At 43.9% G+C, this 115,000-nt stretch overlaps 3 protein-coding genes and 4 non-coding genes across 9 annotated transcripts; 1 reads left to right on the top strand and 6 right to left on the bottom strand.

The window, feature by feature from the left end:
• Positions 1-568: 568 nt before the first annotated feature.
• Positions 569-4,688, bottom strand: LOC139403146 (vacuolar protein sorting-associated protein 37A-like). Its single transcript, XM_071146852.1, has 6 exons — positions 4,258-4,688; positions 3,716-3,790; positions 3,284-3,401; positions 2,953-3,053; positions 2,447-2,648; positions 569-778 (listed from the first exon to the last, which is right to left on the bottom strand). The coding sequence occupies exons 1-6, from the start codon at positions 4,365-4,367 to the stop codon at positions 680-682; spliced, it is 705 nt and encodes a 234-aa protein (XP_071002953.1). The 5' UTR covers positions 4,368-4,688; the 3' UTR covers positions 569-679.
• A 635-nt stretch (positions 4,689-5,323) lies between these two features.
• LOC139403150 (small nucleolar RNA U3) lies at positions 5,324-5,539 on the bottom strand. Its single transcript, XR_011633287.1, has one exon. It is a non-coding gene; the product is annotated as a small nucleolar RNA U3 (small nucleolar RNA).
• A 509-nt stretch (positions 5,540-6,048) lies between these two features.
• LOC139403151 (small nucleolar RNA U3) lies at positions 6,049-6,264 on the bottom strand. The gene has a single exon (XR_011633288.1). It is a non-coding gene; the product is annotated as a small nucleolar RNA U3 (small nucleolar RNA).
• Positions 6,265-8,513: 2,249 nt separating this feature from the next.
• On the bottom strand, positions 8,514-8,729 carry LOC139403153 (small nucleolar RNA U3). The gene has a single exon (XR_011633289.1). It is a non-coding gene; the product is annotated as a small nucleolar RNA U3 (small nucleolar RNA).
• Positions 8,730-9,236: 507 nt separating this feature from the next.
• On the bottom strand, positions 9,237-9,452 carry LOC139403149 (small nucleolar RNA U3). Its single transcript, XR_011633286.1, has one exon. It is a non-coding gene; the product is annotated as a small nucleolar RNA U3 (small nucleolar RNA).
• A 1,175-nt stretch (positions 9,453-10,627) lies between these two features.
• LOC139403148 (calcium uptake protein 3, mitochondrial-like) lies at positions 10,628-59,857 on the bottom strand. Of its 3 annotated transcripts, XM_071146854.1 has the most exons (15): positions 59,573-59,839; positions 56,819-56,966; positions 55,374-55,405; positions 54,248-54,326; positions 34,947-34,994; positions 30,472-30,554; positions 30,171-30,242; positions 27,280-27,321; positions 25,223-25,318; positions 20,753-20,847; positions 18,775-18,946; positions 13,990-14,098; positions 13,589-13,746; positions 12,712-12,776; positions 10,628-12,166 (listed from the first exon to the last, which is right to left on the bottom strand). In XM_071146854.1, exons 1-15 carry the CDS (start codon positions 59,837-59,839, stop codon positions 12,160-12,162), a joined length of 1,473 nt encoding a protein of 490 aa, XP_071002955.1. In that variant the 3' UTR covers positions 10,628-12,159. The 3 variants fall into 3 exon arrangements, with proteins under 3 accessions (XP_071002955.1, XP_071002956.1, XP_071002957.1); XM_071146855.1 differs by lacking the exon at positions 25,223-25,318 and having other exon boundaries at positions 59,573-59,674; XM_071146856.1 differs by lacking the exons at positions 25,223-25,318; positions 27,280-27,321 and having other exon boundaries at positions 59,573-59,857.
• A 2,809-nt stretch (positions 59,858-62,666) lies between these two features.
• LOC139403147 (fibroblast growth factor 20-like) lies at positions 62,667-64,957 on the top strand. Its single transcript, XM_071146853.1, has 3 exons — positions 62,667-62,943; positions 63,444-63,547; positions 64,712-64,957. Exons 1-3 carry the CDS (start codon positions 62,667-62,669, stop codon positions 64,955-64,957), a joined length of 627 nt encoding a protein of 208 aa, XP_071002954.1.
• Positions 64,958-115,000: the final 50,043 nt, after the last annotated feature.

The raw sequence follows: 115,000 nt of genomic DNA on the forward strand, positions 1-115,000 counted from the left end.
CGTTGCTCTGTCTGCCTGTTATATGTTTCTCTGTCTGCGTGCTACGTGTTAATTTTGTTCTATGTTTCTCTGTCTGCGTGCTACGTGTTGCTTGTCATATGTTACTCTGAATGTGCTTAATGCTCATTGTTTGTCTGTATTGATATTGTCATTGCTTTTAATATCCTGCCCAGGGACTGCGGTTGAAAATTAGCCGGCTGGCTAAACTGGCACTTTTACTAAAACGTTGTCCCTGTAAAAATAAAAATAAATAACAAACATGGGAGAGAGAGGAAAACGCTAATATGTAGGTTGATGTGGGATTAAGTGATTGAAACCCAAACGTGAAGGTTCAGAATTGGAAGACAATATAACTTTATTGTCCAAACAAGATGGAATATCCCTGATTGATCATTGGCTGTCAATTATTTACATGCCTCTCAGTGAAAATTGGTGGGACGAGGTATAGGAGGACTGGCTCATTGAAATGGATGAAATGGAATTCATGGAACAAAGTCAAACATGTGGTTTCCATATGTTTGATACCATTCCAGCCATTACAATGAGCCTGTCCTCCTATAGCTCCTCCCACCAGCCTCCACTGAAACCTATATACATATCATTATATCTAAACGTTTCTTTGAGTCATGTCCTCATACGTTACCCTTTGGACTCAACGGCCCAAAAAGTGGGCGACGTATTAAACTCCAGTGGCAGAATGCACATACCTCATTTCAGACAGCTCAGGAAATGTTTCAGGAATCTCAGGCATCTTGTACATGTGGCCGTTCAAACCAGCCTGTTGCAGACAGAGTGATATCACGTCTTATGTAGCTAACAAACACATAAAACAAGTAGCTAAGCACTTGACCATCACAGCAGTACTCCAGCACAGAAGCTCTAGTCCGCAGGTGACTGACAGGCCTCAGTGCCTGGCAACAGTTGTTAAGGTATTGTGTGCTTAGGGCTGGTGGTGAGGTGTTTTGAAAATAAAGTATAATATAATAGATGCCCCCAATGATTCTAACTAGAAGAATAGGTCAGTCTGTGGTAGAGGTCGACCGATTATGATTTTTCAACGCCGATACCGATTATTGGATTAATCGGACGATTTTTATTTATTTATTTGTAATAATGACAATTACAACAATACTGAATGAACACTTATTTTAACTTAATATAATACATCAATAAAATACATTTAGCCTCAAGTAAATGATGAAACATGTTCAATTTGGTTTAAATAATGGAAAAACATAGTGTTGGAGAAGAAAGTAAAAGTGCAATATGTGCCATGTAAGAAAGCTAATGTTTAAGTTCCTTGCTCAGAACATATGAAAGCTGGTGGTTCCTTTTAACATGAGTCTTCAATATTCCCAGGTAAGAAGTTTTAGGTTGTAGTTATTATAGGAATTATAGGACTATTTCCCTCTATACCATTTGTATTTCATTAACCTTTGACTATTGGATGTTCTTATAGGCACTTTAGTATTGCCATTGTAACAGTATAGCTTCCGTCCCTCTCCTCGCTCCTCACTGGGCTCGAACCAGCAACACAACGACAACAGCCACCATCGAAGCAGCGTTACCCATGCAGAGCATGGGGAACAACTACTAGAAGGCTCAGAGCGAGTGACGTTTGAAACGCTATTAGCGCGCGCTAACTAGCTAGCCATTTCACTTCGGGTTACACCAGCCTCATCTCGGGAGTTGATAGGCTTGAAGTCATAAACAGCGCAATGCTTGACGCACAACGAAGAGCTGCTGGCAAAACGCACAAAAGTGCTGTTTGAATGCTGCTTCTGCCTACCACCGCTCAGTCAGATACTTAGATACTTGTATGCTCAGTCAGATTATATGCAACGCAGGGCACGCTAGGTAATATCTAGTAATATCATCAACCATGTGTAGTTAACTAGTGGTTATGATTGATTATTTTTTATAAGATAAGTTTAATGCTAGCTAGCAACTTACCTTGGCTTACTACATTCGTGTAAGAGGCAGGTCGTTATTGTTTGACTAGTTAACTGTAAGGCTGCAAGATTGGATCCCCCGAGCTGACAAGGTGAAAATCTGTCGTTCTGCCCCTGAACAAGGCAGTTAACCCACCGTTCCTAGGCTGTAATTGAAAATAAGAATGTGTTCTTAACTGACTTGCCTAGTTAAATAAAGGTATATAAAAAAAAAATGCTTTTTTAAATCGGCGCCCAAAAATACTGATTGCTGATTGTTATGAAAACTTGAAATCGGCCCTAATTAATCGCCCATTCCGATTAATCGGTCGACCTCTCGTCTGTGGGTATTTGTCTGTCCTGATGAAACATTGCTACATTAAACCTCTTGGGGCGTCTAAACTGCATGCCAAGTAGTCTCCTTAACTTATACATTTAGGTATTATGTCGGTCAGTATTAGCCAGATATCTACTGGGTAAACTACACTTCAATGAACCTGTGGTAGTGCGTTTACCTGGGAGTCTGCGGTGGGTACGGGGAGAGGCAGGTCGGTGATGAGGCCATAGACAGGGGCTGCTGCCCAGGGAGGGCAGTGACCGTGAGCTCCTTCTACACCCGCATGAGGCATGGGGGGCGGGGTGGGGCCCACGGGTCGCAGCCCGTAGTGGAAGCTCTGTGTGGGGTAGGGAGGCATCCCCGACGGCTTGTACATGTTACTGCACAACAGAGAGAGAGAGATGGCAGGGAGGAAAGATGGGAGAAACAGAAAGCTGATGAGAATGGGCTCCCTTTGTGAAGAAACAGTACTCAGTTAAATGACACTAGTCACTGAGCTAGTATTTCTGCCTCCTTGTATCCTTTACTGTAAAGCTATGGCAGTTATTATGGCTGTCTCATGTGACTTTGTACACCTTTTCATCGTCCTTTCATTGCGTATTACACGCAACCCAAAGAATTTGCCTTCAACGGCCAACAAAGGATTACATGATGACATGTTATGTGTGTGTGTGTGGTACTGACTAAGGGAAGCCGGTGGGGCCAGACGTCAGGACCGGTGGACTCTTCCAGAACTCATCCAGGAGACTCTGGATGACTTTGCCCAGATCTGAGTGCATTCCAAACTGAGAACATAGGCCTGTTAGCTTCATGACAAGCACATGAATACCAAATGTTTGCATCCATGTCAACACCTGCCCTTATACAGACAATGAACTAGTAACGAAACAAGTATAAATACCTAGAGAAAAACATCAAATGGCTACCATTCAGATCACCACAGACTTAACTTCCCTTGTCTCTTGTATGGTTGAGTAGACCTAAATAACATCATATCTAGTTGAGAAGGACTTACATTGGTAATGAGGGGGCTGGTAACCATGGTGCCATTGTTGCTGTCTACCAGGTGATGTCCTACTGGAGGGTACACACTGACTACTGGTTTCTCCTGGGGAAACTGAGGCGGAAGCAAGCTGCAGAGGACGAGAAAGAGATGAGGGAGATAGGGGGGAGAAAGGTAGAGAGAGAGGTCATTGAAAGTGATAGTAGCCTATGAGTTCTGAGGGTTTGAGTACTGTTGATCGTGCAAGAAATAATCAACAAGTCAGACATAGCCAAGTAAATGGAAGATTAACCCAGCTGTACTGTAAACCAATGGCAGGATGAGCTATTGGGGTTTACACACATGTTGACACTGATGGGACAACATGCTCATATGTTGATGCTAAAACGTAAACATATATATTCATCTGTTAATGCGAAATCTGTAAACGTGCAGCTCGCTCACATGTTGACGCTGATGGTTGAGTTGTTGACTGTGAAAGGGATTCTGTACTCCACATCTTTCTGGATCTCGGCTAAACTGTAGGAGAATAACGTTACATGTTTCGATTGATACAAACGAGTTTATCCACCTTACACACAATACTTTGACACGTCAATCCAAAACGTATTTAGCTAGCTAGTATATTGAAAAAGATAGTGACACACGTATACATTAGACATATTGTTCATATTAGTTACATAACGTTACAATTATGTCACCTATAAAGTTAGGCTGACTATCTAGAAGAGCGCTGAGGGGCACCTCTCTCTAATGTTACTTGTAAACAATACATAATACCTTAATCTGACCTAGTCCCATCAACTGTCGGTGTTGCGATGGGGGCACTAACGTTAGCTAGCTAGACATCGCACGATACACACTAATTACACCTTGTGACAACGCTTTAAATAGTAGCAAATACTTTAGCTAGCTATCAAGGCTGACAAGCCACGGATTAGCCATAACTAGCTAGTTAGCATTGCTAGTACGTGATGTTGATTTACCTGGAGTGGGCAGCTTTGAGAGACTCGATCTGCCGTTGTCTTTGTTGCTGCAAGCTATTAAAAGGTGGGAGAGGTCCGGAACCCTTGGATGAGGGGAAAAGCCAGTTCATCCTATTCTGGCTGGGCACGAGCTTGAACTTAATGACTAGCTAGCTAATGAATTAATAAATCACTATCCAGCCTCAACAAGAACAGACAAGGGAAGGAGAAAACCCCGTCGAGATGTAGCCAATATTCGCTAGCTTGTACCTTCTAGCTACTTGCACAGCGATAACTTTCAGTATGGCATATCTTAGATGGTCGTAAAAAATAACTATTCAATTTCTCCGCTTGAAGCATTTATCCAAAATTGGCACTGTCATTCTTGGTAAGCTTAGTAGCTACCGAGCACATAAACGGATAATAGGAAGACAACAACCCTCGTTGTGTACGAGCATGATTAAGTAGTTTGCGTACTACCTCACTGTACACAAAGAAACCAGGAAGGTAAATGTACAAGTATTTTGGGGGGAAAATAACAAACTATACTGAGATATATTTAAAAGGAATGAAATTGTTCTCAATACTGTTGTGACAAATGTAACATAATTGTAATGTTTTTTTTTACATTCTCCGCATCAGGAGTTGAGAGGTCAATGCGCATACTTCAATGACGTCACCATTTGTTTTACAGTTTGTACCACAGCATTCCTATGGTTTCTACTGTCACTACAAATAACATCGATTGGGCAATAGGGGAAAAATACTCTAGAAGGTTTAAGAACTGCCCCTCTAATTCAATTAACGTTACTTTATCATGACCTGGTGAAAGAATACATTGCATGTTTTCACTCTTATATAAGCCTAATGATAAAGTAAATACCATGATAACAGCCGGCACATAAACGTTACTATACCACCTACTATTGACATTACATTTGGTCTATACATACCAGTTATGATCAGATTTCTTGTTTGATTTACACAAACTAAATCTAATCACTCTGTGTTACGGTGAGAAACCACTTAATAACCTGAACTACAATACATGTACGAAAGAAGTTAATATTAACAATATTAAGCGCTAACCACTCTGATCATATTCCCTCCCTCAATGCTCCACAAGGAAGCAAAGAACGGTCATCAATGGCAGAGAGCGGATGAACTAAATCATTACTCAAAGCCCGCTTCGCGCTCAGAAGGGAATATCGCATCTCATCATCGTGGATTACGAGATCTAACACTTTAGAAACACATTTCTCAAGTCAAGAACTATAGAAATGATCCCTGAAAGTATAGTCTTAAATAAGTTGAGGGCGAGCGAGGGTAGCCTCTGTTGGAGCTGCTATTCTCACTAACGGTTTCCCATGTACAAAGAGCACACTATATAGTACCATGTGGCCGAAATCATGCTTATCGGGCTACTTTTCATTAATAGGTCACATAAGGAATCAGTTATTGTCGTGTTTTATGCCCAAGAAAGCTTCATAAAAGACATTTTGAAGTTGCTCCACAATATAACTGTGCAAATGAGGGAGGTGCCAGAAGGTACTCATTGCAGTTTTTATGGGACTGGCATTGGCTGAAAAAGTCAATAGCCCACAATAGAGAAAATACAAGAAAAACATTTTTAGAAATCAAATGTAATTGAAAAGGTAGAGTTCTGACTGGATTCAAATCACATATCTCCTATAGAACGTCATAGCAAGGAAAACAGGAACCAACTGTGTTGTATAATGGTGATAAACTATTTAATAACCTGAACTACACTACATGTACCAAAGAAGTTAATATTAACAACATTAAGCGCTAACCACTCTGATCATATTCCCTCCCTCAATGCTCCACAAGGAAGCAAAGAACGGTCATCAATGGCAGAGAGCGGATGAACTGAGTCATTACTCAAAGCCCGCTTCGCGCTCAGAAGGGAATATCGCATCTCATCATCGTGGGTTACGAGATCTAACACTTTAGAAACACATTTCTCAAGTCAAGAACTATAGAAATGATCCCTGAAAGTATAGTCTTAACGTATCTTTGGGCGAGCAAGCTTAGGCCATGTTGGAGCAATCAGTCTGACTGACGGTTTCACAGCTCCCTCCCTCACTGTCACTACCTACAGTCGCTTCTCACTGTATGCAGAGCGCGATACAGCAGCACGTGGCAGCAGCCTTACTATTGACCCGTATCAGGTATCACATTGTATTGAATGTAAAGTAACAGTTAATGGACATATAATATAATTTACTGGCTCACAAAAAGCACATATGTCCCAGATTAACAGAATACATTCTCCAGTTGCCTAAAATTAAATAATGGGAGGTACCTACCAGAGGCTGCTCAGTTTTTGGGCGACTACTACCATTGGCTGAAAACCCCAGTGGTATACGTTCGATAATATATTTATTATTTAATACTGAACACAAATATAAAGGCAACTAGAACAATGTAAACTATTTTACTGTGATAGTTCATATAAGGAAATTGTTCAATTGAAATAAATAAATTAGGCCCTAATCGATGGATTTCACATGACAAAGGTGCCTTCTCAGCCCGGTCCTGTCGTCCCTGTTCCCCCTATGACTGCGTGACCACGCACGCCTCCAACTCAATCATCATGTTCGCAGACGACACAGCAGTAGTAGGCCTAATTACCAACATTGACGAGACACCCTACAGGGAGGAGGTGAGGGGCGGAGTGGTGCAGGAAAATACCCTCTCCCTCAACGTCAACAAAACGAAGGAGCTGATTGTGGACTTCAGCAAACAGCAGAGGGAGCATGCCCCTATCCACATCGACAGGACGACAGTGGAGAAGGTGGAAAGCTTCAAGTTTCTCAGAATACACATCACTGACAATCTGAAATGGTCCACCCACACAGACAGCAAGGTGAAGAAGGCGCAACAGCATTTCGTTACACCTGCAATAACATCTGCTAAATATGTTTATGTGACCAATATAATTTGATTTGACTGAGCAGGGGCCAGGCCCACTGGGGAGCCAGGCCCAGCCCACTGGGGAGCCAGGCCCAGCCAATCAGAACAAGTTTTTCCCCACATGTTCTTTTTTGGTTATCTGACCAGAACTGAAATACCCATCTAGGACAGTAAAGACAGTATTCTGAAATTTGGAAGTAGGGTCACTTCTGAGTTTCTTGTAAAAGGTGTTGTCAAGCAGCTGTCTATGACACTCAATTACATAAACTGTCCTATCCAGGGGTGAATAAGGACTGACGTATCGGATTGTATATGGAAAGATTTGGACTCCTGTTTGTTCTTACGGAGATGAGCAACATATTTTTCAACAAGTCTGCAATATGTCTCGATAGAGTGATTGCGATTGGCCGGAGGTATAAAATAACTCTTGCTTCTAAAAGGAGTCGGAGTATGCGCAGGAGAGCAACCTACTGGTTCAATAGAAATGTCAGGATTAGGGGAGCTAAAGTATTCCCTTAAACGGATGTTTCTAAAAAACTTAAACATGTCTACCTTAACATCAAAATCGTTGCACTGGGTTGTAAGGCACAAAATATAACCCTTTATTAAGCAAAGAGAAATGGGCAGGGCTCAATATCTTGCTTGATAAATTAAAGACACAGTCCCGTGGGTTCTGGGACCGTGTGAATGGTCTCCTCTGCCTCTGATAGTGGTTTCTTCTTACCCCGTCGGGTGCGGCATCTCGTCGATGCGCGTGCCTGCGGCCTCCTCCGCCCTTCCGTCCGTTCAGTCTCACGTTGAATAAAAAACGACCATTGGAAGGCGATGAGGCGCTGGTTGTAGAGCATTGATCAGACGGGGGTGGATAGAAGTAAGCGGCATCCCTCCCGCCCGTCTGTCATGGAGAGGAGGTACAGGACCTCCCTTGTCAGGGTTTCTTTAGAAGTAACTTTTACCATCGGCCTGGTCTTTTTTGTCTTGGTTGAATTTCTTGATTTTAAGTTCCTTTATTTCTGTAGACAACTTGTCCTGGAGCGCTTGGTTAGTTTTCATCAGTTCATTGAATATGCCATCATCATTAACAGCTATTTGTAGAATATGCGTTTGTCTTTAATCGTGTTATCCATTTCAATAAAATCATGTTTCAACTGGTCAAGAATTAATGTCATTAAATCAATAGAGCATTTGTTCAGGATGGTACACCAGCGCTCAAATAAATCATCTATGCGCTGTCAAAATAATGGTTATTTAGTATTGAAACCATCTGTGTAACGGTGATAAATCAATTAGTAACCTGAACTACAACACGAAAAAGATAATATTAACAATATTAAGCGATAACCACTCTGATCATATTCCCTCCCTCAATGCTCCACAAGGAAGCAAAGAACGGTCATCAACGGCAGAGAGCGGATGAACTGAATCATTACTCAAAGCCCGCTTCGCGCTCAGAAGGGAATATCGCATCTCATCATCGTGGGTTACGAGATCTAACACTTTAGAAACACATTTCTCAAGTCAAGAACTATAGAAATGATCCCTGAAAGTATAGTCTTAAATAAGTTGAGGGCGAGCGAGGGTAGCCTCTGTTGGAGCTGCTATTCTCACTAACGGTTTCCCACCGTATAAAGAGCACACTATATAGTACCATGTGGCCGAAATCATGCTTATCGGGCTACTTTTCATTAATAGGTCACATAAGGAATCAGTTATTGTCGTGTTTTATGCCCAAGAAAGCTTCATAAAATACATTTTGAAGTTGCTCCACAATATAACTGCAAATGAGGGAGGTGCCAGAAGGAACTCATTCCAGTTTTTATGGGACTGGCATTGGCTGAAAAAGTCAATAGCCCACAATAGAGAAAATACAAGAAAAACATTTTTAGAAATCAAATGTAATTGAAAAGGTAGAGTTCTGACTGGATTCAAATCACATATCTCCTATAGAACGTCATAGCAAGGAAAACAGGAACCAACTGTGTTGTATAATGGTGAGAAACTATTTAATAACCTGAACTACAATACATGACAAAATAAGTTAATATTAACAATATTAAGCGCTAACCACTCTGATCATATTCCCTCCCTCAATGCTCCACAAGGAAGCAAAGAACGGTCATCAATGGCAGAGAGCGGATGAACTGAATCATTACTCAAAGCCCGCTTCGCGCTCAGAAGGGAATATCGCATCTCATCATCGTGGGTTACGAGATCTAACACTTTAGAAACACATTTCTCAAGTCAAGAACTATAGAAATGATCCCTGAAAGTATAGTCTTAACGTATCTTTGGGCAACGCAGGGGAAGTCTATGTCGGGACAAGCATTTCCACTAACGGTTTAATCTAAAGTGTCATTGTCTGCGAGATTTACAGAGGTAAATATACACCCGTTCATGGACACACAATATTCTTGATAAAATGTACGCCAATTACAATAATTATATCTAAAAATGTATTAATATTCTGTGAATGTCAGTACCCACAATACCTTGCTGGTAACAAGCACTGTTGACTGTGGCGGCAGAGCTGAGCTCGCGGTCAACTTCATATAATGATGCACTTGTTCTTTGTAAATTTAAAACATGACCATATTGAAAAATGTGTTTACATATGTGTATTTTTTCGCGTTATTATAGTGAAATCTGCACAAGAAGTTTCGAAGACATTATATTTACATGGTGGAATCGATTGATGAGCGTACTGGTGCGTTGGGGAGAAGTGTCCTGACGGAATCATAAGAACGCATGTCTCGTTCCACTTTTCAAAAGAAAAGCGCGCTACGCCACAAATTGATCTGCTTTGCGAAATAACGGCACAATAACATTAATATAAAGATATGATTAAATAAGTAAAAACGCATTCATTAAAGCATTATTAAACGTAGCTGGCTACACAAGCTGGTGTCACGGCCGTAATTATAGAAATACGTTTTAATGTGTCAACCTGGCAAAACTTTACTGAGTAACGTTATCTGACAGTGAGAGGCTAGGAATTTGCGTTAGCTAGCCAACTAACAGCTACATCTAATTTTTCGCTGAACTTACCAGCAGCCACAGGAGACTGCTAAGGACGCTCATAATAATGTATAGAACGAAGAATTGAATGACAGCAAACCCATGGGAACCGTGTTTGAGTCCGCTCAATTATTACCACAAGCCAGTCCTCCCCAATTCAGGTGCCAGCAGCTCACAGCTAGCCTTCGCAGTGCTCAGTTGATGAAATGAAAATAAACCAACTGCAGTCTTTTTAGAAAAAAACCCATACAAATGGATGATTGAAAATGTAGCTACCCAGCGCTGCCAAATAAAGTTATATCGTTCATGTCGCAGGTGCATGTCAGCTGATAATACAACTTTTGCGGTGAAAAAAAATGTAAAGCCCACGTGCGCATGTCCATTCTATGTAGTTGGCTGAAAAAACAAATACAGTGTGCCATTATGTTCCCTTCAAAAGTCTTTATTCGTGCATTCATCACACTTTTCACTTGCATTCTGTCAAGGTCTTTTCACACCAACCATACACTTCACCGCTTGGTTGAGGGAATGGTCGAGAAATGTGTTTATATGTTCTATAGCGTCTAATATAACGCAAATACGCAGAGTAACTATAAATCAGTTAAGTCAAACCATTTAAGTTATTTAATATTCAAACTAAATACAGAGATACACCTTGAATCGTTGAACATAATTACATCACTATCATGCTTACTGGTCCAAACTTAAAATCAAAACGTCTGCTCATAATATTGCTGTTAAGTAGATTTATATTACAAACAGATTAATAATTCAATAAATAAATATAATCACTACCAATTGAGGTGAAATGTTGGTCAATTACATAGTGAATCAAGGAAACCTAGGTTGCACAGTACACTGGTAGGAGGGCAGGTCAGCAATTTGCTTTCCGAAAAAGTACACTTTCAACGAAATTTGTTGCTGGAATGGAATTAGTTTTGACAGGGAAGACATGTAGAAAACAAGGCACACATGAAAAAAAGTTAGACTTCTTCCCCGCCTAATCATTACAAGCGTAACACACACAACAGACAGAAGACAAGGAGTCTTAAAGGAATATCATGATCTTGCTCTCTCTTTCTCTCATTTGGAAGATCATCAATTGCAAGCATTTCAAAAACATACTACTATTGCTTCATTGTAGAATTCATTGCATTTGTAGGCGATCTTTATTATCTAGCCAGATGACCAAACTTGCTGCTGAATATATGCAAGTAGGCCTGTGTAAACTGGAAAAAAGCATGAATAGAAAAAGACATGATTAAGACATTAAGATTCTCTTCCTTCTCCCATACCTTACTCTCACTGGTAAAGGCATTTGATACAGATACTACACTTGACCATGCAGGCTCTTACTGTAATGTAAGTCACAGTCTTTATTTGACCATTATTATATATTATTATATTACAAACCTTAATGTGATACGAGCATTTTTTATTTTTTACCATAAATCGTTCAATATTATCAGTAATCAGAGATTAGTTACAACTTTCTTTAAACTGTCAATTTTGTGTGCTTTTCAAATGTTTGGCGAGTACTGCTTAAATACTAGGTGCAGTAGTGTAGGCTATGCATCACTGGCCTACTTGCAATGGGAGGAAAATGGATTGCGGAATTGATCCACGATTGGATAAACAGGAGAACTGAAACCAATGAGATGTCTGTTGCAAAACGGCAGCTTCTCTGCATGCTAGTGGAGGGGGTGGTGGCTGAGAACGCAGACTTAAAACCACAATGTTCCCCTGCAGATTGTTCATGGAATCCTTCACCTCCAGTCCCCCTCCATCTCTTTTCCTTGTCTTCATCCTCACCTTCGTCATCCTATTCTCCTCATCTTCCTCCTCTTCCTCTCCTCATCATCCTCTTCCTCCTTCTTTAAAGCCTAGCCTGGAACCTCCTCTAGAGTTGGCGGATCTGTTTCCTGGCCTCGGCACGCAGGCAGATGGGGAAGGAGGCATGTTGTTTCCTGTTCACCTGGTAAACAATGACAATGGTACCATTAAACAGGGAATTTAGCCGGGATGCAGGATATAGACTAATACACAGGACTGTGCTTATTTCTTGTAGCCTGGTCCCAGATCTGTTTTATGCTGTCTTTCCAACTCCTATGGTCATTGTTTGGCGTTAGTTGTCAAGGCAGCACAAACAGATCTGGGCCAGACTATATTTCTTGTAACAATACTGGAAGAGATTGTAGGGTATTTTAAGTTATTATCATTGGATACTTGCATAGATGCACCATAGTCCTGATATGCTTCTGTAGGTGATCTGAAAGGACTTGATTGGTCTTAAAGTGATATTGTGTCAATCTATCCAGATCTTTTAAGTATAAACGGAATAGGTCAGAGGTTATAGGTCATCGAGACAGACAGAGCTGCGGTTCGCAGGTCCATTAAGAATAGGTCAGAGGTTATGGGTCATCGAGACAGACAGAGCTGCGGTTCGCAGGTCCATTGAGAATAGGTCAGAGGTTATAGGTCATAGATGAGATAAGAGATGAGTGGATTGTGGGTAATACTTATCTGCCAGCTAGCTCCTTCTTCATACAGGACTTGAAGGAAGTGAATCGCTCTGCGGTTTTGTAGCCCTGGGGTTTGTGAGCAGCAGAGTGGAAGAAACAGATAGGGTGGGAAAAGCGAGAGAGAGAGGAAATATAAGGAGGGGGTATTGGGATGCTGTTAGTCAAAAGGGAAGCCAGGACGACGAGGCCAAAAGAAATTGAACAGTAATATTTCAGACTCAAGACCCCATGCATAGGACATCAACGTAGGACCCGTTCAAGAGCGATTGATTGGCGTAGTATTAGAATGAATTCATACCTATTTCCTGATTATGCAACTGTCATGTGTAGGGCCTAGGAGTTTTCTCTGACCACATGCCTTATCTGACTAGGAAAAACTCTGGGCCCTAGTCATGATGACAATTGTAACTGTTTAACTTCACATACCACTAGGGGGCAGTAAAATACTTTGGAAGTGCAGGGAAGGTAGTCATTTACAACACTACAGACCTCCATATAACTGTGTAACTAGATTTGCTCTAGATAAAGATCTTAAAACTGCCACCACTTTTATGGCTGTCGACTAAAGTTAACAGTCAAAAGCTAGAATCAAATTACATTGTCCAAGTGTAACATAAAATAAAATGAGAGCATGACAAATTTCTAGTGATGGAAAACCAAACTAGATCATTCTCACTTTCTCCCTATCTCTCACTCTTCATACCCCCCCCCTCTCTCTCTTCATCCTTCTCTCTCTCTCCCTATCCATCTTTCTTCTCTCGCCTTTCCCTCCCACCTTACCTCCTTTCACCCCCCCACCCCCTCTCTCTCTCACCCAAATTCTCCCTTCCCCTTTCCCTCTCTCTCTACCTCAGTCCTCCCCCTCTCTCTGTCCCTACCCTCCCTCCGCGGTGCAGCCGGTCCTTCATAATGCCGATGAACTCCTTGTAGCTCAGCTGGTCGTCGTGGTCCACGTCAAAGATCTTGAAGATGGTGTGGACCAGGTGGCGTGTCAGCTTCAGGCCCGTGGCCACGTACACAGCCCGCCCAAACTCATCTGAGAGAGAGAGAGAGAGAGCACGGTGGGGGATATATAGAGGGGAGGGAGAGGGAGAAGGGGTGGGAAAGCAATAGAGGAAGACAGAGACAAGATACAGATGGGAGAGACAGGAAGAGAGGGGGATACAAAAAAAGAGAACAAGACGGAGGAGAAAAGTCACCTACAGCCATTATTCACAAGAGACTATTGAGCGAAAGGGAAATATCTCCACAGATATGAAATCCTAAAATGGAGGCTTACCTTGGCCAATGGAGCGACTGGCAAAGTTGTACATCTGCATGGCGATGGCAAAGTCCTCCAGGTTGTTGAGGAATTGGAAGAAGGAGCGGAACTCGTCGAAGGTGATGCCCTGTGAAGTAAAAAGACAGGGGATCCCATATAAGTGTGACACACAGAGCAATCTTTAACGGACACGGAGTGACAGACAGCTCTTGCAGTTCTCGGAATAGGGGGGGATGCTTCAAGCTCAAACCCATTAGTGATGATGGTCAAATTGGTGACGATGGTATGATCATGTGACCATTGACCCATGCAACTTTGGCCCCTTTGACTGTAGGGACTAGGCCCGGGAATGACACAACCATGCTACACATTTAATACGTTTGTGTATCAGCTATGAATGTGGTTCCTGAGTGGTTCCTTCTGCAGACGTTGTGAGAGCTGATCATCTGTGCAGCGCCACTGCAAAAATAGAGGTTCACAGGTTTCACAAGTTTCACAACGCAAGGCTTTCTGGGATTTCATCCTTGAAAATCAAACTTCATTATTAGAAACGTAGACACACACTGGTTTGCAGTGTGGAACATGTAGACATATATTAGTTATGGGCCTCCCGAGTGGCGCAGTGGTCTAAGGCTGGTTCGAGTCCAGGCTCTGTCGCAGCCGGCCGCGACCGGGAGAGTCATGGGGCGGCACGCAATTGGCCCAGCGTCATCGGGTTAGGGGAGGGTTTGGCCCGGCAGAGATGTTCTTGTCCCATCGCGCACTAGCGACTCCTGTGGCGGGCCGGGCGCAGTGCACGCTGACCAGGTCACCAGGTGTACAGTGTTTCCTCCGACACATTGGTGTGGCTGGCTTCCGAGTTAAGCGGCGTTGTGTCAAGAAGCAGTGCGGCTGTGTTGTGTTTCGGAGGATGCACGGATCTCGACCTTCGCTTCTCCTGAGTCCGTACGGGAGTTGCAGCGATGCGACAAGACTGTAACTACCAATTGGATACCAGGAAATTGGGGAGAAAAATGGGTAATTAAAGAAGACCTATATTAGTTTGTGGTGGTCGTTCCATTGATCTAACAGAGCTATTGGCTTTGATGGCTGGAGCCCAAGGTTCCACAAGAGGTGAAGGCATGCTCTAGTGACCACCAATAGTCTGTCTGTAGGTATCACTCATTTCAGCCCGAGCTGCATCACACTAAAACAAAGAATAAAAGAAAGGTATGAGACGCAGGAGGCTGGTCACACCTTAATTGGGGAGGACAGACTCGTGGTAATGACTGGAGAAGAATCAGTGGAATGGTATCAAACATATGGTTTCCATGGTTTCTAGGTGTTTGATGCCATTTCATTTGCTCCGTTCCAGACATTATTTAGAGCCGTTCTCCTCTCAGCAGCCTCCACTGGGATGAGAGACTGTAAACGTGGCCTAGTGATGACAACACAGAGAGGCATTCTGAAGTGGTGACTAACACCAGTCTATTTCACATACAAAATTCTGCTATGGAAACATCCTGGTGGGGGTTCTCTACAAGCCCGACCTGTGGAACTTCCTTCTTCCTTTTCACCAAGTTTCCTCATTTTAAACACCCTTGGCTGAGGTTAAACCTCCCCAAGTAATCTCCTTTACAAAACCAGTTAGCGAACACAGTTAGCCTGCTGCTAAGGTTAAACCTCCCCAAGTAATCTCCTTTACAAAACCAGTTAGCTAACACAGGTAGCCTGCTGCTAAGGTTAAACCTCCCCAAGTAATCTCCTTTACAAAACCAGTTAGCTAACACAGGTAGCCTGCTGCTAAGGTTCAAACTCCACAAGTAATCTCCTTTACAAAACCAGTTAGCTAACACAGGTAGCCTGCTGCTAAGGTTCAACCTCCACAAGTAATCTCCTTCACAAAACCAGTTAGCTAACACAGGTAGCCTGCTGCTGAGGCTAGCAAACACAGACCAGTAGCGAACAATGCTCTCTAAATCAGCACAGTGTGTGTGGACAGACAGGGAAGTGTTTAACCGTCTGACTAACTAGGACCTGTTGGAACTTAAAGTGGGAGATATGTAACGATGTGTAAAATGCCTTAGACAAACAGAGTGTGTGTGCCAGTGTGTATCTGTCTGCGCGGTCAACAAATCCATTCCGGGCGAGTGGCCCTTACCTGCCTGGTCCTCCTTTGATGCCCTGTGAACCCGATAGCCTCCATACAAACAGACAGGAGCCAGCCACCCCAGTGATACCTACAGACAGACTGGGCCATAGAGTAATCTAGAAAAGACTATTGGAGGTCACTGGAGCATGCCTTCACCTCCTGTGGTACCTTGGGCTCCAGCCTGCTAGCTCAATGGAACGACCACCACTAACTAATGGATGTCTACATGTACGACACCGCAAAGCAACGGGCGTCTACGTTTCTTACTGAGACTTGTGATGAATGGATGAGTACGGCAGAATGCCTGGCTGACAGTGGACTTGTTGAACTGAGTGGGTTACCTAACGAGGCGTATTCAGGAAAACACCTGCATTGGAAGTAGACCTATAAGATGCAGGTCCACTAATTGCTTCAGTTAAAACTGTACGGCCCACCAACAGTATGAGAAACTCATCTTGAGTGGGCTATTTGACTGAGCTGACTTGTAAATCTTTTGACATCGTGTTTAGGTATGTATCAGCTTCTACCCCTAAGCCATAAGACTGCTGAACAATTAATCAAATACACACCCGGACTTTGTTTCTACACTGCTGCTACTCGCTGTTAATCATCTATGCAAAGTCACTTTAACCCTACCTACATGTACAAATGACCTGGACTAACCTGTACCCCGGCACATTGACTCTGTACCGGTACCTCCTGTATATGGCCTCATTATTATCATTTTTATTGTGTTACTTTTTTTGTTTGTTGCTTTAGTTGATTAATCATTTAGTCAAAATGTTCTTAACTCTATTTTCTCAAAACGGTATTGTTGGTAAGTAAACATTTCACGGTAAGGTCTACACCTGCTTTAATACCATTTGATTTGATTTGATCGGGCGTGGTTGGGTGAAGAACCAGGGGTCCGTTAAAAAATGACTCAAGACAACAGTGAGGCAGAGCAGACAGGACGTGCTAAGAAGATGATTCGTCTCATCATTAGGGAATAGGGACAAACCTGTTGTCTCTGCCAGAGCGTGGAAAGATAAAACACAAGAAGAACGTTGCATGAACACGAGGACAAAAACACTGCAGAACTTCATTTTCCATCTTCATGCAGCCTACCGTTGGTTAAATAACTTGGGAAGTTTTCGAAGCAAAGTGCAGTGTAGGCAGAACATACCGTCTTGGCTGTGGGGTGTGTTGATGCGTATCCAAACCGATAGATTCACAACGTGCTGTTCATGCAGATCAAGGCTCTACTGTACATTACACACATTGATTTGCCATTAAGGGACGGAAAGTGTTGCATAATATAATAACAATCGATCAGAGAAAAAAATGTAGGAGCAGAAAGTGCCAGTATATACACTTTACTCAAAAACGTCACTTTACACTGGATCCAACTCCAACTCTACATGAACACAACAAAGCGTTAGCTAGCTAGAGCCAGATAACTCAAAGTCTTTGTATACGACACAGAGCACAACACACTGGCTTGTCGATCAATCAACAGTTATCACACATAGGAGTAGGGCAATGGGGTCAGCGCCATTGAGAACCAGTCAGTCAGTCAGTGAGTGAGTCAGAGCTGGCCCGTCAGATTACACTGGTCCTTACAACTGGCCTTCAGGTGTTGGCCCGTCAGATTACACTGGTCCTTACAACTGGCCTTCAGGTGTTGGCCCGTCAGATTACACTGGTCCTTACAACTGGCCTTCAGGTGTTGGCCCGTCAGATTACACTGGTCCTTACAACTGGCCTTCAGGTGTTGGCCCATCAGATTACACTGGTCCTTACAACTGGCCTTCAGGTGTTGGCCCGTCAGATTACAACTGGCCTTCAGGTGTTGGCCCGTCAGATTACACTGGTCCTTACAACTGGCTGTCAGGTGTAAGTGTCAGATGTAACGGATTCACTATCTCTAGTTGATCTAACTGATGGGCCAGTGGTGCGTTCAGGTGTAGAGAGAAAAAGACACAGTGCCCGGAGGACCATGACAAGGTGGGAACACAAATATAGAGGGTAGGAGGGGGGAATAGGGGTCAGGGGGTCAGGTGGGGCAGGAAGGGCTGAGAGGGGGAGTGGGGTGATGGGAGAGACATCGAGGAGGTTAAAGGGGTGAGAGAGTAAAGGGAGGTGAACAGAAAGTGTGGGTTGTGGAAGAAAGAGAGAGACAGACCAGTACAGGGCCTGTTTCTTCAAAGAATCTCAGAGTAGAAGTTCTGATCTAGGATCAGGACCCCACCTGGCCCTATAACCTCATTCATTATGAGCTAAAAGGCTATACTGATCGTAGTTAAACATTCCTACTCAGAGACACTTTGTGAAATGTGGAAGTAGAAGAGGGAGAGAGGAGAGAGGAGAGAGAGAGGGAGAGAGGGATGAAGAGGAGGAGAGAGAGGGGGGGAGGGAGAGAGGGAGGGAGGGGAGAGTAGATTATAGAGTGCTTGACCACACTCGTGTCATGCTATGGTTCAAGGTTCTAGATGTAGTCTACCTTCTCATGTGTGTGTGTGTGTTCCTCTACCTTCTCATGTGTGTGTGTTCCTCTACCTTCTCATGTGTGTGTGTTCCTCTACCTTCTCATGTGTGTGTGTGTGTTCCTCTACCTTCTCATGTGTGTGTGTTCCTCTACCTTCTCATGTGTGTGTGTTCCTCTACCTTCTCATGTGTGTGTGTTCCTCTACCTTCTCGTCAGGGATGCTCTGGCGGACGTTGTCCAGGTAACTGCTGATGTTCTCTACGTTGGTGTAACGCAGCAGGATGCGGGCAAAGTCCTCCTCACTGATGGTGGTCATGCCTTTAGAGTAGGTCAGGAACTCTATCTCCAAAACCTCTGTCTGGAGGTTATCCATGAACCTGGGAGAGAGAGAGAGGACCAAGTAACAGAGAGAATGGTGGTATGGTATCGCAGTATGTATCTATGGAATCGCAGTATGTGTCTATGGTAGTGCAGTATGTGTCTATGGTATCGCAGTACGTGTCTATGGTAGTGCAGTAAGTGTCTATGGTAGTGCAGTATGTGTCTATGGTAGTGCAGTAAGTGTCTATGGTAGTGCAGTAAGTGTCTATGGTAGTGCAGTATGTGTCTATGGTAGTGCAGTACGTGTCTATGGTAGTGCAGTACGTGTCTATGGTAGTGCAGTACGTGTCTATGGTAGTGCAGTACATGTTTATGGTAGTGCAGTACGTGTCTAGGGTAGTGCAGTATGTGTCTATGGTAGTGCAGTAAGTGTCTATGGTAGTGCAGTATGTGTCTATGGTAGTGCAGTACGTGTTTATGGTAGTGCAGTATGTGTATATGTGTCTATGGTAGTGCAGTACGTGTCTATGGTAGTGCAGTATGTGTCTATGGTAGTGCAGTATGTGTCTATGGTAGTGCAGTATGTGTCTATGGTAGTGCAGTATGTGTCTATGGTAGTGCAGTACGTGTCTATGGTAGTGCAGTATGTGTCTATGGTAGTGCAGTACGTGTCTATGGTAGTGCAGTATGTGTCTATGGTAGTGCAGTATGTGTCTATGGTAGTGCAGTATGTGTCTATGGTAGTGCAGTACGTACCTATGGTAGTGCAGTATGTGTCTATGGTAGTGCAGTATGTGTCTATGGTAGTGCAGTATGTGTCTATGGTAGTGCAGTATGTGTCTATGGTAGTGCAGTACGTACCTATGGTAGTGCAGTACGTGTCTATGGTAGTGCAGTATGTGTCTATGGTAGTGCAGTATGTGTCTATGGTAGTGCAGTACGTACCTATGGTAGTGCAGTACGTGTCTATGGTAGTGCAGTACGTGTCTATGGTAGTGCAGTACGTGTCTATGGTAGTGCAGTACGTGTCTATGGTAGTGCAGTATGTGTCTATGGTAGTGCAGTACGTGTCTATGGTAGTGCAGTACGTACCTATGGTAGTGCAGTACGTGTCTATGGTAGTGCAGTATGTGTCTATGGTAGTGCAGTACGTACCTATGGTAGTGCAGTACGTGTCTATGGTAGTGCAGTACGTGTCTATGGTAGTGCAGTACGTACCTATGGTAGTGCAGTACGTGTCTATGGTAGTGCAGTATGTGTCTATGGTAGTGCAGTACGTGTCTATGGTAGTGCAGTACGTGTCTATGGTAGTGCAGTACGTGTCTATGGTATTGCAGTATGTGTCTATGGTATCACAGTATGTGTCTATGGTAGTGCAGTACGTGTCTATGGTAGTGCAGTACGTGTCTATGGTAGTGCAGTACGTGTTAATGGTAGTGCAGTACGTGTCTATGGTAGTGCAGTACGTGTCTATGGTAGTGCAGTACGTGTCTATGGTAGTGCAGTATGTGTCTATGGTAGTGCAGTATGTGTCTATGGTATTGCAGTATGTGTCTATGGTAGTGCAGTATGTGTCTATGGTAGTGCAGTATGTGTCTATGGTAGTGCAGTATGTGTCTATGGTAGTGCAGTATGTGTCTATGGTAGTGCAGTATGTGTCTATGGTAGTGCAGTACGTGTCTATGGTAGTGCAGTATGTGTCTATGGTAGTGCTGTATGTGTGTGAGAGTAACTGAATACTATATCTGAGTATGAGAGAGCAGTAAAACTGAAACAAGTGACAGAGTAGATTAACTATGTTCCACAGAACGTCATTTTATAGGGCTCTATTACGATGAATCAATTAATCGGCATGGCGATACCTGTAGAAGTCGTCAAAGGTCAGCTCCGCCTTCCCCTTCTTCCCAAAGAAGTGCACCAGCAGTGTGGTGTCAATCATCATACCCTCCTCTGCACGCTGACATCCCATTGGCCAGACAGGGGCAGAGGGGACAGGGAGAAAAGAAAAACAATGCAGTGACTGACATACAACACACTCTCTGATTGAATGAGGAGTGGGGACCGGTCCGTGTGGATGGGATCATGAATCCAAGATGGCAGCCATCGTACCGAACAACCAGCCAGTCGCATGTGAGGTGCATCAACGGGGCAACAACAGTCAGTCAAGTCAATTAATCAATCAGCTTCACCAAGTGTTCACAACAAGGCTTGAGTCTGAGCAGCACCTGCACAGATCCACTGATCTCCAAACCATCCGTGTGTTATAGCTGTTAGTAGACATATTGGATTAGGGCTATCGGATGGTGTGTAGATCGGATATTCCTGTGCAGCCCAGACTGATAAATGGTAGTGTTGCAGCCAGCAGTGTGACAGACAGACAGACAGGACAGGAGAGCACACAGACAGGTAAGGCTATAGACAGACGGACAGACAGACACACACAAAGACATGCCTGTAGACACACAGAGAGAAGGAGGAGAAAGAGAGAGAGCGGAGGAGACAGACGACACACTGTCATTTTAGCTGAGACAGGCACATATGCCACCACATCCCATGCATTTCTGTTCAAACCCCCAAACACCACACATAGAAAACCACAGCAGAACAGAAAACCCACCGCAACAGAAATCTGCACAAGAATGTGAGCAAGATTCCACCTTTTTCTAAAAGACTGTAACATAATCAGGTGTCTTTGAAGTATTTATGAATTCTTTCATGTTTTCTTTCTTTCTGCCCTCTAAACCACTCTCTCTGTGTACAAAATATCCCTCCCCTCTCTTCTGCGTGGGCTTTGTAAGGGATCTGGGATATTTGAAACCAATTAGGGTGTATTTGGGATGTTTATGTATTTACCGCGGTTTTGTAATCCGCTGTTTAACACTCCCTTAATCCCGGAGAGTCAGAAAATTCCGGAAAAGGGGGACGGGGGGTGTATCGGCGTGTGTGTGTGTAGGAGGGGATAATTCAGAAAAAGGTGTTTATATGACTGGGCTTTATCACATAATAACGGATACAGGCCAAATCCCGAGGAACCCTGTCTGAGCTTCCAAGGGCCCATAGAGGGCGATATCGATCGATGATTGATATAAAAACCAAATGGGCCAATAGGTTTGGTTCCTCTCCCCGCCATGCCCCACCCTTCCCCCAATCCAACCAATCTGGCGTCATGCTGAAGGCAGAGTGTAACTGGCATTGGCAAACTCTCATCATATCCTTCTCCATAGGGGGAGACTGCATTCTGCCATGTTCAGATTCAGCAGTAGCTTCACGATGCTATACGGCTAATTAAACTGGTCCCAGGTCAGTCCGTGCTGTCTCGCCAAGGTTGAGTCAACTGTGACAAGACAGCATAAAACTGATCTGAGACCAGGCTGGCAAATGTCCAATACCTTTAGTCTAAAGTCCTAATCCACCAGGGAACGGGAACAATTATTCAAAGGAAAAAAGAACAGAATTGAAAGAAGAGACATTGTCGTCATTCCGCTTGACGGCCCAAATGAAGGCACTTTTGACGGCCGATGCCAGATGTTGTTTGGAAACATCATACTGTGTAGAATTAAAATGTACTCCCCAGGGATGGAATTTAAAAACAATGCAACTAAAAGATAATGGAGAAATCATGTAAGGATAGGTCTATTTCACATGCTGTATAGGGGGGACAAGTCAGTGTCTCTCAAAGGAAATCATGTTTAGTAGCATTACGTCACTGTAAAAACTAACTAACACTTATCAGTCTGTTTCAGTTGTGTAACTTTTAGATTCTTACACTAATTATATACCGAACAAAAATATAAACGTAACATACAATTTCAGATTTTACTTAGACACATTTTATATAAGGATATCATGAAATTGAAATAAATCTATTAGGCCCTGATCTATGGATTTCACAAGACTGGGCAGGGGCGCAGCCATAGGGTGGCCTGGGAGGGCATAGGCCCACCCACTCGTGAGCCAGGCCCAGCCAATAAGGATGTGTTTTTCCCCACAAAAGGGCTTTATTACAGACAGAAATGCGTTTCAGTTTCATCAGCTGTCTGGGTGTCTGGTCTCAGATGATCCCGCAGGTAAAGAAGCCAGATGTGGAGGTCCTGGGCTGGCGTGGTTACACGTGGTCTGGGGTTGTGAGGCCAGTTGGATGCACTGCCAAATTCTCTAAAACGACGTCGGAGGTGGCGTATGGTAGAGAAATTAACATTAAATGATCTGGCAACAGCTCTGGTGGACATTCCTGCAGTCAATTGCATGCTCCCTCAAAACTTGAGACATCTGTGGCATTGTGTTATGTGACAAAACGGCACAATTCAGAGTGGCCTTTTGTTGTCCCCAGCACAAGGTGCACCTTTGTAATGACCACGCTGTTTAATCAGCTTCTTGATATGCCACACCTGTCAGGTGGATGGATTATCTTGGCAAAAGAGAAATGCTCACTAACAGGGATGAACAAATGTGTGCACATTTAAGAGAACAAAGCTTTTTGTGAGTATGGAACATTTCTGGGATATTTTATTTCAGCTCATGAAACATTGGCCCAACACTTTACATGTGTTGGTATTTTTGTTTGTATAGCTTTACATAGAAATGAAGTATCACTCTGTCATACTTAAACGGACTATCTTCTTCAAGTGGCTTCCCTATAAAACGTACAACTTCTTATATCTCATGGCATCTGTGGTTTGAGGATGTGTTTATTTTTGCAAAAGGAATAAACGTGTAAAATATACATGGTGAAATGACTAGCTTCTTCTTCAAAAGGCAAGCCCCTATATGACACATTCTCTTTGTGCCCAGACTAGACAATACACGTGTTTACTTCTTCTCCTTTTCTACCACCCATCTCTCTCTCTTTCTTTCTTTCTCTCCCTCTCTCTCTCCTGGAAGAGTGAGATCACGACCTGACACCTCTCGGTTCCTGGAAGCTGGGGAGCGCGAGTATGTGAGCTCATCGCTATCGACGACATAATGGTTATCACGCCCACCAGGCGTGCGAGTCAGCACCTGGTTTGTGTGTGTGTTTGTGTGTGTGTGTCCCCGCTGTGGCCTTTGATCTCAGAACAGAGGTGAAAAACAGTGATTACTGATGTCAACCCCTAAAACGTCTCTCTCTCTCTCTCTCTCTCGCTCACTCCCATCCCTCCCTCCCTCTCCTGAATAACACATTAGACCTGTTATTGGAGGTCTGGAGAGTCAGCCAGCCAGACAGTCCTTTCTGACACAGACAAACACAGGGGGCCTAATGGGAGACTCATCATGATAGAGAACCTGAATAGGAGTTAAACACACATCCCTCCTCTCTCTCTCTCTCTCTCTCTCTCTCCCTCTCTCTCTCTATCTATCCCTCTCTCTTTGATAGCCTCTAGATGAAAGGGTTCAGTCTATGTAAATACAGGTCATCTCCATGATCTCCTGCAGTCTCCCAGTGTTATTGTCTCTCCTCTGCTTCCGCTGCTAGCCACCTATTAGCCAACAAATAGGCTGCCAAACAAGTCGTCAGGCTGAGAAACACTGGACTGCCAAGTCAGCCGTGCTCAATTGTAGACGAACGGCAATGATCTAAAGTGTGTGTGTGCGTGTGTGTGTGTGTGCTTGTGTGTGTGTGTGTGTGTGTGTGTTTGTGTGTGTGTGTGTGTGTTTGTGTGTGTGTGTGTGTGTGTGTGTGTGTGTGTGTGTGTGTGTGTGTGTGTGTGTGTGTGTGTGTGTGTGTGTGTGTGTGTGTGTGTGTGTGTGTGTGTGTGTGTGTGTGTGTTTGTGTGCGGTGCTAGAATGATGATGTTGTTTTGGTATAACACTTTGTAGCTAAGCAGGTCGTCACTGTATTTTATGCTAAGAACGTTTTCTAACTGTATTTTCTTGACAAACGGGGGCTGACATGCAGGGGACAACAACCACCAGGACCCAACACAGAGAGGTGGCGGGAGGTAACATCGATAAGCATGAAACACAAGAGAAACAAATAGGTTTTATAACCATAAAACAAAAACACAACATCTGAATCTAAGAATCTAATACAGAAAAAACAATAGACTACACAGTGACAGAGCTGTCCTATGGCTATGGATGGATGGGTCAAAGCCAAGGGAAGAGTATTGACCTTTTCCAGTCAAAGGAGGGATGGGATCAAGTGACTAAAAGAACCACTAGAAACCAAGAGAGGGATGGTCGGGTATGAGAGACACAAATGGACGAATGAATGGACAGAGGACCAGTATACCTCTGCCAGGTCTGAGAACTGCTAAATGGATCTAGGCTGCGAATGATGGAGGGATAGATGGCGGTAAAGAAGGAGGGGAGAAAGAAACGAGGGAGGAAGGGTGGACAGAGGACAGGTGTACCTCTGCCAGGTCTGAGAACAGGGCTTGACTGGCGCCGCGCCTCAGAACGTCCCAATAGCTCCGGGCCACAAACTGACGACTGTCTTTTTTAACCACCTGCAGGAGTTTTTACCAGAAGCACAAACATCGTACAAGAAAAACAGAGGACAACTGAAGGAGGGAAGAGAGGATGAAATGAAGGAACGACCATGATCATTTCTCTCCATCTCGTTTGAAATTGACAATCAATCAAAGGCCAAATGAAAGATTTCATCACAAAATCGGAGGGATTGCCTTAGTGATATGCTAATCGTATAGAAGACGGATCACAGTAACATTTAAATAATGACCAGTCTCACAGTGATATCGCTATTATAGTAGAATGATTTGTCATCGTATCAAAGAGATTTGATAAAATGACACAATCCAACACTGGATTTCTAGACAGGGGGATTGTTTTACAACTATCCTACCTCCCTCTTCCCTCAGATGAGTCAGACATTTAACAAGACATCATTTGACTCCATTCCGTTTTCCTTCGCTCCAGTCAACCGACACTGATACAGCACGGTGGCTTGACTATCACTTTGAATTCACTCAAGTAAAGTCGTTAAGTATAAACCACTCACAATGTGTGTACAGACTGAAGCACAACCAACAGAAGAGTGTTGAAACCTCATCTATAGCACACATCCAATACAGTGATTGGCCACCTGTCTTGTCTCTCTCTATAGGGGAACACAGTGATTGGCCCACCTGTCTTGTCTCTCTCTATAGGGGAATACAGTGATTGGCCACCTGTCTTGTCTCTGTCTATAGGGGAATACGGACTGTGTTTACTTCATAGGGTTATTACATCATAAGGACTGTGTTTACTTCATAGAGTGATTACATCATAAGGACTGTGTTAACTTCATAGAGTGATTACATCATAAGGACTGTGTTTACTTCATAGGGTTATTACATCATAAGGACTGTGTTTACTTCATAGAGTGATTACATCATAAGGACTGTGTTTATTTCATAGAGTGATTACATCATAAGGACTGTGTTTACTTCATAGGGTTATTACATCATAAGGACTGCGTTTACTTCATAGAGTGATTACATCATAAGGACTGTGTTTACTTCATAGAGTGATTACATCATAAGGACTGTGTTTACCTCCTAGGGTTATTACATCATAAGGACTGTGTTTACTTCATAGAGTGATTACATCATAAGGACTGTGTTTAGTTCATAGAGTGATTACATCATAAGGACTGTGTTTACTTCATAGAGTGATTACATCATAAGGACTGTGTTTACCTCCTAGGGTTATTACATCATAAGGACTGTGTTTACTTCATAGAGTGATTACATCATAAGGACTGTGTTTACTTCACAGAGTGATTACATCATAAGGACTGTGTTTACTTCATAGTGTGCTTACATCACAAGGACTGTGTTTACTTCATAGGGTTATTACATCATAAGGACTGTGTTTACTTCATAGAGTGATTACATCATAAGGACTGTGTTTACCTCCTAGGGTTATTACATCATAAGGACTTTGTTTACTTCATAGGGTTATTACATCACTAGAGTGATCTTATTTGCACAGGGTTCTTACTAGTCTGCCTACTTCATTGAGGGTACTTACATGTAAGGTGCTTACTTCAAAATGTGTGCTCACTCTACTATCCATACTATTTGCCACCCCCCCCCCCCCCCCCCCCTTTCTATTTTAAGCCAGAGTGTTTCTTAGTCATTCTAAATCAAATCATCCTCTTTTGTTGACACCCCTCTCTCTGACCCCTAGAATCGTTACTCCTCCACCACCCCTCCACCCCTCCACAATCAATCACTCAGTCAATATGACAGACAGCCAGAACACAAGGAAGGTCTATTTCAATGGATTTCTATCTATTTCACTCTATTTCTATAGATCTTATAGATACAGAGTTTAGACCAGGGACAAAGGTACACAGGTGTGTCCGAAATGGCTCCCTATTCACTAACACAATACTTTTGGACAATAGTAGTGCACTATATAGAGAATAGGGTGCCATTTCGGGCGCGGTTGGGTTGATACATACGCTGTTGATGGGAGCAACCTGATATCCATAGAGCTGCATACTCTTTTACACAGAGAGACGAGGAGGAGGACGACACGGCATGCGGTCAAAAAGGAGGAGGAAGAAGAGGAGGAGGAAGAAGAGAAAGGTCACATGTTAGAATAGATGCATGCAAGGAGAGACACACTGGCTCAAATGCACAACAGGAGTACTGCTACCGTAAACCATCACACTTGTAGCTACACAACATAACACAACGTGCTCTACAGGTATTACTTCTCTATAGGTCATATTTCTACAATAAAGTAAACCACGCTTGCATCCAAAATGGCACCCTGTTTCCTCGAAAGTGACCTACTTTTGACCCAGAGCCCTGGTCAAAAGTAGTGCACCACATATGGAATAGGGTGCCATTTGGGACATCCACGATGTAAAGGATAAAGTGTTCACAACGTGCCACACTGGTAATACAGCTCCCAAAACATACCGTCAGATTGTCACAGATAGCACCATATGATTGTATCATTCACATGGCACCTTAACATACACACACCATTAGCATAACGTTATCCTAACGTTAAAGAGACAGCGTATCTGATTCTGTTATTGAAGGGGAACGGAGGATCAGCGGACCACATATTAGACCATCTGGGCTGTGTCTGAAATGGCCCCTTGTTCCCAACAGATGTAGGATCTTAATTGCTGAGAATTGTCCTGCACGGCAGGAAGTGCAAACTTGTAGTTGCATTTGAAGTTTGTAATTTCCACTTTAAAATGTCAGACTTTATTTGGCCAAACAAAAAAGGTATCAACCCCCTACAAAAAAAATATTTATTATAATCCACATAATAATTCACATTTCCTGTTGATGCAGGATTATTTTCCTGCTGTAGCAAACTAGCTCTAATTAAGATCCTACATTTGTATAAAGCACACTTATATTGACTATGGGCTCTGGTCAAAATGAGTGCACTATACAGGGAATAGGGTGCAAAAGTAGTGCACTATATAGAAGGTCGGTTGTTTAGCAGCAAAACCGAGGCGTGCGCAACTATGGGGCAAAACTGACAGGGTTGGCTTAGAATGTTGACAACATGTAAACTATATTTAGTCTCCAATGTTTATTGAAAACATAAATACATTTGCACAATCAGCGCTTGTTGTCTCTCAAATACATCGTTACAGCTGATACTGTAGGTAGCACATTTTTGCCATATTAGCATAGACATGACCAGTCAAAACAAAACATGGTATCAATAACAAGATGAAACGAGCTGAAACGAACAACCCACGATTCCCCACATGGCAGCTTGTTGTCATTGTTGCTTGCTATCTGACCCTTCAGAATCATCATTTCATCATCACCATTCATCATTTCCGTGACGTTTTCAGACAACTCATCTATAGGAAATTGAGTAGTGCACTTTAAAGGGAATACAGATGTAGGATCTTAATTTGATCACACTGTTGCAGGAGAACTGAAGGAAATGTTAAACTTGTAGTGTATTGTAGTGTTTCCACTTTGAAATGTCCGACTTGATTTTCCCTTACGGAAAATGTATCAACCCCTACAAAAATGGCCATTAACTATAATCCACATAATAATTCACATTTCCTGTTGCTGCAGGATTATTTTCCTGCTGTAACAAACTGGCTCAAATGAAGATCCTACCTCTGTAGGGTGCCATTTAGGACCCAGTCTTTAAACAACATTCCTCAGCTGTGCCCCTCCGAGGAGCCGTCTGGCTAAGTGTGTCTGGTCCCTCTGAAGCTAAAGCCACAGAAACTCCCACAATCCCCTCTCATCCCCTCTTATCTCTCTATCAGATCGTCTTGTTTATGTTGGGCCACATGGGCTGCTTACGGGAGATGTCACCCATCCACAAAACACTGGGAAAGGAGGCCATTTTGGCTCTGCTCGTCTCCCACCGGTCCTGACGCAAGCGAGAGGGATCTTAACTTCAAAGTGAACGGAATGCACTCTCTGTAGTGTGTGTGAAGTGTGGGAAAGCACAAGGCGACAAAACAGGTCCTGAACATGCTTGGAGGTTGATGTTTTAATGTCATATTATACTGTACGAGAAATATTTTTTTTTCTTCAAATATGATTTCTATGACCTCTCAATTCAGTATTGATAACAAGTACAACACACGTGGGCTGTGTCTAAATGCCCGTACCTGCGTTATAAATAGTAGGCACTTTGGGTATGTGAAAATATAACATTTTATAGTGTGTGAAATGTTCCAAGTTTTCAATGCCAGGATGTCATACTCATTTAGGCTTTTTACTAGTAGAATTTGCTGCATGCTGTTGAGAGAGATACGTGTCTTTTCAGACCCGCGTGTGTTTGACAACAGCTGATATTCACCTGATAATGAGATAAGGGGAGGCGCTACCAAAATAAACCAATGGAGGGAAACAACACGGTTGCACATTAGATCTCAGTATAGGTGAGTCTATTATGTTGATACGTGTCGATTACTGCATTAGTTTTCACTAAACAGAACATTATAAATAGTATGTAGTATTAGTACACATTAGATCTCAGTATAGGTGAGTCTAGTATGTTGATACGTGTCGCTTACTGCATTCGTTTTCACTAAACAGAACATTATAAATAGTATGTAGTATTAGTACACATTAGATCTCAGTATAGGTGAGTCTAGTATGTTGATACGTGTCGCTTACTGCATTCCTCAATAAAACAGACATTGTTGTTTGACTTGGGGTGAGAGATACTGTTGGGAGAGGCTGGTCCTGCCGCTTGCTGTGGGGGAAATTAGCTAGAACACATGCATGCACGACACACACACACACACACACACACACACACACACACACACACACACACACACACTGACACATACATACAATCACAAATATACTCTCTCTCCCTCTTGTTTGCTCTTACCAGCTGAGCTGACTTCTCCACATCTCCTTTCCTCCCCTTCTTCTCATTTTTCTTCCTGAAGATCTCCTGCAGCTAGAGAGGAGAGGAGAAGAGAGGAGAAGAGAGGAGGGGAGAGGAGAGGAGAGGAGGGGAGAGGAGAGGAGAGGAGAGGAGAGGAGAGGAGAGGAGAGGAGAGGAGAGCACAGAGATGATGTGTGAGATCAACAGTGTGCAGCAGTTATCTTCTTGACACATACAACTGTTAAATGCATTATTCAAATCCAATTCTTTATTTATTAAGCGAGCAGTAAGGGTAACTCACCACTAGGAACTCCCTCTTGTCAACCATCTGGTTGCCGTCGGCGTCGAACATGTTGAAGGCGATCTTGAAGCCTGCGTGGGGCTCTGAGGAAGAGGAGGAGGTATGAAGATGACTAATCTCCACACCGTAGGGACTGAATGGACTACTAGATGTCTAGAAAGATGAGTGATCTCAACACCACAGGGACTGGACTCAAGTCATTATGTGTTCTGCGATCAGTGTATCCAGATGATGGCAAGATCTGTTGTGTGGTCTGTTTTGCTCAAACACATCAATGTAATTTGACACAGTTGTCTGTGTTATCATTGTTACCATCCACATATCTCACTACGTCACTACTGTTGAAATGATATCCATGAATGAATCTTTACCCAAAGGTCACTGGTTTGAATCCCTGAGCGGACTAGGTGAAACATCTGTAGATGTGCCCTTGAGCGAGGCACTTAACCTTAACTGCCCCTTTAAGTCGCTCTGGATAAGAGCGTCTGCTAAATGACTACAATGTACATGCATACCTGTTGATCTTTCTCTCTCATCTTGGCAAGTGCTATGTCAATATTACTCCAGCGCTGGGTTACCACGCAAAGTGTGTGTAGCAGCGATGACTGAGATGCCTCATTGCCTCGTTAGACCCTCAGTGAGCAACAACAGCAGAGCAGCACCTCAGAGTGTGGCTGGAGATTTATCTGCACAGACTGTCAACGCCAGTCTCAAGCCTACGTCCCAAATAGCATCCTATTCCCTATGTAGTGCACCACTTTTTTCCCAGGGCCATGGACAGAAGTAGTGCACTATATAGCGAATTGGTTGCCATTTGGGACGCAGACAAAGCAATATATGCCTCCAAGTGTGTTTTTATTGTAACAATGTTGATGAAGGCCTATATGATGAATACCTACATTTATAGGAGTTGAAATGTTGGGAGCAGATGTGTGTTGAGTCTTCATTTACAAAATAATATCTTTCATTGTCACATATACTGGATAGCTACAGTGAAATGTGTTGTTTTACAGGGTGGTGCAAAGCCCCTGGAACATATTAGGGTTAAGTGCCTTGCTCAAGGGCACGTCAACAGATTTTTCACATAGTCGGCTCGGGTATTCGAACGAGCAACCTTTCGGTTATTGGCCCAATGCTCTAACCGCTAGGCTACCTGCTAAGCACCTGTCTCAAAGCCACTCAATTTTCAATGTTGTCGTAACACAAACTTTATCTTATATTGTCATAAACTTGTTATGGCTGGGGGGCAGTGTTGAGTAGCTTGGATGAATAAGTTGCCCAGAGTAAACGGCCTGCTCCTCAGTCTCAGTTGCTAATACATGCATATTATTATTAGTATTGGAAAACACTCTAAAGTTCCCATTGAAATCCCCTTGAGATATTAATGATGTTGCACTTCCTAGGGCTTCCACTAGATGTCAACCGTCTATAGAAATTTGAATGAGACTTCTACTGTGTTGTGGGACTGAATGAGAGCAGAATCTATCAGGTGACTGGCAGTCAGCCATTTTCTGATCACGCGCATTCCTCATGGTATCCACTTGCGTTCCATTGCTCATCAAGACACAAAGGAATACTCCGGTTGGAACTTTATTGAAGCTATATGTTAACATTCTAATGATTGATTCTGTACTTAGTTTGAAATGTTTCTTCGACCTGTAATATAACTTTTTTAAGTTTTTGTCCGACGTAACGCTGACCAGAATGAGCGTTTGGATATGTATACCGAACGCGCTAACAAAAGGAGGCATTTGGACATATATAACGGACATTATCACACAAAACAAACTAACTAACAACTAATGTTTTATCTTATCTTATGTAAACTCATGTTTTATCTTATCTTAACTTGTGTTTTATCTAATCCTGTCTTAACTCTTGTCTTAACTCGTGTTTTACCTTATCTTGTCTTAACTAATATGTTATCTTATCTTGTCTTAACTCGTGTTTTATCTTATCTTGTCTTAACTAATATGTTATCTTATCTTGTCTTAACTCGTGTTTTATCTTATATTGTCTTAACTCATGTTTTATCTTATCTTAACTTGTGTTTTATCTAATCCTGTCTTAACTCTTGTCTTAACTCGTGTTTTACCATAACTAATATGTTATCTTATCTTATCTTAACTTGTGTTTTATCTAATCCTGTCTTAACTCATGATTTATCTTATCTGAACTTTTTATGGCTGCAGGGGCAGTATTGAGTTGTTTGGATGAAAAGGTGGCCATTGTAAACGGCCAGCTCTTCAGTCTCAGTTGCTAATATATGCATATTATTAGTAGTATTGGATAGAAAACACTAAAAAATTTCCAAAACTGTCAAAATATTGTCTGTGAGTATAACAGAACTGATATTGCAGGCGAAACCCTGAGGAAAATCAAAACAGGAAGTGGCGTGTATTTTGAAAACTCCATGTTCCATAGCCTCCCTTCGCTCCATTTAAAGGGATATGAACCAGATTCGTTTTCCTTTCGCTTCCTCAAGGTGTCAACAGTCTTCAGACATAGTTTCAGGCTTTTATTTTTGAAAAATGAGCCAGAACGATAACATCGCGTCAAGTGGTCACATGAGTTTTGCTCGCGCAACAGAGTTTGGATAGGTATTTGCGGTTGATATATTATCGATTATATATTTTAAAAACAACCAGAGGATTGATTATAAAAAACGTTTGACATGTTTCTGTGGACACTATGGAAACTATTTGGAATTTTAGTCTGCGTTGTCGTGACCGCTCTTTCCTGTGGATTTCTGAACATAACGCGACAAACAAACGGAGGTATTTTGGATCTAAAAATAATTTGTTGTGTAACTGGGAGTCTCGGGAGTGAAAACATCCGAAGATCATCAAAGGTAAACTATTAATTTGATTGCTTTTCTGATTTTCGTGACCGAGCTACCTGATGCTAAGTGTAGTTAATGTTTTATCGTGCGATCGATAAACTTACACAAACACTTGGATTGCTTTCGCTGTAAAGCATAATTTCAAAATCTGACACAACAGGTGGTTTAACAAAAGGCTAAACTGTGTTTTCCTATATTGCACTTGTGATTTCATGAATATAAATATTTATAGTAATATTCATGTTTTATCTTATCTTAACTTGTGTTTTATCTTATCTTAACTCGTGTTTTATCTTATCTTGTCTTAACTCGTGTTTTATTTTATCTTGTCTTAACTAATATGTTATCTTATCTTATCTTAACTTGTGTTTTATCTTATCTTGTCTTAACTCGTGTTTTATTTTATCTTGTCTTAACTCATGTTTAATCTTAACTCGTGTTTTATCTTATCTTGTCTTAACTCGTGTTTTATCTTATCTTGTCTTAACTCATGTTTTATCTTAACTCATGTTTTATCTTATCTTAACTTGTGTTTTATCTTATCTTGTCTTAACTCATGTTTTATCTTATCTTAATTTGTGTTTTATCCTATCTTGTCTTAACTCATGTTTTATCTTATCTTAATTTGTGTTTTATCTTATCTTGTCTTAACTCATGTTTTATCTTATCTTAATTTGTGTTTTATCTTATCTTGTCTTAACTTATGTTTAATCTTAACTCGTGTTTTATCTTATCTTGTCTTGACTCATGTTTTATCTTATCTTAATTTGTGTTTTATCTTATCTTGTCTTAACTCATGTTTTATCTTATCTTAATTTGTGTTTTATCTTATCTTGTCTTAACTTATGTTTAATCTTAACTCGTGTTTTATCTTATCTTGTCTTGACTCATGTTTTATCTTATCTTAATTTGTGTTTTATCTTATCTTGTCTTAACTTATGTTTTATCTTATCTTAATTTGTGTTTTATCTTATCTTGTCTTAACTTATGTTTAATCTTAACTCGTGTTTTATCTTATCTTGTCTTGACTCATGTTTTATCTTATCTTAATTTGTGTTTTATCTTATCTTGTCTTAACTCATGTTTTATCTTATCTTAATTTGTGTTTAATCTTATCTTGTCTTAACTCATGTTTTATCTTATCTTAATTTGTGTTTTATCTTATCTTGTCTTAACTCGTGTTTTATCTTATCTTAATTTGTGTTTTATCTTATCTTGTCTTAACTTATGTTTTATCTAATATTGTCTTAACTCAGGACCTTCTGTGTCTTGGCAGCTTCGTCAGGGTAAGTGTAGATTTGACCACCTACCGTAGTGTAAGGTACAGGAGATTTTGGTATTTTTTCAGGGACTGGAGATCTTGGGTGGGCCGCCCATGTCTGGGACATACTGTAAACTTTAACAGACCAACGCTGGCCTTTAGTAATGATTTGTGTTTAATGTAAGCAGAGGGCACCACCAGCCCCTCTTCATGAGAGAGAGAGAGAGAGAGGTAGGGCAGAGAGTAGAACATAGAGAGAGAAAGAGAGTGAGAGAGAGGGAAAGAAAGAGATAGAAAGAGTATGTGATAGAGAGAAAGAGAGGGAGCGGAAGAGAGAGAAAGAGAGAGAGTGTAGAGCGTAGAGAGACTCACTTGTCAGAATGCAGAGCAGAAAGAGATACTCGGTGTAAGCGATGATGCCTGGAAAGAAAAAGAGAAGAAGGAACATCAAAGGACAGTTGACAAGATTCATTCTGTTAATGTACAATAAAGCACTCTCTCTCTCCCTCTCTCTCTCCTTCTCGCTCTCCTTCACCAACTCTCAAACAGCTGGTCGGGGTCCTGATTTTTTTCTTTCAAACTCCGGGACACTAGAGGCGGCTTGGCTGAAGGCCAGATTAAAATGTTTACTGATTGTTCAAAGACGGGCCTCCTCTAGATAAATGGAAGGGTAGAACAGACCTTCCCCTCCTCCCCTCTTCTCCCGGAGAGGAGTAGAGAAGGAGTAATCCCCCCTTTCATGCAGATAACATCTAAAAATGTAAAAAGGTGCCTTTGAGTTGAGCCGCAGGCGGTGTTTTGGCCACACTAGAGCTGCGGGTGTTTTTACACTGCAAGTGAGCGGTGCTGAGACCCAAGACCTAGAACACTGGGTGGTAGAACACACACACACACACACTCACACATGCACGCACACACGCACACACACACACACACACACGCACACACACACACACACACACGGTGGGGGGGAGGGGGGTGGAAAGAGATCCCAACCAGCCGTATTGTGTTTGGAGAGGCAAGGTGTAAAGCGTTGAGGGGATGGCCAGCCTGAGGGTGTGGTCCATTTAGGATGATGTCCCCTCTGCTCCTCTTTGTTGGGGCCAGGGGAAACACAGGCATGGCCCAGTGAGATGGAGGACCGCTGCTGTGGTCTAGGTGCTGGAAGGGGAGTGTGTGTATGCTCATGTTTCTCTATGTGTGTGTGTGTGTGTGTGTGTGTGTGTATGTGTGTGTGTGTGTGTGCGTGCGTGCGTGCGTGCGTGCGTGCGTGTGTGTGTGTGTGTGTGTGTGTGCTCATGTTTCTCTACATGTGAGTGTTGGTCTGTTATACGGCGGCTGAAAGCATTCCCTCTTCCACCAGGTTTTTGTTTGGAGAGGAAGACAGTAGCCTGTCTGTCCACTGATAGTTCAGGGTGACTGCACTGAGTGTTACGGGAGAGAGACTCCCTGCTTCAGGAAGGGGAGAGGAGGGGAACATGATACCTCAGCTTAGTGGAGCTACCCCTGCATCCCTGCCCCCTGCCCTGGACCTCACACTAGGGATGGATGCTCCCTGTCCCAGGCTTACTCAAATACTCAATACAGCTAATAACAACTTTGGCAGTAGGTGATTTGCTTGGCTTGTCTCCCACGAGGAGAGACCAACTAAATAAAGTGTTTGAACTGCAACTATCTGCTGTCTTTATTCTACGAGTTTAACCTCCTATTGTTTTTAAAAATGTGTACATCTTAATGTTTAGTCATTTATCAGACACTCTTATCCAGAGCCTCTTACAGTAGTGACTTCATACATTTGACTGTTTAGTCATTTCTCAGACGAGGAGACCAAGGCACAGAGTGATGAGAATACATTCCTCTTTATTAAAGGAAGAGCACTAAAACAAGCAAAACAACAAAATGACCGTGACGTGGTGCTGACACAGGCAACTAATACATAGACAATAACCCACAGATAAACCAAGGAATATGGCTACCTAAATATGGTTCCCAATCAGAGACAACCATAAACATAGACAGTACACCCCCCCCCCCCCCCCCCCAAAGGTGGGGACTCCCGGCCGTAAACCTAAACCTATATGGGAGGGTCTGGGTGGGCATCTAACCTCGGTGGCGGCTTTGGTTCTGGACGCCGCCTCACTTCTTTACACTGAGGGCTGGGGACCCTCGATAGAGACCCCGGGCTGGGGACCATCGCTGGAGACCCCGAGCTGGGGACCGTCGTGGGAGTTCCGGACTGTGGCCCGTCGTGGGAGGTTCCGGACTGTGGCCCGTCGTGGGAGGTTCCGGACTGTGGCCCGTCGTGGGAGGTTCCGGACTGTGGCCCGTCGTGGGAGGTTCCGGACTGTGGCCCGTCGTTGTAGGTTCTGGTCTGTGGCCCGTCGTTGGAGGTTCCGGTCTGTGAACTGTCGCCGGACGGTCTGGACTGGGTACTGTCACCGGACGCTCTAGACTGGGTACTGTCACCGGACGCTCTAGACTGGGTACTGTCACCAGACGCTCTGGACTGGTTACTGTCGCCAGACGCTCTGGACTGGGTACTGTCGCCAGACGCTCTGGACTGGGTACTGTCACCAGACGCTCTGGACTGGGTACTGTCGCCAGACGGTCTGGACTGGGTACTGTCGCCAGACGCTCTGGACTGGGTACTGTCGCCAGACAGTCTGGACTGGGTACTGTCGCCAGACGCTCTGGACTGGGTACTGTCACCAGACGCTCTGGACTGGATACTGTCGCCAGACGCTCTGGACTGGGTACTGTCGCCAGACGCTCTGGACTGGGTACTGTTGCCAGACGCTCTGGACTGGGTACTGTCGCCAGACGCTCTGGACTGGGTACTGTCGCCAGACGCTCTGGACTGGGTACTGTCACCAGACGCTCTGGACTGGATATTGTCGCCAGACGCTCTGGACTGGGTACTGTCGCCAGACGCTCTGGACTGGGTACTGTTGCCAGACGCTCTGGACTGGGTACTGTCGCCAGACGCTCTGGACTGGGTACTGTCGCCAGACGGTCTGGACTGGGTACTGTCGCCAGACGCTCTGGACTGGGTACTGTTGCCAGACGGTCTGGACTGGGTACTGTCGCCAGACGCTCTGGACTGGGTACTGTCGCCAGACGGTCTGGACTGGGTACTGTCGCCAGACGCTCTGGACTGGGTACTGTCGCCAGACGCTCTGGACTGGGTACTGTCGCCGGATGCTCTGGACTGGGTACTGTCGCCAGACGCTCTGGACTGGATACTGTCGCCAGACGCTCTGGACTGGGTACTGTTGCCAGACGGTCTGGACTGGGTACTGTTGCCAGACGCTCTGGACTGGGTACTGTCGCCAGACGGTCTGGACTGGGTACTGTCACCAGACGCTCTGGACTGGGTACTGTCACCAGACGGTCTGGACTGGGTACTGTCACCAGACGGTCTGGACTGGGTACTGTTGCAGGACACTCTGGACTGCCGAGGCGCACTATAGGCCTGGTGCATGATGCCGGCACTGGTGGTACCGGGCTGGGGACACGCACCTCAGGGCGAGTGCGAGGAGCAGGAACAGGGAGTACTGGACCCTGGAGGCGCACGGGAAGCCTGGTGCTTGGTGTTGGCAATGGTGGTACTGGGCTGGTGATACGCACCTCAGGGCGAGTGCGGGGAGTAGGCACAGGATGTACTGGAGCTGACACAACCCGTCCTGGCTGGATGGGCGCTGGCACAGAACGCACTGGGCTGAGCCGGCGCAGGATATCCTGGTCCAAGGAGGTATACTGGAGACCAGGAGTGCTGAGCCGGCACCCTCCTTCCTGGCTGGATGCCCATTCTAGTCCGGCCAATGCTAGGAGCTGGAATAGAACGCACCAGGCTAGAATAGCGTACTGGAGACACCGTGCGTTCCACCGCATAACACGGTGCCTGACCAGTAACACGATCCCCACAGTAAGCACGAGGAGTTGGCTCAGGTCTCCTACATGACTCAGCCAATCTCCTCGTGTGACCCCCCCAAATAATCTTGGGTGCTAACCATGTACCCGTTCCTCCATTCTCCTGTATCCCTCATCGCACTGTTCCATTGAATCCCAGGCGGGCTCTGGCACTCTCCCTGGATCGATCGACCACCTCTCAATCTCCTCCCAGGTTGTCACCCACTCATCCTTCTCCCAGGTCCATTCTTCCACCAAGCGCTGTTCCTCCCTTTCACACTGCTTGGTCCTGGTTTGGTGGGTTATTCTGTCACGTTCGTTGTAACGAGAAGACCAAGGAGCAGCGTGATGAAAATACATTCCTCTTTATTAAAGGAAGAACACTAAAACAAACTAACAAAACGACCGTGAAGATATAAACACTGGTGCTGACACAGGCAACTAATACATAGACAATAACCCACAGATAAACCAAGGCATATGGCTACCTAAATATGGTTCCCAATCAGAGACAACGATAAACAGCTGCCTCTAATTGAGAACCAATCTAGGCAGCCATAGACCTACATTTACCTAGACAAACCAAAACCCCATAGATGTACAAAAACCCCTAGACAAGACAAAAACTAAACAAACCACCCTTGTCACACCCTGACCAAACTAAATAATAAAGAAAACAAAGATAACTAAGGTCAGGGCGTGACACTTACAGTAGTGACCTCATACATTTGACTGTTTAGTCATTTATCAGACACTCTTATCCAGAGCCTCTTACAGTAGTGACCTCATACATTTTTCGTACTCCTCTTTTTTTCCCCGCATCCTTGTTTTTTCTGTCAATGTCACAAGTCTGGGAAAACAAAGAACACCTTACCAGATGAACGCTTGTAATCTGAGTGTTTTTTCACAACTTCATCCAGGAGTTTTCCCAGACCTCATGATCTGATCAACAAACCGGGCCTGATAATATGGTATCATCTTGTATATTACATTCTGATAATATGGTATCATCTTGTATATTACATTCTGATAATATGGTATCATCTTGTATATTACATTCTGATAAAATGGTATCATCTTGTATATTACATTCTGATAAAATGGTATCATCTTGTATATTACATTCTGGTAATATTGCATCATCTTGTATATTACATTCTGGTAATATGGTATCATCTTGTATATTACATTCTGATAAAATGGTATCATCTTGTATATTACATTCTGATAAAATGGTATCATCTTGTATATTACATTCTGATAATATGGTATCATCTTGTATATTACATTCTGATAAAATGGTATCATCTTGTATATGACATTCTGATAATATGGTATATTCTTGTATATTACATTCTGATAAAATGGTATCATCGTGTATATTACATACTGATAATATGGTATCATCTTGTATATTACATTCTGATAATATGGTATCATCTTGTATATTACATTCTGATAATATGGTATCATCTTGTATATGACATTCTGATAATATGGTATCATCTTGTATATGACATTCTGATAATATGGTATCATCTTGTATATGACATTCTGATAAAATGGTATCATCTTGTATATTACATTCTGATATTATGGTATCATCTTGTATATTACATACTGATAATATGGTATCATCTTGTATATTACATTCTGATAATATGGTATCATCTTGTATATTACATTCTGATAATATGGTATCATCTTGTATATTACATTCTGATAATATGGTATCATCTTGTATATTACATTCTGATAATATGGTATCATCTTGTATATTACATTCTGATAATATGGTATCATCTTGTATATTACATTCTGATAAAATGGTATCATCTTGTATATTACATTCTGATAAAATAGTATCATCTTGTATATTACATTCTGATAAAATGGTATCATCTTGTATATTACATTCTGATAAAATGGTATCATCTTGTATATTACATTCTGATAAAATGGTATCATCTTGTATATTACATTCTGATAAAATGGTATCATCTTGTATATTACATTCTGATAATATGGTATCATCTTGTATATTGCATTCTGATAATATGGTATCATCTTGTATATGACATTCTGATAATATGGTATCATCTTGTATATTGCATTCTGATAATATGGTATCATCTTGTATATGACATTCTGATAATATGGTATCATCTTGTATATGACATTCTAATAATATGGTATCATCTTGTATATTACATTCTGATAATATGGTATCATCTTGTATATTACATTCTGATAATATGGTATCATCTTGTATATGACATTCTGATAATATGGTATCATCTTGTATTTTACATTCTGATAATATGGTATCATCTTGTATATTACATTCTGATAATATGGTATCATCTTGTATATTACATTCTGATAATATGGTATCATCTTGTATATTACATTCTGATAATATGGTATCATCTTGTATATTACATTCTGATAATATGGTATCATCTTGTATATTACATTCTGATAAAATGGTATCATCTTGTATATTACATTCTGATAATATGGTATCATCTTGTATATTACATTCTGATAATATGGTATCATCTTGTATATTACATTCTGATAAAATGGTATCATCTTGTATATTACATTCTGATAATATGGTATCATCTTGTATATTACATTCTGATAATATGGTATCATCTTGTATATTACATTCTGATAATATGGTATCATCTTGTACATTACATTCTGATAATATGGTATCATCTTGTATATTACATTCTGATAAAATGGTATCATCTTGTATATTACATTCTGATAAAATGGTATCATCTTGTATATTACATTCTGGTAATATGGTATCATCTTGTATATTACATTCTGATAATATGGTATCATCTTGTATATTACATTCTGATAAAATGGTATCATCTTATATATTACATTCTGATAAAATGGTATCATCTTGTATATTACATTCTGATAATATGGTATCATCTTGTATATTACATTCTGATAAAATGGTATCATCTTGTATATTACATTCTGATAAAATGGTATCATCTTGTATATTACATTCTGATAAAATGGTATCATCTTGTATATTACATTCTGATAATATGGTATCATCTTGTTTATTACATTCTGATAATATGGTATCATCTCGTATATTACATTCTGATAATATGGTATCATCTTGTATATTACATTCTGATAATATGGTATCATCTTGTATATGACATTCTGATAATATGGTATCATCTTGTATATTGCATTCTGATAATATGGTATCATCTTGTATATTACATTCTGATAATATGGTATCATCTTGTATATTACATTCTGATAATATGGTATCATCTTGTATATGACATTCTGATAATATGGTATCATCTTGTATATTACATTCTGATAATATGGTATCATCTTGTATATTACATTCTGATAATATGGTATCATCTTGTATATGACATTCTGATAATATGGTATCATCTTGTATTTTACATTCTGATAATATGGTATCATCTTGTATATTACATTCTGATAATATGGTATCATCTTGTATATTACATTCTGATAATATGGTATCATCTTGTATATTACATTCTGATAATATGGTATCATCTTGTATATTACATTCTGATAATATGGTATTATCTTGTATATTACATTCTGATAAAATGGTATCATCTTGTATATTACATTCTGATAAAATGGTATCATCTTGTATATTACATTCTGGTAATATGGTATCATCTTGTATATTACATTCTGATAATATGGTATCATCTTGTATATTACATTCTGATAAAATGGTATCATCTTGTATATTACATTCTGATAAAATAGTATCATCTTGTATATTACATTCTGATAAAATGGTATCATCTTGTATATTACATTCTGATAAAATGGTATCATCTTGTATATTACATTCTGATAAAATGGTATCATCTTGTATATTACATTCTGATAAAATGGTATCATCTTGTATATTACATTCTGATAAAATGGTATCATCTTGTATATTACATTCTGATAAAATGGTATCATCTTGTATATTACATTCTGATAAAATGGTATCATCTTGTATATTACATTCTGATAATATGGTATCATCTTGTATATGACATTCTAATAATATGGTATCATCTTGTATATTACATTCTGATAATATGGTATCATCTTGTATATTACATTCTGATAAAATGGTATCATCTTGTATATTACATTCTGATAATATGGTATCATCTTGTATATGACATTCTGATAATATGGTATATTCTTGTATATTACATTCTGATAATATGGTATCATCTTGTATATGACATTCTGATAATATGGTATCATCTTGTATATTACATTCTGATAATATGGTATCATCTTGTATATTACATTCTGATAAAATGGTATCATCTTGTATATTACATTCTGATAATATGGTATCATCTTGTATATTACATTCTGATAAAATGGTATCATCTTGTATATTACATTCTGATAATATGGTATCATCTTGTATATGACATTCTGATAATATGGTATCATCTTGTATTTTACATTCTGATAATATGGTATCATCTTGTATATTACATTCTGATAAAATGGTATCATCTTGTATATTACATTCTGATAAAATGGTATCATCTTGTATATTACATTCTGATAATATGGTATCATCTTGTACATGACATTCTGATAATATGGTATATTCTTGTATATTACATTCTGATAATATGGTATCATCTTGTATATTACATTCTGATAAAATGGTATCATCTTGTATATTGCATTCTGATAATATGGTATCATCTTGTATATGACATTCTGATAATATGGTATCATCTTGTATATTACATTCTGATAATATGGTATCATCTTGTATATTACATTCTGATAATATGGTATCATCTTGTATATTACATTCTGATAATATGGTATCATCTTGTATATTACATTCTGATAATATGGTATCATCTCGTATATTACATTCTGATAATATGGTATCATCTTGTATATTACATTCTGATAATATGGTATCATCTCGTATATTACATTCTGATAATATGGTATCATCTTGTATATTACATTCTGATAATATGGTATCATCTCGTATATGACATTCTGATAATATGGTATCATCTTGTATATTACATTCTGATAATATGGTATCATCTTGTATATTACATTCTGATAATATGGTATCATCTTGTATATTACATTCTGATAAAATGGTATCATCTTGTATATGACATTCTGATAATATGGTATCATCTTGTATATTACATTCTGATAATATGGTATCATCTTGTATATTACATTCTGATAATATGGTATCATCTTGTATATTACATTCTGATAATATGGTATCATCTTGTATATTACATTACACTTTTCCTATCTGCCTATTGGAAGTGGAAGGCCAACTTAACTATCCCACTTTGAAAGCCTACTTTCTCTGACGAGTTTGTACTGTGCACTGCAGTGAGAGAGAGCATCACTGGATTCCAGACGCGAGTCACCAATACCGCACGCACCCACGCACACACTCTCTCTCTCTCTCTCTCTCTCTCTCTCTCTCTCTCTCTCTCTCTCTCTCTCTCTCTCTCTCTCTCTCTCTCTCTCTCTCTCTCTCTCTCTCTCTCTCTCTCTCTCTCTCTCTCTCTCTCTCTCTCTCTCTCTCTCTCTCTTCTTGACATGACAACCCAAATAAAATGTGCTGGGACAACACACAGAAACATTCCAGAGTCTGCCGCCCAGCACCGACTCATGCGCACAGCAAACGGTAATCCGACGCCATTCCGGGGATTGAAACTGTCCTCGGCCGTCACCGAGTGCCAAAGGAAGCGTGTCCCGACATCACCGAGAACAAACACAACAGAGACGTGTCTCCACGTTGTCTTCCTCCTCAACCACACCTTTGCTCCCTGATCACTTCATTCTTTCTCTCCTTTTATCTCCTTCCCTCTTTCCTCCCATTTCCCATTTCCTCCCATTTTTTTGGTGGGGCTGTGCTGATGTTAACTGGCAAGATAAAAAAGAGTGGTGTGGGGGTGAGGTGTGTGTATGTGTGGGGGTGAGGTGTGAGGTGTGTGTATGTGTGTATGTGTGTGTGTGTAGGGGTGAGGTGTGTGTGTATGTGTAGGGGTGAGCTGTGTGTATGTGTGGGGGTGAGGTGTGTGTATGTGTGGGGGTGAGGTGTGTGTATGTGTAGGGGTGAGGTGTGTGGATGTGTGGGGGTGAGGTGTGTGTATGTGTAGGGGTGAGGTGTGTGTGTATGTGTGGGGGTGAAGTGTGTGGATGTGTGGGGGTGAGGTGTGTGTATGTGTAAGGGTGAGGTGTGTTTATGTGTGGGGGTGAGGTGTTTATGTGTGGGGGTGAGGTGTGTGTATATGTAGGGTGAGGTGAGTGGATGTGTAGGGTGTGGTGTGTGTATATGTGTATGTGTAGGATGAGGTGTGTGTATGTGTGGGGGTGAGGTGTGTGGATGTGTGGGTGTGAGGTGTGTGTATGTGTAGGGGTGAGGTGTGTGTATGTGGAGGGGTGAGGTGTGTGTATGTGTCGGGGTGAGGTGTGTGTATGTGTGGGGGTGAGTTGTGTGTATGTGTGGGGGTGAGGTGTGTGTATGTGTAGGGGTGAGGTGTGTGTATGTGTGGGGGTGAGGTGTGTGTATGTGTAGGGTGAGGTGTGTGTATGTGTGGGGGTGAGGTGTGTGTATGTGTAGGGTGAGGTGTGTGTATGTGTGGGGGTGAGGTGTGTGTATGTGTGGGGGTGAGGTGTGTGTATGTGTGGGGGTGAGGTGTGTGTATGTGTAGGGGTGAAGTGTGTGTATGTGTGGGGGTGAGGTGTGTGTATGTGTGGGGGTGAGGTGTGTGTATGTGTAGGGTGAGGTGTGTGTATGTGTGGGGGTGAGGTGTGTGTATGTGTAGGGTGAGGTGTGTGTATGTGTGGGGGTGAGTTGTGTGTATGTGTAGGGGTGAGGTGTGTGTAGGTGTAGGGGTGAGGTGTGTGTATGTGTGGGGGTGAGTTGTGTGTATGTGTGGGGGTGAGGTGTGTGTATGTGTGGGGGAGTACGTGCACGGGGAGCCTCCCTAAAGCAACAGGAAGAGGGAAGGACAAGAAAACATTTCCACGTCGCTACTCTGGAGCCCAGGTGTGACCTTCTCAGGGACACCAGGGTGTTACTGTGTGTGTGAGTGTTTGTGAGGGTGTAGGTGTGTATGAGTCTGTGTGAGTGTGTAGTCTTGGCAGAGGCCTCACCAACTTTCTCCCTGCCATTCATAGAAATACCAACACTAGACCCAGCCAGTATGAAAATATGCTGTAGCTTGGAGACAGGCCCGACTTCCTCACTAGTGTTTTCCTAATACACTCCTACATCGCATTCCCAACACATCTAGTGTCAGACACATCTAGTGTCATACACGTCTAGTGTGTCTACCACACTTACAACATCCTCTCCTCTCCCCTACTCTCCCCTCCTCCCTGTCCTCTTCTCTCTCCTCCTCTCCCTTCCTCCCTGTCCTGTCCCCTCCCCTCCCCTCCCCTCCTCTCCTCTCCTCTCCTCTCCTCTCCTCTCCTCTCCTCTCCTCTCCTCTCCTCTCCTCTCCTCTCCTCTCCCTTCCTCCCTGTCCTGTCCTCTCCTCTCCTCTCCTCTCCTCTCCTCTCCTCTCCTCTCCTCTCCTCTCCTCTCCTCCCTGTCCTGTCCCCTCCCCTCCTCTCCTCTCCTCTCCTCTCCTCTCCTCTCCCCTCCTCCCTGTCCTCTTCTCTCTCCTCTCCTCTCCTCTCCTCTCCTCTCCTCTCCTCCCTCCCTCTCCTCTCCTCTACTCTCCTCTCCTCCCTCCCTCCCTCCCTCCCTCTCCCCAGAGAAATTCTTCCCTTGGATACTGTTCCCAGAGAAAACATACCAGTCGGGTAGGATTGAAGAAACACACAAACATACACACATACACATGCACACAAACACAATAACACACAATAAATAATAATTACCTTAATTTGAAATACTTAGCTGGTTTCATAACAGAACACATAACTGAATAAACATATGATCATAATATGAGGATGATCTGCATACAAACGACTTGTAACAGTTCTGGAGATAATATTGTGTGGTGAATTAAAGATGAGGGAGGGAGGGAGGGAGGGAGGGAGGGAGGGAGGGAGGGAGGGAGGGAGGGAGGGAGGGAGGGAGGGACTCTCTTGCATTAACACAGGGTTAAAGGGGAGTAGAGGTAGAGAGAAGAGAGGGATTATAGAGGGATAGAAAAAGAGAGGGAACGAGAAGGAGAGAGAGAGAGTATGCATGTGTGTATGAATGCGTGCGTGTAACTCTCTGGTGTTAATACAGGGGTAGATGGGTAGAGGGAGGAGAGGAGAGGAGAGAGAGAGGATAGATGGGGGAAGGAGAGGAGAGGAGAGGAGAGGAGAGGAGAGGAGAGGAGAGGAGAGGAGAGGAGAAGAGAGGAGAGAGAGATGAGTAGATGGAGGAGAGGAGAGAGAGAGGGGAGTAGAGGGAGGAGAGGAGAGGAGAGAGAGAGAGAGAGAGAGAGACGGGTAAAGGGAGGAGAGGAGAGAGAGAGGGGGGTAGAGGGAGGAGAGGAGAGATAGAGGGGTAAAGGGAGGAGAGGAGAGAGAGGGGGGTAGAGGGAGAAGAGGAGAGGGAGGAGAGGAGAGAGAGAGAGAGGGGTAAAGGGAGGAGAGGAGAGAGGGGTAGAGGGAGGTGTCACGCCCTGACCTTAGAGAGCTGTTCATTCTCTATGTTGGTTGGGGCGTGATAGTGACTAGGGTGGGTCATCTAGGTGAATTGTACTTCTATGGTGGCCTGATATGGTTCCCAATCAGAGGCAGCTGTTTATCGTTGTCTCTGAATGGGGATCATATTTAGGTAGCCATTTCCTTAATTGTGATTTGTGGGATCTTATCTACAGTTAGTTGCCTGTGTGCACACCAGTAGCTTCACATTTCGTTTGTGCTTAATTGTTTTGCTTGGTGAGTTTCAGTTTATTAAAATATGTGGAACTCTACGCACGCTGTGTCTTGGTCTACTCCTTTCAACGAACGTGGCAGAAGATCCCACCAACAACAGTCCACAGCGTGCCCGGGAGGTAATGGCATCCTGGTCTGGGGAGGAGATTAGGGAGAGAACTTCCTGGACTTGGGACGACATAATAGCAGGAGAGAAGAGCCGGCCATGGAGGCAGGCGGAAGCAGCGAAGGAGGGACAGCGCCGAAGTCGGGGAGGAAGGCCACAGAAACCCCAAGATTTTTTGGGGGGTAGGGCACAATGGAGCCAAGGAGTGAACCAGAGCCAGTCTGGGAGAAGAAGGAGAATTCGGAGGAGAGAGAAATGGGAGAGTTGTTGAGTTGGTGGAGGATGCACGGATTTGGAATAAAGGAACGTGTTGTCAGTTTGGTGCCACCTGAGTCAGCTCTCCGTACTCGTCCAGAAATGTGTGTTAAAGTTCCGGAACAATTGATGCCGGCTATACACACCAGGTCTTCAGTGTACCTTCACAACCCAGCGCGTCCTGTTCCAACTCCTCGCACTCTCCCTCAAGTGCGCTTTCCCAGTCAGATGTGTCCTGTTCCAACTCCTCGTACTCTCCCTCAAGTGCGCTTTCTCAGTCAGGTGTGTCCTGTTCCAACTCCTCGCACTCTCCCTCAAGTGCGCTTTCCCAGTCAGGTGTGTCCTGTTCCAACTCCTCGCACTCTCCCTCAAGTGCGTGTCCCCAGTCCAGTTCCACCTGTACCGACCCCATGCATCAGGCCTCCAGTGCGTGTCCCCAGTCAGCTCCGTCCTGTTCCTGCTCCTCGCACTTGCCCTGAGGTGCGTGTCACCAGCCTGGTGCCATCTGTCCCGGTCCCATGCATCAGGCCTCCAGTGCGCCTCCACAGTCCAGTACGTCCTGTGCCTCTTCCCCACACCCGCCCCAAGGTACGTGTCATCAGCCCGGTGCCACCTGTACCGGTCCCATGCATCAGGCCTCCAGTGCGCCTCCACAGTCCAGAGCTTCCGGCGACAGTTCCCAGTCCAGAGCTTCCGGCGACAGTTCCCAGTCCAGAGCTTCCAGCGACAGTTCCCAGTCCAGAGCTTCCAGCGACAGTTCCCAGTCCAGAGCTTCCAGCGACAGTTCCCAGTCCAGAGCTTCCAGCGACAGTTCCTAGTCCAGAGCTTCCGGCGACGTTTCACAGTCCGGAACCTCCAATGACGGTCATCAATCCAGAGCCTCCATCGACGGTCATCAATCCAGAGCCTCCATCGACGGTCATCAATCCAGAGCCTCCATCGACGGTCATCAACCCAGAGCCTCCATCGACGGTCATCAATCCAGAGCCTCCATCGACGGTCATCAATCCAGAGCCTCCAGCGACGGTCATCAATCCAGAGCCCCCAGCAGGGGTTCTCAGTTCAGAGCCTACCGCGACGATCTACGGTCCGGAGCCTCCGGCGACGATCCACGCACCAGAGCCGCCTTGGATAAAGACATATCTGCGAGCGGAGTGGGTACTTCGCCCTGCACCGTAGCTGCCCCCGACGGTAGATGCACAACCGGACCCTCTCCTATTGAGTCAGGTTTTGCGGTCGGAGTCCGCACCTTTGGTGGGGGGGGGTACTGTCATGCCCTGACCTTAGAGAGCTGTTCATTCTCTATGTTAGTTGGGGCGTGATAGTGACTAGGGTGGGTCATCTAGGTGAATTGTACTTCTGTGGTGGCCTGATATGGTTCCCAATCAAAGGCAGCTGTTTATCATTGTCTCTGATTGGGGATCATATTTAGGTAGCCATTTCCTTAATTGTGATTTGTGGGATCTTATCTTTAGTTAGTTGCCTGTGTGCACACCAGTAGCTTCACATTTCGTTTGTGCTTTATTGTTTTGTTTGGTGAGTTTCAGTTTATTAAAATATGTGGAACCCTACGCACGCTGCGCCTTGGTCTACTCCTTTCAACGAACATGACAGGAGGAGAGGAGAAAGAGAGGGGTAGAGGGAGGAGAGAAGAGAGAGAGGGGTAGTGGGAAGAGAGAGAGAGGGATAAAGGGAGGAGAGGAGAGGGAGAGGGGTAGAGAGGGAGGAGAGGAGAAAGAGAGAGGTAGAGGGAGGAGAGGAGAGAGAGAGGGGTAGAGGGAGGAGAGGAGAGAGAGGGGTAGAGGGTTTAGAGAGAGAAAGGGGTAGAGGGAGGAGAGGAGAGAGAGAGGGGTAAGGGAGGAGAGGAGAGAGAGAGAGAGGGGTAGAGGAAGGAGAAGAAAGAGAGAGGGGTAAGGGAGGAGAGGAGAGAGAGGTGTAGAGGGAGGAGAGGTACATAATTGAGAGAGGTTTATATTTAGCTTCCTGGTTGGGGAAGGCAGTACGGCGTGCTGCTGAGCGTGTTATAATTATCACCGTGGGGAATCAACAGCCGTGTGATTCCACTGTTACGTACTCCACAAGCAATTGCTTTAATTGCGACCGGGTCCCTGCCTCTCTCTCGAACAGTATCCATCTCTCTCTCTCTCGTACAGTATGTCTCTCTCTCTGTGGTACAGTACACGTCTTATTAATGTTTGTGATTCATTTTCACTGTTTAAATTTTTATGTTGGAGAGGATGGATGGAGGGCAGAAGGCTCTGCTGTTGGAAGAGAGCTGCTGCATGTTTCTAGAGGAATGGAGGAGAGGGTGAAGAGGAGAAGAGAGAGGAGGAGAAGAGAGGAGGGGCGGGGAGGGGAGGGAAAGCATTGGATGGAGCAAAGAGAGGGAAATGAAAGGTGGAGAAAGAAAGGGGGAGGAAAACAGAGAAGAGGAGGGATAAAGAAAGAGAGGGTGACAAGGAAAATAGGAGAGGGAACTGAGGGGAGAGGTGGAGAAGAGAAGAGGGTGAGAAGAGAGGAAAGTATAGGATGAGAGGATGGCATGGGAAGAGCAGAGAGAGTGATTCTATTTTTAGGGTTTACCAGGGCGACCGTAAGGTGACCACAGGGGGGACCGGCCCCGGCTTAGAGGAACCACACTGTGACCAGAGCCTGTACAGCTAGACACACCGCAACACTATCACTGTCATACAGCCTGTAGCATTATGACATCATGTATAGCACTGTCACAGTCACACAGCCTGTAGCATTATGACATCATGTAGCACTGTCACAGTCACACAGCCTGTAGCATTATGACATCATGTAGCACTGTCACAGTCACACAGCCTGTACCATTATGACATCATGTAGCCCTGTCACAATCACACAGCCTGTAGCATTATGACATCATGTAGCACTGTCACTGTCATACATCCTGTAGCATTATGATATCATGTAGCACTGTCTCTGTCATACAGCCTATAGCATTATGACATCATGTAGTTCTGTCACTGTCATACAGCCTGGACTAGATACACCAAGACACACTGCACCACTTTTACTGTAGCTATGACAGGTTTGTAACTATGACAGGTCTGTAGCTATGACAGGTCTGTAGCTATGACTGGTCTGTAGCTATGACTGGTCTGTAGCTATGACTGGACTGTAGCTATGACAGGTTTGTAGCTATGACAGGTTTGTAGCTATGACAGGTCTGTAGCTATGACTGGTCTGTAGCTATGACTGGACTGTAGCTATGACTGGTCTGTAGCTATGACAGGTCTGTAGCTATGACTGGACTGTAGCTATGACAGGTTTGTAGCTATGGCTGGTCTGTAGCTATGACAGGACTGTAGCTATGACTGATCTGTAGCTATGACTGGTCTGTAGCTATGACTGGACTGTAGCTATGACTGGACTGTAGCTATGATCTGTAGCTGATCTGTAGCTGGACTGGCTACTCCTACACCTGTCAACAGCACTGCACCCCCAACAGCAACTCGCCCAAGCCTTCCCCATTTCTCCTTCTCCCAAATCCATTCAGCTGATGTTCTGAAACAGCTGCAAAATCTGGACCCCTACAAATCAGCCGGGCTAGACAATCTGGACCCTTTCTTTCTAAAATTATCTGCCGAAATTGTTGCCACCCCTATTACTAGCCTGTTCAACCTCTCTTTCGTGTCGTCTGAGATTCCCAAAGATTGGAAAGCAGCTGCGGTCATCCCCCTCTTCAAAGGGGGGGACACTCTTGACCCAAACTGCTACAGACCTATATCTATCCTACCATGCCTTTCTAAGGTCTTCGAAAGCCAAGTCAACAAACAGATTACCGACCATTTTGAATCTCACCATACCTTCTCTGCTATGCAATCTGGTTTCAGAGCTGGTCATGGGTGCACCTCAGCCACGCTCAAGGTCCTAAACGATATCTTAACCGCCATCGATAAGAAACATTACTGTGCAGCCGTATTCATTGATCTGGCCAAGGCTTTCGACTCTGTCAATCACCACATCCTCATCGGCAGACTCAACAGCCTTGGTTTCTCAAATGATTGCCTCGCCTGGTTCACCAACTACTTCTCTGATAGAGTTCAGTGTGTCAAATCGGAGGGTCTGTTGTCCGGACCTCTGGCAGTCTCTATGGGGGTGCCACAGGGTTCAATTCTTGGACCGACTCTCTTCTCTGTATACATCAATGAGGTCGCTCTTGCTGCTGGTGAGTCTCTGATCCACCTCTACGCAGACGACACCATTCTGTATACTTCCGGCCCTTCTTTGGACACTGTGTTAACAACCCTCCAGGCAAGCTTCAATGCCATACAACTCTCCTTCCGTGGCCTCCAATTGCTCTTAAATACAAGTAAAACTAAATGCATGCTCTTCAACCGATCGCTACCTGCACCTACCCGCCTGTCCAACATCACTACTCTGGACGGCTCTGGCTTAGAATACGTGGACAACTACAAATACTTAGGTGTCTGGTTAGATTGTAAACTCTCCTTCCAGACCCATATCAAACATCTCCAATCCAAAGTTAAATCTAGAATTGGCTTCCTATTTCGCAACAAAGCATCCTTCACTCATGCTGCCAAACATACCCTTGTAAAACTGACCATCCTACCAATCCTCGACTTTGGCGATGTCATTTACAAAATAGCCTCCAATACCCTACTCAACAAATTGGATGCAGTCTATCACAGTGCAATCCGTTTTGTCACCAAAGCCCCATATACTACCCACCATTGCGACCTGTACGCTCTCGTTGGCTGGCCCTCGCTTCATACTCGTCGCCAAACCCACTGGCTCCATGTCATCTACAAGACCCTGCTAGGTAAAGTCCCCCCTTATCTCAGCTCGCTGGTCACCATAGCATCTCCCACCTGTAGCACACGCTCCAGCAGGTATATCTCTCTAGTCACCCCCAAAACCAATTCTTTCTTTGGCCGCCTCTCTTTCCAGTTCTCTGCTGCCAATGACTGGAACGAACTACAAAAATCTCTGAAACTGGAAACACTTATCTCCCTCACTAGCTTTAAGCACCAACTGTCAGAGCAGCTCACAGATTACTGCACCTGTACATAGCCCACCTATAATTTAGCCCTATCAACTACCTCTTTCCCAACTGTATTTAATTTATTTATTTATTTTGCTCCTTTGCACCCCATTATTTTTATTTCTACTTTGCACTTTCTTCCATTGCAAAACTACCATTCCAGTGTTTTACTTGCTATATTGTATTTACCTTGCCACCAAGGCCTTTTTTGCCTTTACCTCCCTTCTCACCTCATTTGCTCACATTGTATATAGACTTGTTTATACTTTATTATTGACTGTATGTTTGTTTTACTCCATGTGTAACTCTGTGTTGTTGTATCTGTCGAACTGCTTTGCTTTATCTTGGCCAGGTCGCAATTGTAAATGAGAACTTGTTCTCAACTTGCCTACCTGGTTAAATAAAGGTAAAATAAATAAATAAATAAAAATGACAGGTCTGTAGCTATGACTGGACTGTAGCTATGACTGGTCTGTAGCTATGACTGGTCTGTAGCTATGACTGGACTGTAGCTATGACTGGACTGTAGCTATGACTGGACTGTAGCTATGACTGGACTGTAGCTATGACTGGACTGTAGCTATGACTGGTCTGTAGCTATGACTGGACTGTAGCTATGACTGGACTGTAGCTATGACTGGTCTGTAGCTATGACTGGACTGTAGGTATGACAGGACTGTAGCAATGACTGGACTGTAGCTATGACTGGACTGTAGCTATGACTGGACTGTAGCTATGACTGGACTGTAGCTATGACTGGACTGTAGCTATGACTGGACTGTAGCTATGACTGGTCTGTAGCTATGACTGGACTGTAGGTATGACAGGACTGTAGCAATGACTGGACTGTAGCTATGACTGGACTGTAGCTATGACTGGACTGTAGGTATGACAGGACTGTAGCAATGACTGGACTGTAGCTATGACTGGACTGTAGGTATGACAGGACTGTAGCTATGACTGGTCTGTAGCTATGACTGGACTGTAGGTATGACTGGACTGTAGCAATGACTGGACTGTAGCTATGACTGGACTGTAGCTATGACTGGACTGTAGCTATGACTGGTCTGTAGCTATGACTGGACTGTAGCTATGACTGGACTGTAGGTATGACAGGACTGTAGCAATGACTGGACTGTAGCTATGACTGGTCTGTAGCTATTACTGGTCTGTACATGACTTTCCATGAGTTTAACTATATAAGTGCTTACTCTCTCAGATAACATGCTATTCATTGTGTGTGTGTGTGTGTGTGTGTGTGCATGTGTGAGTGCCTGTTGTGTGTGTGAGAGCGTGCGTGTGTGTGTATGTTTGCACTAGCCCAAGGTGCCTTTGCCATGCGTAATTGTGTGTGAAGTCAGTCACACACACACACACACAATCCATTACGAGGTACACAGATGTTCCTTTAGTCCCTACCTCGTTCCCGTAGGTTCCGGAACAGTTTGGACGTTCCCTGCCACACCGCTGGAGTATCTCCCAAGATCTTCTCCAGTTCCTGATGTCAACAGAGACAACGCTATGAGTCTCGACAGACACACACCACTCCATGTCCACAATCACACCCTTTTCCCTACATAGTCTACTACTAGTCACCAAAGCCCTATGGGCCCTGTTCAAAAGTAGTGCACTGTTCATTAATTTAACTAGGCTAGTCAGTTAAGAACAAATTCTTATTTTCAATGACGGCCCAGTGACGGCCCTTGTTCAGGGGCAGGACAACAGGTTTGTAGCTCTGGGATTTGAACTTGCAACCTTTCGGTTACTAATCCAATGCTCTAACCACTAGGCTACCCTGCTGCCCTAAATAGGGAATAGGGTATATAGGGGAGAGGGAATAGGGTGTCATTTGAGATGCAGCCATGACTTTAACCTTTAGAAGTGTCACTGTCTAACTAGAACATACAAACATGCTATGCTGTTGCTTCATGTTAGGAACAGATGTGGGATCTTAATTTGATCACCCTGTCGCAGGAGAACATCCACACTAAAATTTCAGATTTGATTTTCCCTTACGAAAAATAAACTGACCATTAATTATAATCCACATAATAATTCACAATTCCTGTTGCTGCAGGATTATTTCCTGCTGTAGCAAACTGGTTCAAATTAAGATCCTACATCTGCAGTAGCTTGTATATGATAGCATGCTTCCAAGTCAATTGCTGCAATACTATGGCAGTGGGGTGGCAGGTAGCCTGGAGGTTAGGAGCGTTGGGCCAGTAACCGAAAGGTCGCTGGTTTGAATCTCCTAGCCGACTAGGTGAAAATGTGCCCTTGAGCAAGGCACTTAACTGTAATTGCTCCTGTAAGTCACTCTGGATAAGAGAGTATGCTGAATGACTAAAGTGTGAATAGGGAAGATGGCTATTCTGTATATGTACGGTTGACAGCTAGCTGTTAACTAATCATAAATAGCCCTGTTTAAAACATTCAATATTAATATGTTTTAAATATACAGTTTATCATACATTACATGTATAGGTAGGAACAGGAGTTTTATAGCATAGCTCTTCATCAACAAAAATACTAACTGTTCTCAGACCTGTTTAGTGAGGGACATCCACGGCTTCTTGTCTGGAGGAAAGAGAGAGAGGGAAAGAGATAGAGAGAGAGCGAGTGAGAGAGAGACAGAGAGACAGAGATAGAGAGACAGAGAGAGAGAGACAGAAAGTGTGTGAGAGAAAGAGAGAGAGAAAGTGAGAGAGAGACAGAGAGAGAGGCAGAGAGAGAGACAGAGAGCGAGAGATAGAGAGACAGAGACAGAGAGAGACAGAGAGAGAGAGAGAGAGAGAGAGAGAGAGAGAGAAAGAGAGAGAGCATAACGGAGTGTGTGTGGGCTGGATCAGATAACATCAGTATGAGGGGTTCCATAGTCATAATAACACATCCATACACTGTCACCATAGACCTATTACAAGGCCATAAAGTGCCCTCTGCTTTGCTTTGTACTGTAGCCCTGTGTCTGTCTGGGGCAATGTTCTAGTAAAAGTGCAGATTTGTTTTGGTCTTTATAAAGGGGTGGTCTAATTCAACCTCAAAGGAAACATTAGGTGGCCTCTGACACACACACACACACACACACACACACACACACACACACACACACACACACACACACACACACACACACACACACACACACACACACACACACAGACACACACACACACACACACACACACACACACACCACACACACACACACTTTAAAAGCCCCATCTATCCCATTCTCAGTCTGGTCCGTGTGCTGTGTGACAGCATTAACCATCAGACTAAACAGTGTTACACACGCCCGTATCTTCTGAGGTTCACTGGCTATGAGCAATCTGTTAAGAAACCTCCCAAAACAGAGGCATTACACTGGCAGAGGGAGTAAAACAAACCATGGGCCGTTCCCACTGAAATCCTCACTGGGCTGTGAGCGCCTTCTCTTTCTCTCATAACAGCCGGCGAAATGTCAGCTTCTAGGGTTTGTGGAAATTCATTCAACTCTCAATCTGCTTTGTCAGGATGATTATATGATTATATTCAATGGTGGTTTATTAATAGAAAACTTTATAGAATTTTTTGCCAAAAAATCCTCCAGGGCCCATATCCACAAAGCAGCTCAAGTAGGAGTGCTGATCTAGGATCAATTTGGCCTTTTAGATCATAATGAACATGATTATATGGACAGATCCTAGATCAGCACTCATACTCTGAGAGGCTTTGTGGATACGGGCCCTGGTCTCTATATGCAGAGCTATTTAAGCCATGCAGAACATTATAGATCACAAAACATAACAGATAAAAAGAAAATTCACTTCGATATGAACTGCATAGAGCTAGTGAAACAATTATTTTTTAATGGGCACCAATTTTGATCTGGAAGGTTGGTAAAACACATTCCAGGTTAGAAATCATCGTGGAACTTTTGGAGCCAAGATGGAGGGCCAGTTTCCCAAAATAGCATCATAAATATGGTAACTGTGTCCTGGTAGTACATACTCCGGGGCTCGCTCATGGTGACGGACTCGATGAAGTTCTGTGGGGTCATGTAGAGCTGTCCCTCATATTCCACTGAGCTGAACAGACGGAAGCGCTGCTCGTGGGACGACATGTACACGTCTCCTTCCTCAAAGTCAAACGGCCGCGTCTGGCAACACACAAACAGACAAACAAACTGGTTGGTTTTGCTGATGGACAATTTTCAATGCAATGCACTGTGGACTTGAGCATTTTGAAACCGTACTGTAATATCTTTCTGCCTGGGCCTAAGGGTGAAGAAATAAAAACGAGCCTTTCTTTCTCAGCGATTCTCTCTCTCTCTCTTCCTGTCTCTCGCTCCCTCCTTCTCTATGAGAGCTGTGCAAGAGAAATCAAATATCACCCTCTACCTGGCAAGCAGCCCTCCAATCAATACTCTAGCCAGGAGCCAGAAGCAAACAGCTCCTCTAGAAAGACAATACTGATACTACTCCTCTCACTGTCTCTCGAAGATGCCAGCTAAACCAGCACATTTCAACTTTCTTTACTACACTATCCCTCTTTCTTTCTCCCGAGCACCCTCTCTCCTTCTCTCCATCCTTCTATCATCGCTGTAATAGAGAAATCAAATATCACCGTCCACCTGGCAAGACCAAGCAATCCTACAAGCAATGGGCTACTAACGAGAAAGTCTCAACAACAGCCTCGCTGTTGAACAGAATAGTATCTCTTCTAGCGAGACAACACTGCTCACACACTGTCTTCTCGAAGATGCCAGCTGAACCATTACCGTGTCCTTGCTTTGGATGTATTCGAAGCGGCATCTTTATTTGGGTCTCTCTGTCTATAATTAGATCCACCTCTGGCTCTTTCACACAAGGCATTGAGGGAAAGACAGCTTGCCTGATTAAAATACACCAAAGTGCCACTGCGCAAAGAAAAAGCAACGACTTCTTGGGTTGTAATTAGAAAAGGGTATAAATAACAAACTAACTCTGCCGTGCCTGACGGGAGGAAACGATGAACAGAGGTTTTCTACTTTCCGCTGGAGCCCAATTTGCATACAGATTCATTCATAAAGCTTTCATGAGGAGTTTGTGTTAAGGGATTTTTTTTCTCCTCCAAAGGAATTAATTGAATGGATAGAAATGGAAGGAAATTTCCCCAGAGAAGGGTAGAAGAAGAAGTCACTTCCTGGTTTGACTTCAGGGATTTTGGATGGATTTGACCCCCCCTGGCCCTCTAACTCTGATTAATGCTCTGGGTTAATTCACTAGTACTTCATATTTCTGATAAATTAATAAATATGTCCACCATTCCAACCATTCCATCACACTGTGGCATGCATTCCAACCATTCCATCACACTGTGGCATGCATTCCAACCATTCCATCACACTGTGGCATGCATTCCAACCATTCCATCACACTGTGGCATGCATTCCAACCATTCCATCACACTGTGGCATGCATTCCAACCATTCCATCACACTGTGGCATGCATTCCAACCATTCCATCACACTGTGGCATGCATTCCAACCATTCCATCACACTGTGGCATGCATTCCAACCATTCCATCACACTGTGGCATGCATTCCAACCATTCCATCACACTGTGGCATGCATTCCAACCATTCCATCACACTGTGGCATGCATTCCAACCATTCCATCACACTGTGGCATGCATTCCAACCATTCCATCACACTGTGGCATGCATTCCAACCATTCCATCACACTGTGGCATGCATTCCAACCATTCCATCACACTGTGGCATGCATTCCAACCATTCCATCACACTGTGGCATGCATTCCAACCATTCCATCACACTGTGGCATGCATTCCAACCATTCCATCACACTGTGGCATGCATTCCAAGAGGTAAATGTCAATGTCTCCAATGGAACTTTAATATTTACCCCAACAGTGCCTTATCAAGCAGAATTAGGCCTACACACAAATCAGTAAAAGGCATATGTCTGTAACCTACATGCATGTTTAAGTAATCAAATAAAAGTCAAGAGAATTCAATCAACAGATCTTAAAACCTCAATAGAAAATTGTGTTTTAAGTACCCATATAAGGGCATGTAAAAAAAATATCCTAACAGAGTCATCCAGACCATGAGAACCAAAATATGATATCCTCCCACAAGTGGGGATGATTTGAAATACTTGGTTGTTTACATGTACTTTCCATTACCAATTAAGTTGGTCATGCTATAAGAAATAACGAGCATATGTTTACAATAAAATTACAATAAAAAATCCATGTTTATTATTTTGTTAGGAAGTGTAAGAACAGTCGTTGGCAGTGAAGCCTCCTTTGCCGTAACTACGTCAAAGGGGCACGCGCGTGTCATTTCAGCACCGTCTCGAGCGGAGAGCGCCCTTCCTTCTCCAGTGTGCCTCGATATCATCTCTGGAAAAACTGGGCCTAATGTTTCCGTTGTACAGTAGAGAAATGACACAATTTATCCGCTCTGCGAAAAATGTAACTAGTAGCCTACTAGGCTAGTCATAAGTCTGTGGTTTCCAAACAACATTTCAAAAGAAGAACATATTACTAAAACACATTGAAATAGGCGCTGCGCTTCTCGAATTCTCAGATCACGCTCACCCACTTAGGCTATAACACATTCATGGCAAGAATGCCTTTGACAGTTTGTATTCTGTCAACATACGAATACTTTTCGGGGACAAGAGTACTCGCTGCGTGGCATTTTTCATAGACTATCTTGTCATAGCACATAGTGTAAATTAGAAGCCTATACCTTTTGCTGTGCTTCTACAGCGGAAAGGACAGGGAGCAGGTCGCGGCCACTGAAGCGATATCCCATCCTCTTCCTGCATCTTTGACTGTACATGTCGTTGTAAAAATAAAATGCCACCGCTCCCCCGGTTGCGAAACACATCCCAACAACTAGGCATCTCTGTGTCCTACCTCCGGTAGTCGTCTGAGCGCCGAGGAGCTCGTTTCTCGGAGCGGACCAGACATTTAACCTGTTTACGATTGAAGCCAGTCTGCGAAAAGCGGCCATTGTTGTTGCTATGATGAGAGTATTGAAGGATAAACGTATTCTCACTCCTCGCGAGATGTGGATCATATTCTCGCTCTGATTCACTGGAGTTTGGGATGCTGCGGCTCTGATCGAAGTTCGGATTTGAACCAGCCGCCAAAACAGATGGATATGATGCTCCAATGGGTTTGGGACAGAATAAGGTGCTTATTTCTGAATCTTGGTGAATTATATACATAGTTGTGTTACTATTCTAATTAGAAGACAATATTTTTTACATTCAGGAGAATCAGGACGCATGCAAATTTTGACAAGCCCTATTCACACGAATGGCAAGAGACTGCAAATAAAACATAATGTAGACTAGTAATAGGTCGTTTCTCTGTTGGCTATTATATGGTCCCGAGTGTTGGGGCAAAGTTAAGAAAAGTTGTATTCATAAAAAAATGTGTATTTATTGCAAATCGTGATCATGTTGTTTCATCATGATGTTACACAATAACTTCTTACAGCTGGATCAAGTACGTTTCGAAGTAAGACAGATATTAAGAGTACAAAGATTGCTGCATGCGACTTACTCCCTTGGCTATACACTAATGCTTTATATATCAACGTTAAGCCGATGGGTTCTTCAAGTTCCCTTTGATGCCTGCAACCACCTGGTCATGCAAAGGCCTGTGTGGTTTTCTCCCCACTCCCATTATATATATATATATATCAAACAACACTGCATTTACTCTGCACGGAGCTCCACAATGTGCAGTGGGAAGATCTTTCAATGTGACCCTGGAAACAATTCATCTAATGCCAATGTCATCAGGAAATGTGGCACGTAATTGACGTCTTCATTGTTGCGCATCGATCCGCGCGCGCATATTGATTGATCGCTTCTGCGCCGCGCGCATCGATTTTGTTTCAAGGTATTTTTTGGGGAAATCATAAATACTAATGAGCCCTGGGAACCCAACAGGGAGAGAAAGGTCCCCGGAGAGAGATGTTGATGAATCACCTATGTGTGGAAATGGTCACTAGGTCATTTGCAACCAGTCGATTCCCAGGCCCAGGCAGATGCATTGCACACGCTGCTGCCCTGTACCCTATCAGTTAGACTCAGGTCACTGGCTGCCTCCCCGGTACCCTATTCTCCCAGGCCAGAATCAATTCAGTGCAATACATGTTAGGGCATAGGCCTATACACTGGAGACTATCTGTACATGTAGGCTCGCTAATATGGGCAAAGTGGCTTGAACTATTTGATGCGCTGGTAGGCTACCATATTGTCCCATGCTCCAAATCAATCGAATACAATAGTCTACACAGGGATAGTGTTATTCATCGTATACACAACAGGCTATTTGCAAACGTTTATAATGTTGGAAAAGTGGCTTGAACTATTGTGTTGTATTTCTGGGGGAACTCTCGGTGACGGTGTCAGGTAACCGCGGCCTATCTGGGTATTTTGAAGCTCTAGGTTCAAACAGGTTTCTACCTCCAAGTTCCCCCTGACTGTTGTTGGTCCCCTTACAAGATCTCTCAACTTTGATCGCTCTGGTCTTTGATTCCTATGCTCTTTAAGACCACAATTAAGAAGAGCGTGTTCAAAGAGGCCAGGAGATCAGTGGAAGATTGACAGTCAAGTGATGCAGTTTGCACAGATGTGCGGCGGGTTCTGTTTCTAAACACGCCGCGGAACAGCCGCTGGATTACATAAAACAAGCGCGGCAATAAATCAACATCTGTGCGCGAAAATGACGCACAAGAAGGGGACGTTTTTCTCTCACCCGCAGCAGCAAATGACTGCACCTGAGTCACTCGAGCCGTAGGGTTATAAAGCGTTTAGGATGATAGTAATTATCTACCGTATGAACACGTGCGCGCACGCACCCATATACACACAATAGAAACACAAACACACACCCCCTTAACACACACGGCTGCAGATTATTTATTTGTGGAGAACATAACACTCCTGACAGTCAGTGCAATTGTCAACTCAAAGCACCGCCTCGCATCCCCTAGTCTTGTTCTGTTCTCCCCTCCCTCCCATCCATTGCTTCTCCACCTGCCATACGTCTTTGACACCCCCCCCCCCACCCCCCCACACACACACAATCACACACACACCTTCACTGGCTGCACTCGCCTAGTGCACCAAACCACTTGGAGCCAGCCAGGGAAGCCGTAGTGTTCTGTACATAGGCTACTGCGCATTCCCCTGCGACACCACAGAGAAAACCTCCTTGATTTACACGGCGTTTTATTAAAGGACCAACTCTCATTGACTTCTCTCTCACTTGTTCTCCTTTCAAATCGCTTACAGTACTTTTCATAATCCATCTACGGGATGATGATAATCGGCGATGCAGATGAAACTGAACATCAAAGGTGTGAGGACGGTCAAGGATCAAGGAGTTATGTTTCAAAAAGAAATCTATAAAGCGTCTCATTAGCATACGGCAAGAGGAAATTTACATACGGAATATATTTAAAGTGGCGCTCCTCTCACGCTCGCACTCTTCATTTGCAGAACGCAGTGAGCACGAGCTGAGCACTCTCCCGGCAACCGCATCAACGACTGCGAGGGGAGGAAAACCCGGACGAACAAACAGAGCAAAGGGGAGTAGCCCGAGGTCGAGAGAGGAGAGCATGTGCTGAACTGAGGATAAACGGATAATATGCGGATGTAAATAAAACGCGCACTTGCAAGAGAGAGAAAAAACGCATTTGGTGACTGCGCAAAAACACACATTCACTCAGGAGGATCCCTCTTTCAGGAGCACAGTACGTTAACTTTTCTACCCGGTTCAAGGCGGCTGGTTGTGAAGCGTGCGGGGCGGTGGTTTTTGTGATGGGGGCAGTGGGCGAGGTGGGTACATTTTCCTTGCACGGCCTGGATAGCTTCGGACACGGATCGCATTTTGTCCTGACGCCCGCTGGGGACACCCCCGGACTGATGAGCGAGCACCTGGTGTCGGCCGAGAGGTTGTCGCGGAGCACGCCGTCGGATCTGACGCATCTGAAGGGGATTCTACGGAGGAGGCAGCTGTACTGCAGGACCGGGTTCCACCTCGAGATACTGCCCGATGGCACAGTGCAAGGCACCAGGAAAGACCATAGCAGATTTGGTAAGGCATTAGAAAATATTTCGGCGCAATAATGCAGTTATTATACAGTTATGGCAGTAGTATAATGTGTATAATGATCATTGTTATTCTTAGTATTCTGAATATGATTCTGAATAGACGAATTCTATTTATATTATGAATATTATAATGTTATGATTATGGACACATATACCTATTGCATCCTGTCTAATCTATAATGTGTGCATGTGTTTTTGTACCATAGTTACTATTTCAATAATATGTTCGCACATATTGCAACACAATTCATTTCCCCAAGGGAGATTAGATTGGCAGAATTTCTTTACCTTTCCTAACTGACCTTCTTATCAGCAAGATAGCAAATAATGCCTACTGATAACAGCTTCCATGATAGACATAAGAGTATGAATTCAGTACTAAGCATTGAATAATATATCCCTCAATGACTGGCTGAACTTGTGACTTGTGACATCATAATATGTGATGTTAATCTAATGGTGTCCTGCTGGTTTGATGAGCAGGTATTTTGGAGTTCATCAGCTTGGCTGTGGGGATGGTGAGCATCCGTGGGGTGGACAGTGGATTATACCTGGGCATGAACAGCAAGGGAGACCTCTACGGCTCTGTAAGTATTTACATTGGTATATAGCCTACATGCTGCCTACATATACCCTTCATACTGCCTTCATATACTCTTCATACTGCCTAATGCATACCTACTGAATACAATACACCCTTCACACTGCCTACATATACCCTTCATACTGCCTGCACACTGCCTTCATACTGCATGCATACCTACTGAATACAATACACCCTTCATGCTGCCTACATATACCCTTCATACTGGCTTCATATACTCTTCATACTGCCTAATGCATACCTACTGAATACAATACACCCTTCACACTGCCTACATATACCCTTCATACTGCCTGCACACTGCCTTCATACTGCATGCATACCTACTGAATACAATACACCCTTCACACTGCCTACATATACCCTTCATACTGCCTGCACACTGCCTTCATACTGCATGCATACCTACTGAATACAATACACCCTTCATACTGCCTACATATACCCTTCATACTGCCTTCATATATTCTTCATACTGCCTAATGCATACCTACTGAATACAATACACCCTTCATACTGCCTGCATACTGCCTACATATACCCTTCATACTGGCTTCATATACTCTTCATACTGCCTACATATACCCTTCATACTGCCTGCATACAGCCTACATATACACTTCATACTGCCTGCTTACTGCCTACATATACCCTTCATACTGCCTACATATACCCTTCATACTGACTGCATACTGCCTACATATACCCTCCATAGTGCCTGCATACAGCCTACATATACCCTTCATACTGCCTACTGCATACCCACTGCCTACATATACCCATCATACTGCCTACATAAAGTCTACATAGACTGATAAACTGTAGTCTACATATGATGTGTCTTGTATTCAGTGCTGCTCTCCATTCTCATGGGCATCTCTGTGTAGGAGGTGATAACAGAGGTTACTATTCAGCATCAACTGAAAGAGAGAATTCCTCTGCCTCCTCTGTTGTCCTGTTAATCTGGGAGGGTGATAAGATATGACCAACCAGCAGGTGGCACACATTTTGTTCTGCAAGGAAGTGTGTATTTGTGTGTGAGCATTGACACTGAGATGACACTGCTCTGTTGTGTAACATTTCACTAATCACCTCTCCCCCCCCCCCCTCTCTCTCTGTCTCCCTCTCTCTCTCTCTCTCTCTCTAGGAGAAGCTGACAGCCGAGTGCGTGTTCCGGGAGCAGTTTGAGGAGAACTGGTACAACACGTACTCATCCAACCTCTACAGACACGGTGACCGGGGAGCGCACTACTTCGTGGCGCTCAACAAGGACGGCACGTCCAGGGACGGTGCCCGTTCCCGGCGACACCAGCGCTTCACCCACTTCCTGCCCAGGCCCGTAGATCCCGACCGTGTACCCGAACTCTACAGAGAGGTCCTGGGCCACAGCTGAGACCCGGTGAGAGTGTGTTGGTCCCTGCGGCGCTACACACCCAGCACACTGCACCATGACTCTCAGTACTCTCCTATGAAGGGTCTGCATATCGTCAGTCTCCCTATGGCTTCCTATGGAAACAAAATGGAGGAAAGGTCACTTGGGGGCTGTGGGGTGGATAGCAAATATGTGTGAAGCCTGGCCTTGCGGTCCCCGAAAATGGGTCAAGGCCGGTGCAGCCCCAGGAGAAAGGAGTACAGGTGTTTAATAGGGGCTTTTTGGCCAAAAGAGAGGCTGGCCTGGTGGCCATCTTTGTTTTGAGCATCGTGTTGGAAGGTGAATGGATCACCTCCAGAGCTGCTGATGTCATCTTTCCGGATGGTTCTTCTTCACCACCCCCTGAGTGGCTTCTGACATTCTGATTGGTCAATCTATCTGTAGTGAAATGGGAGTAGGAGAAGAAGAGTGGATGGTCCTCCAGCGGAGTGTAGACTTTGTGTTCTTCTGTGGTACCCCAAGGTGGACTGTTTTGACGAAACACTCTAGAAGATTTGTGAAGGAATTCTGTTCTGAACCTTCCGTAACTGCATTCTATTCCCTGACACGAGCATGGACGAGAAAAAAAGACTTACAAAATAACCTTAGCCTGTTTTAGTTTTTTTAATTTATGCATTTTTCTGGGACATATATTTATTTTATATATTTATTTATTTTGAGAATATATTTTTTACAGGTATAATATATAAGATATTAAAAATAAGCCATCAGAGATGTATTTTGTGCCACTGTGTAAAGTACTGCATTTGACATGTCCTTTCAAACTGACTGAAGAAATATTTTCCTAGGAGTTTTTATTTAGACAATGGTTTGTGTAAGGCCGCGTTGTCACTATTCCCGAGCTTGTCATCATCGGGGGCGTCCATGTTTCTCTTATGTCATCAGAAAGAGCCAGAGTTCCACTGGGTTCCAGTGAGGAATAAACCTGTTAACACTTCAGATACACTGGTCTGTCTTCTTCATACAAATACAATAACATACAGTAATACTGAAACATGGTCTGATTACTATTATAAACTGGGTGGTTCCAGCCCTGAATGCTGATTGGCTGACAGCCGTGCTATATCAGACCGTATACCATGAGTGTGACAAAACATTTATTTTTACTGCTCTAATTGCATTGGTAACCAGTTTATAACAGCAATAAGGCTCCTCGGGGGTTTGTGATATACGGCCAATATACCACGGCTAAGGGCTGTGTCCAGGCACTCCGCTTTGCGTCGTGCATAAGAACAGCCCGTGGCCGTGGTATATTGGCCATATACCACACCTCCTCGGGCCTTATTGCTTAATTAGATGATGTCAAATGTGACATTTAAAATATATGCCACTTAAGCTGACATTTTAAATATATATAGGAAATGTATAAACGTTTATATATTGCATGTTTCAGACTGGAAAAACAGGGGAATATTACCTCTTATTGGTTATTGAGAGGTTATTAAGTTATCACATGCTGTCTGAGTTCATTTTAGTGTTGATGTCTCAGAGATGTTAAAATGACATACATGAAAATTACACTGTTACAGTGATGTTTTAAAATCACTGAGATAATTCACCCCCTCTCTGTCCTCAACCCTGGACTGTCTCTATGTCCATTTCATTCCCTTGGGTATACAATAATTTGTCTTTGAGGGTGACACCTGCTCTGAACGATCCATTCACCTCCAATACAAACAATACGACCTCAAAGACACTTCCTTATCCAGCAGCTCTCTCATGTGGCAGCTCTGACCGCCGTCCCAGAGAGATGTGAGACAGACACAGACAGTCTCAAATGGCATCCTAGTCCCTATCTAGTGCACTTCTTTTGACTAGAACCCACACTATTCACGTGGCTCTTGTAAAAAACATTTGAACTATCTGGGGAAAAGTGTGCAACTTGAGATTCAGTTTGTGCACATGTGGACTGTTCAAAACTAGTGCACTATACAGGGAATAGGGTGCCATTTGGGACGTCTCTACTTCTGCACGGTGGGGACTGCACTGTGCCACAGTAAACACCTCTCCCTCCTGGAATGAAGGGAGGAACGCGGGACGGAGGGAAAGAAGACTGCACTGTGCCACAGTAAACACCTCTCCCTCCTGGAATGAAGGGAGGAACGCGGGACGCAGGGAAAGAAGACTGCACTGTGCCACAGTAAACACCTCTCCCTCCTGTAATGAAGGGAGGAACGCGGGACGGACGGAGGGAAAGAAGACTGCACTGTGCCACAGTAAACACCTCTCCCTCCTGGAATGAAGGGAGGGACGCGGGAGGGACGGAGGAAAAGAAGACTGCACTGTGCCACAGTAAACACCTCTCCCTCCTGGAATGAAGGGAGGAACGCGGAACGGAGGGACGGAGGGAAAGAAAACTGCACTGTGCCACAGTAAACACCTCTCCTTCCTGCAATGAAGGGAGGAACGCGGGACGGAGGGAAAGAAGACTGCACTGTGCCACAGTAAACACCTCTCCCTCCTGGAATGAAGGGAGGAACGCGGGACGGAGGGAAAGAAGACTGCACTGTGCCACAGTAAACACCTCTCCCTCCTGGAATGAAGGGAGGAACGCGGGACGGAGGGAAAGAAGACTGCACTGTGCCACAGTAAACACCTCTCCCTCCTGGAATGAAGGGAGGAACGCGGGACGGAGGGAAAGAAGACTGCACTGTGCCACAGTAAACACCTCTCCCTCCTGGAATGAAGGGAGGAACGCGGGAGGGACGGAGGGAAAGAAGACTGCACTGTGCCACAGTAAACACCTCTCCCTCCTGGAATGAAGGGAGGAACGCGGGACGGAGGGACGGAGGGAAAGAAAAGCATTAAGTCATCCAGAGAGGAAGGAAGGAGGGAAGGAGGGACTGGGACAGGGACTGTCTATGAGAGACACTGACTGGCAACGCAAGGCGCTGTGTTTCAGTCCTTCTAGTTATGGTGCGGCGGATCTTCTTTGTGATTCAACCTCCTGGGCGTGAGTGTGTGTGTGTGTGTGTGTGTGTATGTGTGTGGGTGTGTGTGTGTGTGTGTGTGGGTGTGTGTGTGTGTTGGCCCCGTGTCAGTCTCGGTTGGCTTCGTGCAATAGCAGGCAGCAGACACATTGATACAATGTGACTTGTGTCAAAGGACACGGGTTCAGGGTGTGTTGAACGCACCTTTCCCAAAATAATCCCACCTTGATAGGGGTGTAGTGTTTGAGAACTGAGAGGGGATGGTGTCTGAGTACCAGCATTGAGATGAGAGAGAGGGGCTATGACTTAAAGCCATCCCAAAACAGGTGGGGTTGTGAGTGGGGAACAAAAAGTTGTGTATGTCAGTCATGGTTGTGTTCTCTGTGTCGACAGGCCTTTGAAGATATTTTTTAGGGGGGAGAAAGAGAAATGTGAGTGTAAGGTACAGTATTTGATGTACCTGTGTGTGTGTGTGTGTCTATGTGTGTACAGTATGTGTGTAGCCACCGATGTGTGATCTCTGAATGTCTGATGGTGAGCCAGGGGTTCTCCTGACTGGGAGCCTTTGACTGCTGCTGCTGTTTGTGTGTGTGTGTGGTTCTCTGTCTGTCTGTCTGTCTGTCTGTCTGTCTGTCTGTCTGTCTGTCTGTCTGTCTGTCTGTCTGTACTCTAAGTGGGGTTTTCCTTTCCCTGAAGAAATAATCACACCTCACGACAACCAACCACCAGAGGATCTGAGAGAGGAGTGAACTAGAGTCCATATCTGTGTTACCTGTACGGTCTAGGTTGTTCTCTAGAAGAGAGGAGTGAACTAGAGTCCATATCTGTGTTACCTGTACGGTCTAGGTTGTTCTCTAGAAGAGAGGAGTGAACTAGAGTCCATATCTGTGTTACCTGTACGGTCTAGGTTGTTCTCTAGAAGAGAGGAGTGAACTAGAAGTCATATCTGTGTTACCTGTAAAGGTCTAGGTTGTTCTCTAGAAGTGGTGCAGCTCTGAGTGACTTTCACAGTAACACTGAGACATGTCCTTAAAGGAAACACAAAGCATTCTCCAAGGGTGTTGGTGAATGTATTTGTCTGTGCAGTGTGTGTGTGCGTGTGTGTGCAGCTTGCACGCTTGAGTGCAGATGGAGTGAAAGAGAGAATCAGAGAGAAACATCAGAGCCTGCCATGTCATGATGTTCAAGTTGGAATAGATAAAATCCCCATATTCCGTTGTGTGATTGTGTGTGTGTGTGTGTTGTTCTTACCAGGCAGGTGTGGAAGTCAGTGATCTCTCCCTCCATATCTGCAGCTGAAGCAGACCGCACAGGTGTTCCTCCTGCACTCGTCAAAGCATGTACACACACATACACACACGGAAGCACACACACACCTGTGATCTCCACGGTCTTGGTCTGCTCTATAGATGGTAGTGGGGCAGGTGGGGTGAGGTTGGGGCTGGAAACCAAAACACTAAAACATGACAAGATGTCCGACATATTCTGAGTTTAAATACACTCCAGAATCAACTCTGCTCTAAACAGAATCCAATGAGAGAGAACGTCATACCAAAGACTGAACCTACATAGTACATCTCTGCCTCTGTCATTACTGCTGAAAGCAGCATGGCATGTTCATAACTAGAACATGGAGTATTGAGGCAGTGTCAAGTAGCTGCATAATCAAATCAAATCAAATTTATTTATATAGCCCTCCGTACATCCGCTGATATCTCAAAGTGCTGTACAGAAACCCAGCCTAAAACCCCAAACAGCAAGCAATGCAGGTGTAGAAGCACGGTGGCTAGGAAAAACTCCCTAGAAAGGCCAAAACCTAGGAAGAAACCTAGAGAGGAACCAGGCCTTGTTAATGACTGTTTTTACCCTCTAACCAAAATATAATTATATACAACCACAAATTAGACCTAGGAACGGGGGAAAACAAGGCCTGTGTCTCAAATGGCATCCTATTCCCTAGTTTTGACAAGGGCCCAATAGGGCTCTGGTCAAAAGTAGTGCACTATAAAGGGAATAGGGAGCCATTTTGGGACGCTGCCAAGGTGAAGACCAGGACCAATGAGGTAAATCACGGGTGAAGTCCACAGGATCACAACACACTGTCAAACCAACAGAGGAAATAGAGGGGAACCCTAATCAAGTGGAATAATCACGTAGGCTAACTGTTTCCCATCGCTATGTGGATGTAGAGAGTGAGTTTTACCGGTGACTTCTCAAGTCCAAGGTGTCCTACCACACACCTGCGTGGTCACGCTACCACAACAAGAGAAAGAAAGGGATAAAATAAAGACAAAAAAGAGAGATACAGACAAAAGACAGGAAGAAGGTAAACCGATAGGAGAGATTACGTTGGACATATGACCCTCTACTTCCTCATTAGGAAGTTAACATTAGGGTCAAACTTCTATTTGGCAGAGCTCCTTTTACACTCATTTAAAGGTTCCAGTCGCACCTTCCCGGCTGCCTTCCTAACTAACACAAGCTTTAGGTAAACAGGTGTTTCGAGCAGCCTCAGTGAACACACACACACACACACACACACACACACACACACGTGCACACGCACACACGCACACACACACACACGATAATAAGCGTTTTGCATATGCGTTGCTTTCAAGATTACAAGAACAGTTGTTATGTTGTGTTGCTCAGCATTAACAACAGACATTTCTTCACACACCGGCAACTAAACCGACTCTTAACGTTCCTTTTATGTGTCTAAATAGAGAGATTAAGCAGAAGGAGGAGAAGTGATTGTCAAACCGTTCCCCAGAGGACTGTGTGTAAAGGGTGTGTGTGTGTGTGTGTGTGTGTGTGTGTGTGTGTGTGTGTGTGTGTGTGTGTGTGTGTGTGTGTGTGTGTGTGTGTGTGTGTGTGTGTGTGTGTGTGTGTGTGTATTTATGTGTGTGCAGCCTTGTTGTAGAAACTAATTTGCATGGCTTATTGCGAACATGGGACATTGTCAATGCTATGGATTCAGTCCCAAATGTTCTATTAAAATCTTAAAAGGAAGAGAGACATCCATTACCTTATCAGGCAGAGAAGAGACAGAGGGAGAGACAGGGGATTGAGAATGAGCTGAACAGAGGGAGGGAGAGATACATTGAGAGTGAGACATTGAGAGTGAGACAGAGACAGAGAGAGAGAGAGAGAGAGAGACAGAGAGAGAGAGCAGAACATTCACAAGGCTCAATACTACTGCTTGCCAGCCCTCTAAAATCTACTTTCATCCTCATCTCATTGCCCAATCATTTCGAGTCGTTTGCACTTAAATCAGCATGATAATTTTACCATCGTTGACCTCCTAACTTCACCTAATATCTAATTCCAACAACTCACTTATCTTCAATCCCCCAACATCACAAAGACATAAAACAGCAGCCTCCAGCAGTAATAATATGCACAGTGAAGTATTAAACAGCCGAGCTGTGATGCCATGGTACAACAAACATTCATGAATAGTGCTGGTGATACTACTATCACTATGGGAAAGACAGTGGGGGGTTTCCTTAGCCATATAGGGAGGATAGGAAGGTACACTCTCCTTCCCTTATAACACACACACACTTACACACACAAACACGCACACACACACACACACCCACACACACACACCCACGCAATCGCACACACCCACACACGCACGCACGCACGCACGCACGCACACACGCACACACACACACACACACACACACACACACGCACACACACACACACACACACACACACACACACACACACACACACACACACACACACACACACACACACACACCCTTCTAACTCCCAGGCTCTATGGTGGAAGTAATTAAAGCAAGTGAGGGTAAATTGAAGTATATTGAACTCATCTCTCACCCACCCCGTCTCCCCACCTCGTCGATACATCACTCACCAAGCACTATTGATCCCAGTGAAGACTTCCCTCTGCGGGAAGAGTAGAGCAGGGCGGCTCCCGCCTCCGCAGTGTGTGTGTGTCCAGGATTCCACTGTGTGTGGTGTGTGTATAGAGTTTATGTGCGTGTGTGTTTTTGTGTGCATATATGTATTATACGTACGTGTGTGTGTCCAAGATACCACCGTGTGTGACCAATAGCACATCCATTTCAGCTGGATCTTCACAAACTCATTTTGAACGGTCCGCCACCCCTCCTCAACCCCCTCTCCCCCTCCCCCTCTCTCCTCTGCCCTGCCTAAAGCTCTATCCATCTTGTAACATTGGTAATGATTTTAACTAAATGAGACTCTTTCAGCTCCCCAACCCTCTCAGATTAGTAGATCAATGAGGCTGGGTGGTCATCATAAATTCACCCAGCGAGAGGACCAATCTTGCACAATAACTCCAGTAGAATAGAGCCCATTTTAATGGAGCCATATGAAGCCTTCATAACCCCATTATAAGCCTCAATAAACTCTTTATAATGCCTTCATAGATGCCGCACAAATCATTTGTAAGAAAATATGCTATATAGAGGATTGAAAAGGTTTATGACACATTTGGCAAAGCATCACATGTAAGGACCTGATAAGAGTATTTTAAATGGTTTATACAGTAGGTTCACTATTCCTTAAAAGGAAAGCACAGTCTGTGGTGAAATCTATTAATTTCTGGTAAATTTCAATGGGTTGTTATCTATCTTCAATGGGTGGTTTCTATCTTCAATGGGTGGTTTCTATCTTCAATGGGTGGTTTCTATCTTCAAAGGGGCGGCAGGGTAGCCTAATGGTTAGAGCGTTGGACTAGTAACCGGGAGGTTGCAAGTTCAAACCCCCGAGCTGACAAGGTACAAATCTGTCGTTCTGCCCCTGAACAGGCAGTTTAACCCACTGTTCCTAGGCCGTCATTGAAAATAGTAATTTGATCTTAACTGACTTGCCTAAAGGTAAAAAAATATTTATGTATTTTAAAAAAATCTATCTTCAATGGGTTGTTATATATCTTCAATGGGTTGTTATCTATCTTCAGTGGGTTATTATCTATCTTCAATAGGTTGTTATCTATCTTCAATAGGTTGTTATCTATCTTCAATAGGTTGTTATCTATCTTCAATAGGTTGTTATCGATCTTCAATAGGTTGTTATATATCTTCAATGGGTTGTTATCTATCTTCAATAGGTTGTTATATATCTTCAATGGGTTGTTATCTATCTTCAATAGGTTGTTATCGATCTTCAATGGGTTGTTATCTATCTTCAATAGGTTGTTATCGATCTTCAATGGGTTGTTATATATCTTCAATTGGTTGTTATCTATCTTCAATAGGTTGTTATATATCTTCAGTGGGTTATTATCTATCTTCAATAGGTTGTTATCTACTGCTTTCATCTCTATCCCCATCTTCCTATCTCTCTTTCTGTTATCTTTCCTCTCCCTCCCTTTCTCCTTGTTTCAAACCTCACCTTTCTCCTCCTCTCCCTATCTACTCTATATCTCTCAACCCCCACATTACTCACTCTCTCCTCTTCCCTGTCTCCCTCTCTCTCCCCCATATATTTCTTATCTCCCCCCACCACTCACTGATAGGTGAATTCCCAATCCCACACTTTTTTTACTGACAGTATTCAGTTACTGTCACACATATTTACCTACCATGTACACACATACTGACCTACCATGTACACACATACTGACCTACCATGTACACACATACTGACCTACCATGTACACACATACTGACCTATCATGTATACACATACTGACCTACCATGTACACACATACTGACCTACCATGTACACACATACATAGTACCCGCAAAACACCAGTCTCAACATCCACAGTGAAGAGGTGACTCCAGGATGTTGGCCTTCTAGGCAGAGTTCCTCTGTCCAGTGTCTGTGTTCTTTTTCCCATCTGAATTTTTTATTTTTATTGGCCAGTCTGAAATATGGCTTTTTCTTTGCAACTCTGCCTAGAAGGCCAGCATCCCAGAGTCGCCTCTTCACTGTTGACGTTGAGACTGGTGTTGTGCGGGTACTATTTAATGAAGCTGCCAGTTGAGGACTTGTGAGGTGTCTGTTTCTCAAACTAGACACTCTAATGTACTTGTCCTCTTGCTCAGTTGTGCACCGGGGCCTCCCACTCCTCTTTCTATTCTAGTTAGAGCCAGTTTGCGCAGTTCTGTGAAGGGAGTAGTACACAGTGTTGTACGAGATCTTCAGTTTCTTGGCAATTTCTCGCATGGAATAGCCTTCATTTCTCAGAACAAGAATAGACTGACGAGTTTCAGAAGAAAGTCATTGCTTCTGGCCATTTTGAGCCTGTAATCGAGCCCACAAATGCTGATGCTCCAGATACTCAACTAGTCTGAAGAAGGTTTATTGCTTCTTTAATCAGGACAACAGTTTTCAGCTGTGCTAACATCATTGCAAAAGGGTTTTCTAATGATCAATTAGCCTTTTAAAATGATGAACTTTGATTAGCTAACACAACGTGTCATTGGAACACAGGAGTGATGGTTGCTGAAAATGGGCCTCTGTACGCCTATGTAGATATTCCATTAAAAATCACCTCTTTACAACACTAACAATGTCTGCACTGTATTTCTGATACATTTGATGTTATTTTAATTGATTAAAAATGTGCTTTTCTTAAAAAAGGACATTTCTAAGTGACCCCAAACTTTTGAACGGTAGTGTGTGTTTCCATTGCCAAAGAAAGTGACATAGATAATAAACAAAAGTGAAATAAACAATAAAACATTTACAGTAAACATTACACTCACAAAAGTTCCAAAAGGATGAAGACATTTAAAATGTAATTTTATGTATATATATATATACAGTGTTGTAATGATATGCAAATTGTTAAAGTACAAAAGGGAAAATAAATAAACATAAATATAGGTTGTATTTACAATGGTGTTTGTTCTTCACTGGTTGCCCTTTTCTTGTGGCAACAGGTCACACATCTTGCTGCAGTGATTTCACATTGTGGTATTTCACCCAATAGATATGGGAGTTTATCACTGCTAGCTCTCTCATAGCTAGCCCGCAGTTACCTCTCGCTCTCTCTCTCTAAGATCACAGCGATGGATATCAAACAGCCTGGACCCACCTGTCAGTGTGGGCAAGTCAGCAATTAAAGCTCCCGCAGCCAGACGTCAGATAAATCACCCAGGCGAGGGGAGGAGGGACAGGGGGAGAGGGGAGCGGGCAAGCCCCGGCAAGCCCAGCCGGGAGAGGCCTATACTGGGGAAGGATGAGCACGGCCTGTCTCTCTCAGAGAGAGAAACACACGGATGACTGGTGGATTGTATTGAGTTGTATAGATGAGTTGTATAGATGAGTTGTATAGATGAGTTGTATAGATGAGTTGTATAGATGAGTTGTAGAGATGAGTTGTATAGATGAGTTGTATAGATGAGTTGTATAGATGAGTTGTATAGATGAGTTGTATAGAGGTTGTATAGATGAGTTGTATAGATTAGTTGTATAGAGGAGTTGTATAGAGGAGTTGTATAGATGAGTTGTATAGATTAGTTGTATAGATTAGTTGTATAGATTAGTTGTATAGATGAGTTGTATAGAGGAGTTGTATAGAGGAGTTGTATAGAGGAGTTGTATAGATGAGTTGTATAGATGAGTTGTATAGATGAGTTGTATAGATGAGTTGTATAGAGGAGTTGTATAGAAGAGTTGTATAGATGAGTTGTATAGATGAGTTCTATAGAGGAGTTGTATAGATGAGTTGTATAGAGGAGTTGTATAGATGAGTTGTATATATGAGTTGTATAGATGAGTTGTATATATTAGTTGTATAGAGGAGTTGTATAGATGAGTTGTATAGATGAGTTGTAGAGATGAGTTGTAGATGGAGGATCTTAGAGGATGGAAACTGTATCCTGATACTGTGCATTAATAATAGTGATTAAACGAGCGACAATTCTGCTTGTCGCTCGTTGACCCCTGCCAGGTGACAGGTCTGGACCCGCAACATGCTGTGACCCTATCAGTGAGTGGTTTCAGACTGAGGCAGGGTGACACTAGCTGTTGTCAGAATGGAAACATTGCTTTATACAGCAATGGAAAATATGACAGACTTTGTGAATGAAACATGCAAATGTCTTTTCTCACCGTGCTCTACTCCGCCCTCACCTCAAAGAGAGAGTGTGTGTTTGAGTGTGTTTAAAGGTGTGAACCAAACCCAGCCCAGGCTGCTGTGACCTGCTAGAAGGTAAACAACGTTAGCTGGTGTTTTTAGATTGAAAGAATGAAGGGGGAAGAGAGAGACAGACGAGGGGGGGTTACTTCAAACGCAGCAGGCAGGACGATACACACACACACACACACACACACACACACACACACACACACCGCCAAACGCGCTGAAAGGGGCGGTGGAGAGGAAACTCCCTGGCTGGGAAAACCAGGGATCACTCACATCCTGATTTTCTGATAAGCATGGATGTGTATTCATGTGTATTCATGTGTGTGTGTGTGTGTGTGTATTTATGTGTGTGTGTGTGTGTGAGGTGTGTGGGTTTGTATTTTTTTTTTTTTTTTTTACCTTTATTTAACCAGGCAAGTCAGTTAAGAACAAATTCTTATTTTCAATGACGGCCTGGGAACAGTGGGTTAACTGCCTGTTCAGGGGCAGAACAACAGATTTGTACCTTGTCAGCTCGGGGGTTTGAACTCACAACCTTCCGGTTACTAGTCCAACGCTCTAACCACTAGGCTACCCTGCCGCCCCAGTTAAACCTTAGCATGGGAAAAGACAAGAATAATCCAGACATTTCAATGGAACCCAATGTACTGTATATATCATATCCTATCACCTGCCTTCACAGATACGTTATGCAAGTCATCATTAACATGTTGTCACACTTCAGCTATGGCTGACTGTCATCGCCAGCAAACACCTCTTCAAGACGATGCTTTGTCCACACGCACCTGACCACCTAGTTTGAAGTGAACAACCACCACTCGCCACAAAACGATCCTTCCCCACCTTCGAGGGTGCAGAAATCATCGCCGAGAGGGAGGTGCGGACACACGCGACCACGGAGAGCTATGACGACGCGGCGGGTGTATGTGATGACACACACAGTCTGCCTCCTCCAATACAACTCGATGACACACAGACACACACTCACACTGCAATAAAACACACCTCACGAATCAGCACCACACGTCATGGGATGGAAATGTGTGTGAAAACATACCATGTGTGTGTGTGTCTATGTGTGTGTGGGAGTATTGCACGGTTAGGTGTGTATCTATGTGTGTGTGTGTGTGAGTGTTGCATGTGAGGTATGTGTGTGTGTGTGTGTGTGTGTGTGTGGGAGTGTTGCATGGTGAGGCGTGTATCTATGTGTGTGTGTGTGTGTGTGTGTGTGTGTGTGTGTGTGTGTGTGGGAGTGTTGCGCGGTGAGACGGGAGTGTGGATTAACGTCTGTATTTGCGTTGACAGGTACAAGTCTATGAGGGAGGTACACAAACACCTTCAAGCAATCCATTCCCTTACAACTCTTTGTTCAGATACACCCCCCCCCCCCCCCCCCGACACACCACATGCACATTCTCACACTCACACGCACGCACACACACACACACACACACACACACACACACACACACACACACACAAACACACAAACACAAAGCGTTTATAACGTGACCCTTTCCTACCCCTCTCTCTCTCTCTAACACACGCTCACACCTCTCCCAGCTGAATACTTAGCCCAGAGGGCCCTCTAGACACTGTCTTACTGAACCCAGGCTTGACAGCAGGTAGATTAAATAGTCAAGCAGGTTTATCAATGATGCTTTCCTCCACACGCTGCGCTGACGGCTGAACCATACTACTCTCTCTCTGAACCATACTACTCTCTCTGAACCATACTACTCTCTCTCTGAACCATACTTCTCTCTCTCTGAACCATACTACTCTCTCTCTGAACCATACTACTCTCTCTCTGAACCATACTACTCTCTCTCTGAACCATACTCTCTCTGAACCATACTACTCTCTCTCTGAACCATACTACTCTCTCTCTGAACCATACTACTCTCTCTCTGAACCATACTACTATCTCTCTGAACCATACTACTCTCTCTCTCTCTGAACCATACTACTCTCTCTCTGAACCATACTACTCTCTCTCTCTGAACCATACTACTATCTCTCTGAACCATACTACTCTCTCTCTCGCTGAACCATACTTCTCTCTCTCTGAACCATACTACTCTCTCTCTGAACCATACTACTCTCTCTCTGAACCATACTACTCTCTCTCTGAACCATACTCTCTCTGAACCATACTACTCTCTCTCTGAACCATACTACTCTCTCTCTCTGAACCATACTACTCTCTCTCTGAACCATACTACTCTCTCTCTGAACCATACTACTCTCTCTCTCTGAACCATACTACTCTCTCTGAACCATACTACTCTCTCTCTGAACCATACTACTCTCTCTCTGAACCATACTACTCTCTCTCTGAACCATACTACTCTCTCTCTGAACCATACTACTCTCTCTCTCTGAACCATACTTCTCTCTCTCTGAACCATACTACTCTCTCTCTGAACCATACTACTCTCTCTCTGAACCATACTACTCTCTCTCTCTGAACCATACTACTCTCTCTGAACCATACTACTCTCTCTCTGAACCATACTACTCTCTCTGAACCATACTACTCTCTCTCTGAACCATACTACTCTCTCTCTGAACCATACTACTCTCTCTCTCTGAACCATACTACTCTTTCTCTGAACCATACTACTCTCTCTGAACCATACTACTCTCTCTCTGAACCATATTACTCTCTCTCTCTGAACCATACTACTCTCTCTCTGAACCATACTACTCTCTCTCTCTGAACCATACTACTCTCTCTCTGAACCATACTACTCTCTCTCTCTGAACCATACTACTCTCTCTCTGAACCATACTACTCTCTCTCTGAACCATACTACTCTCTCTCTGAACCATACTTCTTCTCTCTCTGAACCATACTACTCTCTCTCTGAACCATACTTCTCTCTCTCTGAACCATACTTCTCTCTCTCTGAACCATACTACTCTCTCTCTGAACCATACTACTCTCTCTCTGAACCATACTACTCTCTCTCTCTGAACCATACTACTCTCTCTCTTAACCATACTACTCTCTCTCTCTGAACCATACTACTCTCTCTCTGAACCATACTACTCTCTCTCTGAACCATACTACTCTCTCTCTCTGAACCATACTACTCTCTCTCTGAACCATACTACTCTCTCTCTGAACCATACTACTCTCTCTCTCTGAACCATACTACTCTCTCTCTGAACCATACTACTCTCTCTCTGAACCATACTACTCTCTCTCTGAACCATACTACTCTCTCTGAACCATACTACTCTCTCTCTGAACCATACTACTCTCTCTCTCTGAACCATACTACTCTCTCTCTGAACCATACTACTCTCTCTCTCTGAACCATACTACTCTCTCTCTGAACCATACTACTCTCTCTCTCTGAACCATACTACTCTCTCTCTGAACCATACTACTCTCTCTCTGAACCATACTACTCTCTCTGAACCATACTACTCTCTCTCTGAACCATACTACTCTCTCTCTGAACCATACTACTCTCTCTCTGAACTATACTACTCTCTCTCTCTCTGAACCATACTACTCTCTCTCTGAACCATACTACTCTCTCTCTGAACCATACTACTCTCTCTCTGAACTATACTACTCTCTCTCTCTGAACCATACTACTCTCTCTCTGAACCATACTACTCTCTCTCTGAACCATACTTCTCTCTCTCTGAACCATACTACTCTCTCTCTGAACCATACTACTCTCTCTCTGAACCATACTACTCTCTCTCTGAACCATACTTCTTCTTTCTCTGAACCATACTTCTTCTTTCTCTGAACCATACTACTCTCTCTCTCTGAACCATACTTCTTCTTTCTCTGAACCATACTTCTTCTTTCTCTGAACCATACTTCTCTCTCTCTCTGAACCATACTTCTCTCTCTGAACCATACTTCTTCTCTTTCTGAACCATACTTCTTCTCTCTCTGAACCATACTTCTTCTCTCTCTCAACCATACTTCTTCTCTCTCTGAACCATTCCTCTTTCTCTCTGAATACTCCGTTACATGGACACAGTATCAACAGTATCAACTCTAATGGGCCATCCTAAGTCCCACTCCCACATCAGGGTGAATACCTGTCCCATTCATTCTCCCACTCGGATTCCCTGTTGAGATAAGGGCGAATGGGATCGGGCCTTTTTACAAATCTGCGTAAAGAGATCCTTCCACCCGGATCGCTGCCGTAACCGTGGCGACTCTAACAAAAACACGCACCGGGATTACGCTATGGTTTTGTGTGTGTGTTTGTGCCGTCAGGACAGGAGTCTCATTGAAGTGCACGGAGCATGCACAGGACAGGGAGTAAACACACACACACAAATACACACGGAGTGGGGGGTGGGGGGTGGGGGGTATGGACAAAGAGGTGCTTTGTGTCTCCAGGAGCCTCAGTGGTCTCTAATATCAAAGGAGAGAGCAGCCAGAGAGACTCGGCAGTGCCGAGATACCAATGACAGGATGTGGGCCCGCGTGGCGGCTGAGGGATGGAGGAGAGGAAGTGAGGAAGAGAGAGAGAGATATGGATGATGGAAGGGTCAACGTTCAATATCTACAGTAAAGAGGGGCCTGGAGTTTTTCCTCGACCATATGATTTACCCACAACCTGGAGTTAGGCCTGGAGTTTTTACTGTTCAGGTCACACAAGGTCAAGAACAACTATTGGCTTGCCTCAAACCATCCTGAAAGAAAGTTGTCAAACACTGTAATTAGTAACACTACATTTCACGTCGCAATGTCATCAAAGGAGGTTACGCATTAAGATAACACAAAAAAAGAGCTCCAATTGTGTCCCATTCACTTCCATGACAAATAGGCCCTACCCGTGGATAAATGGGGATAGTTAGCTGAGAAGTGATGTAATTCTTGTTCCCAGTCAGAATTCCTGGCCGCGGCCCCGGCACGCCAGTCAGGGATCTACTTGTTGTTTACGTACCACAAACGGATACTGGGTGAAACCATGGAGCTGGATACACACCTGACTGCCAGCCTAGGAACATGATCCATTCACAGAGGGAGGGAGGGATGGAGAGAGAGAGAGAGAGAGAGAGAGAGAGAGAGAGAGAGAGAGAGAGAGAGAGAGAGAGAGAGAGAGAGAGAGAGAGAGAGAGAGAGAGAGAGAGTAAGCGATATAAGGAAAAGGGGTGAAGAAAGAGTGGGGGTGAGGATGAGAGGGAGGGAGGGAGGGAGGGAGAGAGAGGTGAGTTTGGGATGGGGGTATGAAACTAATGAGGAGAGGTTGGTGTGTGTATATTTGTGAAAGAGAGAGAGAGAGGGAGACTGGTTAGAGAGAATATGGAGAGAGAGAGGGAGATTGGTTAGACAGAATATGGAGAGAGAGAGGGACATTATTTAGAGAGAATATGGAGAGAGAGAGAGAGAGAGGGAGATTGGTTAGAGAGAATATGGAGAGAGAGAGAGAGAGAGAGGGAGATTGGTTAGAGAGAATATGGAGAGAGAGAGAGAGAGAGAGAGGGAGATTGGTTAGAGAGAATATGGAGAGAGAGAGAGAGGGAGATTGGTTAGAGATAATATGGAGAGAGAGAGAGAGAGGGAGATTGGTTAGAGAGAATATGGAGAGAGAGAGAGGGAGATTGGTTAGAGAGAATATGGAGAGAGAGAGAGAGAGAGAGAGGGAGATTGGTTAGAGAGAATATGGAGAGAGAGAGAGAGAGGGAGAGAAAGAGCAACAGAGCGAGAGAGAGGAGAATATGAAGCGTATCACAGAAATTGAGGGGATTTCCTAGTGCCCTGGAGACTCGAACATCTTAAAACAACACATGATGACACAGATCCCTTCATAAGGATATCATTTGAACCCCCACATAAATCTAACCTCCTAAGATATCATGTGTACCCCACCCATATTACAGCCGCTCAGATATACTACTAATAGAACCATACCCCATGATAACAATGTATTTGGCTGTTTCAGATTCTATGTCTCCGTCTCTGTTGCTATGAATGGTGTGACACATCAAACACAGGTATGAATGAACCAGTATGTTATAGGAGACAGTGAATGCCATTTTCTACCCGGCCAAATCAAGGTTCAGTTAGTCAGAACATGACACTAAATCACCTGAACACTGTCAGGCATCTTGGGTGAAAAGTGTGGATGTCTACACCGCCCTGCACATGACTGATGTGCAGTTTGTTTTCTCGCCCATTTCTTCTCTGAGGAGTGGTCTCTCTCTCTAGCCACCTTTCTCTGTCTATCTGCCCTTCTCGCTCTCTATCCTTCGGTTAAGATTGCCGTTTACTTGAATCCAATCATTTTTCACGCCCTAATACATCCCTATCAATAACAGTGACAAGTGGACTCCTGGTGCAATCCATCATGATCCAAAGTTACACGGCTATTCTCTCTGCATTGGAAAACGGCCAGAGTCAAATACCTCAACACCTGTGCTGACCAGGCAAAACTAAATGTGTTGAACAGGGAACAGTCTGCTTGTCTGAACAACTGAGGGTTTGAAATAAGCCGTTGGTCTTCCACACGGCTTAGTGGCGTACCACTGGGATCAGCACTGGGTCCGTTTTGACGTTTTCCTCATAAACAACCGTCAAAGTAATGACGTTGACATTTTGGGGACGTGTCACAAAAAGCTAACGTGGAGTGAAACTAACACTGATGCGTCAAAGTCAAGCAAACTTTGTGAGATGGTTTAGGCCAACACACCTCGTCTGGATACTGGGAGCAAGATGGAGAAACAGAGAGTGTGTGAACACTGAGGTCCTCTTTTCAAGCTCTACCTGGCAAAGTTAATCGCCATTCCTACAAGAGGAGGCCCCTCCTTTTTGGAGGGAAAAGGTGAACGGATTAAAATAGGGGGGGGGGGGGGTGAGGATTCACATGGAATAAAAGTTGGCCCCTGAGTGGAAGACAAAGACATGGTATGGGGATACCCTCTATGGTTCTCCATACATCAGAGAGGGGGAGGGGGGGACAAAGCTAGGTTTATGGGCCCTAACAAAAGGCCCCTTCAGCAGGAAGCCAACCTGGGAGGGACCTGGGAGGGAGGGCAGCTGGGAAGCAGGGGGCCCCAGGTCCAGGGAGGACAGGTATCATGTAAGCCTGGGGAGAGGGGCCTTTCAGACGGATATTAGTGTCACCCGCTGCCCAGGCCTGATAACAGCCAGCTTTAGGCCCCGGGTAACCTAAGAAGGTCTTAATGCTGCAGCAGTATGATTATGGAGAGATGGTAGATGACTACAGGAGGTAGGTTGATGTCGTGAATCACGCTGGGTGATGTTCGTACATACATACACACAACCACAATAGAAGATAAATGACATTCATGATATGTCTGGATCAGCATGTTATAGTATATGTACTGCTCATTACTACTGCATACCGGTAATACCTAAGCAAATAGATGTCATATAAATATAATATATAATATAATAATAATATTATAATACATTTGAATAAATAGATCATAAGTCATACTCAGTATCTCATTGTCACTATCACGTTATAACAAGCGACAAGAAAGTAGGGTGAACTGGAAGGAGAGAAAATGATGCATGTCTTACAATGGCTACAGTCCCACAACACCTGACGGACAGATGAAAGAGACTAAGAACTCTAGCAAGGGCTGTGATGATAGCTCCATTCTTCCATACGCCACAATGGAAACAGAGAAGAAAAAAGAAAGTCAAAACAGTCATTAGAAATCTGACAGGCGATGACAGTAGTGGTAGTGAGTGGAGGGGAGGGGTGGAGGAGAAGAAGAGGGGAGAGGAGTGGGCAGCGAGGAGACTTCAAAGCCCAGAGGATCATATGAACAGCTGGGTAGCAGCAGGGTTATCAAAGGAGACCAGGAGGACCTGTGTGCCCACCCACCAGCCACATATACACACAGACAGACAGACACACACACACAGACAGATACACACACAGACAGACACACACACACAGACAGATACACACACAGACAGACACACAAAACAGACAGATACACACAGATAGATACACACACACATAGATACACACACATATACACTCGTGGCCAAAAGTTTTGAGAATGACACACATATTAATTTTCACGCCTCGGTTTGTATGATGGCAATTTGCATATACACCTGAATGTTATGAAGAGTGATCAAAGTCCCTCTTTGCCATGCAAATGAACTGAATCCCCAAAAAACATTTCCACTGCATTTCAGCCCTGCCACAAAAGGACCAGCTGACATCATGTCAGTAATTCTCTCGTTAACACAGATGTGAGTGTTGACGAGGACAAGGCTGGAGATCACTCTGTCATGCTGATTGAGTTTGAATAACATACTGGAAGCTTCAAAAGGAGGATGGTGCTTGGAATCATTGTTCTTCCTCTGTCAACCATGGTTACCTGCAAGGAAACACGTGCCGTTATCATTGCTTTGCACAAAAAGGGCTTCACAGGCAAGGATATTGCTGCCAGTAAGATTGCACATAAATCAACCATTTATCGGATCATCAAGAACTTCAAGGAGAGCGGTTCAATTGTTGTGAAGAAGGCTTCAGGGCGCCCAAGAAAGTCCAGCAAGCGCCAGGACCGTCTCCTAAAGTTGATTCAGCTGCGGGATCGGGGCACTACCTGTACAGAGCTTGCTCAGGAATGGCAGCAGATAGGTGTGAGTGCGTCTGCACGCACAGTGACGCAAAGACTTTTGGAGGATGGCCTGGTGTCAAGAAGGACAGCAAAGAATCCACTTCTCTCCAGGAAAAACATCAGGGACAGACTAATATTCTAAAAAAGGTACAGGGATTGGACTGCTGAGGACTGGGGTAAAGTCATTTTCTCTGATGAATCCCCTTTCCGATTGTTTGGGGCATCCGGAAAAAAGCTTGTCCAGAGAAGACAAGGTGAGCTCTACCATCAGTCCTGTGTCATGCCAACAGTAAAGTACCCTGAGACCATTCATGTGTGGGGTTTCTTCTCAGCCAAGAGAGTGGGCTCACTCACAATTTTGCCTAAGAACACAGCTATGAATAAAGAATGGTACCAACACATCCTCCGAGAGCAACTTCTCCCAACCATCCAGGAACAGTTTGGTGACAAACAATGCCTTATCCAGCATTATGGAGCACCTTGTCGTAAGGCAAAAGTGATAACTAAATGGCTCGGGGAACAAAACATTGAAATTTTGGGTCCATGGTCAGGAAACTACCCAGACCTTAATCCCATTGAGAACTTGTGGTCAACCCTCAAGAGGCGGGTGGACAAACAAAAACCCACAAATTCTGACAAACTCCAAGCATTGATTATGCAAGAATGTGCTGCCATCAGTCAGGATGTGGCCCAGAAGTTAATTGACAGCATGCCAGGGCGGATTGCAGAGGTTTTGAAAAAGAAGGGTCAACACTGCAAATATTGACTCTTTGCACCAAATTCATGTAATTGTCAATAAAAGCTTTTGACACTTATGAAATGCTTGTAATTATACTTCAGCATTCCATAGTAATATCTGACAACAATATCTAAAGACACTGAAGCAGCAAACTTTGTGGAAATTAATATTTGTGTCATTCTCAAAACTTTTGGCTATGACTGTAGATACACACACATTTAGATACACACACAGATACACTCACAGATAGATACACTCACAGATAGATACAAACACACATATAGTACCAGTCAAACGTTTGGACACACATCTACTCATTCAAGGGCTTTTCTTTATATTTACTATTTTCTACATTGCAGAATAATAGTGAAGACATCAACACTATTAAATAACACTTGAAATCATGTAGTAACCAAAAAAGTGTTAAACAAATCAAAATATATGTTAGATTCGTCAAAGTAGCCACCCTTTGCCTTGATGACAGCTTTGCAAACTTGCCATTCTCTCAACCAGCTTCACCTGGAATGGTTTTCCAACAGTCTTGAAGGAGTTCCCGTATATGCTGAGCACTTGCTGGCTGCTTTTCCTTCACTCTGCGATCCAACTCAACCAAAACCATCTCAATACACAACCTGGAGGTGTGTTTTGGGTCATTGTCCTGTTGAAAAACAAATGATAGTCCCACTAAGTGCAAGCCATATGGGACAGCATATCGCTGGAGAATGCTGAGGTAGCCATGCTGGTTAAGTGTGCCTTGAATTCTAAATAAATCACAGACAGTGTCACCAGCAAAGAACCCCCACACCATCACACCTCCTCCTCCATGCTTCACGTTGGGAACCATACATGCAGAGATCATCTGTTCACCTACTCTGTGTTTCACAAAGACAAGGCGGTTGGAACCAAAAATCTCAAATTTGGACTCCAGACCAAAGGACAAATTTCCACTGGTCTAATGTCCATTGCTCGTGTTTCTTGGCCCAAGCAAGTCTCTTCTTATTATTGGTGTCCTTTAGTAGTAGTTTCTTTGCAGCAATTCGACCATGAAGGCCTGATTCACACAGTCTCCGCTGAACAGTTGATTTTGAGATGTATCTGTTATTTGAGCTCTGTGAAGCATTTATTTGGGTTGCAATCTGAGGTGCAGTTAACTCTAACAAACTTATCCTATGCAGCAGAGGTAACTATGGGTCTTCCTTTCCTGTGGCGGTCCTCATGAGAGCGAGTTTCCTCATATCGCTTGATGGTTTTTGCGAATTTACTAAATTCTTTTAATTTTCCAGATTGACTGACCTTCATGTCTTAAAGTAATGATGGACTGTCGTTTCTCTTTGCTTATTTGAGCTGTTCTTGCCATAATATGAACTTGGTCTTTAACCAAATAGGGCTATCGTCTGTATACCACCCTACCTTGTCAAAACACAACTGATTGGCTCAAACGCATTAAGAAGGAAAGAAATTCCACAAATGTACTTTGAACAAGGCACACGTGTTAACGGAAATACATTCCAGGTGACTACCTCATGAAGCTGGTTGAGAGAATGCCAAGAGTGTGCAAAGCTGTCATCAAGGCAAAGGGTTGCCACTTCGAAGAATCTCAAACATAAAATATATTTTGATTTGTTAAACACTTTTTTGGTTACCACATAATTACATATGTGTTATTTCATAGTTTTGATGTCTTCAATGTTATTCCACAATGTAGAAAATAGTACAAATAAAGAAAAACCCTTGAATAAGTAGGTATGTCCAAACTTTTGACTGGTACTGTATATATACACACAGACATATGGATACACACATATACACACCAGTAGAGGCTCCTCAGAGGAGGAAGGGGAGGACTATCCTCCTCAGTGAATTTCATAAAAATAAAATAGTGAAACATAAAACAAGTTATCGTTTTTAGATAAAACTATACTAAATATTTTCACGCCACCAAATAATTGATTAAAGCACACTGTTTTTGCAATGAAAGTCAACAGTAGCCTCAGCAGCACTCTGTAGGTTAGCACCATGGTGTAGCTGGAAACAGCTAGCTTCCGTCCTCCTCTGGGTACATTGACTTCAAAACAAAACCTAGGAGGCTCATGGTTCTCACCCATTTCCATAGACTTGCACAGTAATTATTACAACCTCTGGAGGTCATCCTCCAACCTATCAGAGCTCTTGCAGCATAAACTGATATGTTGTCCACCCAATCAAAGGATCAGAGAATTAATCAAGTACTGAAAGCATAAGCTAAGGCTAGCTAGCACTTCTGTGCATAAAATGTGGTGAGTAGTTGACTCAAAGAGAGAGAAAGACAATAGCTTAACAGTTTTGAACAAATTCACTTCTTAAAAAACGTAGGGGAGGGCAAGAGAGAGAGAGAGCGAGAGCGAGAGATTGCTACACTACCATTCAAAACTTTGGGGTCACTTAGAAATGTCCTTGTTTTCCATGAAAATATACATGAAATTAGTTGCAAAATGAATAGGAAATATAGTCAAGATGTTGACAAGGTTATAAATAATGATTTTTAATTGAAATAATAATTGTGTCCTTCAAACTTTGCTTTCGTCAAAGAATCCCCCATTTGCAGCAATTACAGACCTTTGGCATTCTAGTTGTCAGTTTGTTGAAGTAATCTGAAGAGATTTCACCCCATGCTTACTGAAGCACCTCCCACAAGTTGTATTGGCTTGATGGGCACTTCTTACATACCATATGGTCAAGCTGCTCCCACAACAGCTCAATAGGGTTGAGATCCGGTGACTGTGCTGGCCACTCCTCTATAGACAGAATACCAGCTGACTGCTTCCTCCCTAAATAGTTATTGCATAGTTTGGAGCTGTGCTTTGGGTCATTATCCTGTTGTAGGAGGAAATTGGCTCCAATTAAGCACCGTCCACAGGGTAAGGTATGGCATGGCGTTGCAAAATGGAGTGATAGCCTTCCTTCTTCAAGATCCCTTTTACCCTGTACAAATCTCCCACTTTACCACCACCAAAGAACCCCCAGTGTCACGATCGTCGTATGAAGCGGACCAAAGTGCAGCGTGGTATGTGTTCATGATGATTTTTTAATAAAAGAAAGCACTGAACAATGAATACAAACTATACAAAACAATAAACGAATAACGACCGTGAAGCTATAATGAGAACTGTGCTGACACAAGCAACTAACATAGACAATCACCCACCAACAAACAGTGAAACCCAGGCTACCTAAGTATGATTCTCAATCAGAGAAAACTAATGACACCTGCCTCTGATTGAGAATCAAACTAGGCCGAAACATAGAAATCCCCAAATCATAGAAAAACAAACAGACTGCCCACCCCAACTCACTCCCTGACGATACTAAATAACGACAAAACAAAGGAAATAAAGGTCAGAACGTGACACCCAGACCAACACATTGCCTCCACCATGCTTGACAGATGGCGTCAAGCACTCCTCCAGCATCTTTTCATTTTTTCTGCGTCTCACGAATGTTCTTCTTGTGATCCAAACACCTCAAACTTAGATGAATCTGTCCAATCTTATCCAATCTTCCTCTGTACAGTGTCTGTGGTCTTTTGCCCATCTTAATCTTTTATTTTTATTGGCCAGTCTGAGATATGGCTTTTTCTTTGCAACTCTGCCTAGAGGGCCAGCATCCTGGAGCTGCCTCTTCACTGTTGACGTTGAGACTGGTGTTGTGCGGGTACTATTTAATGAAGCTGCCAGTTGAAGACTTGTGAGGCGTCTTTTTCTTAAACTAGACACTTTAATGTACTTGTCCTCTTGCTCAGTTGTGCACCGGGGCCTCCCACTCCTCTTTCTATTCTGGTTAGAGCCAGTTTGCTCTGTTCTGTGAAGGGAGTAGTACACAGTGTTGTACGAGATCTTCAGTTTCTTGGCAATTTCTCGCATCGAATAGTCTTCATTTCTCAGAACAAGAATAGACTGACGAGTTTCAGAAGAAAGGTATTTGTTTCTGGCCATTTTGAGCCTGTAATTGAACTCACAAATGCTGATGCTTCAGATACTCAACTAGCCAAAAGAAGGCCAGTTGTACTGCTTCTTTAATCAGCACAACAGTTTTCAGCTGTGCAAACATAATTGCAAAAGGGTTTTCTAATGATCAATTAGCCTTTTAAAATGATAAACTTGGATTAGCTAACACAATGTCCCATTGGAACACAGAAGTGATGGTTGCTGAAAATGAGCCTCTGTACGCCTGTGTAGATATTCCATTAAAAATATCAGCCATTTCCAGCTACAATAGTCATTTACAACATTAACAATGTCTACACTGTATTTCTGATCAACTTTATGTTATTTTAATGGACCAAAAAATATGCTTTTCTTTAAGAAACAAGGAAATTCCTAAGTGACCCCAAACTTCTAGTTGTATTTTGTTTTCACTTTCACTTAGCTAGCGAATGCAGCTAGCTAGTTTAGCCGACTCAAACACCCGGCTCAAACAGAGAAGGATGCTATGTAAGCTAGCTAACTCTTCCAAGTCAAGGTAAGCTTTTGGTTTTATTCATTTAATGCCACCGGGGCCCGTCTGTGTAACTGGTAAACTGCTTGCTGACTGTACACTGTACTGCATGATTACAGTGGGTTTACTAACATGTTAGTTCTAGTAGCTTTGTTGACTAGCTATGATGTAGTGCAGCGGTTAGCGGTTATGATATGATGGTATGGCTTGGAAAGGTTTTTTCACCTGGCCACAGACAACTGATGTGTGAAAGTGAACTCTGTTTGCGTGTGATGAGTGGTGTATTCATTAAGCCGATTCTGTTGAGCAACCTTTCTTAAACGGAAGTAAACAGATCGAAACGGGGATAAACATACCTGAATTTGTCCAATAGAATCTCTAATTTGAACCTGTTGGACTAATGATTACACCCTAGCTCAGCTAGATGCAGGCAAGAGTGTGCAAAGCGGTATCAGTGTCTGTCACCTTGATTACTAAAATTGTTCTCCCGACCTTTGCACCTACGTTGTAAACTTTCATTCATATGCTAGGTTGTATCAACTTCATGAGTATAATGTAGTAGCCTAAAAATACTTTTTTGTAAAAATAAAAAAAAATCAACCTCCCTCATTTTAAACGTCACCGACTGCCACTGATACACACACACACACACACACACACACACACACACACACACACACACACACACACGCAAACACACATAAAGGATTAGAGGCAGGAGCGTACACTCACTAATACACACACGCGCACACACACTCACACACTTAAATGACTACCACCATATACACAGACAGCTGATGGCCATCGGCTGGTGATTTCCTAAAGAGTGTTTAAAGGTATAATATCTGTGATGATTAGGGCCTTTGATGAGCGTGCTGTAAATCTAACACGCTGTCAGATGTGATTTCCCAGCCAGAGAAAAAGGCCCTTCATCATGAGACTCACTTTCAGTGCTGACACCTACTGGCTGGCACTGGGAAGTGCACAAATAATGTAATCTCAGATATGGGAAACTCATTCAAATATTCTGGAGACTTTTCTAAATAATTTATGACTTGACTTAATGGTCATGTTCTCCTTGAAACAAAGCCACCTTCTATGGACATTAAACCTCGTCAGAAACAAATGACAGAACTGATGCTAGAGGTGACTACAAAAATGTGGATTCTTTCTTCGAGGGTTCTTTGGGAAGGGTGATGGTTCTATGTGGAACCATACTAACCCCCAAAACCCTTTGAGCCTTTCAATGGTTCTTTCCTCTTTTAGTAATAATTCAAATTTAGGGGTGGCAGCTCATTAGAATCTTTTTGGGCGTGGTTTGCACACAGTTATTTTTGTGCAACCTTGAGTGTCATTCCAGCTAATCTAATATGTTGTGTTATGCTATTACATGCTATGTATGACTTTGGCCAGTAATGGTGTCTTGTGACAGAATCACACCTTCTGTCAATTGAAAACAGTTGCTTAAGTCATTATTTCTCTATTCTTTCCTCAGGGACCCCCAGCCATTTCAGAGCTCGCACACCTGATTCAACTTGTTAATAAACACAATAGCAAAACCTATGGAATTTTAACAATATAATACGGCTATAAAACCAGAATAAAAAACCCTGTTTAGTCCATTCTCCATAAGGGTTATATAAAGAATCATAAAAAAGGGTTTTATATTCCCCTAAAAGGGTTTTATATTCCCCTAAAAGGGTTTATATTCCCCTAAAAGGGTTTTATATTCCCCTAAAAGGGTTTATATTCCCCTAAAAGGGTTTTATATTCCCCTAAAAGGGTTCTATATTCCCCTAAAAGGGTTTATATTCCCCTAAAAGGGTTTTATATTCCCCTAAAAGGGTTTTATATTCCCCTAAAAGGGTTTTATATTCCCCTAAAAGGGTTTATATTCCCCTAAAAGGGTTTTATATTCCCCTAAAAGGGTTTATATTCCCCTAAAAGGGTTTTATATTCCCCTAAAAGGGTTTATATTCCCCTAAAAGGGTTTTATATTCCCCTAAAAGGGTTTATATTCCCCTAAAAGGGTTTTATATTCCCCTAAAAGGGTTTATATTCCCCTAAAAGGGTTTTATATTCCCCTAAAAGGGTTTTATATTCCCCTAAAAGGGTTTATATTCCCCTAAAAGGGTTTTATATTCCCCTAAAAGGGTTTTATATTCCCCTAAAAGGGTTTTATATTCCCCTAAAAGGGTTTATATTCCCCTAAAAGGGTTTATATTCCCCTAAAAGGGTTTTATATTCCCCTAAAAGGGTTTATATTCCCCTAAAAGGGTTTTATATTCCCCTAAAAGGGTTTTATATTCCCCTAAAAGGGTTTATATTCCACTAAAAGGGTTTATATTCCCCTAAAAGGGTTTTATATTCCCCTAAAAGGGTTTATATTCCCCTAAAAGGGTTTATATTCCCCTAAAAGGGTTTTATATTCCCCTAAAAGGGTTTTATATTCCCCTAAAAGGGTTTTATATTCCCCTAAAAGGGTTTTATATTCCCCTAAAAGGGTTTATATTCCCCTAAAAGGGTTTTATATTCCCCTAAAAGGGTTTATATTCCCCTAAAAGGGTTTATATTCCCCTAAAAGGGTTTTATATTCCCCTAAAAGGGTTTTATATTCCCCTAAAAGGGTTTATATTCCCCTACAAGGGTTTATATTCCCCTAAAAGGGTTTTATATTCCCCTAAAAGGGTTTATATTCCCCTAAAAGGGTTTTATATTCCCCTAAAAGGGTTTTATATTCCCCTAAAAGGGTTTATATTCCCCTAAAAGGGCTTTATATTCCCCTAAAAGGGTTTTATATTCCCCTAAAAGGGTTGTATATTCCCCTAAAAGGGTTTTATATTCCCCTAAAAGGGTTTTATATTCCCCTAAAAGGGTTTTATATTCCCCTAAAAGGGTTTTATATTCCCCTAAAAGGGTTGTAGCCATAACGTAACTCTTCTCTGGTGCTATACAGAACATGAAGGGTTCTTTATAGAACTTTAGGAAAGGGTTCTTTATAGAACTTTAGGAAAGGGTTATTTATAGCACCATACAGGTTACATTTAGAACCTCATGACCATGGTTCTTTATAGAACCTTCAGAAAAGGCTCCATATAGCACCAAAAAGGGTTCCGCTATGGTTACAAACCTAAGAACCCTTATTTGGCACTTTATAGAACCATTTGTTTTTAGTGTGTGGAGTTTAATGGTAAAGACCTGTGTGTATGTGTGTTTGCATGATGTGAGCGTGTTGTCTTTAAATGGCGTGTGTCAGAGATGTCTTCTTCTTTGAGCCAGTCTAGCCCAGAGTCCCTGGACCACTCAGTGATAAAGGAAATGGGGGATACCTAGTCAGTTGTACAACTGAATGCATTCAACTGAAATGTGTCTTCTGCATTTAACCCAACCCCTCTGAATCAGAGAGGTGCGGGTGGGGGGGACTGCCATAATTGACATCCACGTCTTCGGCCCCCGGGGAACAGCGGATTAACTGCCTTGCTCAGGGGCAGAACGACAGATTTTTACCTTGTCAGCTCGGGGATTCAATCCAGCAACCTTTCGGTTACTGGCCCAACGGTCTAACCACTAGGCTACCTGACGATAAGCGGCTGTAATGACGCAGTGCTGCAGCAGAATCAATGGCAGCGATTGCCTATGACAACCTGAAGTTGAGCTGGGAACTGGTGTGTGGGTGCGTGTGCGTGTGTGTGCGCGCGCGCGCGTGTGTGTGTGTGCGTGCGTGTGCGTGCGTGTGTGCATGCGCGTGTGTGTGTGTGTGTGTGTGTGTGTGTGTGTGTGTGTGTGTGTGTGTGTGTGTGTGTGTGTGTGTGTGTGTGTGTGTGTGTGTGTGTGTGTGATGACAGGGTAATGGTATTGTGCTACCAGTGGGACCTTCTGAGCAGAGCTGTGAGTGACTTTAGGCTAAATCTGTTTCCCAGGAGGGACCATAGAATCTGCTGAGGTAGTGGAGATGTTGAAATGTGCTTCTGCTTTTGCTTATGGTACATTGTGTCCACAGGCAGATGTATGCATGTACATACACGTCATTTGCCATCCGTCAAAGCCTTTATACAGACAGACAGAACAGCTCTCCAATGATTTAAAGGTCTTTATCTTTCAATCATAAATATACAAAACCACTCCTGCATTTCCATATCTCTCTAAGCATTATCACTGACCCCCACCAGTCCAGCCATTTCTACCCACCTCAGGGTGTTCCCCTCTGGGCTACGCTCATGCGGATTGTGCCGTCATCCCTGGAGCCCTCTGGAGCTTATAATGCCTCTTCTAACACAACAGTTTGCTTTACTGTACGTGGCCTCGAGGCATTGAACCAGTCAGAGAGAAAGTACTTGGAGGCCCAGAGGCATTTCCTCCAATCACCTCTCATTGTTCAATAGATGGGTTCAGTCATGGAAGTGAGGGCGGAGGGAGAGTTGCGAGGCCTAGCGAGGGCCGCTCCCCTCCCTTCAGGGGGTCTCAGAGGAACTGTCAGTCGTTCTTGGTCGAGAGGTTGCAGAGTTGATCTGACGGGCAAGCGGTGATAAATGAATACAAATGTTGCTCTAGTGACCCTTTGGAGTGGTTGAATGGTTCGACTGCGGAAGCGAGGTTCCGTGCCACGTCTTCGACCGCTTCAACCTTTTTACACCGTAGGTGGGTATAGGAGGAGCCGCCATAAGTTTTAGAGTCCATCCCTGGGCGAGTTTGGTTAACCTTGAAACAACAACAGTGATCTCACCAACGTTTTATCCTCCCCTGTCCTACTGTTAAGGAACCACTTAAAGAGAGAGAATAAATCAAAGAGGGGTTAGGTAATTCAGAGTAGAAATACTCTTTTTAAAATTATCAACAGGGTTGGGGTCAATTCCTTTTCAATTCTAGTCAATTCAGGAAGTGCACTGAAATTCCAATTCTCTTCAATGCTTTTCAATTAGGAAAATGTTGACTTAGAATAGGAATTTGGCTGGCCTCCCGAGTGGTGCAGTGGTCTAAGGCTGTGCCACTAGAGATTCTGGGTTTGAGTCCAGGCTCTGTCCCAGTCGGCCACGACCGGGAGACCCATGGGGCGACGCACAATTGGCCCAGCGTTGTCCGGGTTAGGGGAGGGTTTGGCCGGCAGGAATGTCCTTGTCCCATCGCGCACTAGCGACTCCTGTGGCGAGCCGGGCACAGTGCAAGCTGACACAGTCGCTAGGTGCACAATGTATCCTCCGATACAATGGTGTGGCTGGCTTCCGGGTTAAGTGAGCAGTGTGTCAAGAAGCAGTGCGGCTTGGTTGGGTTGTGTTTCGGAGGACGCATGGCTCTCGACCTTCGCCTCTCCCGAATCCGTACAGGCAAGACTGTAACTACCAATTGGATCCCATGAAACTGGGTAAAAAAAAATGTGTTTACTTTCTGAATGGACTGGAATTGAAGTGAGATTGACCCCAACCCTGCTGATCAATAAACTTTTTTAGGAAACTAGACCTAGCTCCTTAGCTTCTTTAGAGCTTCTTTAGGGAATTCTTTAGACAGTTCTCCAGAAACTTATTTCAAACCGCCTATGAAGTTTCAGCTGGTGTTAACTGAGTCTGACAGGATGATTCTCACATCGGGTGTTACAGAGAAACTCTGAAAGCATAGCACAGGAAATTATTATGGACCAGGGGTCAGGGACCACGGTTTTAAAGTGGACATTGTTCGTCTCTTCCTGCCACTGAGAGGAAAGGCCAGGCGCTGCACCTGACAGATACCAGGTCTGGGAAGAGTAACCGTGAGAGAAGTTAGGAGAAAATGACTACATCTTTACCTCCACCACACCCTCTTTCCCTCCCTACCTCTGTTTATTTTTCCCTTTGTCAACCCCCCTCCTTGTCCACCAAAGTGGTACCTCCCAGTAGAAGAAATTACATAGAGAGAGACTTGATTGGAGTTGCCGGGGAAAACATCCTGTCGCGGCTGTTTGACGTGCTGCCGTGGCAATTAAGCGTTACTGTGCCCTTGAGAGAGAGAGAGAGAGAAGAGAAAGAGAAAGAGAAAGAGAAAGAGAAAGAGACACACAAATCTGAATCCCTATTCACCAATTTCTCCTAAATGACTGCAGGTTTGAAGGTTTGAAATAGTATTGGTATGGATGAACAATGTGATCGCAGACCGGTCATTCCAAAGTTTTACTGGCACTTTTCAGTGGTGGAAAAAGTATGTTGGCGTATTTTACCTCTGACGAGGCGGGTTAAATCGTTTAGCGGCAACGTCATCGTTCCGCGTACAGTTAGCTATCATACTTAAGTGACTGACAGTCTTTGTGTGAGGTCAAATGCTCTGTAGCAGGGATCATTAACCATATTCTGCCGTGTCCCGAATTGTTCTTGAGCGGATTGTCGTGGGGTCGGAACAGAATTACAACTCATTTGTAGACTGCAAGTTGGCCAAACGGATACTATTTGAATAAAACTTAATCGTTTCAAATCTTGTTTATGTTTGTATACGATCACGTGTCTCTCTATTATGCGTGAGAATACTTGGGACCAGATGTCCAAAATTAAAATATACATTTTAATTCCGCGTACATACAATGTAATTAAAGTTGCCTTATTTATTTGATGTATTAGGATCCCCATTAGCTAATGGCGACATCTAGTCTTACTGGGGTCGGACACATGATGAAAAATACATTACAGACAAAATACTGAAGGCAGACAGAGAGATTGACAGAGAAATTGAAGGCAGACAGACAGACATAAACTGAATCTTGTACATGACCATGCTTCGTGTCTGTCTCTCTCTGTTCAGTAGTACAAACCAGCTCAGAGTCCCAACCAGGGAAAGTACAATTATTTTATACTGTGTCGTCCATTTCACTGATCATCTAAAATTACATTTAGATTCAGTCAAATGCCTGTTTGTCAGTTCCAATGCCTTGCTTGTATTTCCCTGGTGACACGTCGGAGCATAACATCATTTTCAGAAATCAAATCAAATGTTTCGGTATCATCCAGTGCTGGGAAAAATAACTGAGGTCCTGTTGGGAATCTAATAGCATTGCAATGGGATATAGTGTTGTGATATTATAATCTATCATATTGTAGATGATTATATTATACTGTGTGGAGAAGTTTCCTAATAACCATTCCCTGCATGATCAGTCTCGTCACCTAGGGGTCCATTGAACTATACTGCCCTCTACTGGGAGAAGTAAGATGTAGCAGGTGTTAGATCAGCTACAGACAGAGATCTGTTGGACATCCACAGCGCACACACACACACACACACAGACAGACAGACAGAGAGAGAGATAGTCAGGGCCAGCGAGCTGAGCTGAATCCATATTCACCAATTTCTCCTAAATGACTGCAGATTTGAAGGCAATCGCCCATCCCATAAAACAAACCACTCAATGAAATAGTATTGGTATGGATGAACAATATGATCGCAGACAGGTCATTCCAAAGTTTTACTGGCACTTTTCAGCGGTGGAAAAAGTACCCAATTGTCAATCTTGAGTAAAAGTAAAGATACCTTAATAGAAAATGACTCAAGTGAAAGTCACCCAGTAAAATACTACTTGAGTAAAAGTCTAAAAGTTTTTGGTTTTAAATATACTTAAGTATCAAAAGTAAAGGTACAGTAATTGCTAAAATATACTTAAGCATCAAAAGTAAATGTACAGAGAGGCAACGACTTCGGTAGAAGTCGTGACAAATATACTTAAGTATCAAAGTAAAAGTATGAACAATTTAAATGTCCTTATATTAAGCAAACCAGACAGCACCATATAGTATAAAAAGTATCAAATAAATGTATAGGTAGGGGCACACTCCAACACTCGACATCCTTTACAAATGAAGCATTAAAGTATTAAAGTACATTAAAGTATTCTTACTTAAGTAGTACGTTAAAGTATTCTTACTTAAGTAGTACGTTAAAGTATTCTTACTTAAGTAGTACGTTAAAGTATTCTTACTTAAGTACTTTACCCCACTGGCACTTTTGGAATCCAACCCAGTGATTTAAAAGAAGAATCCATTATCACCAAGAACTGAACAGATATCATCATCATTATCATCACCGTGATTAGTAAAGCAAGGTATTATCCACGTCATGACTACATGCCACAGATCCATAATATCTTCTTCACTAAACTTTCTCAAATTAACCCCCACCCCCCCATTCAATCTCTCTCTCTCTGTCTCTGTCTCTCTCTCCCTCCGTCTCTGTCTCTCTCTCTCTCCGTCTCTGTCTCTCTCTCTCTCTCCGTCTCTGTCTCTCTCTCTCTCCGTCTCTGTCTCTCTCTCTCTCCGTCTCTGTCTCTCTCTCTCTCTCCGTCTCTGTCTCTCTCTCTCATTCCGTCTCTGTCTCTCTCTCTCATTCCGTCTCTGTCTCTCTCTCTCTCTCCGTCTCTGTCTCTCTCTCTCTCTCCGTCTCTGTCTCTCTCTCTCATTCCGTCTCTGTCTCTCTCTCTCTCTTCGTCTCTGTCTCTCTCTCTCTCTCCGTCTCTGTCTCTCTCTCTCTCCGTCTCTGTCTCTCTCTCTCTCCGTCTCTGTCTCTCTCTCTCTCTCTCTCTCACTCTCTCTCCGTCTCTGTCTCTCTCTCTCATTCCGTCTCTGTCTCTCTCTCTCTCTCAGTCTCTGTCTCTCTCTCTCTCTCCGTCTCTGTCTCTCTCTCTCTCTCCGTCTCTGTCTCTCTCTCTCTCTCCGTCTCTGTCTCTCTCTCTCATTCCGTCTCTGTCTCTCTCTCTCATTCCGTCTCTGTCTCTCTCTCTCTCTCCGTCTCTGTCTCTCTCTCTCTCTCCGTCTCTGTCTCTCTCTCTCATTCCGTCTCTGTCTCTCTCTCTCTCTCCGTCTCTGTCTCTCTCTCTCTCTCCGTCTCTGTCTCTCTCTCTCTCCGTCTCTGTCTCTCTCTCTCTCCGTCTCTGTCTCTCTCTCTCTCTCCGTCTCTGTCTCTCTCTCTCTCCGTCTCTGTCTCTCTCTCTCTCCGTCTCTGTCTCTCTCTCTCTCTCCGTCTCTGTCTCTCTCTCTCATTCCGTCTCTGTCTCTCTCTCTCATTCCGTCTCTGTCTCTCTCTCTCTCTCCGTCTCTGTCTCTCTCTCTCTCTCCGTCTCTGTCTCTCTCTCTCTCCGTCTCTGTCTCTCTCTCTCTCTCCGTCTCTGTCTCTCTCTCTCTCCGTCTCTGTCTCTCTCTCCGTCTCTGTCTCTCTCTCTCTCTCCGTCTCTGTCTCTCTCTCTCATTCCGTCTCTGTCTCTCTCTCTCATTCCGTCTCTGTCTCTCTCTATCTCCGTCTCTGTCTCTCTCTCTCTCTCTCTCTCTGTCTCTCTCTCTCATTCCGTCTCTCTCTCTCTCTCTCCGTCTCTGTCTCTCTCTCTCTCTCTCCGTCTCTGTCTCTCTCTCTCATTCCGTCTCTGTCTCTCTCTCTCTCCGTCTCTGTCTCTCTCTCTCTCTCTCTCTCTCTCTGTCTCTCTCTCTCATTCCGTCTCTCTCTCTCTCTCTCCGTCTCTGTCTCTCTCTCTCTCTCTCATTCCGTCTCTCTCTCTCTCTCTCCGTCTCTGTCTCTCTCTCTCTCTCCGTCTCTGTCTCTCTCTCTCATTCCGTCTCTGTCTCTCTCTCTCTCCGTCTCTGTCTCTCTCTCTCTCTCTCTCTCTGTCTCTCTCTCTCATTCCGTCTCTCTCTCTCATTCCGTCTCTGTCTCTCTCTCTCTCCGTCTCTGTCTCTCTCTCTCTCTCCGTCTCTGTCTCTCTCTCTCTCCGTCTCTGTCTCTCTCTCTCTCCGTCTCTGTCTCTCTCTCTCTCCGTCTCTGTCTCTCTCTCCGTCTCTGTCTCTCTCTCCGTCTCTGTCTCTCTCTCTCCGTCTCTGTCTCTCTCTCTCATTCCGTCTCTGTCTCTCTCTCTCTCTCCGTCTCTGTCTCTCTCTCTCTCTCCGTCTCTGTCTCTCTCTCTCATTCCGTCTCTGTCTCTCTCTCTCTCTTCGTCTCTGTCTCTCTCTCTCTCTCCGTCTCTGTCTCTCTCTCTCTCCGTCTCTGTCTCTCTCTCTCTCCGTCTCTGTCTCTCTCTCTCTCTCTCTCTCACTCTCTCTCCGTCTCTGTCTCTCTCTCTCATTCCGTCTCTGTCTCTCTCTCTCTCTCCGTCTCTGTCTCTCTCTCTCTCTCCGTCTCTGTCTCTCTCTCTCTCTCCGTCTCTGTCTCTCTCTCTCTCTCCGTCTCTGTCTCTCTCTCTCATTCCGTCTCTGTCTCTCTCTCTCATTCCGTCTCTGTCTCTCTCTCTCTCTCCGTCTCTGTCTCTCTCTCTCTCTCCGTCTCTGTCTCTCTCTCTCATTCCGTCTCTGTCTCTCTCTCTCTCTCCGTCTCTGTCTCTCTCTCTCTCTCCGTCTCTGTCTCTCTCTCTCTCCGTCTCTGTCTCTCTCTCTCTCCGTCTCTGTCTCTCTCTCCGTCTCTGTCTCTCTCTCTCTCTCCGTCTCTGTCTCTCTCTCTCTCCGTCTCTGTCTCTCTCTCTCTCCGTCTCTGTCTCTCTCTCTCTCTCCGTCTCTGTCTCTCTCTCTCATTCCGTCTCTGTCTCTCTCTCTCTCTCCGTCTCTGTCTCTCTCTCTCTCTCCGTCTCTGTCTCTCTCTCTCTCCGTCTCTGTCTCTCTCTCTCTCTCCGTCTCTGTCTCTCTCTCTCTCCGTCTCTGTCTCTCTCTCCGTCTCTGTCTCTCTCTCTCTCTCCGTCTCTGTCTCTCTCTCTCATTCCGTCTCTGTCTCTCTCTCTCATTCCGTCTCTCTCTCTCTCTCTCCGTCTCTGTCTCTCTCTCTCTCTCTCCGTCTCTGTCTCTCTCTCTCATTCCGTCTCTGTCTCTCTCTCTCTCCGTCTCTGTCTCTCTCTCTCTCTCTCTCTCTGTCTCTCTCTCTCAGTCCGTCTCTCTCTCTCATTCCGTCTCTGTCTCTCTCTCTCTCTCCGTCTCTGTCTCTCTCTCCGTCTCTGTCTCTCTCTCTCTCCGTCTCTGTCTCTCTCTCTCTCCGTCTCTGTCTCTCTCTCTCTCCGTCTCTGTCTCTCTCTCCGTCTCTGTCTCTCTCTCTCTCTCCGTCTCTGTCTCTCTCTCTCCGTCTCTGTCTCTCTCTCTCATTCCGTCTCTGTCTCTCTCTCTCTCCGTCTCTGTCTCTCTCTCTCTCTCTGTCTCTCTCTCTCATTCCGTCTCTCTCTCTCTCTCCGTCTCTGTCTCTCTCTCTCTCTCTCCGTCTCTGTCTCTCTCTCTCATTCCGTCTCTGTCTCTCTCTCTCTCCGTCTCTGTCTCTCTCTCTCTCTCTCTCTCTCTGTCTCTCTCTCTCATTCCGTCTCTGTCTCTCTCTCTCATTCCGTCTCTCTCTCTCTCTCTCTCCGTCTCTGTCTCTCTCTCTCTCCGTCTCTGTCTCTCTCTCTCTCTCTCTCCGTCTCTGTCTCTCTCTCTCTCTCTGTCTCTCTCTCTCTCTCTCTCCGTCTCTGTCTCTCTCTCTCTCTCTCCGTCTCTGTCTCTCTCTCTCAGTCCGTCTCTCTCTCTCTCTCTCCGTCTCTGTCTCTCTCTCTCTCTCTCCGTCTCTGTCTCTCTCTCTCATTCCGTCTCTGTCTCTCTCTCTCTCCGTCTCTGTCTCTCTCTCTCTCTCTCTCTCTGTCTCTCTCTCTCATTCCGTCTCTCTCTCTCTCTCTCTGTCTCTGTCTCTCTCTCTCTCTCTCATTCCGTCTCTCTCTCTCTCTCTCCGTCTCTGTCTCTCTCTCTCTCTCTCCGTCTCTGTCTCTCTCTCTCATTCCGTCTCTGTCTCTCTCTCTCTCCGTCTCTGTCTCTCTCTCTCTCTCTCTGTCTCTCTCTCTCATTCCGTCTCTCTCTCTCATTCCGTCTCTGTCTCTCTCTCTCTCTCCGTCTCTGTCTCTCTCTCTCTCTCCGTCTCTGTCTCTCTCCGTCTCTGTCTCTCTCTCTCTCCGTCTCTGTCTCTCTCTCTCTCCGTCTCTGTCTCTCTCTCTCTCTCCGTCTCTGTCTCTCTCTCTCATTCCGTCTCTGTCTCTCTCTCTCATTCCGTCTCTGTCTCTCTCTCTCTCCGTCTCTGTCTCTGTCTCTCTCTCTCTCTCTGTCTCTCTCTCTCATTCCGTCTCTCTCTCGCTCTCTCCGTCTCTGTCTCTCTCTCTCTCTCTCCGTCTCTGTCTCTCTCTCTCATTCCGTCTCTGTCTCTCTCTCTCTCCGTCTCTGTCTCTCTCTCTCTCTCTCTCTCTGTCTCTCTCTCTCATTCCGTCTCTGTCTCTCTCTCTCATTCCGTCTCTCTCTCTCTCTCTCTCCGTCTCTGTCTCTCTCTCTCTCCGTCTCTGTCTCTCTCTCTCTCCGTCTCTGTCTCTCTCTCTCTCTCTCTCCGTCTCTGTCTCTCTCTCTCTCCGTCTCTGTCTCTCTCTCTCTCCGTCTCTGTCTCTCTCTCTCTCTCTCCGTCTCTGTCTCTCTCTCTCTCTCTCCGTCTCTCTCTCTCTCTCTCTCCGTCTCTGTCTCTCTCTCTCTCTCTCCGTCTCTCTCTCTCTCTCTCATTCCGTCTCTCTCTCTCTCTCTCCGTCTCTGTCTCTCTCTCTCTCTCTCCGTCTCTGTCTCTCTCTCTCATTCCGTCTCTGTCTCTCTCTCTCTCCGTCTCTGTCTCTCTCTCTCTCTCTGTCTCTCTCTCTCATTCCGTCTCTCTCTCTCATTCCGTCTCTGTCTCTCTCTCTCTCTCCGTCTCTGTCTCTCTCTCTCTCTCCGTCTCTGTCTCTCTCCGTCTCTGTCTCTCTCTCTCTCCGTCTCTGTCTCTCTCTCTGTCTCTGTCTCTCTCTCCGTCTCTGTCTCTCTCTCCGTCTCTGTCTCTCTCTCTCTCTCCGTCTCTGTCTCTCTCTCTCATTCCGTCTCTGTCTCTCTCTCTCATTCCGTCTCTGTCTCTCTCTCTCTCTGTCTCTGTCTCTCTCTCTCTCTCTCTCTCTCTGTCTCTCTCTCTCATTCCGTCTCTCTCTCTCTCTCTCCGTCTCTGTCTCTCTCTCTCTCTCTCCGTCTCTGTCTCTCTCTCTCATTCCGTCTCTGTCTCTCTCTCTCTCCGTCTCTGTCTCTCTCTCTCTCTCTCTCTCTCTGTCTCTCTCTCTCATTCCGTCTCTGTCTCTCTCTCTCATTCCGTCTCTCTCTCTCTCTCATTCCGTCTCTCTCTCTCTCTCTCTCCGTCTCTGTCTCTCTCTCTCTCCGTCTCTGTCTCTCTCTCTCTCTCCGTCTCTGTCTCTCTCTCTCTCTCTCTCTCTTCGTCTCTGTCTCTCTCTCTCTCTCTCTGTCTCTCTCTCTCTCTCTCTCTCTCTCCCCGTCTCTGTCTCTCTCTCTCTCCGTCTCTGTCTCTCTCTCTCTCCGTCTCTGTCTCTCTCTCTCTCTCTCCGTCTCTGTCTCTCTCTCTCATTCCATCCTCCTCATCCAGCAAATGTTATGAATCAGAGTCGCGGCACGGCCATGTAGAATTTACATTTGTTTTCTTAGGCGGGAAAGGCAGACTGCCCTGTGTGACTGGCCCTCTTACAGAATACATTTTGGCTCCAATACGTGGGGTGACTGCACAAAGGACCTCGGCTATAGTAATCAGTTGCAGGCCTAGACACTGTCTGTTCCTAATGGAACTTGGAGGGGGGGGGGTCGAAGGTGATTGGTGCCTGTAGAGCTGAGGAGTGGAGTGTGTGTGAGGTGTGAGTGTGTGTGAGGTGTGAGTAAGGAGGAGTTCACTTCTTATTCTGCTCCGACTGGACGACCTTGGTTATAATCGTAGGTGTGTGTGAGTGTGTGTGTGTGAGTGAGTGTGGGCTTCAATTTCATTCTCAATGATCTTTTACCTTTTGTCTTCATATGAAGGAGGGCGAGGACTGAACGTTATTAAAAACTCTGAAGAGGTTTATTACAATAACAAGACAAAAACAGGTCTAGAAAATTCTGAACGTGTCCCAAACAGACGAGACAACTACAATTTCAGCAGAACACGTGGTTTCATATAAAAGTCTATTTGCAAAAAGCCATTGAGGAAAATATACTTTCTGGGTTTTTGTGATCAGTTTTATCCTCCATCACTCAGAGTGTACACTTCATACCACCTTCAGGTGAGAGTCACCATGACAGAAACATTTTCACAAGGTTCTGAGAAAAATAGCAGCGTGGCGAAGATATTACTGTTTCACAGTCAGCTACTTGTTATTACAGTTTGAAAGTGGAATTCGCTCATCGAGTCCAGCCATATATATTGAAGTCGGAAGTTTACGTACAATTAGGTTGGAGTCATTAAAACTTGTTTTTCAACCACTCCACAAATTTCATGTTAACAAACTCTACTTTGTGCATGACACAAGTCATTTTTCCAACAATTGTTTACAGACAGATTAATTAATTTATAATCACTGTATCACAATTTCAATGGGTCAGAAGTTTACATACACTAAGTTGACTGTGCCTTTAAACAGCTAGGAAAATTCCAGAAAATTATTTCATGGCTTTAGAAGCTTCTGATAGGCTAATTAACATAATTTGAGTCAATTGGAGGAGTACCCGTGGATCTATTTCAACTTATTGTGGGAAGCTTGTGGAACATTTGACCCAAGTTAAACAATTTAAAGGCAATGCTACCATACTAATTAAGTGTATGTAAACTTCTGACCCAATGGGAATGTGATGAAAGAAATAAAAGCTGAAATAAATTATTCTCTATACTATTATTTGGACATTTCACATTCTTAAAATAAAGTGGTGATCCTAACTGACCTAAGACAGGGAATGTTTACTAGGATTAAATGTCAGGAATTGTGAAAAACTGAGTTTAAATGTATTAGGCTAAGGTGTATGTAAACTTCTGACTTCAACTGTATATAAAGGCCCTAACTTGTACAGTAAAACCCTCGAGCCTCGCAAAAATCATGTCTCTTTTGCCTCTGTGGGTTTGAACTTGGGCCTCCTGCATGCCACAATAATGCTCTAGTTAGCCTGCTGAAACGAAGCCTAGGCATTAGTAAGTGTTCAGGTCTCGGGTAATTATACTCACCTCCGTTACACCTTCACCAGACACTGCCTTTCTTTAACCAGCCATCATGTATGCTAGCTAACATGCTAAAATCACCTGTTCTAGCTAGCTAGCGTTAGCCATAGCTATCCTGCTGCTGGTGCTAACCCACTACTGGCTACACTCTCACCACTTGATGAACTGTTTATTTATGCATGTGCTCTAATACGAGTCACCACGACACAGTGTTAGACGGCATTTGACACATCACCTACGCCTAATTAACTAGCCAGTTATAGTAGGCAGGGGTGTTAGGAATGTTTTAGCAGCGGGGTGGAAAGTGGTTTCCAGGAAGTGGAATCAGAGACAGCAGGCAGGGTGTGCATCCCAAATGGCACCCTATTCCCTATTTATTGCACTATTTTTTGGCTGGTCAAACGTAGTGCACTAAATAGGGAATAGGGTGCCATTTGGGACGCAGTGGTGTGACAGGTCAGACTAGAGTCGACAGAACAGGAATCAGAGTGAATACTTGATGCTGTCTTGACAGGGAGCAGACAGATAGAGAGAGAGTGGGGGAAATATTAACGGAGGAGAGAGAGGTGTGTGTTAGGGCAGGTTGGATGTGTGGGTTAGGGCAGGTTGGATGTGTGTGGTGTTGGGGCAGGTTGGATGTGTGGGTTAGGGCAGGTTGGATGTGTGTGGTGTTGGGGCAGGTTGGATGTGTGGGTTAGGGCAGGTTGGATGTGTGGGTTAGGGCAGGTTGGATGTGTGTGGTGTTAGGGAAGGTTGGATGTGTGGGTTAGGGCAGGTTGGATGTGTGGGTTAGGGCCAGTTGGATGTGTGTAGGTTAGGGCAGGTTGGATGTGTGTGGTGTTGGGGCAGGTTGGATGTGTGGTGTTAGGGCAGGTTGGAGGTGTGGGTTAGGTCAGGTTGGATGTGTTGGTTAGGGCAGGTTGGATGTGTTGGTTAGGGCAGGTTGGATGTGTGTGGTGTTAGGGCAGGTTGGATGTGTGGGTTAGGGCAGGTTGGATGTGTGGGTTAGGGCAGGTTGGATATGTTGGTTAGGGCAGGTTGGATGTGTGGGTTAGGGCAGGTTGGATATGTTGGTTAGGGCAGGTTGGATGTGTGGGTTAGGACAGGTTGGATGTGTGGGTTAGGGCAGGTTGGATGTGTGGGTTAGGGCAGGTTGGATGTGTGGGTTAGGGCAGGTTGGATATGTTGGTTAGGGCAGGTTGGATGTGTGGGTTAGGGCAGGTTGGATATGTTGGTTAGGGCAGGTTGGATGTGTGGGTTAGGACAGGTTGGATGTGTGTGGGTTGGGGCAGGTTGGATGTGTATATGTTGGGGCAGGATGGATGTGTGGGTTAGGGCAAGTTGAATGTGTTTGGGTTGGGGTGGGGGATGTGTGTGGGTTGGAGTGGGGGGATGAGTGTTGGGTTGGGGATGTGTGTTAGGTTGGGGTGGGGGATGTGTGTGGTGTGGGGTGGGGGATGTGTATGAGTTGGGGGTGTGTGTGGGTTGGGGGATGTGGGTGTGTGTGAACAGATTGAAACAGGGATTTGAGGGACAGGTGGATAATTTATCATTTGGTTAGGTGGAGGTGGGAGTTGATCTGGCTCCACAGTGACATTCCAGCTCGCGTCACTTTCATTCCCGTCATCATTAACATTGTCATTCTTCAATATCATCATTATCATCTTCATCATCATCACTTTCACCATGGCCCTCTTCATCATCAGTACAATATCTCAGGGAATTTCCCATAATATTGGCTGACATTACCCCAGACTAACCAACTTGGTTTTATTTATTTAATTGAAGTCAGTTGAGAACAAATTCTTATTTACAATGACGGCCTACCCCAAACATTGCTGGGCCAATTGTGTGCCGTCCTATGGGACTCCCAATCACGGCCGGTTGTGATACAGCCTGGAATCGAACCAGGGTCTGTAATGCCGCTTCTAGCACTGAGATGCAGTGCCTTAGACCACTGCACCACTCGGGAGCCCTGGTAGTAATTTCTTCCAATCAAAATCATTGTCCCTCACTCTCCTACAACTTAAATACATACTTCTCCTAGCTTCTGTCGTTCCCAAGCAAGACATGTACTGAAGTCAGTCCTTGTAATGAAACTCAGCAGCCACTCCAACTGTCTGAAACACAGTAACCAGACTGACTCCAACTGTCTGAAACACAGCAACTGTCTGAAACACAGTAACCAGACAGACTCCAACTGTCTGAAACACAGTAACCAGACAGACTCCAACTGTCTGAAACACAGTATCCAGACTGACTCCAACTGTCTGAAACACAGTAACCAGACTGACTCCAACTGTCTGAAACACAGTAACCAGACTGACTCCAACTGTCTGAAACACAGTATCCAGACTGACTCCAACTGTCTGAAACACAGTATCCAGACTGACTCCAACTGTCTGAAACACAGTAACCAGACTGACTCCAACTGTCTGAAACACAGTAACCAGACAGACTCCAACTGTCTGAAACACAGTAACCAGACAGACTCCAACTGTCTGAAACACAGTATCCAGACTGACTCCAACTGTCTGAAACACAGTATCCAGACTGACTCCAACTGTCTGAAACACAGTAACCAGACTGACTCCAACTGTCTGAAACACAGTATCCAGACTGACTCCAACTGTCTGAAACACAGTAACCAGACAGACTCCAACTGTCTGAAACACAGTATCCAGACTGACTCCAACTGTCTGAAACACAGTATCCAGACTGACTCCAACTGTCTGAAACACAGTAACCAGACAGACTCCAACTGTCTGAAACACAGTATCCAGACTGACTCCAATTGTCTGAAACACAGTATCCAGACTGACTCCAACTGTCTGAAACACAGTATCCAGACTGACTCCAACTGTCTGAAACACAGTATCCAGACTGACTCCAACTGTCTGAAACACAGTATCCAGACAGACTCCAACTGTCTGAAACACAGTATCCAGACTGACTCCAACTGTCTGAAACACAGTAACCAGACAGACTCCAACTGTCTGAAACACAGTATCCAGACTGACTCCAACTGTCTGAAACACAGTATCCAGACTGACTCCAACTGTCTGAAACACAGTATCCAGACTGACTCCAACTGTCTGAAACACAGTAACCAGACAGATTCCAACTGTCTGAAACACAGTATCCAGACTGACTCCAATTGTCTGAAACACAGTATCCAGACTGACTCCAACTGTCTGAAACACAGTATCCAGACTGACTCCAACCGTCTGAAACACAGTATCCAGACTGACTCCAACTGTCTGAAACACAGTATCCAGACTGACTCCAACTGTCTGAAACACAGTATCCAGACTGACTCCAACTGTCTGAAACACAGTATCCAGACTGACTCCAACTGTCTGAAACACAGTAACCAGACAGACTCCAACTGTCTGAAACACAGTATCCAGACTGACTCCAACTGTCTGAAACACAGTAACCAGACAGACTCCAACTGTCTGAAACACAGTATCCAGACTGACTCCAATTGTCTGAAACACAGTATCCAGACTGACTCCAACTGTCTGAAACACAGTATCCAGACTGACTCCAACTGTCTGAAACACAGTAACCAGACAGACTCCAACTGTCTGAAACACAGTATCCAGACTGACTCCAACTGTCTGAAACACAGTATCCAGACTGACTCCAACTGTCTGAAACACAGTATCCAGACTGACTCCAACTGTCTGAAACACAGTAACCAGACAGATTCCAACTGTCTGAAACACAGTATCCAGACTGACTCCAATTGTCTGAAACACAGTATCCAGACTGACTCCAACTGTCTGAAACACAGTATCCAGACTGACTCCAACCGTCTGAAACACAGTATCCAGACTGACTCCAACTGTCTGAAACACAGTATCCAGACTGACTCCAACTGTCTGAAACACAGTAACCAGACAGACTCCAACTGTCTGAAACACAGTATCCAGACAGACTCCAACTGTCTGAAACACAGTATCCAGACTGACTCCAATTGTCTGAAACACAGTATCTAGACTGACTCCAACTGTCTGAAACACAGCATCCAGACTGACTTCAACTGTCTGAAACACAGCATCCAGACTGACTCCAACTGTCTGAAACACAGCATCCAGACAGACAACACTTCTGCACTTCATTCATAAAGTGCCTTAGGGCAGTAGGAGCTCTGATCTTAGATCAGGTCCAACCAGTCCATACACTTTTTTATTCATTATTATCTAAAAGGAAAACAGGCATTATGAATCAGGCTCTGATCTTGCATAAAACCAAAACAAATGTACATTTACTGCTGGCCAGTGTTAGCCACCAAAGTTATGAGGTAATAATGAGGTTCAACACCTGTACCATACATCAGGCATGAGAGGTTGATAAATATTTAAAATGTTGCCTTGACAACTGAGGAGACTCGTAACCGTCAGCTACAGTAAATATTGAGTGGCACCAGGAGTTTGATGTCATGTCACTCACCTCCTCCGGCAAGTACTTTCCTTTCTCAGATTCTTCTTGTTCTTTATTCGTTTTCACTCCTCCTCTTCTTCCTGCTCTTCCTCCTCCTCCAAGATGGGTGGAGGATGTATAGGCCTTCATCTGTCTCAATGGTCATCTCTGTATCTAAGAGCTGTCCGAAAAGGAACATTGTTGCATCGTTGCAAAACCCTTCAGGACAAAGACAGAAACAACTCAGAACCTGGATACAATGAACATCCCCTCACCATTTAGAGGAGGAACTCATTTAAAAGTGAGAGGAATCTCTAAGCATGTGGTTCCAATGACTCGTTGGAGACGGTGCTGGCAACACTAGGCCTGCTGGTTTTACTCTCACAGTCGATGTATTGGACATGTATGTGTAGTGTGTGTTGGACTTATGTGTCTCTCTGAACTGTAAGGGGTAAAGGCATCAGATATTTTTAAAGCAGTTCCATTGATCTCCAGTAGAGAGCAACACTGTTCTATGATTCCCACAATGCATCACTGGCTACTCTGCCATGCCTCACAACATCACTCTGCTGTGTGTGTGGTGTGAGTGTGTGTTTGTGTGTGTGTGTGTGTGTTTGTGTGTGTGTCCACTCTCTGTCACCCAGATTACTGATCCAGTAGATCAGTAGCGTTTTCTCGCTCTCACCCCAATGGCATTTTGATATATATATTTTTTTAATCCAGAGTGGTAGCAAGACAGTGAGAGATGATGATAGGGAGGGAGGGAGGGAAGGGGCGAGAGAGAGAGAGAGAAAAAGAAAGAAAAAAGAAAGAAAGCAAGAAAGAGAAAGAAAGAAAGACAGAGAGAGAATGAAAAAAGAAAGAGAGAAAGAGCTGGGTTAGAAGATGGGTTTCGCTGTGTTACCTCGACAGTGCACAGAGATTCGTTTCAAGTGGGTCACGGATGCTGGAGAAACAGACATTTATCTTACATGGCACCGGAGTTCTTCTTTTGTTCTATCTTCTACCTCGCTCTTTTTTCACCTGAGGTGCGGTATGGAGAACGTGCCGGAAGAGTCAAGCGTTTCTGACAGGCCACAGATGCTGCAGCACTGGGAGAGGCTTTGTGTTTTCATTCTCTCTCCTCCCCCTCTCTCTTTCCTCCCTCTCTCTCTCCCTTTCCTCTCTCTCTCTCTTTCTCTCTCTCTCTCTCTCTCTCTCTTTCCTACCTACCTCTCTCTCTCTCTCTTTCCTCTCTCTCTCTCTCTCTTTCTTTCCTACCCCTCTCTCTCCTACCCCCCTCTCTATCTCTCTTCCCTCCCTTCCTCCCTCTCCCTGTCAGTCACTAGGGAGAATGGTGTAGCTCATTACAATACCAATCCCCAGTGTTGCCTTCCTTCCAATGTGGGTGATGCAAGAGTCATATTCCACAACACCATGAACACTAGCATATGACACACATTAAGTTAGCATAGGACACACAGTAAGTTAGCATAGGACATACATTAAGTTAGCATAGGACACGCAGTAAGTTAGCATAGGATATACAGTAGGTTAGCATAGGACACGCAGTAAGTTAGCATAGGACATACATTAAGTTAGCATAGGACACGCAGTAAGTTAGCATAGGATATACAGTAGGTTAGCATAGGACACACAGTAAGTTAGCATAGGACATACAGTAAGTTAGCATAGGACACGCAGTAAGTTAGCATAGGACATACAGTAAGTTAGCATAGGACACGCAGTAAGTTAGCATAGGACATACAGTAGGTTAGCATAGGACACACATTAAGTTAGCATAGGACACGCAGTAAGTTAGCATAGGACACACAGTAAGTTAGCATAGGACACACATTAAGTTAGCATAGGACACACAGTAAGTTAGCATAGGACATACATTAAGTTAGCATAGGACACACATTAAGTTAGCATAGGACACACATTAAGTTAGCATAGGACACACAGTAAGTTAGCATAGGACACACATTAAGTTAGCATAGGACACACATTAAGTTAGCATAGGACACACATTAAGTTAGCATAGGACACACAGTAAGTTAGCATAGGAGACACAGTAAATTAGCATAGGACACACAGTAAGTTAGCATAGGACATACAGTAGGTTAGCATAGGACATACAGTAAGTTATAACTCCCCTCAAGGGTCATGTTCCTTAGGGTACACTGTCAGAAAACGTTTTTAAAATGAAAAATGAAAATGAGCATTTATTATCGGACAAGGTCAGATAATACCGTCCCCTTTCACTCAGTTGGACTGTTTTCTTCCATTCTGTGCCAAATGAACAGGGCCCAGGTCTGAGTGTCCTCGTGCTGGATAGTGTTGCAAAGTGAAGAGTTGCAGAACTGCTCAGAGACAGTAGCCTATAGAGAGAGGGAGAGATGAATCTATAAGGTTTATCGTGTTAATGCTGATTCACTATTCCTCCCATTGGATAGAAAATAGTCAAGGCTTTCGTGTTTTTAACGTAATATGTAATGATTGTACTGTATGTGTTTATAGTTTTGTTTAATGTTGTGTTAGTGTATGTAAGTTGTTTTGTCTGAAACGTTGTCCCCCCTGCTGCTATTGGACCAGGTCTCTCTTGGAAAAGAGATGTTATCTCAATGAGAATTGGTTTTATTAAATAAAGGTTAAATGAAAAATAAAATAAATACAAAAATCTGTTGATACACACAGCCAATGACAGGCCACCGTTCACTGCAGATGTCAACCACAAAGGAAATGATAGAAACAGACACATCATTCTCAGCCAGTTCATTTCACAACACCGATGTACCCTGAGTGCAGACGGAGACAAACAACCGTGAAATGGACTCTGTTTCCCTGAGTCACAACACGAGCAACACAACTCTCAGGGGTGGTGATGCTCTTCAAACTGGCCATAGAGATAAGATAGAGAAACGTGGTCTTCAACTCTAGCCTGGAAGCCACATTGAATATCGTTCAGTATCACTTAGTGAAAAAGAGTGATATTCAGTTGGGATTCCAGGCTCTGACAAGGATAGAGTCCTGACCCCATCAAACCTGGTGGTTCGCCGCAGCACCAGGAGGAACAACCTTTAACGTTAGCCTGAAGCAAAGCACTCTACCCGGGGTTCACTTAGAACCAACTGGGCCTACTCTCCAGGATGAGTGTATATTGGTGGTACTTTACCTGCGGTGACATACAGAGCTGACAGGGGTATTTCTACCGGCTAGTATGGCATATATAAATAGAAAGGAATCAGGATTGAGACCAGCAGGTTGCAGGGACCCACACATGCAGCACATAGGTCAGTGTGGATTTGTGGCTTGGTTTGAACCAGGGTCACTGTGGTAAAGCTGCTGACACATTAACACAGGCAGAATGCTGAGTCTGACAGTACGACTTCCCTTAATGTCAGCTCCCAACTTTCTCTCAATTCAATTTCAATGTAAGGCTTTATTGGCACAGGGAACATATATTTACCTTGCCAAAGCAAGTGAAATGGGTAAACAGAAGTAAATATTATTAACAATAAGAACAGTAAATAATACACTCACACACGTTCCAAAAGAATAAGGACATTCAAATGTCAAGTGATGCCTATGTACCGTGTTGTAATGATGTGCAACTAGTTCAAGTACAAAAAGGGAAAATAAATAAACAATGGTGTTTGTTCTTCACTGGTTGCCCTTTTCTCGTGGCAACAGGTCACACATCTTGCTGCTGTGATGGCACACTGTGGTATTTCACCCAGTAGATATGGGAGTTTATCAAAATTGGGTTTGTTTTCAAATTCTTTGTGGGTCTGTGTAATCTGAGGGAAATATGTCTCTCTAAAATGGTCATACATTTGGCAGGTTAGGAAGTGCAGCTCAGTTTCCACCTCATTTTGTGGGCAGTGTGCACATAACCTGTCTTCTCTTGAGAGCCAGGTCTGCCTACGGCAGCCTTAGTCAATAGCAAGGCTATGCTCACTGAGTCTGTACATAGTCAAAGCTTTCCTTAAGTTTGGGTCAACTCTTGTTTTTTGTTGATTCTTTCCAATGTGTCAAGTAATTATCTTTTTTTTTTCTCATGATTTGGTTGGGTCTAATTGTGTTGCTGTCCTGAGGCTCTGTGAGGTCTGTTTGTGAACAGAGCCCCAGGACCAGCTTGCTTAGTGGACTCTTCTCCAGGTTCATCTCTCTGTGGGTGATGGCTTTGTTATGGAATGTTTGGGAATCGCTTCCTTTTAGGTGGTTGTAGAATTTAACAGCTATTTTCAGGATTTTGGTCATTAGCGGCCTAATTCTACTCTGCATGCATTATTTGGTGTTTTACGTTGTACACGGTGGATATGCAGAGTCTCAATTTGGTGTTTGTCCCAGTTTGTGAATTCTTGGTTGGTGAGCAGACCCCAGACCTCCCAAAAATAAAGGGCAATGGGTTCTATAACTGATTCAAGTATTTTTAGCCAGATCCTAATTGGTATGTCGAATTTGCCTTTTCTCTCAGTACGTTTAAGGCTTTGTGGAAGTTACCTGTGTGCCGCTGATGTTTAGGCCAAGGTATGTATCGTTTTTTGTGTGCTCTAGGGCAACGGTGTCTAGATGGAATTTGAATTTGTGGTCCTGGCAACTGGACCTTTTTTGGAACACCATTATTTTTGTCTTACTGAGATTTACTGTCAGGGCCCAGGTCTCTCTCTGACAGGTAGCAGGATTATGACAGGGCAATGAGATGGGGATGGAGAGAGAGACCTTGAAGAGACTTTCACCAGAGTTCCGTCACTGTCAGTCTCCTAAACCACCAGAGGGCACTGAAGAGCAGTACCAACCTTCCCTGTGTCCTATGGCCTGGTCAAAAGTAGTGCACTAGAAAGGGAATAGGGTTCTGACAATGATAGGCATGAACTGATCCGAGATCAGTTAGGAAGGTATTCACATACTGGAGCACTGTGCCAAGAATGCCATACTACTGTTAGATTGTTGGATTAAACTGTGACAATCTATTTCCTGAAGGTTCCTTCCCTTGTCCAGACAATAAAATCAACTTTATTTGGTTGTGAAAGGCAGTATCAGACCTCCCCTTCCAGGAACACATTAAAACACTTCAACCTTCAACAGACAAAGTACATTTGTCCTTCACTACTCTGTGTGTTCGCACACACACACACACACACACACACACACACGGCCTTGGCCACTCCCAGTAAGAACTGTACAGTCAGCGATGGAAGGAATACATCTCAGCTAGAGAAAAGCGATGGTGAAAAAGGTAACATTTTAAAGTGTATATGCACTGTCCTTGAGCAACGGATGGACTCAATTGAATCAGAGGATATCTGAGGACATGTAACCTACTGGATAAGTGGATGATGAGGACAAGGCCATGACAACCTACAGAAGTTATACTTTCAGAACAGAACTGACAAACACTGTCTGATGGTCTGCATGCTAAAATGAACTAAGACAGTCTGATAGTCTGCATGCTAAAATGAACTAAGACAGTCTGATAGTCTGCATGCTAAAATGAACTAAGACAGTCTGATAGTCTGCATGCTAAAATGAACTAAGACAGTAGTGGGAGTAAAGGGCTGACTGTAGAACAATAAGACTGACTGTAGAACAATAAGACTGACTGTAGAACAATAAGACTGACTGTGGAACAATAAGACTGACTGTAGAACAATAAGTCTGACTGTGGAACAATAAGACTGACTGTGGAACAATAAGACTGACTGTAGAACAATAAGACTGACTGTGGAACAATAAGATTGACTGTGGAACAATAAGACTGACTGTGGAACAATAAGACTGACTGTGG

The sequence above is a fragment of the Oncorhynchus clarkii genome, unplaced genomic scaffold (genome assembly GCF_045791955.1).
Source record: "Oncorhynchus clarkii lewisi isolate Uvic-CL-2024 unplaced genomic scaffold, UVic_Ocla_1.0 unplaced_contig_6759_pilon_pilon, whole genome shotgun sequence".
Classification (NCBI taxonomy): Eukaryota; Metazoa; Chordata; class Actinopteri; order Salmoniformes; family Salmonidae; genus Oncorhynchus; species Oncorhynchus clarkii.

What these genes read in the sequence shown, in the direction of transcription:
- LOC139403147 (XM_071146853.1), top strand. Translation starts at nt 62,667, where the DNA reads ATGGGGGCAGTGGGCGAGGTGGGTACATTTTCCTTGCACGGCCTGGAT. An exon ending in GAAAGACCATAGCAGATTTG is followed by an intron (nt 62,944 to 63,443) that starts GTAAGGCATTAG and finishes TTTGATGAGCAG; the next exon opens with GTATTTTGGAGTTCATCAGC. An exon ending in AGGGAGACCTCTACGGCTCT is followed by an intron (nt 63,548 to 64,711) that starts GTAAGTATTTAC and finishes CTCTCTCTCTAG; the next exon opens with GAGAAGCTGACAGCCGAGTG.
- LOC139403146 (XM_071146852.1), bottom strand. Translation starts at nt 4,367, where the DNA reads ATGAACTGGCTTTTCCCCTCATCCAAGGGTTCCGGACCTCTCCCACCT. An exon ending in GGCCCCACCGGCTTCCCTTA is followed by an intron (nt 2,649 to 2,952) that starts GTCAGTACCACA and finishes TCTGTTGTGCAG; the next exon opens with TAACATGTACAAGCCGTCGG. An exon ending in TACCCACCGCAGACTCCCAG is followed by an intron (nt 779 to 2,446) that starts GTAAACGCACTA and finishes TGTCTGCAACAG; the next exon opens with GCTGGTTTGAACGGCCACAT.
- LOC139403148 (XM_071146854.1), bottom strand. Translation starts at nt 59,839, where the DNA reads ATGGCCGCTTTTCGCAGACTGGCTTCAATCGTAAACAGGTTAAATGTC. An exon ending in CCGGAACCTACGGGAACGAG is followed by an intron (nt 34,995 to 54,247) that starts GTAGGGACTAAA and finishes TTTTCTTTCCAG; the next exon opens with GCATCATCGCTTACACCGAG. An exon ending in ACCTTTGACGACTTCTACAG is followed by an intron (nt 18,947 to 20,752) that starts GTATCGCCATGC and finishes TCTCTCTCCCAG; the next exon opens with GTTCATGGATAACCTCCAGA.